The following is a 144,179-nucleotide window of genomic DNA, read 5'->3' on the forward strand; positions in this document are numbered from 1 at the left end:
TTTCTAAAGAGCCCTGGGGAAACACTGTTTTCAATTTGGAATCTTAACTCAATCACATTTAGTACTCATAGAAAATAGATTCCTGTTTCATCAAGTGTCATACTAATGATACACAACACCAGGGCCTGTTCCACGTAGACTTTAAAAGTTAAAGTGGAAATGTTCCTGGATAAAAAACAATTTCCTGACTCATATTAAATATTTTAGAATAACAAGAAATAAAAAAAGAATAGAGGAGAATAGATAGTAGATACTAATGTTCATAGGGTTTTTGAAAGAGTGCACATGCTGTTGATCCTCTCAAGGTCGATGCTTTTAGACTGCTCCTAAAAATGGGTTTGCCCTCTCGTTCTGTCTGAGTGTGGTTGATAGAGATGCTGTTGTTGTGTTGATACGCTGGATGCCTCTCCTACTCGTGGGGACAGAAGGGGGCAGTGTGAACACAACAACCTTAGAAAGACATTATTGACTGCAACGCGGTCCAGACTAGTATCTTAACATTGCCATTGCATTTAATCTTAAATTGGAGGTTATTATTATTCAGTCAACTAAAACATTAGAAACACATTTTTCAAAGTGTTCATTATTTTATACATGTAGTCTCTTTTATGTGTATTAAGTTGTATTACATGTTTATTCTGTTTGAATTTAAACATACTATATCATATTACATCAGCCTGTTCAATGGCATTAATGCAGAATCTCATATTGACTGCTCGCATGGTGCCACTATATCTCCAAAAGCACCTTGAAGAGAAAAATGTTCAGTCTGTCTAATTCTTCTTACAGACTATATGCGATATCTCAAATGAAGGTCCCCCCAACCACATTTATCTCTTCTCTTTGCATCTAATCAATCCCCTGAATGAATGAAAGTGAGCCACAACTGGATGTCATCAAATGTATCTGCAGGCGTGGCTCAAAGTGCTGCTCCTCTAAAAAGGGTGGATTGGGGAAATAATGACAGGACTACTTGTATTGACAGCCTTTTATGTTATAAGCTTTTTGCCCAGTATGATGATATACAGCACTAGCCTCGCTGTGTTGTTGTGTTCTGTGATACATCTAAGCTGGTTTAGAAGAGTTGTCGTATAAAGGCAGATTCTGCAAGAGACATGTTGGGTAAATCTGATTTACAGGCAGCATGATTCTCAATTTCAGCCTGGCGCCACCATGCAGACGATGGGCCCGTTTCGTTTGGATTCACTCCAGCGATTACTTCTGATCGCTGACGTGAAGCCAAGTGAATCAGAGCAACATCCTGTCTCCTCAAGCTAACCAAAATGTGGTTTTGAGATCTTTTTGAAATCAGGAAAAAGATGGTGGTGTCCACTCAAGCCATCCTGTCTTTGTTCATGAGGAAGTGCAAAGTTGAGCCATGGACCCGATGAAGTCAAGAAAAGAATGTGAGAGAGAGAGGTGCTACTGTGTCTAAAATATCAATGAGGGAGATGCTGCCAAGTTTTGGAGCCCACAAGAGGAAATAGGTCTTCTGTTAACAAAGAGTAGACCAGGCAGCCAGGCGCTATATAGCTCTTAATATCTTTCATCTTATGAAGAGCATTTTGTTTTGACAAAATAATTGAAAACATCATCTTCTATTTATTCCCACCGGTATTTCTACAGTCCATTATTAGTACAGTATTAGGCAGTGTGTTCCTTTTAAAGTTTTAGTAACTACAGCATCTGTCATTCAGTCATACTGTACTGCCTAACAATACACTGGAACAGTGTGTTTGCCCAGGTGAGTCTTTAATGTGGAACTCCGACGAAAACATGCCAAGCAAACTCATCAGTATAACAATACATGTTCCTTGTGTTGCCACACTCATTTGATTTCAAAGATATTTATCTTAACAGGATAATAATTTGTGAAAGTCTCTGACATTTGTGGCTAGCTAGCATGATAATAAATCCATGGCTTGGAACATTTTTTAGTTAATTAGAGTCAATCAATCCAAACTTTGCTCACTTACCGGTGTGAAACCGGAGTATAATGAGCAGAAATCAGCATGGTGATTGGAAAACACAAATTACAGCTGTTAAAGAGAAACTCATCCACTTTTCTTCTGTTGATGCCAATGCCTGCTGCGAGGATTTAAAATTAGCATGGCATTCCTTTAATGGATGTTAGGAGAATGTGCTCCTCTATAATTAAAAAAAAAACCTGTTAATATCCTCGTAGGCTAAAATAAAAGGGGTTCTTATTATTACATGACGACTCTCTAATAGGACATGTTTAGTTTAGTTTATTTGTTTATAGTGTCGTGGACAGTAATAGGACATGTGGGTCAGTTGATTAAAACAATTGTCTGTATTTATTTAATATTGTCATAAGAGTATATTTTGTTTATTTTGCCATATATACATCTAACATACCCAACACTGCTTGCAAAGACAATATGCGGTTTCTATGATATATTGGTAATGTTATACTGTTAATATGTATTATGAGCAAATGAAGTAACGCTACATAATGGTGTGTGTCCACAGCAGCGAGGTGGTCAGCAGTAATGCTTCAGTAAAATCACAAAATAATGAACTTCCCTGATATATATATATAAGGGACAGTCTTTGCTTTTAAAGGCTCTGTATATCTCTACGGTCAGGGCTACATTCACATTATTCTTGACATATTCCATGCACCTTACATTCATGGTGTAATGATGTGAGTAATAACCTGGGGATGTTAACATCACCCTACAATAGGATCTTTATCTGATCTAGGCTCACAGACAGCAGTATGATATGACCCAGCTGCCGGTCGCCACGACGTATGTGACCTCAGCGCTGGATGTAATTTCCTCTCAAGGGCTCTTGGAAAGGGAGAGCTTATGTTGTAGAGCTCATGTCGTCGGGGCTGGTAACAGCAGCTTGCCATTGTATTAATTATTGTCAGGGAATCCAAGGGGTGTAGATAATACAGAATGCACTGGTTGGTCCCATTTGTTTCACTTGTCAGTGGAGTGAATAATTGGGAGTGCTGACCATATTAGACACAGAGAATTTCTAAACATACAACTCCAACAGTCACAACTAAAAGTATGGCTTGGAAATAAAAAAGCTTAATGTCTGAGCATTTTTAAATCAGTATGGAATAATTTGCTGGCTTGCTGTTGCCAAAGGAATTCACTGAAGTTTGTCTTTGACAACAACAATCCAGCCAGACATACAGTTTAGAATAATATGCTTAATTAAAGAAACATTTTTTACGATTGTACATGTTATTTATTAAAGAGAGATTTGACTTCAGCATTATATTTAAACTTTAGAGCTTGCAGCTTCTCAGGTAAGTGCCAGATATTAGTGCACCCCAACTTCTTTCTTTAAAGGCTTGAGAACATTGATACCGTTTCAGTAGAATGGGGGTTGCTAATACAATGGGGCTCATCTTGCAATTCTCCCAAGGAATAACTATCAGTCCTGCTACAGCGGCTTCAGCGTCCCTAGGTGACCGCGCCACTGAGCCCGTGCTCGCTCCAACGCACCCCACTCCACGCCTGCTGCCACCCTGAAGGTAGATGCATCACGCTGGGGATACTGTGCAACAGCAGCCCCCTCTACCACCAGCCCCTAAAACCTCCTCCACAGCACAGTGGCCTCCCGCTGCCCCCCCCCCCACATTTCCGGGTCGCCACTACAGCCCCGGTCCCAGCTAGCAGCCCAGACTCTCCCTCAGGTGAGTCTCCTCCACCCTGAACTGCACAACTGGTATCCTTTTGTCATTTGAGAAATGCCACACAAACACATACTGTACACACGCACACACACACACACACGCTCCTGTGCTCACTCTGAAGGGGACACCGCCTGTTCCTTTCTGCTCACCTCCCGGCTGCCGGCTGACTCTGTGAGCCGTGTCTGTGGTGGCTACGCCATGTGTGGGGATCTAGGGGTTTAAAACAGCAGGCCTCCCATGCTCCCTGAATGGCAAAAATAAGTGCTTCCAATTTATTACACTGCGGACGCTTTATGAATCATCTCCTACTAACTTTGATCTGAGATGACAAGTACACGCTAATCAGTCCCAGTATTAAAAAAAAAGTAAAACATTTCAATCAACTAAACATTGATCCGTTCACTTTTCCAAATTCATCACAATGAACTAAGGCTCATGTTGGAAATGCTACACTTTAACTGACCGGTTCACTTTCACCTCACCTCTATAGATTAAACTAATGCTTCAGGTGAAACCATTTGTTCCTTTTGTGTCGAAGCTGCTCTCAGTAGATGACAAACAGGTACAACCCTGACCCAGACAGTTTAAGTTTCATGTTACTGGAACTCTGAAACAGGAACTCCTATTTAAAACCCTTCACATTGTGTTTAGTAATTGTTTCCACATCTAAAGCATTCATATCAAATGAATATAAAACAGTTTTAAGATCATATACTGTGAGTTAAAGGGAGATATATGTGGAATTAAAGGAACCCTGCTTGTGTTTAGAAATATAGGTATTCAGGCTGGGTGTCTTTTAATTTGAATGTAAATATTCAAAGCTTTATAATTCAGTATTTTTACCAGCAGTTTGCATTAATTAAGTCTCACCACAGTCTTTCTAAAAAAGGCTGGCTGCAGCATTTTCTATTTACCTCCTTTAATGTTTTTTTTTATCATGAAACATCCTTTTGCTAACACATAAATTACAACTTTCACTTTATAGGATGCCATACCACACCACACTTAGTTAACAAAAATATTTTACAAACAAGATGATATCACCCTCTCCATGATATTAATATGATATGTTCTCTGATCTGTAAACAGCTGGTTATCTTGCTTTTCCACGATAAGAGAAAGTGCTGAGGATTTACGCTTGGTGAGCACATTTGGGCTGAATCTTTCACACGTCACAAATTGCAGATGGGAAGCAGTGATCTTGAACAGCCGATCACATTTCCGTGACCATCTGACACCTTCCATTTAGGAAAATAATACTTTCTATCTTAGCATACCCCTCTGCAGCAGCCAGCAAAAGGAATTATGCCTGGTAGACTTTTCTATTCACAACTTTGAAGCTTCTTCTTTTCTTTTCATTGCACTGATTAGATGAGATGATCACTCTTTAATCATATATTCAAGGCTATAAGAACATCTACAGTTTGTATTGTTTTTACAATACATTTATGTTTTCAAACATTGAGAAATCGTACCTTAATGTGAGTATTACACAGGAATTTGTGTAGTAGTTAAGCATAAAATAAGGTGCATATGAGTGAATTACAGTATCCAAATGTCATTTAACTGTTGCTATTCACTCTAATTTATACCCCTCTTGTATTTCTATAATGTGAAGAACAAAAACATGTTCAGGTTTTTTTACCCATAGAGGTAGATATGGTATCTGAGTGACAGATAAATATGAGTCGGGTTAACTGGTACAGAGAGTTGTAAATCACTGTGGTGTGATTCTTTGTCTCAAAGGGTTTAATTAGTCTAGAAATTCTTCTCTTATCTGATGACCCCCCCCCCCCTCCTCTCTCTGCACACTGCAACAACTTACAACCATAAACGCCCTGCAATCTGAAGACCGGGAGCCTCAGGAGACTGAGTTGCTACAAAGAGCTGAAAGAGTTGGAAATGGTCATTTTATTACGTTAGAATAGCCCGCTCGAGACTTGTAGTGCTAACTGAGTGCTATAGTAAAGATAACAGTATGTGACTCCGAAGTGAAATACATTGAAGTAATACACTGTAATGCACTGCAGTAACTCTGAAAATTAGGCAAAAGCCATCATAGTCGTAAACAACAACACAAACTGCCTTCTTAGTGGCTACAAACCACTAATTAATAAAAGAGAATTATATTTTTCCTACAGTGAGGATTATTATTTAAGATGCAGTGCACAATCTAATCAGTCATCTCACAGAGTTCATGTAGAATAAATGTTCTCAGTACCACTACAAGTGAGGGATATGCAGGCTGCCTGCTTGTCAAATACTCAAACATCAAACAATATTCTATAATAAATGCTACCTATATGTGGCCTGTTATAGCTTGACGGTAGCTTGGTGTTGCTCTATTTCATAGTACATGAACAAACCCATTTATCCCTATCTGTCATTTCATAACTTGTGAGGTATCTGTCACTTCTGGTCCCACGGGAGTCCTGTATGTAAGTTTCTTTACTCTAATTGAGCTCTTTATTCCACTGACAGTTTATTCTGTCCTAATAAGTCCTTTCAAACTGTTTTTCATCGGATTATGCCCACATTTTGTTTGTTTATTCTGAACCTGCAACCCACTAATGATTAGGATTTCCTCATTATTCATGTATGGGGTCATAGGATTGATACACTCTTAATTTAGATGATAAGATTCTAGCTCCCACACACACACACACACACACACACACACACACACACACACACACACACACACACACACACACACACACACACACACACACACACACACACACACACACACATCATCTGAACACTAAAGAGAGAACTATGAAGTAAGGTTGACTAAGTATTATGACAGTAACTACATTTATAAAACGGGACTGAAAGTTCTTTTTTGTGCTATGAATTACATGAATTGTTATGACAGTCACACAAGACAACAAGTTATTTGAATTATTTCCATGTACTTGTTTTGATAGATAAAGGTCAGTCTTGTCGCTGAAAGTGTTTGTAGGCATATGGAATCTAGATATTCAACACACTACAGTGCACTGATGGATGTTGTATTAGGTTTCAACCCTTTGTGTTATCAGGCCTGCAGCTCGACCCCAGGTTGTGAAACAGAGCACTGATCAGACAAGATAATAGTATGTAAGAAAAACACTGTATGTTTTGTTAGGGTTTTATAACTTTACAGCACTTGTTGTGTTTCACAGTGTGTGTGGGGCATGGTGCTTTTGTCACATATATAAAAAAGGGGGATGCTTTAATGCCACAACAATGTGTGCACATTATAGTGCATGTTGTATTTATGATGCAGATTCAAAACTTGAGTTTGTGTAGAACACCTTCTTTATTTGAAGGACTAGCAGGAGCAGAATGAGATGAGGGGTTATTTTGGCGATGGAGATTAAGGCAGGGGCTTTTTGTCATTTGTGCGAGACAAGCCATTCATCCATCCAGTTCACAGCCAAAAAAAGGCTGGTCCCAGAAATTAGCAGTTTCAGCTCAGCAGCAAAGTCGTCGGGCTGTGAAGGCAGAGAGAAATTGACTAATTAGCAATGCGCACTAAAACTTGACGGTTCTCTCTATAACAGCGAGGGAAAGACTCGGTTTTTCTCCCCCTTTCTCTTTTCTTTCTTCCATAGATGTTTGAAATCGCAGTCATTTACGCTCGACAGTTTTTACAATAGCCTTGAGCCATAATTTTGCGAGTCTCTCCAGCATCCATACCCCTGCATGGTCTCTCTCCACCGGCCATGCACGACCGTTTCTCTCCCCAACCGTGGATTTCCTATTACTCTCGTTACGACTCACTGAGCCCCAGGCCCAAGGATAATGATGTGTTGTTTCTTGGTAGCATAATTTGTCACACGTATATTTCTTCTTCTTCTTCTCTTGCAGAAAGCACAGCTCCCTCTCACACACTCACACACTTCTTGTTAATTCAGAAGAACAAATGATCAACGTCAACAAATAACCTGAAATAGTGACTTTATGAGTTGGAATCAATGGTTATTTTGAGACACCACCGACCATAGACTTTAAAGGAAAGGACATTTCTTTAAAAGGAGAACAAAGGACATATCCAAGTGAGGAATATTGGGAACCTGAAGCTTACTTTCTTTTTTGTCAAGAGCTGAAGTCAGGTAAGTTTGGCTCCTTCTCAGGCGAGCTGCTCACATCATTTAGTTGTGACAGGCGCTTTTAGTGAATCTGGCTACAACGTTACAGCACGCTTGTGTTAAGTTTACACACATTACGCACGTAGAAATTGCTTTTTGTACTGTCTAGAAAACAACCGATATGTATATTACGTTTAACTTTGCCGAAAACTGTATTTCAGTGAATATTTTTCGCTACTCACGTCCGCTTTACTCATGTAGGCTAAACGCGAAACGCACCCGTAGTGTTGCTGACGGTTCGGAGACAAACTAATTGCTTTTGTATGACTCCTTAAAAATCTGTGCGATGTGTAATGTCCTCATTGTGGGGTTGTGCAGCAAGATAGGAGAAGGGATACGTGTTAGCTGTATGCTGCATGTTATCCGTCCACCGTGTCTCTTTTTCCTTATCCTACAACTTCAGCCGCGTTACGAGGGGGAAGCGCCGCAGCATCTCCGTATCTTCGGTTTGTTTTGACAGCGCCCTTCAGACACCAGCCCCGTTTTTAAATCATCTTGAGTTAAGAATGAAAAAGAGTGGGACGCTATGGGAACTACTGCGTTTTTGTTTGTTGCTTTACGACCAGAGCTCAAAGTTGAAAGCCGTATTGATGTAGATTCTCGCCGGCTGGCATGGCATGATATCTCTTCCCCGCTGGATGCACGGGAGATCTGTGCTATAACTTACTCGGGAAACGGCTTTCTGTTGTAATAGCTGACTGATATCATCTATAGGCTGCTGTGTGTTGTGCTAAAAAAATACATGACCTGAGGTAAATGGCTTGCATGGTTTATTTGTTGCCTAGGTGGCGTTCACAGTCAGGAAGTCATGTCCAGATCGGGTGATAGAACATCCACCTTTGACCCAACACACAGTGACACCCTGCTGCACGGGCTCAACCTCTTATGGAGAAAACAGCTTTTCTGTGATGTGACTCTCACGGCCCAGGGACAGCAGTTTCACTGCCACAAAGCTGTGCTGGCATCCTGCTCCCAGTATTTCAGATCCCTCTTCTCTTCCCACAATATCATCAACAATGAGGGGAGCAAAGGGGACCAGGGCAGCAGTGGGACCCCTTCATCCTCTCCTGACGACAAGAGGGTGACCCCCAGTGCCAGGCCCATCAATAACCTGGTACTCCAGGGCTGCTCCTCCATTGGACTACGATTAGTGCTGGAGTACCTGTACACTGCCAACGTGACTCTTTCCCTGGACACGGTGGAAGAGGTGCTGTCAGTCAGCAAGATACTCAATATCCCCCAGATTACCAAGCTCAGTGTGCAGTTCCTCAACGACCAGATCTCTGTGCAGAACTACAAGCAGATCTGCAAGATTGCCGCACTCCATGGACTGGATGAGACCAAGAAATTGGCCAACAAGTACCTGGTGGAGGATGTTCTGCTGCTGAACTTTGAGGAGATGTGCGCCATGCTAGACGCTCTGCCACCCCCTGTGGAGTCAGAGCTGGCTCTTTTCCAGATGTCAGTCCTCTGGCTGGAGCATGACCGGGAGACTCGCATGCACTATGCGCCGGACCTTATGAAGAGGCTGCGCTTCGCCCTCATACCTGCTCCAGAGCTGGTGGAGAGGGTGCAGTCTGTTGACTTCATGAGGACTGACCCTGTGTGCCAAAAACTTCTCCTGGATGCCATGAACTACCACCTGATGCCCTTCAGACAGCACTGCAGGCAGACCACGTCAAGCAGGTGAGGATGACAAAGATACAAAAGAAAACGCAGACACAAACACAAAGCAATGAGCTCTTTGAAAGTAGATGGAAGGTGATGAAATGCCTCCCACTTGTTAAATGTGAACACAGTGCCGTCTGGTCTACAGCCTGAAGTCTGGACCATGTAGGTGGTCAGTCTGAGATGTGAGGTCTGAGGCCAGAGTGATGATGAATGTGTGGCTATTCCTGTAAAAGACTGCTGGTTGATTGACTCTATACTACACTGTATCCATACCCACAAGGTTACCTTATGATTCAGTGAAGAAAAAACAGCTCTTTATTTCCTCACACATCTGTGTAATTGCTTTCTAATCAGTGTAGACAAGATGCCGCAAACTAGATAAAGGTTATGCATTTGAAGTGTAGCAACTCTCATGAATACGATTTGAAATGCTATAATTTAATTGTTACCAGGATTACATGGTAATTATGTAACAATCATAGAATCATGGAAGACTACCACAGCTATCAAGGATACATTAAACAAAAATGACAAATACAGTCAGAGGGAATTCATTATATTAGAGTATGTAGTATTTGAGGATTGATCAAATCAGGGACACTCTGCAATTCGCCTTATTCTCAGGTTAGATAAACATTTCTCGCTCACATTATTATCCATGTTTCTCCTGATCAGCACTTTTAGGAGCTGTGAGTAGGCAGGCGGTGTCAGTAAGATGATTGATTGATGGTGCTGTTGTCAGGTTTTGTTTACAGAGCTAACTGTACAGCCAAAGCTAAAAAAGTAGTGAGGCCAATTTCTTCTTTACTGCATACCTATACATATTAAGAGAGCAAATAATTAGCAAAAAAAAATGACCCCAAAAATATTATCTTGCACAAAGAATGTCAAAAAATACAATAATTTCACATGTATCTATTTATACTTTACCCCAATAACATATCTCTTCCCACATATGGACCTGAATGAGCAAAGAATCAGCAATCCTCATAATTAGTTTCACATGCCACTGTTTCTCTCCTCTCAATTAATCACCATTATCTATGTCCAGGGGCTCATTTGCATATGAATAACCCCAAAACACTTCCGAGTCGGCCAGTAGCAGAGAGAATGTACCGAGACGACGGTTATTTTCCCAAGCATAAAAAAGTAAAATATGAAAAAGGTGAACCTGACTGAATATAAAGGCCAGTTGCTCTTAATCTTTTTACTGCATATTGTGATTAATTTGTAGCTTTGTGTTCATATCCATTAGGAGCCAGATAACGGTCATTAATGTACAGTAAAGTGTGCTGCTTTTGCGTTATGTATCATATACAAACAGCAGGGAATATCTCACCACTGGTTCAAGGATGTCACATGAATCACTGCAGCCAATGAAATGGAGACATTGTATAGGCAGGTTTATGTACTCAATTGTGCTTGTAGCCTCCAGCATGGCACCCTGCAGGATCGTCCTCGCTTCACAGCTAATTGAAAAGATATCTTTAGAGTACAATAACCATTCAATAACACATCAAAATGATAAGTACGCTGTTGAGCAATTTTTTGTTAATTATAATAACATGGCCACATATGGCCTGATGTGTAGCTTCAAGTCCAGTGTTTCTACCCAGACAAGGAACAGGTATTAACAGAATGCATACATTTATATTTTAATTAATTTGTTGATGATTTCATTCTTACATGGAGCATATTCAGAGGGATAGATTAAAACACGCTGGGCAACTGCTGCTAATACTATCAATCTTATTATGTAAATTAAGAAATTAAAGGTTTCCAGGTTCAGCTTGAGCTTATTTTGGCCTTCTGGAGGTTTGATCTCAAGGCTTGATACCTGTTTTGTTCTGTTTCCTAACACCCACACTCTTGACTTTACAGAATCCGTTCCAATAAGAGGATGCTGTTACTGGTGGGTGGTTTGCCTCCTGGACCTGATCGTCTCCCCAGCAATTTGGTCCAGTTCTATGACGACGAAAAAAAGACATGGAAGATCCTCACAAGTGAGTAGCAAAAGGCTCTGCTGCCTTCTTTCTTTTTTTCTTTTCTTTTCACCCGAGGCATCTTGTGTTAGTGGCTTTTATGATGAGAAAAAGTTGTTCCTATGGATGACTTTAACACAGGTTAATTTCCATGGAAAATGAGGGGAAGGATTTCCCTAAATCCTTTAGGTAATAATGTATCCCTATCACTTTTAATATACGTTTTTAATCAGAGCGTGACTTCACTGTGGAGAGCTTCATGCCCGGTTTCCCTTGTTTTTTGTGAAATATAGTGGCAGGATGCATGATGAGATTTACTTGAATCTAATAATCTAATGTAGCAGAAAGAGAGAGAGAACAATATTGAATGATATCTTTCCTCAAAATCTTAACAATACACTCAAATCGATCAATACGTGAGATTAAATTACCCTATACTTAAACGCAGCCTGTTGACCTGAAATCACTATTTATATAGGTTTAAATAAGGTGAGTTAAAATCCAAAAGCAAATATATAACGTTTATTAATGAATTATAAAAGACATAAAGACATCTCCTATAACCTTTAGAAATGAATACCAGGGGTACAGTTCGTGATATTGATTTCATGATATCAAATGCAAGTTCTCATAATATCACCAAAGAATGTATTCTATTTAAAAAATAAATAAAAATACCATCTCTAGAGAACGTACTGTATGTGACGACTTCCTGCAACACTCACCTCTGTAGAGTGTACTATGCTCTTTATTCTCTCTGTCTTCCCTGACCTTTTATGGCTCACCACTATATTGTTGTCATATTGCAAAGGTCAAACACGAGCTAATGGGGAACCAAATTTGTCCTTTGCATCATCATTGCCAGATATATTGAGTTTTTGTCCTTTTGTTTTGGTTGTAGCCATATCTAGTCGTGTCTCTTCATTCGTACACATTAGCCATAGGTCTGTTTTCTGTCAGCTCGGTGCTGTGCAGTTTATATCCTCACATTATGGCACGCATTTTCAATGAATCTGGTTTATTGCTTCTGTCTTGTCTTGAATTCAGAGAACAATTTTGACTATGGTTTCTTCCTCTGCTCTTATTATAAAAAATTCTGGCAGTAATATGCTATTTTAATCTATATTTGGCCACATCTGTCTGGGTGCATTTTTGCTAAAAAGGAGCCGTGCATACACAAAAACAGCCTGCAGCTCTCTGGTGTTTATATTGTCATTTTCTCATTTAACTCACACTCCTGGGTATAGACTGCACCAAGCAAAAGGTCAGTAGGGATTTCCATCACTCTAAACTAAAAAGTTAACACTCAAATGGTCCGTGGCCAAGTGGAAGGACAAAACTGCAAAATCATCCCCTTAACACATCAGTGAGCATCTTATGTAGCCTCCACACAATGGATGTGGAATAGAAGATTATTAACATTCAATCATAACTTTTCAATGAGGCGAAACCTGAGAGGGACAGCCCTTGATTAAGACATTCATCAACACAATTTAGGGAAGAATCTGATCCCTCTCTAGTGTGTGTCATATATATCTCCTGCTCGCTGATTCCAGTGTAAAGTTTGCCATCTAGTGTACCCACAGCAGCGTGGACGAACACAAGACAAAGGCAGGCGCAGGCTCAGACACAATGCTGGACTATTCTCTTCTTCTTCTTTTAAAACCAACCTGATATTAAAACCCCCCCACTTGCAAATGGACCTCATCTACGCAGCATGGGCTAGAACAAAGGAATTGAGCTCAGTGGGATGCAATTGTAATGGTGTTAAAGGCACGTCAGAGCTGGAGCAGCAGTGGTGCATTAGCTGTGGAGTCACTCAACCAACCCCGACTGTGCCTCTATGCAGAGGTTTCTGACTCCCTCTAGTGAGCCCTGCAGCTCACTGTAGAATGGAGTGATGGCATCCATCTCACAGAGGACGTGCTCATCCTGTCCTCCTATGGCTGTTCACACCTGGGGGGGGGGTAATGTAAGGGCAGAGGGGACCTATAGTTCGATTATTTCATACTTTTTCTCAGGTGATCAGTACAATAATACACATTGTAGGAGAACAAATAACAGATATGTTCTATTTTTTTCACTGTACAAGACTTGAGTAGAGGTCTAAATTATGATGTCCTATCCCGCTGTGTGTGTGTGTGTGTGTGTGTGTGTGTGTGTGTGTGTGTGTGTGTGTGTGTGTGTGGTGTGTGTGTGTGTGTGTGTGTGTGTGTGTGTGTGTGTGTGTGTGTGTGTGTGTGTGTGTGTGTGTGTGTGTGTGTGTGTGTGTGTGTGTGTGTGTGTGTGTGTGTGTGTGTGTGTGTGTGTGTGTGTGTGTGTGTGTGTGTGTGTGTGTGTGTGTGTGTGTGTGTGTGTGTGTGTGTGTGTGTGTGTGTGTGTGTGTGTGTGTGTGTGTGTGTGTGTGTGTGTGTGTGTGTGTGTGGCACCTGTAGAGGCAAATATTCCCGCAGCACGCCTCATACTGCAGCCTGTGACATACTGTAAAGCAATAATCTTCTTTTCACACGGGTACAAGATGATTTTTAGTACGAGTACAAGTCGCTAGACATCAAATAAAAAGCCGCCCATCCGTGTCCTATATACTGCTGACTGAATGATAATGTAAATAGCATGTAAGGGAATTTGGCAGTCATATGGCACTCGTCTTTGAGGTGCACTGGAGGCAGGCAACCTAATCCCCTCGTTTCAAGATAAAGCTGTGTTTAGTGTATGTAGTATTAGTTCCTATCTGAGACCCCCCCCCCCCCCCCGCCCATAGAGGACCGGCACATGTCAGCCAGCCAGAGTGAGATTGCAGGGAGAGGCCAATTGGAAAGAAATGAGATTCAAGGCTGTCTAATTTTGCAGCAACTGTGATCCATCAGGCGGTGGGGAGGTGACAGTGGAAATGACTGATGGAGACAGACAGGTGGGCTTTAACATTTCACTGATTTGTGCTCAAAAAGCACCGGGCCTGAGATTTATTGAGTGAACACGATCATGTTCATTATGACTGTCACCTAAGACCATTTCTCTACATCTCAATGGGGTCACTTCAGTAAAAAGAAGATGGAGGAGAGAAGGGGAGTACAAAACATACACAAGGGAAAATCCTCAGACAGGGGTCCTGTTGCAGCTGTGAGCTTGTAGCCGTTTATGCTAACTTATATAAGTATGATACATTCAAGATCATATTTGGTAGACATACTCAATATATAACGAGACAAATAGCTGCTGTGGGATATTTAATGTAAGATGAAGAAAAAGGGAAAACTATTGCACTGTGATATTCAGTCCTAGTAGTATTTACTGGAGGGTGACAACAGACGTTTATTGGCCTTATCAGATATTAAGGTAGATAGGAAGAAGGTAGGTAGATGGTAGGTGAGTAAGTAGGTAGATATTATCGGAAAAAACAGTAGACTGTTTGCCCTGCCTCGTACTTTCATTAGTTCCAGTTTAATAGTCAACTGGCTTGATTCCCCACAAGAAATTACTTCCTGTAGATGGATGAATGGAAGCGAAAAGCAATGAGAAGGGGAAATAAATCCTATAACATCGACTCAAACTGATGATTGTGAAATAGACTGGGCTGTGTCCCTTTAACAGGGACTGTTTTCTTCACCATAATGTTGACCTGTCAAACCAGCAAAAATAAATAAATATAGTGTCTGCATAAGGAACACATTTTTTATATTTATATTTTATAGTTTTAAGATAGATAATCTAATCATAAGAACTAATTGTATTGTGTACAGACCTACTGTATATTGGGGCCTAGTGCATTTGAGACACAGGCGTTTTTGAGTTAATTTGTTTAAGAGTAGGATTGATTGTTAAAATAATCTTTATAATTTGAATTGATGACAGGTGAAGGTTAATTAAGTACTTCTTCTAAACCACGCATTAAACAGTGGCCTAATACAATTCTGGGGGAGAAGAGTACTTTTTTTGTTTTTGTTGGCTGAGATCTTTTTTTTTATAAGCATGCCATTTATTGTGGCAACCCTGTAATAGTCCAATAGTATAAAGCTGTGGAATTCAAAGGTTGAATTTGAAGTACTTATTTAATTTAAATTAATAATTGATTTATCGCGTATACGTACGTTTATCTGACTTTATTTCAGCACCAGTGCTCCGATAAGTGTGGCCTTAACAGCCTGGTTTACATGCTGCTTTTCATTTCGGGGAATTATTCTTACTTGATGATACAATGTCATCTTTATTTATGTACATTTATGAGAGATCATATAAATACTGCCTTGTATTCACATGTTCTAATGATTTATACCTTTTGATTTCTGTGTCTCCTCTAGTAATGCCTTACAACAGCGCCCATCACTGCGTGGTGGAGGTGGAGAACTTCATCCTGCTGCTGGGCGGAGAGGACCAGTGGAACCCCAACGGTACGCTCACACCACGGACTGAACGTCATGCTTTCCAGTGATTTCACTCTGGACATTTGTCAGTGTTTACTTCATTAAGAGAACGCTCTGAGCCAGAGTTCATGCAAGTTCAATCTCATCAGAGTTGATGTAACGTTTCCACACTCATCCTAGAGCCAGTTCAGCTCTGAGTGGACAAACAACACTCCACTCAACACTTGTCAATAATTGGCACAGAGAAATTACTGTTATTAACAGTTACATATATTTGCAATGTGTAAGTGTTAAAAGTACTTTTTGTGAAGGGGTGGTACAGTAACACATTACCATATTTAAAAAGAAAAGACTGTAAATGATCAACAAATCTGATACTGTCCTTTTGTTTTTGGTATCAAAACAACCACACTGCACTCAGTCAATTTATTTGTGTTTATTTATCTCTGTTCATTAAGCTCTGCGAGGGGAAACCAACACAATATCAACACACATCATCACAAATAATTAAAGATGTTTTAAAAAACATTTCACTTACAACAATTACAGGACTTCTGTCATCACTTGTTGGCGGTGAAAAGCAGCACCTGCTAACACTGAAAATGACTGTGTGTGGGTGGTGACTTTCAGATAATGTGTTTATATTAGATGGAGACTTGCTATGTCACACTTGTGCATTTCATTGGTGCTGTGTAAAACAAAGAATTTGGGAAAAAGTAAACCAATTAGAACTGAGCTCACCCCAATAAGTCATTTTATAATAATCAGTGTCACTGATCTTGATTTCTGTCTGTCTTTACAGGAAAGCACAGCACTCACTTTGTCAGCCGCTATGATCCCAGATTCAACAGTTGGATACAGTTACCTCCGATGCAGGAGAGGTAAGTTTGGTTAAATACAGAAATGCTATTTATAGTATGGTTTCTATAATCCAACATACAGTAAATGTGATGATGTATTATTTGACTTCACACGTTAAAGGTCCAATGTCATGCTTTTCTGGTTATTACCCGTCCCCTTGTGTGTTATGAAGGTTTTTCTGCATGTAAACGGTCTGCAAAGTCACAAACCCTCAAAGTACACCCTGTAGCGAGTAAAACTCTAACACAGAAAAGACCTGCCTCAGAACGCCTCGTTGGAAATTTCTCTTTTTCTTCCTTGTACTAAGTGACGTAACGACGATCCAAATGAACCCATTGGTCCAAATGAACCAATCCGTGGAGCTCCTCACACACACACACTCTTTTAGCGGCGAAAATGTGACGCGCTGGGGGGGGGGTGATTGTGGAGCCTCGCAGCGCGGCGAAACTGGGGCGCGCTTACACTGTAGGTGCGCCGCGTTTGGGGGTGCGGGGGGGATGCGGGTGCTAGTGGAGCCTCGCAGATGGGGCTGCTGCAGCCCCCTCAGCACCCCCCCCCCCCCTTCCCGCGTCCATTCGCTGTCTCGCAGCAAGCAGGAAACCACACCAGTAAGCCAGCTCACACTGTCAGCTCCTCGCAGCAGCGAGCCAGTGGGCGAGCTGACCAATCAGAGCACACTGGGCTCACAGGGAGGGGGGGGGCAGGAGCTCCAACAAGGCGTTTAGGACAGAGAGTGAAATTCAGTGAATACACATACTATACAGAGATGCTGTATGAGAAACCAATGTGAGTTTGGAAAATTGCACAATGTAAATCTATTCTAGTAGACCTCAACAATGGAATTATGATCAGTAGAAATGGCCATGACATGGGACCTTTAAGACTTTTTTAGATTAGATTTTTTAACAATTTCCACAAAAACATTATACATTTTTTCTATTTCTCATATAGAATTTATAAAGTCATACTACCTGAAATATCTTTTGAAAAAGTCAGTACAGTCATAATTCTTGGATAAAGATAAGTCCTCATAGCCAGTAAGCATGTTACTAGCACAGTCTCGATAAGTTTAATATGTAAGATGATTTCGACTCCATGATAAAACTGTGGACAGTAAAACTTGTTGTTGCTGGTGTAATGATGATGTCTGGTTGACACTTTCTTCCTCAGGAGAGCCAGTTTCTTTGCCTGCCGCATGGAGAAACACCTGTACGTGGTTGGTGGTAGGAACGAGAGCGGCTACCTCTCCAGCGTTGAGTCCTACAACCTGGAGACCAACGAGTGGACCTACCTGTCGCCTCTGCCGCAGCCGCTGGCCGCCCATGCAGGGGCCGTGCACAACGGCAAGATCTACATATCAGGTCAGGAGAGACACACTTATTATCCCGTCTTCTTTTGACAAGAAAAAACATCTACCTCTGCAAATAATCTATTATCCCTCTGCTCTTTATAATAAACAGATTGGCACAACAGGCCACATGATTCATTTTTGAGCTAATCAAAGAGGCTTTTTAAACATAATTACACTTGCATACAGTTTATCCGTGGGTCTTTCAGATGAATTCACTGAACAAGAAGGAGTCCAGATTTGCAGAACAGTGGAGTAAAAGTATCAATTTGCATTAAAGGGGAATACTCAAGTAAAGTAAAAAGACCTAATTTACAATACTTGAGTATATGTAGTTTAACTTTTTAGTAATACAAGTACTTTTACACTATTACATTTGTTTAAAATATATAGTTCTAAGATTAGGATTATTCTGTTTATAAAATATATCAAATTACCCAAGATTACATTAAGTAGCTAAATAAACCTTCACCATGACCCTGTGCAACATAAATGTGTTACTTAAACAGTAATGCATTAGCATCTTTAATTAACTTAATATATGATAATTTAACATTTAAGAGGTGTAATTCTGCTCCATAATGAGTAGTAAATTATGATTTTTGATTCATAATCAGGCAAAGAACTTGAATGCCATGAAATGCAGCAACACAAATGTTTTAAAACCAGCCCGATATACATTCAATACAACACGTTTACTTCGTCTGGGATCTATACGGATATATTATGTTTAAGTGACATTTAAATCCATCAAGTACTCATCACACCAACGCACATTGTCATAAACCAAAATCCTCCTCTTCCAAACGCTGACTATCACTGAATCATCAGAGCATTTTATGACTATTGTTCTGTATTCTGCACCAAGCCAGTTATTACAATATAAAACCAAAAGAAGGGAACAAAAGCACCAACCTTGAGCGTTTGAATAGGGCCGGTTGGTGAAGGCGCCATTAGCTGTGACACACTACCATCTATTACCAACAAAAATCAGAAAAAAACAATAACTAACTGCCTGGATACCATTTTTATGTTGAAGATAATTTTACAATATATTTCAATCCTGTAAATGTTTTAAGTGAAGCATCTGAATGAATCGTTATGATCAGATTATCTTTGATGAGCAAGCGTGTGTCGGGTTAACCTACAGAGTGTTTCACATTCGCTAAGTGTCTTCCCTCAGTATAAACTTGAACACAGTAATAAATAGATATTTTTATGTTTATCTGTTGCAGGAGGAGTGCACAATGGAGAGTATGTGTCCTGGCTCTACTGTTATGACCCTATAATGGACGTGTGGGCGAGGAAACAGGATATGAACACAAAGCGTGCCATTCATGCCCTGGCAGTAATGAATGACCGCCTATATGCTATTGGTGGAAACCATTTGAAAGGTAAGCACTCGAGCGTTTCAGGAAATTAACAAAAAAAGAGGTCAAGATTTTCCAATGTATTTTATTTTTAAAAAGAGAAAAAGTGAAAGAGATGCTGCTATTATGAGCAGGCGGCTTAATACACTTCAGCATTCAAGGTACAAAATGAATACGCCTAACAAACAACTGAATTAAAGTTACAGTTTGTGTTGTGCATTTGTAATTTATCAGCAAAATTGAATGCTGAATGTGAATTATGAAAAGCTCGGTCTTGTATCTTTCCTTTTTTTCTTTTTGAAATACAGTTTTTATATCTAATTTAAAATACTTTTAAACAGGTATTTACAGGGTGTACAGAATGCAAGATTTGATTGGCTATACACCACTACAGCTTCAAATTAAGCTCAATAAATCCTTGCATTAGGAAGCCTAAACTCTGTCACAAAAATAATTTTCTTCTGTTTTCTCACGCCTTTGATTAGTTACTAAATGTATATGGCTGTTTGTATGTTTCCGTCTTATTTTTATGGGGTGAGTGGTTTTTTTCTTCACTTTAATATTCATTAATTTACTTCATAACATACATGATGAAATGTGTTATGTCACTAAAAGGCCTTGCTATACAATGTGTCTACGTTCATGTACTTGGGGAAATAATACACTTGTAGATTCAATCAAACAGGCTTCAGAAGCCGTGAGAGAAGTAAGAAAAGAAAAGCAAAGATGAATTTGACTGAACCAGATATCAATGTTTCATCTGTTAATTTCTCCTTTATTTAACTGCATATATACTTGCTATCGGTGTATTTACAGAGCATCAATTGTAAGTTAAACAGGCTTACTGTGCAATGACGGGACCTGCTAGCAGCATACGATGATGAGCTTCATTTTTATAAAATAAATCCCCTTAACAATAAATGTTCCTGACTACAAAAGCATAATTATATTCAATTGAAAGAAGGTCAAGTCAGGAAAGAAAGCATGCTTAGTTTATGAAGAGTTTAAATCTCAGCTAATATACTCAATTGGGACTGTGTGGGTGTGATCAGATTTGATTTACAAACAAAACTGTGACATAGAAATATATGACGCCACTCTTTTCCCACCCACTCAAAACCAGAGAGTGGAGCACAGAGAAAAAACAGCACACACAGAAATAACCAAAAGAGTTTAAACATGGCCGGAAATGTTTATGAAGTAACCCAAAGTGAGAGGCTGATTGCAAATATGTGTTTTTATGGCCTTTAAAGTCAAACAAGCAGTTTAATTACAGTAACCTGGAACTACAATATTGCCTGCATGTAATACGCTTAAGTGTTCTCATAATTTTAAGATATTTTCCTTTCCCTCTCAAACAGGTTTCTCCCATCTAGATGTAATGTTGGTGGAGTGTTACGACCCGAAAGCCGACCAGTGGAACATCCTGCAGACGCCCATCCTGGAGGGTCGCAGCGGCCCGGGCTGTGCTGTTCTGGATGAGAGCATCTTCCTCATGGGGGGCTACAGCTGGAGCATGGTACTTTATTACACATCAGATTACATTATTTGAGTTTAAATGATAACGCTGGCAAAAGTCTACAATTTAGGTTCTATCAAATTGCCACAAAACGTTGAGACCATATCTGTGGCACAGGTCAGGAATAAATACTTTAGTTTTACTCAAACAGGAAAGAAAGTTGATTTGTTGGAGACTATTTTCAGCTGCGGATTAAATCAAATGTTGCATCTGGTGCCCTAATATTACCAGGATATGGATTGTTTATGTGAAACTGATACAGATTCAAATACAATGTGTTTGTTTACTGTATGTTAATAAAGCAACATCTCACAAGAGTGGACATAAGAGCCATTTCTAGCTTTGGCTACACAGGCATTGCTCTAAAAACAATAGAAAATCTCCAGACTTAATCTTTAAAGTTGTCCCCGTTTTATTGGACTACATGCATTTCTAAAAATATATACAATTATTTTATATAATATATTAATTTGTGTCTTTATTTCTCAGGGGGCGTATAAGTCTTCCACCATCTGCTACAGCCCAGAGAAAGCAACGTGGACAGAGTTGGAGGGAGAGGTGGCCGAGCCCCTAGCGGGCCCCGCCTGCTCCACCATCATTCTGCCCGCCTGCCTTCCCTTCAACAAATGACAATTAATCAAACCGAGGGGGGGGCGGGGGAGACGAGCGTGAATGGGTGAAGGACCATCAATAAGAACAACAGTCGTCAACAATTTTGTGACAAAACGTCCGGTCAGACGATGGGGGTGTGTATAAATTATTTTTTTACAGGTTTGACCAGAGCACTTTCGTTATTACCTACTGAAGGTTTGAGAAAAAAAAAGAAAAGAAGAATTGTGTAACTCATGTATTTAAACTCATCTGTGTTCTGAGAAATGGTCAGTTTCATACTTGATTTGAGTTAAACTGATAGTAAGTGTTTTTGGCTTCTCTTCTATAGCACGCATAGTGTTAAACTGAATTATAGCTTTCATTCAGTAGAGGCATATGTCCATCAAAATGCAGTGTTGTTTCATGGACTGGGGAGAAAGGGTGAACAGTCTCAAATCCCCATGGGGTTAAGTTAAACTAGGGCTGGGTGAGTTACCAAAACCATGAAGATCAAAGTGTATAAATATTCTTCTTCACTCATGTTAAACATCACTTTTCTCTGGCTGTATTGTGCACTTATCATTATGAAACTGTTTTGTTGTCTTTATCTTGAATGGGGAAATGTCCAGAAACCTTTCTGCAGTCATTATTTAATTGACATGGTATGCATAGAAAAACAATGTAACTCTACCTGATCCAAACACAACCAGGACAATGTAAAAAAACACATTTACACAACGATCTTTATGAGGATGTGTCCTTTCACCCAGCCCTAATTTATGACTAATTATGTTGATAATTTACACCAAAACTGAAGTTGTGTTTCTGTATATCTTGACAGAAAAAACATCTTGCCAAATGTTTGTGGCATATATTTCTCATGCTGCAAGCAAAACAATTCAAGGGTTACCATTGACTCCTAATATTCATACTGTATGACGCACTAATGTCCATGTTAAATATAAAATGACGGTACAATCAAATTTTAAATTGCTAACCAATGTATTAATGGTTGGTATGTTTGGGTAAACAGATGAGAAGGACATTGTTCATCTTTCCAAGTTAATGCTAACAGGCCTGTTTATGAGGCCATATAGCATTTACCTTGATGGGATTCTAATCTTTAATGTATGAAAAACAAACAAGCATACAATGGTCCTTAATGCACTAATAGTGAACTTTTGATTCAACAAGCAAAGTTCACTTAAATGTAAATCTATTAATGTGCTGTGTTTGAAAAAAAAGTGATAAAATGAATCTAAGTCCAGTCTAATCTACGTTATTAGGTTCAAAAAGTTGTCAGTACCTGTTGACTTCTGTAAAGATTTGTTGATTTCATTCTTGTACATAATCGCTTGCAGTGAAACATTTTTGTGCACTCAACATTGGATTTATTCTCAAATCCTGTTATGTCCTTTGCATTTTAGAATATGAAAAATAAATTGACTCTTGATGATTAAAATACATTTTGCAGTTCTGTGATGTTTTGACCAGGTTTTCTTGAGATCATTTGGCATCTTTCAAATCGAAGTTTTCCTGGCAGCGTGCGTTGAAGCTTGCCGGCGGGCGTGTCTGAAGCTCGACCAACAACCAATCACATGAATCTCCCGCCCTGGACACACAAGCACGCGGTTTGATTGGCTAGAGCTTGTACTGGCATATGATTTGATTGGCTGACGCTTCCGTCGAAGCTTGAAAAGTTGAACTTTTCTCAACTTTTGAAGCAAGCAACGGAGGCAAAGCGCAGCGACGGAACCACAATGCAGTTCGGCAAAGCGTGACATCACCCCATTCAAAGTGAATGGGAAGTTGTGTTGAAGCTTCAACGCGCGCCGCCGTGCTTCGACGGAAGTGTCAGCCAATCAAATCATATGCCAAGCTCTAGCCAATCAAACCGCGTGCTTGTGTGTCCGGGGCGGGAGATTCATGTGATTGATTATTGGTCGAGCTTCAGACACACCCGCCGGCAAGCTTCAACGCACGCTGCCGTGTGAACGCTGCGTTATAGTTAATACACTTTGCTATAACAGACTTTAGGATTTCTCCTAAGTTTCATTTTGAGAAAAAAACACATATTTCTACTATACATTTTTGTATTTTTCTTGGAATAGTTTTCTGACATAAAAATATGATGAAATGAAAAAACTGAAAGACAAAAAAAAAGTATTCTTTGGTTGAACTGTTCACCACTCAAGTGAGAATTGCTTCAATTTAAGGGAGTTATGAACCAAAAGCCTGAGCCACTGAACACAGAAGAAACTTCAACATCTGTGAAATAACTCAACTTCACACTTTGACAGAATGAAGCTAAAACAAAAGCAAATGCCAAGTGATCACAACTCATAAGGATGTTTAAAATAATTGAATAGGATTCTTTCATTTTTTTCTAAAGCTCACTTTTAACAGTTAGAAGAAACGTGTTTGGGCTGGCCTGCAGATTAATTCACGTCAGAGAGATTTATTTAGCCAGCAGTTCATCTTTGCATGTCCTATTACCTAATAAAGACTCATCTCCATACTCTCAATTTACAAAAGGTTAAATAATTAATAATGTGAGTTTAGCATTAAAAGAAAACACAACATCACACCCTCCAGGAATCTTTAAAATGTGAACCAGCAAACAAAATAAGGGGAACCTGATGTTTACCCTCAGGCCGGCCTCTCATGCCAGACCAGATTTGATTTGCCAACCATTTACTACCAACTGTCTCACCATCGAACAGCATGATGGCCCTCCCACACACTCGCACACGCACACACACGCACACACACCTGATGGTTTATTTCTAACATCTTTTTTTCCCCCGTTCTTTCAATGGCAGCCATTTCTCTGCTTGGCGTCTCCACGTCATGCATCCACTTGGCCGCGTGCCTCGGGGATAAGATGGCAATTATTTCCTCACAGAGATGATTCAACTAGATTACATAAATCCATGTATAATTCACACAATATTGCATCGGTACATTGGAAAATAGTCAGTGTTTTTTGAATCACAAAACCCTCAGAGACATGTCTGACAACAACTTCTGAGATACCGTTTATAGAGATATTTTAATAGATTAAATTGGGGACTCTGGATATTTAAAGAATATTATAACCTTGATTAAGACAACGATTTGGAAAGCTGTCCCAGGGCAAAAAATGAATAGAGAAACAGTTAGCACTTGAAGTCTTCATTTACCCTTCAGTGGTGGTGGTAGCAGATGGTTTCTGCAGCGCTCTCATTCCCAAAGCTAACACCTCTTCCTCAGTTTAGGGAATAACAGAATTGGTTAAAATGAACATGACTGACCTTTTAATTAAGAACCATTATTACACTGTTTTAATCAAAGAAAAAATATTCTCTGTCCTTGTTGCATAATATAGCACAGACACACCTTTTGTGTCTGAGAAGAGCATAAAACGTGTTTTCTACTGAAACCCTTACCTTTCTTGAGCCTTTTTAAATTGCATATATATATATATATGCAATTTAATATATATATATATTGTATGCATGTTTGTTGTTGTTGGATCTGTTTACATTACTTTCCCAACAGTCAGGGAAGTTAGCCATTGATAAAGTTCAAAAGCACACATAATGAAACATTGTGTTTAATCTAACTGTACTATACATGTTCACACATTTTACGCGTGTTCAATTGTACGTTTTTTACTCTTTTGGCCTATATAATACAGTGCAACATCCATCTGGGTGACAGTTCTGCAGATTTTATATATTTTATACCTCAGTTTACTTTTTCTTCTAGCTCTGAGACACACTTGATTGCTATGATTTATATTTTGTTTATTTGGGGTTTAATAACATAGACTGAATATAACTGAGGTTGGTAGCACCTATTCATATATTCAGGATCTGGGTTCGCCCCGCCCACCGCTGTTCGCGCTAGTATTGAGAGTGCGCGTCATGGCGGCGTGAGCTCCAGATTACAAAAACAATGAACATCAGTGTCTGCTTTATTTTCTATATAAGAGGAAACACCTGAAGGATTAAAGCATATTAGTTTGACTCTGAGGAAGAGACTGTTGTTTCCCACAATCAGCGACTAGAGAATACCAGAATGGTAAGTGTAGTTAGCATCTTTAATTTGTTTATGTTGTTTGCTAGCTTGTTGCTGGCACATTACGGAATTTGGTTGGTAGATAAGTAAAGAAGCTCTAGGGGGCGGTTATGTTTACATTTTAAAAACTGTATAATTTCTACTGTAAAAACTTTGACTATGCTAATGCTAACTCTAACTAACGACAGGTGCGCTCTGTTTCCTGTTGACATGTGATTGGCTGTTTCTGCTTTGTGAAGTGGGTAAACTATCAGTTTAGGGAAATGCAAAAACGTCTTCCACTTCGGGAGAGGGTTTGTGAAATCACTTCTCTAGGACTAACTTTGCAAAGATACAAGACAGTAAAGTCAGACATAAGCGGATATAAAACTTAAGACTGTTTTCTTGGGAAGAGGGGATTTGTTAAAACTGTAGTGATATATAGGCTACTTGTCGTAGCCTATACATTATAGTCAAGCATAATGATTTGATTATTTCTAACACTTTTGTTGTAAAATGGACGTCACACATTACACCTTTTACATCATTAGTGTTACCTGAATGCATGTTTGTTTTGGTCAAATATGTATTGGTTTGGTTTGGTTGAAGTATATTAACATATGTTTAACAAGAAAACCTTGAAACTTCCACTTACTTTCAACCTCATCTTCAATCCTACTTCAAATGCAGTTTTGCTTCTTTTGTTCATTTACATTACAGTTATACAATGTTTACTTTAATTATGAAGGAAACTACTAAACAAGAGTGAAATCCAGGTAACTTTATTGAATTGATAGCCTTCTTCTGGTTTAAATGTATTTTATTGTGTTGAAAATGTATATCATTTGAAGGTACTCAGTCACGGTCACCAAACAGCCTTAGCCGACCTGTATGTTACGCAAAAACGTATTTTTAGATACATAGGCCTACCTGCAAAAAGGCGTTATTTTCGGATGCAAGTGAAGTTATAACCCTGTATTTAATATCTTTAATGTACAATTCTCATTCAATGCACCTGCTGTGTGTCAGGTATGCGGCTTTAGTCCACCATCTAGTGGTAAATATATCTATGTCTCGAGGCAAATCGCGCGCACACCAGACCAGCAATTATAATGAGCAGACCTGTTGCACCTACCTCTTTTCATTTAAATAATACAAAAAAACTAATATGATCTTCATACAGGTGGATAACTTAGAGGAATAGTGTGTTCACATTTGAATGACTTCTTTAAATGAAGTTTGATGATTGAGCCATTTACAATGACCCACATTAAGTGACTCACCGGAGCTCTATAGTGAGGAGGACTGGGATTATGTCCGCGCTTCTTGCCTGTCCCCATGCCTGTTTACGTTCATGTGAGCCACGTTCCTCTGGCTGCCAGCCCCGCCGCGGTATTTATAGCCAAACAGCCGGAATCATCACTCAAGAAACCCTCTCGAAATCATCCTCAAACCTCTAAACTTGGACTGAGTGAGAGCGGTTGAATTTGTAGGGTCCACCTGAACCGGGCTCTGTGACGATGACGGAGCGAGTGTCACCTCAAGGTAAAGCTGTCAAATTAATTATTCATTTCATCACTTAATTGACATTTTCTTTTCCTGTCGCGCTCGCTGCATTAGTGCTCACCCTCCAGTGAACATTTATAGCATCTTATTCATCTATTCTTTACTTGTTATGACTGCTGCTGCGTGTTTCTTGCTGCACTATATTAAACTCCACAAGATAAAAGACACATCATCCTAATTAGCAGTATACCTGTTAATGGATATTCAATGCATTCCTAAAATACAATTTGCAGACCTGCACAATTAGACGAAGTGGAGGCAGCTTGTTATGCCATTAGGCTCTATACAACGTGTGCATTATTTAAAGGAGATCAATTGAATATGAATTTACATAAAAGAGCAAGTGTTTGAACTTTAATGCATGGTGCAGATAAGGTGGACACCTCTTGCAGCAGTATGTATTGTCTGTACGCACACTGCAGTGAGGGTCTCATTTATAAAGCAACCTCATCAATGCTGCATTTATGATTAATTGCATTTCATGTTTATATGTTAATCAGATGTCATGGATTTACGCTGCTGTTTCTTTAGTTTTTGCACCCAGTGCTTTAAAGGGTGTGTCTGTTGGTACATGTGTCTTGACATTTAATTTCCCCTCAGCTCTGGCTGCAAAACTAACCGACAGTAAAACGTCTCACATATATTTTGAACTTGAAAGGCTGTGCTAAAATTAGAAGCGGACCAATCCACCTGTGTAAATGGACACGCTGACCCTGTAGCCTCTGCCGGCTTTCAGATGAGCGCTGTGCTGATTTTGAGGGCAGAGCTCAGCTCAGATGTGTCCAGTTCATGTCTGAGGAGCCCTGCTGCTGATGTGTGAGTCATTGTGCCTTTTGCTTCAGCTCTCCCACACTCAGTCATTTTCCTTTCAGCTTCGGCTCAGTGGCAACAGCCTTGTTTCGTCTGTCTCTGACTGGCTCGTCTAAAACTTGCTGTTTTTCAGCCTTGCCACCTCATCTCTCTCATATTTCAATGTATCAGTCACACAAACACGCTTAACTGGACAATGACAGCAACAACAGAGTAATAGTTTTACAGGTCTGCAATGTTGTTTTCAATATGCTGGAAACAGAACATGAGACTAGAATAAAGCAGGAAAGTGCATTGTTTGTTCTCTCCTCTTTAGAAATAGAATTTTTTTTAATCTGAAAACATAAAACCGCATTATTCAAGCTTAACGCCATTTCTTCAGCCCTGATTCCTATTCCACTCCCCAGTATAATTACTGACCTCCTGCTGGTGCAAAGCTTTTGTTCATCCAGTCTCATGCACTGCTGGCTTCGAAGATCACTGGTTGAAGTGATCATTAAGAAAAATACAATCCAATGTTGGCATTCATTCAGAATTCATGCTGCACTGTTAAGTTATTGTTTCAGGATCTGTCAGTGTATACGATTCTCACACAAACTCCATAACCACCTTTTTTTTTAATACATTTCAACAGGTATCAATACAAAAGAAAAACCCTGTTCTAGCTATCTGACCATGTCTGGTTCTGGGATTTTTCCAATGAGCCATGAATATTTGTACAAAGTTCATGGCTATCCATCCAATCGTAGTTGAGATATTTCAGTCGGGATCACAGTGGTGGACTGACCAACTGACCAACATTGCGGTCCCTAGAGCCAAGCTTCTATGGTGGCTATAAATAGACAAACGGAGAGAAGCAGGCAGAATGGGGAATGTTTCATGAATGTGTTTTCACCAATTTTCACTCATCTTCTCTGCCTTTTTCCCTTTTGTCTCCCCTTATTTGTAGCATTATGGTGAAACCTTCAACTACCGTCCTCCGTAGATATGCTCACCAACTCAGACCAGTCCCTCTCCCGCTCCCTCACACCCAACCTCCACTCTCCATGCAGCTCTGGAGGAAATATACGCGTCCAGTCCTCCCTGTCCCTTCCCGAGCCTGAGGCCTGGAGGAAGCCCAGCTCCACCCCCCGTCACGGCCTGGCCCAGGGAGCGCGGTCCAGCTCCCTGCAGGTTCCCCACGCCGTCACAGAGTACCTGGGCCTGCCTCCTCGAGCCGCCAGCTTCGATGTGTCTTCTGATCGGGAGGACGGCTCGTCCGATCAGGGTTCAGGGTCTCTGAGCCCCAACTGCATGCAGAGGCGTCGTGGGGGACTCGTGGAGCAGAAAGACATCATCATGGCTCACCAGGCTCACAAAATCCAGAGCACGCCGCAGGCCCGCAGGAAGGAGTGGGAGTGAGTATAAAAGAAATTCAGAGGCATAGGAGTCCTCTTAAATTGCATGTGTAAAGATGATAAATCTCTCTGGAGGAGGATGAAAGTGCCCGCGTAAAGAACACACTCACCCAAAATGCAGCTTAACGTTTCAACCTGTTGAATGTCTTTAAGAGTCAGTCATTACGAATACTTAATGTGAAGCAAAACAACTTATTTTTTTGGGATGGGATCTTTTATTTCAATAGTTTAGTCACTAATCCTTTTTCATAGCAGACACTTGTCATCATAGGTGTAAATAATGACATTAATCATGGCTCCATTTATTCTAACTGTCCCAATTTGGTTATTGTTTTTGATTACACTTTTTCTTTTTTATGCTCTACCTCAAACCATCTGTCAGGATCTGTAGAAGTGTAACATACTGTAGCTTTAACAATGTAGAACAAGCATTCAGAAATGTAAATACTTAAGGAGAGACTACTGTATATGTGACTTAAATTCCTAAAGTGGTCAGAAAATGTGCCAATAAGCTACTGTTTGTTAACACGCTCTCCATATCAACGTTTTAAGGTTATAAAATGTCAAAGTTGTGTTTCAATCTACTCTTCCCAAGTGTTAGAAAATGAATACATAAATGCAGGTTTAACTTTGAAACTACATTTAATAAGACAAATAATCTAATTACACCATATGAGATAAAAGGTTTAACTCATTCATTGGTTCTCCAGCCCATCCACTCGTGAGACTCTCATCAAAGGCCATTATATATAATTATATTTAATGTAAACCGTTTTAACATGAAAGGCAAAAACCTGAGCCAGCACTTATCATGAAATGGCTAAAATCTTAATTATTCTAGCAACTAGTGGAGAAGCTTCAGGATTATATAGCCCCATGTTTCTTCTATACTAAATCATAGATGGATGGAGAAGTTTACAACCAGTTTGTTCTACTGTTAAGAAAAGACAACAGAAGTATGTCAGACTTTGAGCTTTTTATTCCCCTAGTGGTCAAAGTTGATAACCTGTACAGGTGTAAACAAACTTGAGTTTTGTTTTGTTTTCATGACGGTTTCCCACCAAAATGTATAGTATGTTCCCTTTGGGCCCAATACATAAATAGATTGGATATAGTACATGCCTCGGGACTTTGGCTTTAAATGAGCATATTTGCTAACTCCTTCATGTTTAAATCTTGTATTTGAATATGGATGTTCATTAACGTCCTCTGTCTATATCAGAAAAATATATAAATAAACAAATGTATTGGCCTTCTCGTAAAAAATGTGAAGAGCCAACCTTTTAAACAAAATTAGAAACCTGCATTTTTTTAATGTTGGGTAACTACCAGTCTTCTATTCCCTTGTCTTTGTTGGTGCATTGCTGCATTTCTTGGTGGTACTTCCACTAACTGTCCATCAGTCAAATAACGTGAAACCATTGTCATAACATGACGCACTTGCATCCTTATTTCTGTGTACGCGATACTAACAATATGGAGGCCGACTCCTAAAAACGTTGCTGATGTGATAAAGGACTGTACTAAGTATACTTATCATTGTTGTTTTGTTGCTGAGCTACAAATTGCTTGCTCCATAATAATACCAATAGAATATGCAGTTTCTTTTGTTTCCAGCATTGTTACAGTTCCACAAATGAATCACTAAATCTGTTCCCACTGCTCTCAACCATTGATTTGATGTTTCTTTTAATGCCGGTGTATCATTGTTGGCCATGGTTTACTGTAATCAGATACTGGATAGTGTTGTTAACGGCGGGCTGAGGGTGCTTGCTTGTGAACTTTTGCTCTCTGAAGCCACATCGCTCTGATTATCTGCTTCCCACCACTCGAATGCGGAGTGGTACTCCATCACTGTAACCCCCATCCCACCAACAAGCCCCCTCCTTCTCCTTCCTCAGATATTTTTGACCCTCCACCACCCACACCACATCCACTTTACTGATACACTGTCATTCTCTCTTTGTCTTTCCATCTTTTTCTCATGTGCAGACACTCAAACACAGTCATGTGTTCGTCTTGTATCCCTGTGATGTCTACAATCTCTTATTTTCAACCCCTTATTTGCCAACTGAATGAGCAACTTAAGCACATAAAAGTTCAAAATGTTAAATAAGGAACTTTAACAAATGTAAATGCTGATTTCAGAGAACTGCTGTGCATGTATTGTGGTTATTTGTCCATTAGGGGATGCTAGGGAATCAAAGTAGAAGAGCAGCAGGGAAGCAGCACATGATATTACACTCAGCAGATGAGTTTGGACAGTGCTGGTTTTTGCAACTACACAACTGAAATATTGATGATGATATTTTGTGAAGTTTCAGGACAAATTCAGAAAAGATCAAAATCAATAGGTGATGTAACATTTTTAAATAATATGACTTTTTAGAAAAGGTAATTCCTCACAACAGAAACGTATTAGAGTGCACTAATGCAACATTTGGAGCTGGTGAGAGAGTGGTCAGATTTCTCTAATATAACCGTAATGTTCATATATGTTTCAAACTGTAAAGGTGTCACGCCAATCTGCATTCATATAAGTGGCGGTTATTGGTCGAATCAAACTGACATAACTCAGTACTAGAGGATGTCTGTTGCTAGGGAACAGAGAGAAAAATAAAATGCTAAAACCACTCCAGTCAATGCTGGATGAAAGCCTGTCTGCAATTATATAAATGCTCTTCAGAGCTCTGGCACAAAGTACGCCCATTAACGTTTTAACTCACCGTGCACGTCACCTGCAGCCTCACTTCCTCTGTCTTCTGCTGCACAATATCTCCTAAGACGTTTCCACAATGGGTATAAAAAGATAACGCCGAAAACTCTGCCTTTCATTTCTCTGTAGTAAGGGCACTAATGTACCCCTTAATAAGCTAGCTGTGCCCCTTTTCTTCTACAGTTAGTGCCACCTATTCAAAGTTTGGCCAAGCCCGGGCAAATTGATATGAGATCTGCTGCTTTTTATCTGTTCACACAGTTATTTTTAGAAGCCTTTGAGTAGGCTGTGAGAAAGAGCAGAACACAAAAGCCAAACACTTTTAAAGCTGGCTACATGTGGTCACGTTTATACAGAACAATGGATCATCGGTGTGGTGACGGTGCTGCATCTTGTCTGTCCAATGACCCTGAGGGTGTATCAGTGTATCAGTGTGCGCGTTTGTGTGTGTGTGTGTTGGTGTGCATGCTGGGAAACAGATTTCTGTAGGAAGAGGTTGCTCTATTGTGCAACATGGCTTTTGTTGGCAGAAATGAAAAGAACAGAGCAGGAATTCAAGAGAGCTATGTCGCTATGGAAACAACAGCAAAGAGAGAGAAGATACACACACACACACACACACACACACACAGACAGAGAGGAACTGTTTGCAAAGATGGACAAATATCTTTGTTGGGCAACAAATTCTGTTTATTTTTATAATGAATGCTTATGTAACATGTTTTAATAGAAAGTAGGGATGAGCGTGAGATATGTTGCAGGTACTTTTAGAGCTCTGCATTAAAGCAAACAGACATATTACATGCTAATTGTCATCCTTGCTATTTTTACTTCCTGCACTGGTAGGTCAGCGTAGCCTTTTGTTGCTCTCCTGCTCTGCATGAAGTGACACGCCCGCCTGCCTCATGCAGATTAGACAGAGGAGGTAACGGAGCCATGGCTGAGTTTTGGGAGCTCAGTTATTCATAGATCCCGTTAAATCGATTTTTTCTCCCCCAGATCTCGACTTGTTTGCCAAGCATGAATTTGTCAGTCTCTCTTGGCTTTCTTCCACAGTCCCCGCCGTCTGAGCCCTCGCACGCTGCCCGTCTGCACACTGATACCTGCATTGTGCTGCTGCACATGGAGTCTGTCAATCAGAAGCACATAGCTTCTCTTTGTCATGGATTGATGGCGTAGTTGGTTTTAATTGCATGTTTTTGATGTGACAAACAGCAGCTTCAGCTTCGATTGAATAATGCTGTGTGGGGGCTGAAGTGGTCATCTTCAGGAAACAGTGGGAGAGGGAGGAGAGCAGCAGATGGAGCGAGAGAGCCCAGTTTCCTAATGAGGTCTCACTTGTGGCACTGAGTGAGAACGAGACCCTGCTTTCTTCTGTGCTCCCTCAAAAAGGGAGCAGCCCTAAGATCTATTTCATGCGCTATTTTTACTCCTGGCTTTTTCTCCAATATTAGCACAATGGCCTAGTTTTTAAATGTTTCCATGTCTCCATTAATGAAAATATGACAATGCTGTCAGACGATACCAAATGGGGGTAAATGATTCAAGCCCCTGTTCTAAATCACCTTTGACGTAATTTATTTTACTCACTTGCCCTACCCACACACTTAACATAGTCTGTGCATGGCTTTCACCTTTTAGTATTACATTTATTTTCACACCCCTTTTCTTGCCACCCACAAACATCTTTACATAATTTTGAACCACATACCCACACAGCATGAATATAGGCGTCTTTTTTTTTAGGAAACTGTTTTTGTTCATCCTCAGCTAACTGTAATTGCTATGGTAACAACATATATGTCCCTCCTCTCCAGCAGCTTTCATTCAGATGGATTTTGAAATCGCCATCATGAATTATTACTGTGGGAGGGGTCTGACAGTGCTTATGCGCTCCTGGCTGCGTGTTTTTTTTTCTTCCAGCAGGTGAAACGATTGTAAGATGATCGAGCGATGCAAAGGACTCTCCCGCTACATTATCGACTTATTATGAATAACTTTATTTAAAGTTTTTTTTAATATTAGGTTTTAGACGCGTTAAACGGGCTTCCTCTCTCCTGAAATCTTCCTTTTGTCAAGTTTACCGGGACAAGAAGATGCGTAAAGTTTTCGAAGACTTCCCTCGGATCTCTGCATCATGTAAACAGCACAGGGTAGTTTCTGATCAGGCATCAGCAGCTGTGTCAGGTCAAAACGAGATTGGATGTTGATAGGAAAAAACTGAAAGGTGTAAACTCGGTGGATTTTTTTTCTTCCATTGCTACCTGCAGAGTTCAGAGTCGCGCGTATTAAAAAGTTGTTCAGAGCAGATTGTGACGCGCTGTTTAACAGATGGGATGATGAGATGTTGCACCTGATTCGATAAGTGAATGGATGATTAGAATATAAACCAACTGAATGATATAATATAATTTTCTTGTGGATATGGAGTGATAGGAATTTGCAACTTTTGGGGATTCTTCGCGCTCGAAAATCACCGGATTGAAGGTGGATCCTTTTTTTCTCCTTTAGCTCCACTTCACATTTTTCTATCCTAGAAGTCGTCCTGTAGTGAAACACTGTTAAGCCGGCGGTCTCCTCGTCTCTTTGTAGAATGGCTCGATTTGGAGACGAGTGCGCTCCTAGCACGGTGGACTCCGGGGATGGAGACCCGGAGCTCGGCGGGGAAGGAGCGGACGCGGCTGCCGAGAGTCTCACCGCCTCCATCAGGCAAGCCAAGGCGCAGCGGGCCCGGACCATGGCTATGTACAACCCCGTGCCCCACCGGCAGAACTGCCTCACCGTCAACAGGTCGCTCTTCATATTCGCAGAGGACAACTTCATCAGGAGAACCGCCAGGCGATTCATTGAATGGCCATATCCTTTCATAAAAAACACGTTTAAAGTTGCTTTTAGAGAAAGTGCATGTTGTGTGTTCAGCACCATGGACAGTTTCAGGCAGCATGTGAAGCCTGTGCATCAAAATACAACTCCTGAATGTTTAACAAGTGACAAAAGTACATATTTACAGCCATTGTGTTTTTGCATGACTCCTTCACTTATCTGCCTTGCATCCTCTCTGTTTAGTGTTTGCTTATCTGCATAATGATCTCCAGCTGTTTGTTGAATCACCAGATGATTAATTCATTTGCACAGCCGAATTTAACCTTCCTCTTGAAATGGTGCTTAGTAACTTTGCCCTAATTGTATTCATCTGTGGGCTTCATGTGCTCCCGTGTTGGCACAAGACAGAAAGTTAGCATGTGGTGATCATTACAAGCAGCTCTCCTCGCTGTGGGGGTGGCATGTAGGCACATCTCTGCTTAGTGCTCATTGGAATATGAACCTGGCCATGAGTAGGAGTCAGTTCAACTCCACCAGGCAGCGTTTTCTCAGTTTCCTGCTGCAGCACCGGCCAACAGTTTATCTCCCATGAACTTCTGCAGATCTCACAAAGATTATCAGGGAAGTTTATTCATTCCCGAAACTGCAGCCGATTGTATGTAATGTGAAGGGACAGTGCAGGCACAATCACTAAGGCCATACACAAATAATCCATTGGTGATACTTGCCTTGTTCAATTACATATATTTTTTGTATTTTTGTATTTAACAAGGTACAATGCACATGAGCACTTGAGTCCATCATGTAAATGTGCCAGATTCAGCCATTAAGACATTTACATCTGAAGTCTCTGGTGGGTACACACAAGAGCCCATACGTTAATTTGGTTAACTTTAGTCAAGTGATATCCTAAACAGTAGTCTATATACTTAGACATCATGCGACCCACTACTGGCAAATGTAATGGTCAATTTTGAGAGTTTGGGTTATTTGACTTCCATAACAAGTCTTCTTCACCTGAAGATAATGTCTTATTTACAAATATTTAACTATTTCTCAGATTTTGTAATACAAAAGAATGCGTGTATAAATGTAAGTATTCAACGAGGAAACAGTTGGGCTGATTTCTATTGAATACATTTTACACCGTATTCACCTGTAGTGTCTCCCCTTAAAGCATTAATCAGTTCAACAACATCACTCAGTTGCCATATCTGCCCACTGCTCCTCCTGTCTCACTCCCCCTTCAGTGCAGCATGCCAGTCTCACTGTTACCTAACCACAGGCTCTGTGTGCTGTGTGGGAGTGGGGCTAGTGGTCAAGACTAGCTGGCCACTGGCAGCTTGCTAATGTGACTGTCGGTATCACAGAGGCAGAGGTATGTGGGAGAGAGCTGGCCGGTAGTACTGTGGTGGATCGTGGGCTGTAAGAGCAGCACATGTCAGAGTATTGACTGGCTGAGACCCAGGTTTTCGCTCAGAGCGTCCAACTTATGAGACAGCAAGTAAAGAAGAGACTCGGATGCATTTATTGCTGTGTTTTTTTGAATGTATGTTTCCTGCACGAACACACTGACTTGTTAGAGGATGATATTTCTCACAGGTTGAGGAGTTGATGGGACTTGTGTTGCCAAATGTAGGCCAGAGTGCACCAGAGAGTAAAGTGCCAGGGCCACAGCAGTGTTCCTTTGACCCAAAATGATTAGGCAAGTCTTTTGGTAATTGATAAATCCATTTGAGTGATTCTTTAAGAGGAAACAAGTTAATATGATCTGGTTGCGCCTTCCCAATGTGCTTATTTTTGTTGCATATCGCTGTTAAGTTGAATTTAGTTTTTTACTTTTGGTTGGACATAAGATTTTTGAAGGGGTCACCTTTTTAAATCTTTGAAACCAGGGTGGATATTTTTCTATTATTGGTGTTGTATACATTTCAAATGAATGATAAAGAGATATATTTAGAAAGTAAAAACAGATGCATGGATTCTGAGATTAGTCATTAGTTTCAGCCTTTCATATAACTGCTGAACATATGTTTAAGTATGTTTTCTACCACCCAGGCAGCCATTGTTTTCCTTTTTTTACATTCGCACAAAGTTGTGAAGCCTTAATTAATTACCCAATCCATCACACTCCATCAAATATATTACTCAGGCTAAATAACTGTGACTTGATATTGACTGTGATGGATTCCTCATCTGAGGAGAGTTTCAAAGTCAATTTCAAATTTAGCAGCTTGTATTTAATCTTTAATAATGAAACATTATATCAAACATCCCTTTTCCTAAATGTTCTACAGCATGCATAATCTCTGGCATGCAGGTAACAGGTTAAGGTCAGGTAGAGTGGGTGAGATTTATTAAGTATTTCCCACTTCAGCTATTTTCACCTGCCTTCAATGGCAACAATGTGGACCTGTCAATGTGAGTCAGTGCGAGTCCCAGAGGCCCTCATCGAGCACTCTTCTGTGAGTCAGTGACCCCCTTTCTCTGAAGGCAGGAAAATTAATAACAAGGAGCAGCTGCATCATGGGAACTCCGGGGGACCGAAAGTCACAAGCACATACAAGTGTTGGGGCACATGTACTGTAGTTCACACATGTACTGTATCCATAGGGTATGTGCATGCATACACACTCACACACACACAAGGTCTTAGCTGTGAGAAGTTAGACATTACTCCTGATAAATTATAGAAATTATGCAAGTGCTTCTAGAAATAATCTATACTTTAAAGATTTAAAAAAAAAAAAAAAAAACAGTCTTGAGTAACATATCTGGAGTCTCGTGAAGAAATTATCAATGTAGAAGAAAAATAGCTCACAAAAACACACAAAATGCCCATCACAGTTTACCACATCCTAGAGGTGTCATCTTTAATTTAGTATTTTTTGTTTTGTACCTGTACTAACAGTCTGACTCCAATTGCCGAGGTCTAATGCACAAAGAAGCAGCAAAGATCTTTTCCGTGAAAAATATGATTATTTAATGCTTATCAAATTTGTTTATGAATGACTTTCTGATGAAAGGATTCAGCATTACATCATGTATACAGTCATGCAAACATATAACTCCAACTGTAATTGAATGTTTTAATATAGAGAATTTACATTCATTCTTTGTTTAAACTGTCTGGTTTATTATATCCTGCGATGACGTATCAACTCAATGTCAAGCAGTTCAAGCTTGACTGATCTTCTTGAGAAGCAAAGAGACAATACTTTGTGATACACTGAAATTGTATAACGCACACTTCAGTGTATGTGCCGTCGGCTGTGTGCAGTGTAAGGAGTTATGAGGAGTGTTTGCTGTATTTCGTGTACTTAATCCAGTCAGGCCAAGGTGACTTCACTTCGCTCTCTCCCTCCCGAACATGCCTCTTTTTTTTTTCCTCTTTGTGAAGATCACTTTTAAAAGCAGGTTTCCATGGATACTGAAATCTCTCCAACAGATTGCCTTGAATACCAGAGAAAATGAACCATGCCATAATTCATCTGTCATTTAATCATCCATCCATCTAGGTTTGTTTCCACTGAACCACTCACTTGGAGTCTGAAGTATTTGTGGAATTGAGAAAGAATGCTGTATATGTGGATAAAGAATAACACGAATGTTAACTTTGATTTAGAGTATGGTGAATGTATTATGTTACAATGGGATCTGTTTTGTGCTGATCTACAACATCAGCATTTGTTTGTGTTTTTGTGTTTTCTTTTTGGTTTTTCTGTTGTGAAATAAGTACTTTCCTTAACTTTGCGGCCCTTACACCATTTGAGTACATGATCCTGGCCACCATCACCGCTAACTGTGTTGTGCTGGCCCTGGAGCAGCACCTCCCTGGAGACGATAAGACCCCCATGGCAAAGAGACTGGTGAGGACCAAATCATTTCTCGCGTCCTCCACACATTGATAGGATTATGAATAAGTTCACAAGACAAAACCAGAATGACAAAACGTTTATGAGAAGATAACGTTTTATACCTTAAACTGCAGTAATCAGATGAAGGCAGGTCCGTGATACGCGTCTCTAAAGTCGCCTACCTTTGCTTAAAGTACAGTTTAGAGATATTTGAGACTACTCCAATATCTCCTTTGGGGAAATATTTAACATTTTACTCCATTCAATTGTTATTAATGCTAGAGTTACTTGTGACTACTATTCAGATTTAAAATATTATCGGTTTATAGAATCATTGGTATAATTTTACATTAAAGTTGACCGCATTGATTTTCTGCTGCACACACATCCTCGACTGTTTGTAATTGACGTATAGTGTATACAGTATGCTTGTTTATGTGTGAAGCCTTCATTAACATGTCAAACTCAACAGGATAGAGGTTTTACTAACTTTCTACACTCTCTGCTGACACTGACGCTTGTGCCTTATTTTCACAGGAGAAGACAGAGCCGTACTTCATCGGGATCTTCTGTTTCGAGGCGGGGATCAAGCTGCTGGCCCTTGGTTTTGTTTTCCATAAAGGATCGTACCTGAGGAACGGCTGGAACGTCATGGACTTCATAGTCGTGCTCAGCGGGTGAGTGGCGTCCGTTGGTCTCCACGACAAACTGGAAGTAAAACATGTAAACATTGTCAACAGATTCATATCTTACTTCTTGCCAGGCATACTGTTCAAATCTGTTTTTGGAGGAGGAAGAAATATCAGTTCTCTAACCACTAAGTCACTAACCAACTTTTAGAAAATTCGCCTTAAACTCTGATGGCGAGCCAATGAAATCAAAGCAAAGCAATTGCTCTTAGACTTTGGATTGGCAGTAGTGTTTAAAATCTTTGCAAAGCTTCTCTCCTGTTTTTCTTCTGACTACATGCTTAGATGGTTTTCAAAGAAGCCATCGCTGGGAAAATCCATGGCTCACTTCCATGTCAGCCATTCACTCCAGAGCGGCAGTATGCAGGATACCAGGACATTGTTAACATTATTAATTACACCTGTATTTCTCTTACTATAGCTATACCTCCTCTGCAATAGCGCTATTACATAACTGTTTTAACAATGATCAAAGTGTTGTTTTTTAGAATGTTGCAAATTGCGGTTTGTTGGGCTAGTTAAAAGAGGCAAAATCTATCATCATTTGACAAAGTACGGGATTGATTGATTGATTGATTGAAAAGTTTATTAACAGCTTGTATATTGGGTACAGTACAGTACAGCTCAAAACATACAATTGTTAAGGGGATGCAGACCAGAGAAAGACTTTCGTCTTGTTTACATCAGGGTCCCCCATTTCCAATTCATCATATCATTTAAGACATATAAGACATATTAGACATACAGATGGCTTATTTACAATTTACATACAGGTGGTTTTTTACATACAGATGGCTTATTTACAATTTTCATTTTAGATTTCGTTCTAATACATCCTAACCGGACATTTAAGACATACCAAGTCTACAGATATACAGTTAGTAACAGAGTCTAAAATGCGAGTATATACATAGATGGGGGGGGGGGAAGCTGTCCATTGTACGACAGGTTGAGATTTGTACCATTACCGGGGCCAGTTTTGCAATGCTCTCCCTATATAGGATTGACTATATAAAGACAAGATTATATATTAAGGGCACAATTTACGAGTGCAAGTGGTTTAAATGATGGCCTAAATTGAATTTGCTTGTTCCCGTGTTTCAATTTGTAGTCACAAATTCAATGATTTCATAATTCTGGAGTGTCAGCAGCTGCCTCCTGCGTAAATCGCTTGTCCTTGTTTGCATGTAGAATGGATAGAGAATTTCTTTTATTAGCTATACTTTTCCTTGCTGTCGATCTATCAAGACAAGTCATGGTTACTGGGGGATTTTTGTACTTGAAGCTGGTGCACTGCACTTAAAGCTTTGTGGAGAAAGGCTGTCTGCTGTACTGGCACTGTACTTATCTTCTGCACACAAATGCTTGACCTCAATGTGTTTGTTTTTTCCTTCTATACGCCTATGCCTGGATTTGTATGAACTACTGTAAAGCAAAGTCATGCACTTTAACAAAAATAGTGCAAATAACGTTATGAAAAAATGGCTGCTTGAAATGGATTGGCTTGCAGTAGCTCTGCTTACCAGCTAGCTACTTGTATTGAACCATTAGCTACTTTTCTCTCTTTATACCAAAACAAATTACCTTTTATTACATTTTATTACATTTTTGGTTCATTCATGTTTTCTTAAACTTATGTAGTAATTTATTCACCTTTTCACCGTTAAAGCTATCTTCTGCTCCAGTACCTTCTGTTATGTATTCATACAGGGTTTCTTTTGATTTGTCATTCAACAAAACTGAAACATGGCATGTTTTCTTTATTCTCAGCAACATTTATTTTAAAAACAATTATTATCTTGCTAGCAATAAAAGGATCTGATCATTTGTCTTAGAGCCCAGCCAAAGCAAACCCTAGGGGAGCAATTGATAGTTGTAACGCTGCTGAGGTGGAGTTTGGCTTTCTGCACAGGAGCAGATGACTAGTGAGTAAGTGTTTCACTAATGTACTGCCGTGTCTGCGAATGACCAGTAATGCATTGCTGTATGTTCTGGCTATGTGTTTGATACGAGTAGCTAGAAAAGGTCTGGTTCACAACAGATGCTAATAGGTTATGTTGAGGCCCTTTGCTTCACTATGAACAAGGGGTATCCACTACCTGTTTGATGGTTAACAAATCACTGGATACTGAATTTAGCAATAACTTATATCATCAGAGTCAATCATCAATTGTCTTTGCTCCAGTCTCTGAACAAAGGTTTGAAGGTAAGGTTCAGTTTCCTCAGAGTATGCCTTTTATGGTTTTAGAGACTTAATAGGATAAATTGTACCCGAATGTACCAAGGAACACGGAAAATATAAACGTGGTTGTGGAAGAAGTACTCGGATGTTCAAATTAGGTAAAATAAATAATAACACAATGTAAAATTATAAAGTCCTGTAAGACTTTACTTAAGATTACTTAATTCCTTATAAATATATATATTATATTATTGGATTATAATTATTGATTCATTTATTCAACACTTTAATGTTGCAGATAGTGAAGGCAAACTTGTTTTTAACTTATACTGACGGATAGTTTAATATGTAATAATACATCATTAATAATGTATAAGTTGTTTATTTTGGATCTGAATCTGTAATGTAACTAAAGCTATTAAAAGAATGTAATGAAGTTAAAACTGCAGCATGTAGTGCAGTAGAAGTATAAAGTAGCATAAAAGTAAAGTCGCCGATAAATATAAATATTCCAAATGTTACAGAGAGGGTTTAAATCATGCCTAATATGTGTGTGTGCTCTTGTAGGTAGGCGTCCAAATGCTGGCTTTTAATTCTGGATTTGGTTCGACTCCATGATGAATTACAAACTCCACTGGTTGTATGAGAGTGTGCAGGGGAGGAAAAGTTTTAAATGAATGCTCAAATTGTGCAATTAATTTTGACAGAAGTCATTTTTACTTTACCAGGCTGTGGCTGGTGAACCAAAAGATTCATTTTGGAGACACTGATTGTCAAGTCATGTCGGGGCATTCATGCATGTGACGCTGCTTGTGTCAACGTTTATCAATGTTGTTGCCATCGTGCTTGTTCTGCATTGTAAAGGCGTTCAGTCCCAACGTCAGACACATGGTTAGCAGTGGTGACCCTAATATTCTTTACTGTTGATATGTTGTTGGTAATCTTTCTCCATAAGCATATATATTAACACCCCATACATCCGCGGAAAAGGAAGTGTGTGTTTCCATGGCACAGTCAGGCTCTGCAGTCAGCGATAGGTGGGTGGATAAGTGGCATGGCAGTTGTGTCTAAAACATGCTTTGGTTCGCCCCCAGGACCTCTGTGAATTAAATGTGAATGCAGCGCTGTTATGCAAAAACGTTTAAAAAAAAAACAGATGGATCAAAGGGAGTAAGAGAGAAGAAAGGAGAGTGGAAACAAAGGGGGGCAAATGGTGATGGAGAGTCAGGAAAAAACATATTGAGAACACTTTTGTTCCCTTTAAGACATGGGTTAAAGGAAATTAGTTGCGCAATAGTTGTGCATTGTTTAGCTTGATGCTTTTTCTGGTTAAGTGTACAGTATTCAGCATGCAGGGGAGATTGCTGCTGGCGTGTTGACATCTCATTTCAACCTGACACCCACAGCTTTCTCTTTCTCAGTATCTCTTATTTCTCAGTCTATCTTCCTCCTGTCTTTCTCTCTCTCTGCCTCTTACATAAAAGGATCATCAGCATCACGTTTGCAGACCAGTTAGTGCCGGTCTAAACAGCTGTGGTGTTGACAGATTTCTACTGAATACACAGGGTTAAAGTGTTTAGTCCGTAATAATAATGTCCTCCGAACAGTTGTTCTCTTAACAGTACTGGTTGATTTGGTATTCTCTGTTGGGCATCAGTCATTGTTTGCTGCAAAACATTTTGCTTTCGGTTTCTCAATAATCGGCTCGTTAGCCAAAAATAAATGAAGAAATGTTTGGTACAAAAAGCAACAGCTCATTGTTAGCTAGTTGTGAATTTAAAACAGTTTGGGACTTACAGTACAGTGCTGGCCTTGACTGAGGAAACTTGTCAGTATAATTTATCTTTCCTAATTCTTCATAGGCGTTCAGTAAAATGTGTGATTTAAACCTTAAAGTACTAGACTAGAAACTATGTATGAAGATGCAAAGACATCATTATTTCATGTATATTTCCAAGCAGGTTTTTTTTATATATAAGTAAACACAGAGTATGGTGTTTCACCAAAGTGCGGCTAAATAAATACACTCCTTGTACATTTTAGCACTTGATTTGTTCCGTTGTAACCGTCCAGATATTCACAGCTGCAGGAAACTGTCCTATTTAACCGCCCATCAAGCATACAGCAAGTGAGTGTTGCCTAAAATAGAGATTTGGCGTAGGATATCACTTGAAGGCCAGTGGTGCAAGTTGTGTAACAGTTTCATTGAGTTCATGGACGTCGGAGCGAGCTGTGGACCCAATTACAGTCCTCCAAACATCGCTGCTGGGAACATGTGAAAGTGTGTGTCTTACATAAGAATCATTGTCAAGGATACATTTTTAATATTTGTTTGCCCTCCACTACATGTTATATAAGAGAGACAGTAAGGGATTTATTCAAGTTGAAAATGCCACGAGGAAACCAGGAAATATTCACATTTGAGTGGGTATAATTTGACCTGCTTATATTGGTTGTTGAATCAAGGTTCTGTGGATCGACAAATCAACCAATCAACAAACGTGCGTCTGTGAAGGTCAAGCACAGCATGAATTACAGCACACTGAACACAAAGCAAAGACATTGTGATACTTTACTAATTGACTCACACAAGTAAAATAATATTTATACAAGTTTTAAGCTTTGAGTCTTAACACAAGATAGGAGAAAAGTGTAATCATTATTGTTTTTGAGGCAACCAGAGAGCAAACGTTTGGTAAAGCTATCAATGCATTCACCTTTAAGAGACCATGAACTACATTTTTAAAATATAAATGAATCAAATGAGATTGTGAAAGGGTTAAATCCCACCCAATCTGCAGCTCCCTTTTATGGAGGTTCTTACCGGGTTTTAGCTCATTGTTTAGCTGTCCGGCAACTACACTGTTTTGGATCAGTATCTCCAATAGTGTCTTTTTGGTGACAGCTGTTTTCCTGCTCCGCTGCAGGCAGAATGCAGATACAGTTAGCAGCTAGCTGGTGAACATAGTGGAGCATTTAGAGACACAGATATTACAGTCAGGAGTTGGAGACCAAAAACTGAGCCAAAATAGATTTAATGTATTCAACAGGGGGGCAGAAACACGAATAATGAATGAGGATATTGCCCCATTTTTGCACCTTTTACTATACTGACAGGGTCACCAAAAAATGTGTTTCTATTGACTCAACTGTTGAAGTTAAGCTCTTGAACTGAGAAAACAGTTGTCGGTGTACTTTCTGCAGCCGACAGATCATCTTATCAAATTCCAGACACATCTGGTAACTGATGACCTGGTTTCCTGCCACCGGCCTCTATGACACATGTCATAGAGGCCGGTGGCAGGAAACCAAGTCATCAGGGGAATCAAATCGAGGCCACTGGGCCAGCGCTGGCGGCATTCATTCCATTTTCATATTATTGAATTGATAGAAGGGAATCTGCTGGGACATTGAGCTCAATTAAAATCCTTAATCTGGGCAAAGAATGTGTAGCAAAAAGGACAACAGCTAGATCAATTTACGCACAGAGTTAAATCGGGGATTTCTAAAATGGTCGATTATATCCTGCGGCAAGCAGACGGCACATGTGGACTTGATGCTTTGATTAGAAGTAAAATGTCTCCCAAATGACGTGTGCCTGTGCATCACTCCACTTTTAGGGCTGATGATGGCACAGGTTGTTTCTTGTGAACCGGTTGCCCTCATGTTGTTAGGTTATTTCTGACATCTCCCTGATATGTATCCCCAGGTGTCACTGTCAGCTTCCCATCATGTTGTGTTACAGATGTCTGCTCTCCATTGTTGCCCCACTCTGCTGTCGCTCTTATACAGTGTGACACCTTGCTAAAGTCGCTGCTCTTTATACAGGATGAATAATTCAGCTAGGTGGGAGTTGGGAGTGATTCATTAGCCATCTGGCTCAAAGACAGACACACAGGAGTGAGTCATTGGCCACTTTCACCCCTGGACTGATTGGGCGTCACAAAACTGAAACTGAAGGCAGCGTTTGAAGATGGGTGGGGTCCGAACAAGGGAGTTTGAAGTTGCAAAGTGGACATAGGTCTCCACAACACACGGCCCTTGATTAGGCATTGCATCAAGTGTGATTGCAGTGCTGGTTTAAAATGGCCTCTCCCACCTTTTCTGTGTGTCGTGTTAGTTTGCGGTGATGTTAGCAACGTGACTTTATTACCATCCACAGCTGGTATTGTTTATGCTTCTCGAGTGTCAATGTGTCTGTGGACTGATTGTTGTGACTCATTGCAACAGTGTGTTGGTAAGACCAACATGATGGTAGGGAAAGTAGGACAATGGAAAGCAGACCTTGGCCCCCCCACTTTACACACCTGGATGGTTTCCAGTTCAATAACATACACTATACAATATGAGTTGTGTTGTAAATTCAAACTTAGAATATATTTTCGCTTTACTACAAAATTACAATCGGCTTGCACGACACCAACTAGTTATTACAAAGAGTTTAGTGGTTACAACACTCACTAAAACATGACTCAATTCTTTAATGGTGCAACTCTATTAAGCGACTAATGTATTAGAATATGTTACTGGTGCAACACAATCCTGGAGGCTTTGGCTTCAGGGAAATGAGTAAATTAGTCTGATGTCACTCTGTGCGGCACAAAAGGCAAACATATTTTCCAACAATGCCAAGAAATTAAGATTTAAACTCTTGACAACTTCATGTGTATTATGCAAAGTGTTTAAAATATCAGGTGCAGTGGTCTCCACTCTAAATATAGTCTCATAATTGAACTGAACGAACAATAGCATATAGTCCCAGGTGGCTGTTCTTTGGGAACACATACACCAGCCCATTATTCTATGACTAATCATGAATACATTTTTTTTATGTAATCCCAATTCAACAGAGCAGTATTAGTGTTGCCATTAGACACACGATGATTTTTTTTCTCCAGATTTCAATCAAAGCCATTAATTTGTTGACGCATAATGTTGACATTGACTCAGCTGCACATTACCATACAGAGCTGTGTGAGCGGTGAGCAACGTGATGCTGCTGATTGCTGTAGTTTTTGGAGGCGTTCTTGGTGTAGGTGGAGGTGTGTGGGAGAGCCTGCATTCTGTGCATGTAATGAATTCAGCCTCTCCAGAGCCAGATTGGTTTAAAACTGTGCAACAGTGCTTCACTTAAGGAGACAAAGAGGAAGAGATTAGCCTCTCAGTATGAACATGAACTCGCCGCTGAATAGTTATACAGTTGAATCTGTAGAGGTGTGTGTGTGTGACTGTCCTCTGTGTTTTCTTGTCCCTTTGCTGTACTGAAAGCCCCGACAAAGTGATACATTTTCCAGTCTGCATTTATTCTATTACAATTTCTCTATGTCGGGGTAGTTTTCACTCCCGCAAAACTGGATGTTTTTGGAACTATGTTTTGAAATGTAGGATAAACTTGGCCAATTAAGTTAACTAGAAGAAATCAAAGATGTAAACTGAAACAGACTTAAAATAAGAAAATAAAATGTTAACATCAATACTACTTTAAATACAATGTTGATTCAAATTCGGTTTTTGAATGTGTGTGAAATTAATGTTAGTTTCTAAGAGCAATTGGCGCTGCTCTGTACGAACAAGGTGTGAAAGGGTGAACGACTTGTAGTATGCAAAGTGATTTGAGGGATCGGAAAGACCTGATAAAGCGCTATATAAATACAGTCCATTTACCATTTGACCATTTATCAATCTCTTGTTCTCAGTGTTTGGAATGCAAGCAACTTTTTCAGAGGATTTAAGAGGTCCGGCTGTTTCATTTCAATCTCAATCTCAATCTTTATTTATTTATATAGCACATTTAAAACAACCTTCAGTTGACCAAAGTGCTGTACAGGCAATAACTACAATATAAAATAACACAATGGGAATACAATAATAAAACAATAATTAAAAACATGATAAAAAGCACATTAACTAGAAACATATAAAAACACATATAAAATGTAAAAATGTAATGTTCAACTAGTATTAAACGCAAAGAGGTGAGTTTTTAGCTGAGATTTAAAAAGTTCAATAGACTCAGCAGTCCGGATATGTACTGGGAGGCTGTTCTATGTACAAGAAGGTGAGCAATATATGTTGACGCTCCGTGATTAACTGCGTCAATCAGAAAACAGCGGATCATAGTATTGTAACTTACTTGTGGTGAAGCCATTATTACATTTAAACCTATCTTGTCACAAAATGTATGTAAGAAAACAATGTTTTAAACTGACAAAAGTATATGTGGGGATGCTTCACAAGATACCACAAACAGACACAAATATTTGCCTTAATTTTGAGCCTCTGCTGTGCTCTAAAGTGCAGCCTTGAAGGAGTGCTGCTGCTGCTGCCTTTGTTCTGTGTGTTTGGTTTGAAGGCTATTTCCGCAAACTCCCACTCCTCTGCTCCCGCACCGTCTCAGTGTCTCTCGCTGTGTCATCTCTTTGTCTGACACTCGCTCACTCACTCACTCACTCACTCACTCGCTCACTCACTCACTCACTCACTCACTCACTCACTCACTCACTCACTCAATTTATTGACAATAGTTTGATTTGATATGCTGCCCTTGATAGCTATCTTGTTATTTTAGTGTAGAAACAAATCTCCCAAACAAAACTATACCTTCCTTAGTAATCTGACAGAATGGCATATAACGTGCACTATCTACTGGTATGTAAATAAGGATACAGTATGCTCTGATTTATACATATAATTCGACTGATCGCCCAACTAACCAATATGTTATAACTAACATATAAATAATACTGATGATGTCATATTCCTGAAACAGAAAATGTACAACTTTGAGTCAACATTAAAACAGATAAATGTGGCGTTTGAAAGTCACTACAATGTCATTTCCCAGGTTGTAAGAAAATACGCTGTCAGGTAGGGCTGTGCGATTATGGCAAAAATCATAATCACGATTATTTTGGTCAATAATTGATATCACGATTATTAAAAACGATTATCCATTTACTTTGAAAACATCCATATATTGAAAAAAAAATTTGAACAGTATGTTTTTAACAGTTGATTACCCTGAACTTTAAGTATAATTCAACAGAAAAAAAAAAAAAATTACATTTAAAAAATTTTTTTTTAATAAAAATAATAATCGTTTTATTTCGATTACATTGTTTTCGTAATCGTTGCAAGCCAAAATCGTAATCGAGATTAAAATACGATTAATTGCACAGCCCTACTGTCAGGTAGTATTTGGCTACTGCAGCATTTTGTAAACTTGGCCTGTGCTACATTATTAATTGTCTCTATCTCTGGTACATCAACAGGCCTTCAGTATCCCTTTCATATTTGTGTTTGCCCAACTTGTAAATATCAGTTTCCCCCCAGAGTAGTCCCCAGTTTTTTCCAAAGAAATTAAAGAATTTCATGTGGTTGGTCTATGAATGAACCTTGCTACAACACTTCCTGTGAATTCTCCTAAAGAACTAGTGTAGTATACCTGGGGAGGTTTTGTATTGGGTTGTTTTAAGTTTAAAACATCACGATCAATGTACTTCTTTATTTGGATTACTACTCCACCACCAAAAGCATTCCTTTGTGATACAACACTATCCAACATTAATAGCCCAATGTATAGATGCTAGTTCACATTTTAATGTGGAAAGAAAATGTACACACACTCAGGTGAAATAATGCAATTTTTTAATAGATGTTTTAGATTATCTACAACAAACACAGCGTAGCGTTCAGGATCGTTTTTTCAGGTTTTTCGGAAGAAGTGTGAACGTGGCCTCACTCATTCACTCGCTCATTCGGCCTCGCTCCCTCCCACTGCTTTCAGGAGAGATTCTGCGTGGGCTTACACTTGAATTTCTGCCATGTGCTTTCTACCCCCTGCTTTCTATCTCTCTCTCTCTCCACACACACACACACACACACACACACACACACACATACACACACACACACACACACACACACACACACACACACACACACACACACACCCTCCCCCATAGTTTCTAACGCCGTCCTAAGATATGAGTTAGTATATTTGTATGGTGAGTTAAACAGAGAGAGAAATCTGGGGATAATTTGCATTCCTTGGATAATTTACACAAGTTAATTCAATTATTACTTACTGAATAAACAGTTGACATTGACCCTCTGACAAAGTGAAAGCTTTAATACTTGCGGTTCACCGAATTGGCTCGATTGATCTCACCTTGAATATATGGAAAATGTGTGGCAGTGACATTGTAGCACTTTCTCATCATTATGTTATAACCTCATCTTCCTCTAATTTAAATGAATATAAAACCGTATTTGTTTCCATTGCTACAAGAATCATTCACCTTCATGATTTGCGGTGTATGTCGGTAAGAGATTGCCTGCAGGTTGCTCGTGTTGCTGTTTCATATTGTTTGTGTGTAGGTGGAGGGACATCAGTGTGTGCGTGTGTGTGTGTGTGTGTGGGTAGATGTGAGTAGATATGCCTGCCAGGTGTAGCTGTGCATTCTTTGTCTCTCACCGTACGAGTGTGGTACATTTTAATGGATATACAGTACCCTCTCAATGGCTGCATGTTGTCAGCATTACATCCAATCAGTTTGTTTTTCTCCTCTTCCTGTCCTTGAGCTTCATCCTTTTTGTTACCTTTGACCTATTTCTGTGATTAAATGTATCCAACGACACAGATGTTTACATTAATCTCAAGAAAGCAAAGAGCTGGGCTAGATTTATCGACTAATGTATCTACTAATATATCTACTAATGTATCTACCTGCACCATTTTCTCAATTTTAACCCACATTTATTTTCCTTTTCAGGCCGGCACAAATAGATATTAATTGAACTCTCTTAGCAAAGTACGGTACCACTTTACAATAAGACTACCCTTATAAATGGTTTACGAATAGTTTGTAATTCATTTATTTATTAGAGAGCCCACATTTATCTGTACTGCTAAGCCTTATATTGGCTACCTAGCTTACTTCGTCTTCTTCATCAGCCAGCATCCTCCTTGGTATCTGTTGCTCACTGAGTTGATTCTCGCTAAGTAGCCAATGTAAGGCTTAGTCATCTTGCCAAATAGTGAGCCTGTGTTAATGTATGAAAACTATGTTAGAACTGGTTTATAAATGGTTCTTAATGATTAATAAAGTGTTTACAACCTAATTCATAACCTACTTAACCCTTTATGAATCCTTTATAAGGGTAGTCTTATTTTAAAGTGGTACCCAAAGTACTATAAGAAATATAACAATGTAGTGTTTGCCAAGCAGCCCTACACCATCACAAATAACTGTGGATTAAGTATACATAATGTGTGTGTGTGTGTGTGTTGTCCATCAGGATCATGGCCACTGCTGGAGCCCACATGAACATCCCCGTCGACCTTCGGACCCTGAGGGCGGTGCGAGTGCTGAGACCTCTTAAACTCGTCTCGGGGATACCCAGTGAGTCAGCCACTGATCCCTGATCCTGCACCGTGAGGTCGAACTAACTGATATAAATGCAAATAACACATCATTATTCTTTGCAAGTAAATGTTCGGACGGTTTCAGCTGGCGTTTGAGAATGTGTCAGTAATCTTACATTTCCTAATACTACTTGAAAAAAATGTGTTTACAAAACATTCAGAAAATTGCATTTGTTTTTGCAAGAAGGTGCTCAATCCCTTTATGTGTAAGGCAGACCATCGATACAATTGTGGGTGCATCATTTCAAGGTTTAAGATTAATGTTGAGGTCCTTATGAGCTTGGAGCCTGTGCATTTTGCAATGACACTAAAGTCATTTTCCCAAACACACCAATGTATTCAAAATCTATGGCGTCTGATTTAAAAACCTGTGAAACATAGCTAAGATATGTAGAAACATTTCGGAAAGCAGGTGTATTGCAGTTTATTTTCCATTCTTAACAGCTCATAACTGCATTTATAGTGACAAGACTGCATTCTGTTATTCATCTTGAGGGAGTTAGGTGGAACGAAAAACTCATGGCAGAGTCTGAGGCTACTGAATATGTTCTCTTAAGTCTCAAGCTGAGTTTTGGCAGGACTTTACTTTTAAAGATTCAACTGCTATCACTGTGGTGGTGATACAAACTTATGTTGGAGAAATACAAAATATACTGTATATGCAATTGAAATAACTTACGTTTTAGTGCAATTAGCATGAACTCTTAATGAGCAGAGAAGAGGCACTGACAAATACATTTAATTTACAATATTGCTAGGAAAACTACCGTGTTGTTATCCCTGACTTTTTCTTTGTGAATGCTTCAAGGCCTGCAGATTGTTCTGAAGTCCATCATGAAGGCCATGATCCCGCTGCTACAGATCGGCCTGCTCTTGTTCTTCGCCATCCTCATGTTCGCCATCATTGGTCTGGAGTTTTACAGCGGGAAGCTTAACCAAAACTGCCTGCCATCTGTCGAACTCCTTGGTGCGTTTATTTGTCTTGTGGAGCAAGGAGGGCAGTCATCTCTCTTGCTAAAAAGAGTGTGAAAGTAAATAGTTAGACACGAGTCAAAAGCTTTGGATTCGGTCCTGAATTGGCAGATGTCTTAAAACACTTACTCAAATATATTCTCATTGTGTTGGTATTGTCCTTGAATTGTTGGCTCCTTTCTTGTTTTGTTAATCACTGATTCAATCTGGATTCAATCAAAAGACATTTCCGATGTTTGTAGGAGGGCAAATATTGTCACTAATCAAAACAAACCTCTCGATGTCAGTTCTTCAGAATTAGAATAAAAGGTTTAATTCACATTCAAACAACAAACATGTTCACCCTTTAGTTGTAATGCTTGGAAGGCATAATGATGTCCAACAGCTTAAGGATTCATTTTGGCTTGCCTACCTCTCCATCTGTGTGCACCTTCTGTCCTGAGGGGAGACGGCTTTTAACACAAAACTGAAGCAATTGTCAAAAGTTGTTTGATGATTAATTATTCACTTTGATAGGTTAGCAGCAGGTACAGTACACCAAAAGTGGTTTGCTCAAATGTCTCAAGCAGAGGGTGTGAATATCTTTGTTTGAGACTCTGAGTCTTTCATAGATTACAGAAGCAGCGAGCTAAGAGGTATTATTAGAGTTGTTGCTGGCTAATTTAGCTACTGCTTAATTACTCAACAACTACTCTGTAATCACGCGCCACACCATAGCATTTATCTCCCAGCACCACTCAAAGATGGTTTTAAGATTATAAACCAAAATAAGTATAAACTGTATTTAGAACAGGAAAATTAATTTTCTTATATTCACAGAATATTCAAAGTTTAAAAATACCCTCCAGACATGTTTTAATACATGTACAAATATTTACATACAATCTCATTTATGAACAGAAGGGGACTTTAAGATATATTTGCCATCACTGCAGAATGCATAATCTGCTGTAAAAGTCTTATTAAATTGTCTAGTAAAAGCACAAGTAATAGAATAAATGACGTGAGATAATATCCAGTAAAAAGATCATACATTGTTCAGAAACGGTGAACTCAGTGTTTCTTTAGCGTATTGTTCTGTAGAGCTCATTCTTAAAAATATTTTTTGTAAATGGAACAAGTTGTGGTTACAAACACGCAGGATACACAAAATAAAGTTGAATAAAACATCAACAGCCATCATGAGAGTTTGTGGTAATAAAGAAAGCTGTGTCCGTAACTATATGTTTCCTTTCTTTGTAGAAAATCAGACGGTTGACTCGTCAGAGTTGGCGTTCGCCTGCGGAGTGAGGAAGTGTCCGGAGGGCTACGACTGCAACGACACCTTGATCGGACCCAACGACGGCATCACGCAGTTCGACAACATCCTGTTCGCTGTGCTCACCGTCTTCCAGTGTATCACCATGGAGGGATGGACGGCCGTTCTCTATAATGTGAGCTTCAGTTCTGCTGAAAGGAACGAACCTCAAAGCATCAGGAAGTTGTTGTTTAATGACATGAATGTAATGGGTTTCAGACCAACGATGCTTTGGGTACCACATGGAACTGGATGTACTTCATCCCTCTCATCATCATTGGCTCGTTCTTCGTGCTGAACCTGGTTTTGGGAGTCCTGTCCGGGTGAGTGTGACTCTTCCTCTGTGGATAATGACATGGATGTTTAGGTCTGTATTACTTTCGTTTTTTTTGCTTCCTTATTCAGAGAGTTTGCCAAGGAGAGGGAGAGGGTGGAGAACAGGCGGGCCTTCATGAAGCTTCGCCGCCAGCAGCAGGCGGAAAGAGAACTGAACGGCTACAGAGCCTGGATAGACAGGGCAGGTACTGGGCAGCAGAACCACTTCACTCCTGCACACACACACACACACACACACACACACACACACACACACACACACACACACACACACACACACACACACACACACACACACACACACACACACACACACACATGGATGTTTGGATGGACAATAGGTCCCCCACCCCTGGTACATACAGTAAAAACTAGAGCCACAAATTCTGGGCGACATTTTGTGACTTTGCTTTACTCTTTTCTAGTTTTGCTGTCTCTTTGTGGTGTATTTGTCTTTTTTTGGTTGTTGTGTGTCTTCTTTTATATAAGTGTTGCGTCTCTCATTGGTCTTTTTGTATGTTTTTTGTCATTGTTAGCATCTCTTTTTGGTTAATTTAGTTTATCCTTGTGTTCATTTTGTGACTAATTTTGGTATTCCTGATCTCTATGGAAGGTTTGTTTATTTTTTTGGACTACATTTTAGAAGTAACTCTGTAAGCACACTAGTAGTACAATTTCAATGAAAACGTGCTTAAACTGTGTGAAGCCAAACGCATTTAAAGGAACTGGTATTTAGTCTGTGAAATTAATTTACTGTTGCATTATGGTCAGGCTTTTTCACAGCTGATTTCGTAAAGCTATCTCGCTGCAACAGACACACAGTTTTGGAATCTACAGTACAGTATTTCCCTTGAGTTGCACACACACACACACACACACACACACACACACTGGTGTAATGGCAATCTACATTGCGAGTCTCCCACACAAGTAGAGGGTGAGAAAAGGTTATACTGACTCACTGACTACATTTTTGTGCACACCCATTGGTTTGTGTGTTTACATGCATGTGTGTGTGTGAGAGAGCTGCAGTGCATATTTATGTGTACATGGATGTGGGTGAGTGTGGGAAGAGAGAGAGAAAGAGAGATATTGCGAGAATTGAAGTGAGAATAAGAGCTGTTTCTCTAAAGAAGGTCATAGCGGCCTCTCAAAGTTACATTCACATCAGTTCCTGTAAATGCTAGCAGACATCCTAAAGAGTACAACCATTCAACGTATATTTTCATGCCTGATCATTCAAATTGTGCCTCTTTTAAAGCAAATAAATCTGTGTATAACTTCAAGTTTTCTGATATTACAGAGGAGGTTATGCTGGCGGAGGAGAATAAAAGTTCTGGGAGATCGCCGTTAGATGGTGAGTTCACACACCTTTGGATAATCACTCCTACTTACACATGGATCTGTGATGATTCAATATTATATAACGGCCCAAAAATATAATCTGTCTTGTTGGATTCAACTGTTTTACTCAATATCTACTGTATGTCTAGTAACATGTCAAACGTACTTCTTAAAGTACAGCGTTGGATAACCAATGATAATTTCATTTTGCTGTTTCTCCTTTTTATTTAAAATATAAAAATGTATTTTCAGTGCTAAAGAGAGCGAGTAAGAAGACTGGTGCACGGAGAGGAGCGCCAGGGGACGAGAAGTATACAGACATGTCTACTGCCAGTGAGTATAACTTTGTTCAGTTACTCGCACAACCTTAAGAGCAGACTTCTTCTCCTAAGTCACATACTGTATTTTTATCCTACAGAATACCACTTCCTTACCCTCCTGAACTAATTTTTTCCATCTTTCTCTCTCAGGCATGTCTCGATCCAGGATGAACTTCCGCAGCGGCCGGCGAGGCCCAGCAGCCTACCTGCGGCGCAAAGAGCGCATGTTACGCATCTCCATCCGCCGCATGGTGAAGACGGACACTTTCTACCTGATGGTGCTCAGTCTTGTGGCTCTCAACACCATCTGTGTGGCCATCGTCCACCACAACCAGCCCGACTGGCTGACCATCTTCCTCTGTGGGTTCACTTTTTACATCAAAGTATCATTTACTGCTTTACAAATAATGCAGGTCAAAAATGTGCCTCATTCTAATTGTACTTAATTGATTTCTCCTCTCCAGACTATGCAGAGTTTGTTTTTCTGGGGCTGTTTTTGGCTGAGATGTTTTTAAAAATGTATGGTCTGGGTTTCCGGCTCTACTTCCATTCATCTTTCAACTGCTTTGACTGTGGGGTGAGGTCCTTCATAAACTTTTTTCTGACTTATATTACATTCTGAACAAGAGAAAAACTAACTCAAAGAAATGTAGTTCCATATCACGAAGAAAGAGTTGGATTTCTGTTGCAAAATGAGGAATAATAAGCAAAATATTTCTTACTTTAGATTATTGTAAGACATGTTTTGTATCATTCAAATATAAGAATGTAAATCTAAAACATGACGACTATACCTACTGTAGCACATTAAAACACATGCATAACAAGTACCCTGTATTATCAAGCCACAATTAAAGACAGAAACACTTGTCACACATTAAACATTAATAAATAAATAGTCACATTTTGAAAATAGCACAGACAAAGTCGAGAATTTGTTGGGAGAGTGCTATCACATCCTCAAACAAGAAGCTTGGTCAGTTATCTTTAAGCTCTCCTCAACCCCAAATATGGCTAACAAAGGGGTTAGGATCAAAAACCTGTGCATTGATTTGAGAGCAATAAAAACACAAATATAAAAATGCACACATCTTTTCTCATTTACTCTAGATATGATGTTGTTTTTGTCAAATTGCTTCTGGTCACATGGAGCCTTATTGGACACGATTTGTGATTGCTGTCATGTGTTTCAGGTCATTGTTGGCAGCATCTTTGAGGTCATTTGGGGTTTCTTCAGGCCCGGCATGTCATTTGGGATCAGCGTACTGAGGGCGCTGAGACTCCTGAGAATATTCAAAATAACCAAGTACGGGAGACAAAGTGGATTTTGGAGTTCTGGTGTATTTGTGTAAATATTCCCACATTGTTCTGACAAAAAAACATGTGATTTATTTTTTGATCAGATACTGGGCGTCTCTCAGGAACCTGGTCGTGTCCCTTATGAGCTCCATGAAGTCCATCATCAGCCTGCTGTTTCTCCTCTTTCTGTTCATCGTGGTGTTTGCTCTGCTGGGGATGCAGCTTTTTGGAGGAAGGTGAGTAAAAGGACTTCTAAACATCCGAATTTCTTAAGTTATAGAGGACCGCTTTCTTTTCTGGTCATGATTGTTGATGCCTAATGTCATCGTATATTTTAAGCTACTTCGGGCAATGTAAGCTACACACCCTGCAAACTGAACAGCCGTTTCTTGAATGATAAAGAGGAGAGGAAATGACATGTCCAGATGAAAATAGCTCTGCATCCTCCTCCTCCTCTTCTTCCTCCTCCATCTTTTCTTCCTTGGTTGTATCTGACCCTGCTTTCTATCTTCCTTCCCTCTAGGTTCATCTTTGAAGATTACACTCCCACCAACTTTGACACGTTTCCAGCTTCCATCATGACAGTGTTTCAGGTTTGGCTCCCGCAGATCCCCTCATTCTGCTTGCTCTCCATGACACATTGCACCCTGGGATATTTCTCACCCCAGGCGCAGATTAAACAACTCTCCTCACTCGCTCTCCACCCCCTGCCTCCGCTATCATCCCACACAACCATGCACACATATGCGCACATGAATATCAGAAACGTGAACAAATCCACATCAGATCTGCTACAAAAACCAACCGCACTGTGAAAGAGTGTTTTGATCAACACAAACAGTAATTACCTTTCTCCTTGACAATTTAAATACCATATCTTGAACGGGTTTGCATACAAGGAATATATATATATATAGCCTGCTTGGGGAATTTTTAGGCAGATCAAATATGAGCAACGTAATTATTTATGTGCATTTGCCTACAGATTCTGACTGGTGAGGACTGGAACGAGGTGATGTATGACGGGATTCGCTCGCAGGGTGGAGTGCAGTACGGCATGTGGTCATCAATCTACTTCATAGTGCTCACCCTGTTTGGAAACTGTATCCTTATTGACACTGTGGATTCTTTAGTAAAAGCTGTGATACTGCAGTGAGTGGTATAACAGTCCATCACAAATAAAAGTGCTGCATTCAAAGTTTGTTGTGCTTGTTCTTAACTGCTTTCATGACAGACACACTACTGAATGTCTTCTTGGCCATCGCTGTGGATAATCTGGCCAACGCACAGGAACTGACAAAGGTCTGAACAGTTTTTACCTCTGTTTTTTTTTATTTAAAGGGGACCTATCATGCAAAATGCACTTTTGTACGTCTTTTATACATGAATATGTGTCCCCGGTGTTCCAGGGAACTCACCAAGTGTCAGAAAACACAACCCTCTCTATTTTCCTCCATACCCAAATCTCTAAAAAAGGGGCTGCAACGGATCTGATACAGACTGATCCAGATTTGAACACTGTCCTGACGTCAGGACAGTGGCGCTACGGCTATTGGGCCAACTCCACCAATCAGGAGGAGACAGCCACGGCCATTGCCGTTCGAAAGCGCTGGAGACGCTGTAGTACATATGCCAGGCCTGTAGATGGTGCTGTTCTCACAGAATCAGCCCTTGTAAAAACAGGGGTAAAAAAGTCCAAATTGAGCGAAATGAGGCATGGCTAAAATGCATGATCTGTTTGGTATTTTGAAAAAAAAAAAGTATAAATATGCCTTATATAGGTATGGTCCTACACTATATTATTATAATATAGCATGATAGGTCCACTTTAAATATATTTATCGCACACATTCAATGATGTATGTTAAATGTGCAATAATGAATAGGTTTATGCATCCTTTAAATGTGAATTTATGTTGTCTTTATCAGGATGAAGAGGAGGAGGAGGAGTTCTTCAACCAGAGATATGCCAGAGGCAGAGACGGCCTGATATCTGAGTAAGTTGTTGCTTAAGAGCTAACAAAAATGAGCTTTTTAGGAAGTTCTTAGTCGTGAGTGTGGGACTGTTTCTCAGATAAACTCTCAGATTGGGCTGTATTTGTCACGACTCCTCAAATTGTTTTGCAGCAGATGCAAGTAGTGAATTCAAACTCAATGCTTGTGGGAGAACTGGTGGTGATCCTGCATTTGATCATCATGCTGCTTCTATGAAAAAGTGTCAAAATCAATTAGGGGTAACAACTAAGATCAATATTTATGTCAGTGTTTGTGGACTCTCTGAGAACCAGTAGGTGTAACTGAGGAATGCTCAATCTGCTCTTCAGTGCCTCCAGGTGCATGGTGAATGAAAAGCTAGAAAGGCATGTTTGAGGCATTGATGACATAACTCTGAATGGTTATTGGTTGTGCCTGATTTAGAAGCATGACCTCTGAGACTGGTTTTGCAGCATATATGAAACTCCTTCTGTAACAGTCTTGGCCTGCGAGCGGTAATGGGCAGCCTCTCTTGTTGTAAATGAGATTCTTCACTGACCTCCCGCTCCTCCTGATGGCTTTCCCACAGGTCTAATAATCCAGTAAGTCATGAGGAGGGCAGGAGGAAGTTTTCAAATGTTTTTGGGAACAGTTAGAAGTCTCAGTGTGTCACTCTACTGGGAGGAGGCACACTTTGGAGTTTGTGTGTCAAATGATGACTAAGAATCCCTTCTTGGTATGACTCTGTGTCATCAGTGTCACCACAGTGACAATGGAGGAGCTGTTAATACTAGAGTACATTTACTAACGCAGAGTGACCCATTCTTAAACACTGATTACTAAAGAGTATGTGAGTGTACTGCAGGGACATTAAGCTCAGGGCCTGGCAGCTTGATTAGGACTCCGATCATTATTTTTGCATGTTTTACACCATTAACTACACATTCTGAGTATTTCCATTTGTGGACAGAACCATATGAAAATCAACTTGCAGAAACTAACTTGAAATAAGAAATTAGTGGCAGTGTTTTTAATAAGTAATACATCTCTGTGATTGTTTTAACCTTTATTAAGTGTTTAAAGTCTCTGACAGCTGGTAATAATATGAATGTTTACACGATTGGTTAGTTAGGTTAAAACATGCAAAATCCCGGCTGAAATGATGGTGCATCCTTCAAACTCTCATGAAACTCATGAAATCATGTAGTAGTGATGAAAAAGTAGCATGTTTCCTAACAAAATGACAAATTGCATTACAGACAAAGTAAAACAAGTAGGCACTATTTAACTCTATTTAACTTAAAAAGTAAAAACACATGCAAATAATCACCTATACGTGCAACGACAGTAATGGTTAACGACTCTAGCTGTGACACTGAATGTATCATTTGTCTGTTACATATTTGAATGTCAGTCTTCTACTTGTTGCAGCTATCAAGATGCTATTTCTGATGTGTATTACAGTGTTCTGCTGCTTCCATCACGTTGTCCTGTTTTATGACTGTTATGTGGCACTGACCAAAATGTTGTGTATTTTGACGCTCTGTCAGCTTCTGAACCAATTTGAACCCTTAATTGACAAAACTATTTAATGGTAACGGCCAAACAAAAATGAAAGCTTCCAGATATTATGAATCTTAAACAATTGATTGTAGTCCCTTCTGGGATAGCTGGATAACTTCACATACACCTTTTTATACACACATGTTGTTCTGTGTCACGACAAATGTTCTGTGTATGTTGTAAAACACTAATGTCTTGTTTTCAAATAATCACTCATTGATTACATGGACAACAACAGAATCTGAACACCAGTAAGTATACGTGTATGCATCTCTGTCTCACAGAACTCCTCCCTTAAAGGGGACCTATCATGCAAAATGCACTTTTGTACGTCTTTTATACATGAATATGTGTCCCCGGTGTTCCAGGGAACTCACCAAGTGTCAGAAAACACAACCCTCTCTATTTTCCTCCATACCCAAATCTCTAAAAAAGGGGCTGCAACGGATCTGATAAAAACTGATCCAGATTTGAACACTGTCCTGACGTCAGGACAGTGGCACTACGGCTATTGGGCCAACTCCACCAATCAGGAGGAGACAGCCACGGCCATTGCCGTTCGAAAGCGCTGGAGACGTTGTAGTACATATGCCAGGCCTGTAGATGGTGCTGTTCTCCCAGAATCAGGCCTTGCTAAAACAGATCAAAAAAATGTCAAATTGAGCAAAATGAGGCATGGCTAAAATGCATGATCTGTTTGGTATTTTGAAAAAGAAAAAGTATAAATATGCCTTATATAGGTATGGTCCTACACTATATTATTCAAATATAGCATGATAGGTCCACTTTAAGTTTTCCTACTCAATTTGTGAGATTATTTTCCACACTAATTCCCGCACTTTACCTTTTTGGTTCTTGTGGTTTTTGGTTCTTTTTATCTGTCCCTACCTCTCAGGTATCTTAATTTTTTTAATTTTTGGATGTATTTGTAGTTTTTAGCTTGAAGTAATTTGCATATTTTTCCATGGGATTCTTTTTTTGTTACTGATTTACTAACATTATAAATCCATAGAAAAGGTCTGTCCTTTTCTTGCAACTTTTATTTGATTTGTTTGAGTATTCTTTGATCAAACTGGTATGCTAAATGGACACAAGTCTTGATGTTGCTTGTCACCAATTCCTCAATTGTTGCCTGTTGCTGCCTCATACTAATATGAAATACATTGATGTCCTTAGTGGGAGGAGAAGACCCTACCTATACAGGAAACGAGCCATCCACCGAGGCAGACCTAACTTCCCAGAGGAGCCCGAGGACAGGCCGGCGCCCCCAGAAGAACAGCCCCTCAAGGGCCCCAATGCCTTCGTCAGCCGCCGCGAGAGGAGGAGGAAAGTCCACATGTCGGTGTGGGAGCAGAGAGCCAATCAGCTGCGGAAACGTCGCCAGGTGGCCAGCAGAGAGGAGCTTTTTGCAGGCCCTACTGAGGACACAGAGGAGACTCCCGCCGTCGCCCTCCCCGCCCCCGAGGCCACCCCGGGTCACCTGCCCGAGTCTGTGGGGATGCCCATCCCAGAGCCCTCGATGTCCGTCACCATCCCCATCCCCGAGACCCCGGCGTCAGAGCCTCTGGTTAACCTGAGCGAGGAGAAAACAGGAGGAGGTAACCACCGGGCGGCAGGCGGGGGCCGGCACAGGATGGCCCGGAAGTTCAGACCCAGTCAGGGGGGGGGAGGACGGGGCCCGGCACAGGAGGCACCGTCACCGCGACGCTCGCCCTGAAGCCAAGAGTCTGGACTGCACCGTATCGCCTCATGAGGTGCCGCTGGTCAAACGGTCCCACAGCCAGGAGGGGGTCCTGGACGAGAAGGAGGAGAGGGACGACAGAGAGGGGGCAGAGAGAGAGGAAGGGTCCGTCCAAGAGGATGGGGGAACATGCATCATCAACCCATACGCAGAAGTTGGAGAAGAGTGTCAAGGGTAAGGAGGTTTTCATGTGTTTCTTGTTAAAGAAAAGACATTTGAAGGTTCTCATGAACTTTAGCATTGTGTTTTTTATCCATTGTCTTGTTGAGAGTAATTATCTGGTACAGACTATTTTAACTAGAATGTGACTGAGTATTTGTACTTAGCACAAGGTTTAGATGAGCCTGAAAGTAAATGTGGTTTCAAAAAAAAAATGTAAGACAAATTATAACTATATTATAATAATAATTGTGAAATAGATAATATGACATTTGTCTTGGTTCTTGAATGTAATAGGGTACTACACCCCACTATATAGGTGAGATTTCAGTAAGAATTGGTTGACATATGGAAATGACTATCTATAGTGACATGCTGCTAGCTAAAAATCTTTGGGGAGGATTAACATTTTGAACAAAATGCATGTTAATCCGATAAGTGTAAAGAAGATAAAGATAGAAATACAGCACAGCGCTTTTACACGGTTCTTTCTACAGGGACGATTCCCGTGTCATCAAATATTGATGTGTTCTTCCCCATTTCAGAGAAACTGCTGACCCTCCCCAGTGTGAGCAGCTGCCGGAGCGTCCCTGGTCAGAGCAGGTTGACGGAGAGCACACAGACCAAACCCTCCCAGTGGAGCCCGCCCTAGAGGCCACAGAGTTCAGTGTGAGGACCATCGAGTCTGAGAGCCGCCAGGTCTCCATCAAGCGTGCCAAATCCGACCCGGCGGAAAGTGTGGCCATCGAAATGTCTGCACAACCGCTGCTGGAGCTCAGGCCCATGACAGGTAGCTGTGATCACTCCTCACGGCACTCACGCTGCTTTACTGGGCATCATAAAGTGGGATTTAGTGTCGGTATCACTATGGATCACCGTGTGTAGGTGTTTGACATCTGAGAAGAGTGCCATTGTTTTTTCTTGATGAATCCATTGTGCCGGTGACTCACATTGTTCTTTCTTTATCATAGCTGTCCAAGCACTTTATTCTCTGCTCTTGCACCTTTGTCTGCGTTTTAGTGAACAGCAAAGAGTTGGAGGCGTACAATTCTGAACAGACGGACAAAGAGAACGATACCGAGGATGATGAGGAAGAGGACGACGACGACGAGGATGAGGAGGAGATGGAGGAACCTCCGACTCCTCCCAAACCTGTAGCTCCAGACAGCATGTTCATCTTCAAGGCCTCCAACCCGTAAGATGCTACAGAATCCACTAAATCACTGAATATCACATAATGTGCTGTGGTGTTTGCTTCCTCTTTGTGTGCGCACAAAATTCTTACATCTCTCCCCCCCCCCCCCCCCCCTTCGTTGATACGCAGAATCCGGAGGATCTGTCACTATATGGTCTCTTTGCGCTACTTTGAGATGACCATCCTCCTGGTGATCGTGGCGAGCAGCATAGCACTGGCTGCTGAGGACCCTGTGTGCACCAACTCCGACAGAAACAAGGTGAGATCAGAATACAGCCTCCTAAAGAAGCTATTGTTTTATTCATGATCTAAATTTAGATGTGGGACGATCAATTGCATGTAGGAAGAAAACGTTTTACTAGTCTCTTTTAGGAGTGCATTTGAGTACTTTTACACTGAAGGCCGGGGTATGGGAGCATTTGGCAAATGAAAATGTAACCTCACAAAAGCATTTACATTTTTAACCTACAAATGCAGGTCAAAATGTAGCATTTAAATGTAATAGACAGGGCAATTTGAATATTCAATACTAGCCTGGCAATTATCTGACAATATTACATTGAAAATGGAGGAGAAAGCCGTTTGATTCTTTATTTTCGAGGACTAAATCTAAACTCTAAAATGATCCTTTAAATTTGAGAATAAAAAAACAAAGTTTGAATATTTTGAGATGCGTTATTTATTTAACATTTGACACAGGAAGTGGGAAATGTCTGGATGTTGGTTTGAGATTAAGAAATCAGTGGATGTCTATTCGTTAATTTCATTTGGTTTTATACTTCTTTAACTAATAAGAAGTTTGTGAGCACTTATTGACTTGTATTGACTTAACACCAGAGCAGTCTGATGTTAATACACTGACCGCTGCCGCTATTATTAAATGAATTACTGACCAAGTGTTAATCCATCGATCCTCCAGGAAGCAAATATTTCCATATAACACAGAAAGACAAAAGTTACTCACTCTGAAACACAAATGACAATTTTCAGGTTTACCGTTTGATCTCAATTCAACTTAACACTGTGTCAGCAACAATGTGTGGTGACACTTTGGTTTCACACACATTCTACTTGAGCAATAGCTGGGCACTTTGTTTTTCACAACTCCCTGTCGCTGGAAGTGTCAAGAGTAACCAAATAAACACAGTGTAGTCATTTCTATACTTTAATATCAGAGAGACAGAGTAAAGATCTACTAAGGGCACTTCAAATGACATTCAAATGTTTCACACCATCGACTGGAGTGACTAAATTCCCATATGTGCTGCAGCAAACCTTGACTTAAAGTGGACCTATCATGCTATATTTGAATAATATAGTGTAGGACCATACCTATATAAGGCATATTTATACTTTTTTTTTTCAAAATACCAAACAGATCATGCATTTTAGCCATGCCTCATTTTGCTCAATTTGACATTTTTTAAATCTGTTTTAGCCAGGGCAGATTCAGTGAGAACAGCACCATCTACAGGCCTGGCATATGTACTACAGCGTCTCCAGCGCTTTCGAACGGCAATGGCCGTGGCTGTCTCCTCCTGATTGGTGGAGTTGGCCCAATAGCCGTAGCGCCACTGTCCTGACGTCAGGACAGTGTTCAAATCTGGATCAGTTTTTATCAGATCCGTTGCAGCCCCTTTTTTAGAGATTTGGGTATGGAGGAAAATAGAGAGGGTTGTGTTTTCTGACACTTGGTGAGTTCCCTGGAACACCGGGGACACATATTCATGTATAAAAGACGTACAAAAGTGCATTTTGCATGATAGGTCCCCTTTAAATATTTACTGCTCTTGAAGAAGTACAGAGACAGACTCAACACCTCCTGAAAATCTAAATGGACGCTATTCTGATCAAATGTACGAGTAAAAAGAAGGAGCGGCTCACGACCACAAAAAAAGCTGAATTAAAATGCGGTTGTTGTAACAGCTCAAGACAGATCTTGGGAAACAGAAATAAAATAGTATATAACATCTGTTTGTATCATTTGCTGTTAACGTAAAAAGTGTGCTGATTTACATGCTGTGACAATACGTATGCGGTACATACATGTAGAGTATGTATCCTCAGAATCAATAACCTTTTTATTTGCATTTACATTTTTGGGTACATTTTCCAGGTCCTCCGTTATTTCGACTACGTGTTCACTGGAGTGTTCACCTTTGAAATGATCATCAAGGTCAGCCACTGAAGCATCTATTTTCTCCATTTATATTACACCAATCCTGAAGAATATGACGTTCTCCAAATGTTCTGTCCCTGTGTGTATTCAGTCTTTTCACTTGACATGTCCCTGTGGGTGTTTGTCCTTCAGATGATAGACCAGGGTCTCATTCTGCACGACGGCTCTTATTTCCGAGATATGTGGAACATCCTGGATTTCATCGTGGTGGTGGGAGCTCTGATTGCTTTTGCTTTAACGTGAGTCACAACAGTATATAGCCTGCCGATGACTAATGACTGACTCACTGCGGCAATTCCTTTTCTAAACATACAGTATGGTTATTTACCACATTCCCCCAAAGACGCCCTTTTGTAGCTTCAAAAATAAATGTTGCTACAGTTAAAAACTGCAAATATAGAAGCATGCATGGCCCTGTGAAGTGTGTTACTCAGATTTAAATGTCACCATGAGCCTACAACATGAGGAAAAAGTACATTTCGGTGTATCTTTGCGCTATACATGGGTGGAGTGTGAAGCTAAAAACCCTTTTCAATATTTATATTTGTCGTAGTTCCAAGCATGAGTGTGCCGAATAACCTCCTGTGCCTCCGGTTGTACTGTAGAGAATTGTACTGTATGTTAATTTCTCTGTTGTGAATATTGCTGTGATGCTCCAAGCTTTGCTCACAGTGAATCTCTCAATTTTTCTCTGTTGTTCCTGTGGATTTTATCACTGTTGGGGCTACCAGGAATGTGATGGGGTCAGTCGCACTAAATGTTCGCATCTCTCACCATCTTCTTATGTATATCTCTCTTTTTTTTATCTATGTGATTTTTCCTTTTGCATTCAGTATGTTTTTTTTTGTTTTTGTTATGTCTTTTTAATCTCACCAAACTGCAGAGCCAGACAGGTAACAGGTAACAGCTTTGATCATTTGGGCACGCTAATATATAATTACGTAATTCTGTCCCTTAATTACATGTAAACATCAAGTGTGGCTATATACACCCGGGTGCAAATAGCTTTGTTGACTATAGTCACCCGCAAATAACATCTGCCTTAACAAATGGGACCCTCAAGTCAGGACCTTTTTTCTCCTGTAATCAATTACATATAGAAATTGCAAAGTGATCAAAACGTCCCCCCCCTGCCACCTGCTGGTCTCCGTACAAACACAGTCAAGGTTGTGTGTTTCATTGTTTTTTTGATATGCACCTTTTTCTTTGACTATGTTTTTATTTTCCACAGTTTTTGATTGTGTCTGAGCCATATGTCCATGTGCATGACTTTGAGTCCACAGCTTTGTTCCTGAGTGCTGTATTTCACTGTCCACAGAAACAACAAAGGCAGAGACATCAAGACTATCAAGTCTCTCCGAGTGTTGAGAGTTCTGCGACCTCTTAAAACCATCAAGAGGCTTCCTAAACTCAAGGTACGATGTTAACATCTGCAGGAAATCTCTACTATTTTATTCTTGGTGTTATTTGACAGATCTCTGAAAGATTGATATTGCTTTGCCCTTCCTCTTTTCTTTCTTCTCCACAGGCTGTTTTCGACTGTGTGGTCACATCTCTGAAGAACGTCTTCAACATCCTCATCGTGTATCAGCTCTTCATGTTCATCTTCGCCGTGATCGCCGTGCAGCTCTTCAAGGGGAAGTTCTTCTACTGCAACGACAGCTCCATGAATTCAGAGAAGGAATGCCAGTAAGTGCAAATATCCAAACTACTGGTGGTAGAAGGAAGCAAACCTTTTAACCAAAAGAAATGATACCACAAAGTTGAAATTATATAAATAATAACGTCCTGTTCAAACTTTTGCTGTGAAAGTACATAATTATTAACATCATGCATTAACACTTTAATGTTGCAGCTGGAAATACTATATATACTGCACTATATAGCACTTTATATACAAAAAAAACACTTAAATAAAATAAACTATAAGTAAAGTTACAAAGGAAAGGTAACTCCCTAACAACCCAAAGAGCAGAAGTATCACCCTGTAAGAATTCAAGGTAACGATGATAAAGAAATATAATTTTGGTGGTAAACTATTTCTTCTATTTCTACCACTACAACATTTCCGTCATTTTAGGGCAATAAAGAAACCCTCCACAAATGTCTCACAACACAGAGGCTCATTATTTATATACTGTGCCCCCCACATTCAACAGCTAAAAGTATTTTCACAAAACAAAAGCTTAAATATCTTTCTCTTCGTCCAACATGCTGGTTCAGTAAGTGGATTAAATGAAGCAATGACCTCTGACCGCTCTTCTCCCTACAGAGGCTACTACATCGACTACAGCCGAGACAAAAAGGAGATGAAGAGAAGAGAGTGGAAGAGACACGAGTTTCACTACGACAACGTCTGCTGGGCCCTCCTCACACTCTTCACTGTCTCAACTGGAGAGGGATGGCCTCAGTAAGTGGACTTTTCATTGGTACCTCAGTCATTCTGGCTGTAAAAGCCTAAAACAGATAGATTACCTCTCTTTCCTCCCATCTTTTTCTCCCTGCTAGGATCCTGCAGCACTCCACCGATGTGACAGAGGATAGCATGGGGCCGAGTCGGGGGAACCGCATGGAGATGTCTGTTTTCTACGTGGTTTACTTTGTGGTCTTCCCGTTCTTCTTCGTCAACATCTTTGTGGCTCTGATCATCATCACCTTCCAGGAGCAAGGGGATAAGATGATTCAGGAGTGCAGTCTGGAGAAGAACGAGGTGTGCCACAGTGAAACACATACATACCCACATGGTTACATTCACACGTTTTCATTCATGTCTGTTTTGTTCATTTTCTGTCCATCAGAGGGCTTGCATAGACTTTGCCATCAGCGCCAAGCCGATGACCCGCTACATGCCGCAGAACAGACAAACCTTCCAGTACAGACTGTGGCACTTTGTCGCGTCGCCCTCCTTCGAGTACACCGTGCTCGTCATGATCGCGCTCAACACTGTGGTGCTCATGATGAAGGTAAAGCAGTACAGCAGGATTAATACTGGGAAATGATATAGTTAAAATGACTTTGTGTTCATCATATTTGCATATTAAAGTGCTCAAAACTGTGAGTTAGAGATAAGAAAACCAATCAACATTTACTCACAGTTCCATTCTTGCTGTATACAAATTGAAAAGCTAGAGGTGTGAAGACTTCAACACTTACTTCATAATAAAAGTCAACTTTACTTTTAAGTGGAACTGCAACAATAGGAACTGTTCAGTTTTCAAAAAAACAAGAATTTATTACAGCTTTGTTCATTTTGTAATGATAAATAGTGACTTTAAAGACATTTATTTTAAATATATATTTTGTTGTACTTGCTGATCCACATGAAAATACTTAAACATTGATGAAAACATGAACCCGTGCCCTTCTCTTTCAGCACCACTCGGCCCCGACAGCCTACGACATGGTCCTAAAGCACCTCAACACGGCCTTCACTGTCCTCTTCTCTTTGGAGTGTATGCTCAAGATCATGGCATTTGGTTTGGTGGTGAGAATGAACACAACAAGAGATGAATCAAAGACAGGAGCAGATCACCTCTATCTATCTAGCTCCACTGATAAAGACTCAAGAAAAAAAACACAAGATTTTAGATCAAAGTAAAGGTGGGAGTGGGACAACACATGTTGTGTGTGATTGGACAAAAGTCCCTTCTTTGTAACATATTTGTATTGAGTTTTTTTTCTGCAACTATTGTTGTCAAAAGGACAACAATAAGAAAATAAAAAAAACATTATGGAATCAATACATACAAGAAAGGTGTGAAGTATGTAATGAAAAAAAATACAATCAAACATAATAATAATAATACCCAAGTCCCTTTTGACAATCATTTGCTGGGACAAAGTTTTTTCTCTCCAAAATGTGTATCCTGAAATACTGTCTAATTTTCCGGGCTGCTATGATTTCTTTTTCTGCAGAACTACTTTCGAGATACTTGGAATATTTTTGATTTCATCACTGTTCTTGGCAGCATCAGTGAGATAATTGTGGATTTACAGGTAAGATACTGCCAAGACACTATTTAATTTTCACAATGTTCTGACCCGAATGAAAAGGCACAAATATCCAGCATTTGATTTAGCATTCTCTCTTTCCAAGTATCCCTCATGTGTTACGATCCCTGCCTCCAGACACAACTTAAGTCATGTTGTGATGAATTTTGCCATCTGTGTTTCACATCCTGTCTCTCCCTTCTTTCTGCCACTCTCTCCCTCTCTCTTGTGTCACCCTCTCTACGTCAGTCGTTGAACACCATCAACATGAGTTTCTTGAAGCTATTCCGAGCAGCCAGGTTGATCAAGCTGCTGAGACAGGGTTACACCATCCGCATTCTGCTGTGGACCTTCGTACAGTCTTTCAAGGTCGGACTCTTTACAATCTTTTTTTTTTATCACGTTGATTCCTCACCGACAGTAATGTTTTCAAGGCAACATCACTATTATTTGAGACAAGTTTGAATAAATGGTCATTTTTTTGTTATTCCCCAACAGGCTCTTCCTTATGTCTGCCTTCTCATTGCGATGCTTTTCTTCATATACGCCATCATTGGAATGCAGGTATTCTTCACTAATACTTTCAGAAACAACACACGTATAATTAAACGAAAAACATATATATAAGGCTCTCAGTTGAGCACATAGTTATGTACAGGGCTTCAAGTACAATTCTAGGAAACAAATGCAGACTATATGACTGAATTTGCATATCATTCTTTCTTTATCATGTTATATTGAATTGTAGCTGTATTGTTGGAATTTCTGTAAGCTTGTTGGATGCATTCTTTATTTGATGATCTTTATATTATATGAAATCATTTGAACCACTTATTTAAATAATTGATTACTTTGTTGATTTGGTACATTTGTTTATTTACGGACCCCAGGGAATATTACAACTGTTATGGCAGAAGCTTTTTGTGTATTCAATTGTAGTGCATTGTACCGTAGTGCTTGCTGAATCATTGTTAAAATATTCGGCCAATCATTCCCAAAAACCTGACTAAAATTCTGGCACATCACATTCTGCTTGAAACTGGAATTTGATTAATGTGCCCTGTACAAAATACAAAAACAATGTTGATCCAATCAAATAACAGAAGCTGTTTTCTGCAGGTGTTTGGAAACATCAAGCTGAACGATGAGAGTCACATCAATCAACACAACAATTTTAAGACCTTTTTCGGTGCGCTGATGCTGCTTTTCAGGTAGGATTTTCAAGAAGAACCTTTCAAGCCTCAATGCCTTTCATTTCAACCGTCCTTAATGTGTTTAATTTCTAAAAAAAATGGCTTTTAATTTGATGTCAACTCTGTGTTTGTTTGTGTTTTAACCACCAGGAGTGCCACGGGGGAGTCCTGGCAGGAGATCATGCTTTCGTGTCTGTCGGGTCGGGAGTGTGAGCCGGACTCCTCCATCCCCCCCCTCATGACGTCTCCGGACCACGTGGGGGGGTGTGGGACGGACTTCGCGTACTGCTACTTCGTCTCATTCATCTTCTTCAGCTCATTTCTGGTCAGGGCTCCACTAAAGAAACACCCGGCTAATGTATTTGTCGATTTCTCCGCTGTCTTTACACTTTCTTTATGTCCCTTTTTTAAAAGATGCTGAATCTGTTTGTGGCTGTGATCATGGATAACTTTGAGTACCTGACGCGAGACTCCTCTATCCTGGGTCCACATCACCTCGATGAGTTTGTTCGCATCTGGGGGGAGTACGATCGCCTGGCGTGGTGAGACTCGATCTTATAGCTGCTGCATTTCATTTCAATCTTTATTTCGAACAGATTAAAAAAAAAAAAAAAAATGTGAAAAACAGAATACCGTATTGTTAAAATACAGTATTTATCCACATTCACGATAATATTTATATATTCAACAAAAAAAGTCTTCATATTAATAATAATAATAATAATCATTTAAAAAAAATCATATGTGTCCGAAAGGGAGTAGGAGGAAGCAAATGCTTATTAATTCCCACCCCTTACTTGATCAATGATTGTCCTTTAAGTCATTATGCAAGTTATTCCTCCTTACATTTACATTTATACATACATATACAATAATTTCTCATCTTCAATCACCTCTCTTCATTCTCATAGTTTTCCAAAAAAGTGTTTCTGTACATCCTTTTAAACTGAATTATCCTTGTGCTTTGTTTTAACTCCTGCTCCAAACCATTCCATAAAATCACCCCACAGATTGTTATACTCATACTTCTCAGAGTTGTTCTGACCTTGAGTTGTTTCAAATGTAGATTTCCTCTCAAATGATACCCACCCCACCCGCATGTTCACTTCATCAGCATTCATGTTCTATCTTCATCCAGCAGAGGGCTGTCAAAGTGTTTGAAACACATTCTTCACTGCAATGAGTTGTCAGTACAAGTTGATCTGATTCAAGTCTGAAAGAGCAATTTCACTGTGCTGAAAAAATAACAAAATGTTCTTCAAATGTCACAAAAACTCGCTGTACCCTGTAATAAATCTGAGTGTTGTGCTACTTGTTATTAACCCCTCCACCTTGTGCTTCTGTTTCTCCGTGCCCCCCCCCCTCACTTATCACTATGAAGCGGTCGTATCCACTACACTGCCATGTATGAGACGTTAATACACATGTCACCGCCCCTGGGCCTGGGAAAGAAATGTCCTGCTAAGATCGCCTACAAGGTACTGAAAGGGCTAGATTAAATGAGAACTCAAGTAAAAACTGTTAAGTCATGGGTAATAACATTGGAGATTTAGTATCATTCAAATCTTTAAATGATTGTTTTAAAAAACAACAACAGATAATTGCCGGATTAACAGAAGTTGTTCAGCTGATACAACTATTTCAAATGTTGTAAAACTATTATAACATTAAGGGAAATGTGAAAAGATTACATTTTCATGGTATTTTAAGCTGAAACACTAAAGTACTTAAATAAATAATTGAATTAATGAATCTCCTTCTGTCCTCTTCTCTCCGTCCCTCATTGCCTGTCAGAGGTTGGTGTTGATGAACATGCCTGTGGACGAGGACATGAGCGTCCACTTCACCTCCACCCTGATGTCGCTCATCCGCACAGCTTTGGACATCAAAATAGCGAGAGGTCAGAGGCACTGACTGACATGTCCTTTCTGTGATACGGCATATAGGCGTCCAACTACGCATTGTTTGGATTTTTCTTTATTTGTGGATTATGTTTTTGATAATAGATACGTTATTGGCCTTAAAAGATAACCATAAATAGTTCAAATGTTCAAAATGATTTCAACAATCCAAAACTAAAAAGTATTACTTTTTGATTATTTAAAAGTGATGGTCGAGTTGTATGTTTATTATTACAAGCCAATCCTTACAAGTGAGAAAGGTATGAGTTAGTTAGTTAACAGCTTGTTATTTGTATCTGATATTTGATAGTAATGAGTAGTTAGTTGGTTAATAATTAGTAAAGTTACATTCAGTTAGTTAGTGGTAGTTTATAAGTTATTAATTAGTTATTTAACCGCGAGTAAGAATTGGATGATTTTCATATGTGATGTTTGGTTTCATACATAAAATTAACTATTTTATATGTGAAGAATTGCATTCCACATGTGATTATTCATGAGTGCAACTGAATATGGATCTTTGTCCCAGGCGGTGAGGACCGCATCGCTCTGGACAGTGAACTGCAGAAAGAGGTCAGCATCATTTGGCCTTATCTACCGCAGAAGAACCTGGACCTTCTGGTACCGATCAACAAAGGTCTGGCTCTCACTGTGGAGGGAACACTGAATGTGATGCTGCGAGCCCAGCAGTAACAGTTAATGTAGCGTGTCTGCCCTCACAGATACGGACATGACGGTGGGGAAGATCTATGCCTCCATGATGATAATGGACTACTTCAAACTGAACAAAGCCAAGAAGCTCAGGCAGCAACTCGAGGCTCAGGTCTGCTCTGTATGCGGTTTTCCACTTCCTGCTCTGTTTTAGTTATATATGTTCCAAGAAAATAGATAACTTAATACATGTTCAAAGAGAGAGGAGAAAATCTAAAAACGTTACCTGATATTTCACATGATCTGTTATAATGTCCTTTTTATGTACTACTTTCCAGTAAGATGGCACATATGTTATCCATAATGTAATCAATTACATAGACAAACAAAAAAACCTAGCAACAATAAGCTTTGTAGCCTTTCATTTAAGGATCAACACATAGAAATTAAAATGAAAAATGCATTGGAAACAAAGGATCCATTGTTCACTTTTCTAGCAGTGGCCATAAACATAACGTGCAATATTACTCTTTACAAGTTTTTCAATATCTTTACCAATATCCATTCAATATAATGCAAATACATTAAATAGGTGTATGGTTACCGTTTTTTATGACATGTGTCTTCTTGTAATTCTATCTTACTTTGGTGTAAGTGTTCATTTGTACACTTTTAAACCTATTTCAGTATTTTTTATTGACGTATTTTAAAATTTTTATTTCTCACCAAACAGATCTACAGTATGTGCATAGAGGTAGACATGGAAATATGCAGTATTGTCTTTGGAGGGCAGAGTACTCAATCCTCTTTGACCTTCTTAAATGTGGGCCTGAACAATGTAAACAGAAAATGCAAAGGAGCCCTCTGTGGTAACTTTATAAACTACATTTTATTTTAAATGTTGTGTTTCTGTTTCCTCATTTTAGAAGAGTAGCCTAATCTTCAAGCGCCTGGATGCCTCCACGCTTCCTGAAGACATTCTGTCCAACACCCAGACGCTGCCGACAATGGCCCACAGCGCTGGCTCCGCTCTGTGAGTCCAAGCATTTTTGCCTTTTGTGTTATATTTTTACTTTGTTAGTATTTCTGTGTTTTTGTTTACTGTTTCTCTCCGTAACAAAACAGGACCAGAGGAGGATTGCTGGCTCTGAGCCCCATCTCACCTGAGGAGCTGTTTCTGCAGCCCATCGGCTCTGACACTGATGTTAACCAGGATCTGGTGAGGAAACAGAACAACATGAGAGTACAGCACAACCACGTGGTTCCTAACCTTTTATACCTGTGATCCATTAAAACAAAGCCTTGTGTACATGTCACAGGTTGCCTAAGTGTAGGGTTGTGCGAAAAAACGTATCATCCTAAACAGCCCTATTACGATAGCTGAGCTTTGTTTAGCCTCCCAGTGCAACAGGGCTCTGTTTGCATTGATTATTTTAAAGTGAAATGCTTACGGAGAAAAGAACATTTTAGCTTTTTTAAGCAGCTGGTGGTGAGTTATTGTTCTGACTGTGGTATGCTGTGTTTTAATCATGTTGCTCAACTTGTTGTGACTCTCTCTGCGTGCCTTGCAGAGCACGGTATGCTGCTCATGTCTTTTAGTCCTGGAGAGGTTGGATTAGTAAAGGCAGATTGTCCAACCTGTTGCTGTTTGCTGTGTCTATGCTGTCTGGTTTTACTGGCCTGCTAGATGAATGATATGAAATGGTTTGGAAATACGCACATGTTAGTGTTTGTTCTTGCAGAGGAATGTGTTTTCCCTCTTGAGACAGATGTTGTCTGGCTTTGTTTGTGTAGCTATGAAGACCTGAACATGCATGACTGAATGTACTTCCCAACTGGAATATGGCCTCCATCTTTCCTTGTCAATTGTTTTGTTGATCGTCTTTTCTCGCTCGTCTTCTCCACTGTTCCTCCTTGAAGTCACTTTTCCTGTTGCTAGTTGTTAATCTGTCCGTTTTTGGCTGGAATGGCTTTTGATTGGATGGCAATAAGATAGATGACCCTCAGTGATGAAATGGCTTGTCTGCCCCCCTCTCCCCTGAACTAGACCTCCGTATTTAGAGGCGATCCTAGCAGGGACGGGCCTCATTGGTGTCTCTCCTTGCCCTCCTCTCTTGTTTCTATACTCACGTAGGTGGGCGAGTGCAGTAGGGGGATTGAAGCCCCACAGGAGCTTCCCATAGGGAGGGGTCTGTGTGTGCGGGCCTCTTCCATGCCCCGTCTGGCTGTAGAGTTGCAGGTACAAACATCTTCCATGACATGGCCTCGCTGCTGGGTCTTGAGGACGTCAGTGGCTGCATGGGCTCTGATGCCAAAGTGTTCTGTTCTTTATTATGCCAAGAGTTATTAAACCACTAGAGTCTGGGCTTGTCTTTTGCTACTTCTGGAGTCTGATAACGGTTCAAAGAATTGTTAAGAACTGGGTTTGATCTTTACCATTAGCTTGCTCATCTCCTGAATTGAGAAAAAGGAACCTTCTAGTTTATTTGTATGCACTGTTTTTATGCACTGATTCAAGCATGTTTTTTTTATGCAATGGTCCGCTTGTTTGTGTATTAAATAATCTGAATGTTATTAAAGCATGTTTCTTTTTGCTTGTTTTTACATACAAACAGACGGAGGTTGCAGGTGGCTCCATGAAGCGTTCAGTCTCCACTGTTGCCGATCAGCGGGTGAACGGTCTTTGGGAGGAAGAGCAAAGTCCTGCCAGACTTTATCGACCTCGACACAAGAGCTACAAAGCTGCTGGTCAGTCCTGAACACCTGTATGCATGAAGTGTCTTTTCTCCCACCGTTTGCAATCATGAAGTACTGGTGAAAACATGCAGGAGAGATCCAATGCAGAACCAATATCAACCACTTTAACCGGCTCTGTTTGTATTGTAGTTTCTCGGTCAGAGCACTGGCATCAGGGCGACAGGGAGCGCGGCCGGTCTAAGGAGCGCTGTCACCTCCTGTCTGATGCGTCTCGTGGAAACTCTGAGGAAAGAAGATTGCAGGCCTCACGGTCCTCTAGTGGAGAGAGAGCCCACCCCAAAGATAAACAGGTGAGTCAGAACTAACTGAGTCAGGGGCTAAAGTGAGTCAAATGAAAAAGTAATTACTAAATTGCACCAATTCATCAGTTACAGAAATTAAATGTTAAACAAATGTTGTGTTTAAAAAACAAGTGAGCAAATATAAGGCAAAACAATAATAACTATTGAAAGATGGATAGGAAAAATCACACACAAAATTGGTGTGTTTGGTGTAGCATTTGAGGAAATGTAAAGCTTGGATTAAGTAATGTCCAGAAAGGGACGCATCATTTCAAACAAATGAAGTAGAACCTGAGTTTTAATAACTTTCTTTCAAAGTAATTAATGACATCTCTTTACCATAAAGTGTCAAATGTAACTTCTTTTTCAGTTTAGGAGAATTGGCCTGTGTGCTAACAAAATTATAAATGTTGCAATCTTGTAATTACCTCCTTTTAACCTCTATCCTCCTGAGATGAAATATATAACGATCAAACAGCCCTTTACATTTTGACATGTTTAAGTCATCAAATGTCCCGCACATTTACCTTAAAGACATTGTTTTTTTTTTCCATTTTGTCTTTATTCTCCTCTCCAGGGCAACAGCTCGGACAGTCCGGTGCCCTCCACCTCAGAGTCCAGCACCCCCACCGGCCGACGCCCCGCAGCAAAGAGCTCTCGCCCGCACATCTCCTACTCCCCGCTGCACCCCTCTGTCGGGAAGGACGGGGATGAGCAGCGCAGCCCAGTGGCCAAGAGGCGGGGCAAAGCCAAACGGGGCACCCAAGAGAGGGTCCTAGACGACAGGCGAGGCGAAGAAGAACAAGACCCGTCCCCACTTCGCCGCTACCCCTCGGAGCCGTTCCTGGCCTCCCAGGAGGGCGAGCACAGCCCGGACCCCTCCGGCCCCATGGAGACGTTGACCTTCGAGGCGGCCATGGCCTGCAGCCTGGGACGCTCAAACACCGTCAGCTCGTCCCGTCCCCGCTTGCGGACCGGCTGGCAGGTCCCCAACGGACACTTTCGAAAGCGTTTGGCGCAAACAACCTCTTCTGCAGGCTGTGACCCTCTCAGCGACACGGAGGAGGACGACAGGTGCTAGGGACGGGAGGCTCAGCATGAGGGAGGAGGGGGAGACGGGAGACTGTACGACAGAGAGAAGGTTAAAGTGACTCTTTTTGCAACAGAGCCTCAAGGCCGTGAACCCAAAACGAAAAGAACAATACTTCCTGAAACTGTAGTTTCCAATTCACACAGAACACTGACAATAAATAAGGTATAATTCCTGACTTGTACTTGATGATAGAGAGTAATAATACATCTGAAAATGATGCAGAAAAAAAATGAATGGATCAAATTAAATCATTTGTGTTGATAGGTATTTTCATTTCTGAAGATGTTTCTAAATGATTCAGTGTTGCTCTTAAGAGTATTTAACTGTGGGGTGTGTGAATATGTAACTACATTTTCTTATAAATAATCCTTTTGTAAATACATTGTGATCATTAAGCCATTGCCATTTATAAGATGAGTTCAATACAACAAGCCATGACCAAGAGACGATCTGATATTTTACCAGACAATGTGGATACTAATAAGTAACACTCAATAATGCTGGATTTTTTTACAGTATGAATGAATGTGCATTGGGAAAAACTGCCTGATTCCCCTCGTCATTTTACTTTTTGGTATTGAATAAGTTGTGAGATATGAATACAGTTATACAATAAAATAGAAAAGATGCTTATTTGTAATTTTACCCTGTGTTTATGTTAAACCATGCCTCTGACAAAACTCAAACCTTTAAAATGAACCTTCAAAACTGTTTTTTGGTATTTTAACAGGTTTACTCCCTTTAAATGAGACTTCCCCTACATTTATGTATTTAATACTTTTGGGGTATCTGGGTATATTTACCATGAACTGATATGAAAACAAAATGATCATTCATCTTTTCTCACCTTTTTCTTCCTTGTGAATATTGTATGAACCATTGCAGACGATGACTGTAGAAACACCGTAGACAGACCATGCCACATTTGCTTCACAAAATAACTTTATGCTCTTACTTATTAATAATGTACAGAGAAAATATGCTGTTTGTAACATTAAGAGAAGAAACAATAAACTATCAGTTGATGAGCTTTTAAGGTAAAGGAATCTTTGGAAATGTTCACTAAGGTTTGTGTTTTTGTTTCGTTTGCCTGAAAAAGGCAAACAATCTGTGAAACTCCTGTAACCAAAAACATGGGCAATTGTATTATAAGTTCCTGGAATGCAAATACTTTGTGGGTGTTTATGTGTACAATAGTTGTATATACAAATAAAGGTGTCCACTGTTATTGGATGTAATTCATTATTCATATTCTTCTTTTAAAAACCTTGAAATGGTCTCTCGTTGGTTAAAATACACACATAGGTTTAGAAAAATGCTCAATTTTGGTTCATATTTCTTGGCTGTGATACAATAAAGTACTAGCAAAATAACTTTACACAACAATGGATTACGACTGGTTTCATAACATTAATTAAGAATAAATATGCTTTTTTGTAAGATACAAAATTATACAAATGTAAATAGAGAAAAATAAATAAATGATGGGGTGTGGGGTAGGGAGAACTCCCAGGAGCTAATTCAAAACCATAGCTCTCGCAAACATCTGATACCTCATGGAAATCACGAGGCTGCGTGGACAGTATGATGGCACTGGAGCCATACGCCGGTTTGGTAGTAGTAGCCATGTTAAAAGCAGGTCGACTTAATAATCATAAGCACTAATATTGTCCACCGCCTTGTCCCTTGCAGGCAGTGTTTTACCAGACTACACGCCCCCTAATTGGAAATCAGCCTTGTATCTAGCTTTGTGAAGCACCTTGAGATGACGTTGTCTTTAAAGTGTGCTATATAAATCAAATGTATTATTATTATTATTATATTATTATCTCTATTTTAACAGCACCTTACTGTATCACAGAAAATAGATTTTCCATAAAGAATATTTCCCAAAATCAAGCTTATTCATTAATTACCAAGCTGTAGTAATTATTTTCGAAACCAATTTTTTGCAAAAGCATTAAAAAATATATATATATTATTAATGTAGTGTAACGTCCGAGGTGTTAAGGATGTAAGCATTGGGTTGAGAGGTCATGTGTTGTGAGCATGACCTCTCAACCCAATGCTTACAGTAGTTTCATAACCAGTCGGGAAGTTAGATGTGTGAAGAAAAAGAATAGGTTCAACTGTGAATTAAGCAAAAACATTACATTGGTTTCACATTTATCCGTGTTCAGCAAAAAAAAAAAACACCTTACGGTTTTATTTGTATTTTTTATGAACGTAAAACAAATACATGAGATGGATTTTTATAATTAAAAGGGGCGGGACTTGGCTCCTTCGTATATCGACGTCAAATAAATCATCCAATCACTGCACAGAATCACACCCTTACGTCATATCCAACGGACTGATACATGTCCTCGGCTGAAGAAAGAGCTAGCAAGGAAGCAAACTGTTTAATGTTTCTCACGAAATTAAAAGTCGGAAATGTCGCTACAGTCCAACACTCATGCCGCTTAGCGTTACATCCGTATCTACTGTTGAAGTAGATATTTTATAGAAAACGTTATTCTTACAAGGCTATGAGCGATACTTGTCGAGGAAGTCGTCCAGCTGGCTAGCTAAAAAGTAGCTAGCTGTCGTTCTTTGTTTTGTTTTTTAGTTGAAGGTCCGTATAAACATGAAGATTAACTAGTTCGCTTTAACATTTAAGGTTCATATAGGAGGTTTATACTCATGTACGTAGTATATTTTCCAGTGTTTAGTTGACCTGGAATTAAATGTTTTCTGGAATATTAGACAAAACTACTATTAGCCACCGAGAGCAACTTTAGCAACACAGATCTGATTTTTAACGTCGGGACGGGACTGGAGACACGAAGATATGGGCAACTGTCTCAAGTCTCCGACATCAGACGACATTTCTCTGCTTCATGAATCCCAGTCGGACAGGGCGAGCTTCGGCGAAGGGACAGACCCGGACCTGGAGCCACCTCCGCCGTACCAGGTGAACCACTGCTAACACTTTACAGGGTATCAAGTTAACAACATGAAAGTTCGGGGGACACTTAAAACAAATAGATTCAAGAATAATGTTATTAGTTAGTAATTAGCCTACATGTTTGTATGCAGCAGTACATGTTTGTGAAAATAGTCCCTTGGCCCGTGTTTCAGGTCTCTGGCCTTTTTTCTACCTGGAATCCATTATAGTCGGTAAACACCTGAGTAAACAAACACTTATCATCATATCGACCTGTCAAGAATGTCAACATTAGACAGCTGCTTTACTTGGCAGTGTATCCCTGCACATAGCCTCACATATCAGCGCTGCATGCATACAGTGAGCTGATGCAGGAGGGTGGGTTGATTTTTTGTAATTGTTGTGGTTTCTTTTGTCTTTACCAGGAGCAGGCTCACATGCCCATGTACCACCCCACGCCCAGCCAGGCCCGTCTGGCCACCCAGCTGACGGAGGAGGAGCAGATCCGCATCGCTCAGCGCATCGGCCTCATCCAGCACCTCCCTAAGGGGGTCTATGACGGGGGGCAGGACGGCTCGGAGAAAAAGATTAGAGAGTGAGCATTTTGTATTTTTGTGACGTTTGCATAGAGGGGTGGTTGCAGGCTATTAGAGCGGAGACTAAAGCAATGAAGTTGTATAATTTATATCTAAGCAAATCTCAAGCACATTAGTGATTTGGGACTGGCTGGTTAATTTCATTTTTGTTTTTCAGTTTCATTATATTTTACAGTTCAGTAAATAACATTTTTTCCTAAGTCAATGAGCAATCGAGGTTAACAACTGAACTTAATATTGACAAAATAATCACGCTTGTGATTGCTGCCATTATAGAACAGCTCAATGAATACATTTATCTTAACATGACATTTAACACTTTCTTCTCGGTGTAAGGAATAACTGTTTTCTCTTCTGTTATATATCCTTAAATGGTATCGATAATATTTGTCCTTTTTATATAGGATATACAAATATTGCAATGCATGCTAAAAGACGGCAGTTAAGGTATATACAGATATAACTTTAATCTAATCATTTGTAATCTGTGGTCACAATATCAGCTTTACACTGGTGTGTATTAAAGCTCTTTTATTTCATGTGTTTTTTTCAGATGCGTAATCTGTATGCTGGACTTTGTATACGGGGACCCCATCCGGTTCCTGCCGTGCATGCACATCTACCACATGGACTGTATAGACGACTGGCTGATGAGGTCCTTCACCTGCCCCTCCTGCATGGAGCCTGTGGATGCTGCCCTGCTCTCCACCTATGAGACCGCCTGATTTTTTTCTTCACGCTTCCAGTCCCAAACTAAGATCAAACACGACCCCTTCAGCCCCAAATACACACACACACTCGTAAACCCAGCAACTGCCCTTTTATAGAGTGAGACGAGCTATAAAAAAATGTCTTGGCTGTTTTCTTGCACTTTGAAATATTCAAAAATTACTCACCTAATGTTGGCCTTCCATGCCCCTAGGTCTACAAAATAAGCTGGTCTTAAACATCAGTTACACAAGTGTGTGTTTGTGTGTGTCTGACAGTAAGCACCTTGGGTGTGTGTGTGTCAGCTGTTTGATGACTTTGCATTTCCACTTGAGCCGGTCTCAGTGGTATCTCCCCGTATGTTCCCAGTTCACCTTCATTCTCCGTGAGTAGACATTCAAATCGATATTTTACATTAACAGATTTTTTTAACAACATGCTAAAAAATTGTTGCTAGAAATCTGTTTGGGAAAAAGTTAGGTTTTTCATGGCAACAGTAAGACTTCCTCAACATATTGATCGTTCTCCTGAACATGCTCTCACATTAAAATGGCCCTTTGGAGGTAAGGGAATACATGGCTGAAGTTTACACTGTTGGTGTTAGATATCAAAAGAAATCACTCTCCAGTTTGTCAGGAGTACAAAAGAATTATGCACACCCTTAATAGAAATCACCCAAAGTTTATAAGTACACAATGATCACCTACAGGAGATCTGCGCTAAATGTATTTTGGCTACTCCAAGTGGCTGAACCTTAAAGATGTTTAAGGGAAAATGTTGTTGTGTAATGTGAATGTTTCCCCAGGTGGTGTGTAAAGAAGCTGGCAGCCAATGTAAAGGGCTCATTTGTGCATGGGCAGGTGGATCAGTCAGTCAAAAATTGGAAATGCTTGCACACACTTTTCATCTGATCCAGAGATTTGCACTTTACTTATAGGACAGTATCTAAACAATATATTAATATATGTACCTTATAACCTTGCACTATCGATACTTCATTCCTTTGTTTCCTGAGATGCAAAAGTTATATAACTGAAAAGGTTTTCAAAGCTGTCAGTAGTCACTTATCACATTGAAGTAAACCTGAAAATGTATTTCATGAAATCTGTGATTTGGTAGTGTGAGCCTCCGCTTTGTTCTGCTTGACTTTTGATTTGTGTGTGTTTTTGTGTCTAAGTGAAGGGACAGAGGCTTTCTCCAGTTTAAAGGACAAGTTCGACATTTGGGGAAATATGCACATCCACTTAGATATCAAGAGTTAAATGAGTAGGTCATTCTGTGTATTAAGTAATCAGCTGGTGCCAGGAGGGGATTAGTCTAGCATAAAGACTGTAAGCAGTGTGAAACTGCAGGCATGGTCAAAAACACACCTAGCAGCACCTCCGAAACTCAGTCCTTTGTGGTTTTGGGAGGAGTTAAGTGTCGATTGACAACTATTAAAAGCATTCAACTCTAACTATTTAACTACAGATTTAAGAAACATGAGCTAACATGTTGATTAACTATTTAACTGCTGGTAAGCTAACTCTTTAACTTTGGACAGAAGTGGTTTCCCACCTCTTCCAGTCTTTATGCTAAGCTAAGCTAAATGCCTCCCCAGTCTAGATTCATACTAGGTTTACAGACATGAGGTATCTGTGTGCTCATCTCCTGGCAACAGATCGGTTAAGCATATTTCCCAACATGTCGTACTGTTTCTTTAAGAAAGAAAATTGGCTTGATTGGGTTCTTTATGAGTAAACGTTAGCACAGTCATTTAACATCATTTTTTTTTTACATGGTTATCTCCATTTACTGTAACAGTAGTAACAATCATTTATTTTTGGTTTGTGGCATTGTTTGTTGAAAGTGTGGCTGTCTTTTTTTATGTTACCTGTGTTTTATCTTTTTGTTATGTTTGTGTAAAATCCACTTTGCATTTAGGTTAGTAAGTATTTCACTTTTACACTGGTGTAAGCCTGACTGCGAGCCTCTGTCCCAAATGAATTTCAGTGTGTGAGACACTTCTTTTAAGGTGTGATAGTTGCAACTGATGTATCAAGTTTTCCATTTAGCTTTTCCTTTGCTGTGTTTTTCATTTTAAGTTTATTCTGAGAATTAATATTTCCTGTAATCCTGTTTTTCTTTTCTTTTGGAAGGCCATCATGTGAAAAAAATAAAGAGAAAAAATATGTGTTGGTGTTTTTTTATTACGAACATGCAGCCAGGCAAAGTGGACTTAATGCAAATGGCCAGGTTGTACCAACATGAGAGATTGCAAAATATTACTTTGAGCCCTTCATTAATGTAATCCTAAAATCTGGCAGTGAGTTTAAAATGTGTCAGACATAATCAGGGTTAGCTGTTGCCCAAGACATATTAGTAATGTTTGATGCTTTGTTTCCAGAGCTTGCATCAGCTTCGGGGGCGACATAATTAACACTAGAGTGGAATTGTAATTAGAAAAACTGAAGAGAAACCCTACTGAAACTCCACACATGATACATTTAATCAAACCTGCTTTGTTGAATAACATGAATCTTGCATACAATAAAACGTGGGTTTGTGAAATTACAACGTATTCATTGTTGTGCACTTAAGATGAACAATGGATTGCAACATGTGCTTTCTTTCTCAAGCCTAAGCAGCACAACACTTAATCAGCTTTGCGTTGCTGCAAGACCTGCGTCAGATTCAGACAACTTTGAGCAACACTATACAGAATTAGAATTCCAGTGTTAATTGATCCATGATATATCAAGAAAATTCTTGCTTGTTCAAAACAACAAGCATCTTTAATGATAATTAAGTTGTTTTAACCTTATATTTCGATGGCGAGTACAAGTTCAGAAGCTCAAGAGTTGGCAGGAATTAAGTATTATATTTAAGTATTAAAACCCTATGATTAAAACCAGTAAATGTCATTTTTTTCAAAGGGCTGAATCTAATTTGAAGCACGGTATTTATTTCTCTATTTACACCGGGCAACCTAGTAAATAGCTGGTACATATATAAAACAACATGTTTTGATCACACCAAATGTATTTCTTCCAACCATTAAATATTCATGTGACACAGCATGTGAACAAATCCATATATGTTTTATTAACCCAATAATGACAATGCAGGTTTATTCTAGTACATCCAGCAACTAGAATTAAAATGTCACTTCACAAACTATTTTTTTAATTTCACAACCCACATCAGCTGCAAATAAACACATGGAAGCGTTAGGCCATTATTTATCCTGTAATACTGGGTGACAGTTGATAACGCTGTAATGGCTGACTGCTGTAGATCAAAGCAGCATTATGGTTTGTACATCCCGTGGAAGGTGACGGGCATGGTGCAGTCCACCTCCGCCCTGGCAATCTCAGACAGATCCTTGGCGTTGAGGATCAGGAGGTACCCTGGTCTCTGGGCACCGGGGGCAACCACGATGCTCAGCAGCACACCTGAGAACACAGCACCACGTTATCATAAAACAATCTCCCTCATAGTGAGTGTAGGATTACATATTTTTACATTGACGTACCATCATCCTCATCCACTCCATCAGGGCTCTGAATAAACAGGGGCTCTGAGGGGTAGGAGTCGGGTTCCTGCCATACCCAGGTCTCCTTGGTCCTCACATTCAACTTGACGATCTACAACAACAACAACAACAACAAAATCAGGTGATGAACTAGCTTGTTTTACAAACTCTAAATGACTTCCAATTGTTGGCATTGTTGACGTACCCTGTCTGGTATGAAGTGGTTGAGACCCAGGGCGTAGGCGTATGAGTAATTCTTCCCTGCGTACTTCCCATAGTTGATCTGAGGGAACTCAAAGGCTACACAAAAACAACATTAAATAGTTAACTAATGAATATTTTTGTGTCCAATGTGAATGATTGGGTACATTTGTTGGATGTGTGTTCACCTTGGCGAGGCCCGGAGAACAGCACCTCCGGCTCCAGCCAGATGGTGCCATCAGCGTGCATGGTGGCTGTGGCAGTGGTGTACGGCAGGCTGACAAGGTTCTTCCCCTGCTCCTCCTACATCAGGTCCGCAATGAGATTACAACAAATCACATGTGTGGACAAGAGTCACTAACTTGAGTCAGACTTAAGTCAGACTCAGGTCACACATTTGATGCCTAATGTTAGTCCAGTCCAAAGATTTAAAGGTGTGTTATTTAAAAAGTGGGCCATAGATCAATTAATTTCTCTTCATTTCCTGGTACATTAATACTATTAATTCCCATGAAGTCTCTCTTTTTATTCCCCAGATAGCTTTGTTTGAACCAATCTGACGGCATTCAATGAAATTGCAGGAGAGAACCATAAAGAACTAAAGTTATGTTACGTTATGTGCCAGTTGGAAAAACGATATCAAAGATAAAAACATAATTTTGCAGTGGTCAACAAAAAACATCATAGCAGTATGAAAAAAACGTGGCCCAAAAATGCTATTACATTTTGTAAAGAGCGCATTATTACTGGTTTAGGTCTCAACGTTTGGGACTTTTGGATTGACTTGGGACTTGAAAGATTTGAAACATACTTGTGACTTGCTAAACATTGACTTGGTCCCACATCCGACAGATAACATGAACATAGATGTTCATCAGAAGAGCTAAAAAAGTGACTCACCTTGTGGATGTCCAGGGGAATAACATATCTGCGGACCTCCGGCTGGGGCGCCATCATGGCCGCCTTCTTCACCTCTTCCCAGTTGGCTCTCAGGTTGGCCAACCAGAGGTAGTTGTAAACAAACTCAAAACTGCACGAATAAAGCAACAATGAACAACATTAGTTATGTATCAAACTAGTCAGGTACAGGAAGGATGAAATAGAAGTCCAACATTTACCCTTTCCATCCACAGACGTCAGTAACAATGAAGCCCTGATCCTCATAGGTGTTGATGTGATGAAACATGTTAATGGCAGCCCCTTTGAACTTGTGGTCAATGTACTCTCCTGGGTTTTTCTTGGCAATGTGAAACAGGGTCTATAAAGCACACATCAACATAGATATCATTAGATTATCGAGGCAGGGGCAGTGATGATATTAACGGTTAAAAAAATAAAATATCGATCTACTGCAAGTTCTTACTCCTTGGCTCTCGTTGGACTCGAAACAGTCCATGTAGTTGGAGCCTCGGATGCTCCAAGCGCTCAGGAATTTCAGCAGGTTGATTTTCACCGGGGTCTCCACAAAGACAATGTAGTTCTCTGACATGCCAAAGCTGAAATTGTTAAGGAGATTAAATCAAAATTTGAACTTGACAAAGAAATGCATAATTGACAGAAATCCTGAGTTTGACGCACCTGTGCACATAGGAGGGCTTGAACCTCTCGGCACTTGGGAACTGCACCACCACCTTGGACTTCGTAATGGGATCAGACTTATCTGAGGACAAAAAAATGCTACTTTGAATCTTTTAAGTTGAGCAAGCTTGCAGGGACTCACCTTGAGGGGTCATACTAATTTTGTTGAACATGAATTGCCAATCAGCAGCCTAAGACAAACTAAGTTTACGTAGAGGTCACTGAAGTTAAATACTGCTGTTATGTTTGAAGATGCCAGCACTGATCCAAACCTTTCTGTGTGGGCGGAGTCATGACAATGTTGTAGGCCAACGTTGCCCCTTTTCCCATGCAGTTTCCAATGTTGTACACTGTGCCATCCTGCTCAATGTGAGGGTGGGCTGTCACTCCGTTAATGTTGACATAGTTGCACATATCAACCTACAGAAAAGATAAATTTCAAAATGCTTAAACATGAAGAGGGGTTTGGAAGTATTTTTACATCTCATATTACAGGATATGTTTCTATTTATATACCTTCTTCAGCGTCTCCAAGGAATCAGTGTCTACTTTAGTGAGGTAGTTGGTTTCTGTTACAGCATAGTAATCCTCACCGATAGGGTAAACATTCACCAGGCAGTTGTCTGTCACCTCAACACCCTTGAAGTAAGAGAAAAACCTGAAGAGAAAACACATTATAAAAGGAATTGGTAAAGGAAATCCTACACAACAAACACTATGGCAAATAAAAGACAAACAAATGTAGCATCAATATGACAGATATGAACACCCAGCTGGTATCCAGGTGATGACTTCCTGTGTGTTATGTGCAACCCACCTGGAGAAAATGTTTTTGCAGGGATCAGGGTAGGCAAAGGTGCCGAACTCAGTGATCACCACACGTTTCTCTGTGATGGCTCTCACATAGGCATCGGTTCTGACAAACCTAAATGGAGAAAAATCAAAACAGCATTTAAAATAAAAAAATATGCTCAAGTTTACGCAGGTTTATTTAGCGACGTGGCATTAATATAAATTAGTTAATTGTCTGAAGTATTTTCCTGAAGCTCTTACTTTCGGAAGTAGGTGACCTGACCGTTCTTGAAGTCAAATTTGTGCATGAGGGCCTGGCCATCAAAGAGGTGGTAGAAAGGTTCATCTCCAACCTCAAACAGCCCAGGTCCCAAACGGAGCAGACTTCCCTTCAGAAATGGAGGAATCCTACCTGTAATACCGGCAAAATGAACACAAATCAGAGATTGGTTTTAAATGTATAGAGATGTAAAAAATGCTTTCTCTACTATTAGAAGAAATAACAACAAGTGCATCAGTATATGAATGACAAATAATAACTTGCCCGCAGTCTATTCCTGTCTTAAAGATTGAAGATACAAACAAACCTGTGACTGTTGCTGGAAGAGGCTCAGCTAGCTCCTCGCATGTCTCAAAAATCTTCTTGTAGCCACCAGCTGGGTGTTCAAATCTGTAATCAAACAGTGAAGGCATCAACCAACATTGCAGAAAGAAACTAAAAGTAATAACATTTCCAACAAATTCAATGTGTGAGAAAGTCATATTTCTAACAGGTCATGCAGTTCAACATGTTAGATCATTACGATTTAATTGGCTGCAGACATTAAAGTCACAAAAAAAAACACTTTTCAACTTAAAGCTGAACTGATAAACACATTATAATAGGATTTAAGATAACATTGCAAGTTGCAATAATTCTTCAGAAACTCACCTGCTGACCATGACTCTCTCTTGTTGTGGCACCACACAAAGCAGAATGTCACTTCTCTACAACTCTGGCCTCCCTGCAGATTTGTGGTATTTATTCGTCTTGTCCCCCTCAGAGTCACTGAAAATCTGTGCTGTAAACCTTCCTACTGGCCAATCATGTTGCACTGTGAACAAGAATCCCTTTGTGCCAATATCCTCTGGGTGGCTCAATGGTCACCCCTCTGAAACCGGATTTATAACAGAGATATTGAGTGCAAAGAAATGTCAAATGTGTTGCAATTGTGCATGTGATTTTTTTCTTCAATTGGTGTGCTTTTAACATATAGCTATGCTGAGTCATACTATTTGCAGTATATTTTAAATAAGGCTTTTGATGCCACCATGGAGGAAGTAAACAGAAGTGAATATGGATGTTAAAGTCAGTTGTTAAGAATGTGTGTAGTACATTTATAGAAAACTTTCATCACATTACATTTATTTAGCTGATTTGATCCAAAGCGACTTACAAGTGTATTGAACCGTGTAACATTCGGATCATGAGTGAATTGGCCAAAAACCAAGTACTACCTCTTTATGTTGAATTCATTTAATGTTTCTAGAAGAGGATTTATTGTAAAACAACAATAACAGTAAACCTCAACAGCTATTATTAGGCCACCTCGTACAATATAAATGGGAAACACGATGCTAATAGGATGCGATATGGCCTTTGTGTTCTTTGGTCAGATCTCAAAATGCCATGACTTGCTTCTCTCAGTCTCAGTTAAATTTTAATCCAGATGTAGGGGTTAAGCCCAGTGTGGCATGAGGACAAACTCTGCATTGTTCCTCCTGGGAAAAAACACCATTAGCAGAAAGAGTTTCACCAGAAGCACATTGCCAGAAGCCGGGGTTGTGATGTTGACCCCATGGCTAATTTCTGAATCTTTCAATGACATCACATGTTCTTTATCAATTAATAAAGGTTGCTCACTATTCAATAAGGTTATTTTTGTGATCTGACAGTTTCAGATCTGCAGATCCATCACAAAGACAAAGATAACAAACATCAACCTCTGTTGAAAACTGTGTGATGGGGTTGAAAGCTCCACAAAGAGTTAGTGAGCAAATAAAAGGTTAATCTAAAATATTCTGTGCTCACAACTTTAGGCATGTGATTTAAAATTGAAAGGCAGATTTTCTTTTCGCAATTCCAGCGCTTGAGTGCAAAGTTCATAATTTGATCTGCAATTTCCAAGGTCAAGATTTAACTGAAAGAAGTGTGAGGCTAAAGTACAGGATTTAAACTAGCTTAAATGTGAGGAATGTGTACATACTGTCCTATGTGTGGCCCTATTTCTACTTTTTGACTATACATTTTCACCTTAAATCATTTATTAGTTAATTTTTGACTTTTTTTATTATGTCGGTTTTGTTTTTATTGTTACTATTACTTTTGTTAAATATTGTATATAGGGCAATATATTCTAATCATGAAGGGTTATTATTTGTATTATGTTTTAAATGCAACAAATATTTACCCAAAAAATAACTAATTTTAGTTAATGTTTAAACAGAAAGATGTATCCTACACAGATATAATAATGAGAATCGATGACATTGTGTCTGGTAAAATATTCACAATATGTACCTACAGAGGTTCTAAGAAAATAAATGATAAATAAAAAATGTAACTAGCAAAAACATAGATCTTTATTTTCCCAACAATACTTAGTGTTCCTATGTGTATGTCATCAGTTAAAGGAAAGGGAGACCTCTGTTGGTTGAGTGAAGATCAAAACATTTCCAAGATAGTACACATACTGTATACTGTTTACTACATAGTTTATTTGTGGCGTGCCTTGGTGTGCAAGACTGATATAAGATTGTTCAGTAAGAGGTAGTTAATTGACAAACCTTATAACCAGTCATCAGAGGTTTAAGGAGTACTCAGATATTTTACTTAAGTAGCAATACTACAGTGTACAAATACTATGTTACAAGTAAAAGTCCTGCAAGTATTGCCATCAAAATATCCTTCAAGTACAAAAAGTAAAAGTAGCCTACTTATTTTCCAGTAGCTATGGCCTATATCATATATTAAAAGGTATCACACTTAGGGTTATTAATGCATCAATGTAAATGTTGCACTTGGTAAAGGTGGGGATTATTTAGATTACTCTACAGTATACTGCTGGGAAGCTTAACCGTCCTATAATAAAACGTAATGATTAATTAATTGATAATTGTATTATAAATCCATACCTTCAAAGTCGCTTGTTACTACATTTTTTAAATAAATATAGTGGAGTAAAAAAATAAAAAAATAAAAGTAAAAGTATAAAGTAGCATAACATGAAAATACTCAAGTGAAGTACAAATACCTCAAAATTGTTCTTAAGTAAAGCACTTGAGTAAATGTACTTCGTTACTTTACACCACGGCCAGTCGTGTTTTTATGAAAGATCAACATTGTTTTTACAGCAAAGGAGTTCAACTATACGCATGCGCAGTGCGTTCTGGAAATACAATATGGCGCCGATATGTTAGTGTGTAGACGTAACTGCTAGCTAACACCTAGCCCGCAAATTCGTATAAACACGCTGTTTTAACAACAGCGATTAACCGTGGCTTTTATTTAAGTTCATTAGACAACTGCAGTGCTGTTGTTCGAACGGTTTTAATCGAAAAACAATGAATTACACTACGAAGGTGGTCCAGGTGACCAATGTGTCGCCAAGCACCACATCGGAGCAGATGAGAACACTGTTCGGTTTCCTGGGAACCATCGAAGAACTGAAGCTGTTTCCTCCAGAGTGAGTTCACTGTCTGCTGCTTTCCTTTATTTATGATGGAGTCACAGATAGGATGCATGGTTTTTAAACTGGTTGGCTTTGTGTGAGCCTGAAACGTAACTAGGCCTAACATGCTAACCGCACACCTAATAACGCTATAGCTACCTAACAACTGATGCTACAGTTATATCCATCATTAATTGACTTGTTGGTTATAGCACTCATGTTCTCCAACGTTTTTCTTTACCATCATGAAGACATTTGATGACATTTTGAAAATGAGATTTGGTTGGTCATACTCAAAGGGGGAAAAAGTACATACCAAAGTGTAGGAATACACTGTTACAAGTAAAGGTCCTGCATTCTAAAATGTTACATGAGTAAAAGTAGCTGCAAAATATACTTAAGTACCAAATCTAAGTACCTATTATTCAAAGTGGCCATTTTTAGCAATAATATATATTGTATCACTGGAGTATAATGTGTGATGCATTCATGTATGATTTGAATTTTGCAGCTGTTAAAGGAGGAGAAAACATATATAACTTTTTATATTGCCAGATATCTCAGTCCATAATAGTAGATTAAAGTGTGTTAGTGGATTTAATCAGAGGTGGAAGAAGTACTCAGATCTTGTACTTCAGTAAAAGTAGAAGTTTTTAATGTGTAGGAATACTCTGTTACAAGTAAAAGTCCTGCAATCAAAATGTTACTCAAGTAGAAGAAGACAAGTATTGGCTTCATACTATATCCAAAGTAACAAAAGTACTCATTCTGCAGAATGGCCCATTCCAGAATCATTTATTATATGTTTTGATTATAATTATTGATGCATTAAAGTGTTCTCAAAGCTGGTAAAGTTGCAGCTAGATTTCATTATCACAATGTTGTTCTTATTGTTTCAGAAATCCGGCCTATAAAGTGTAATCTTAACATAATTTCATAAAATCTTGCGTATAATGCGTGTCCCAGATTCTAATAGAGACCAGTCAGAGAACCAAAAGTTGTAGAAACCCTGATGTGAAAGGACATTTTGTTGTCAAAGGAGAGGACAAAAAAGATGTTGTTTGCAACTTTACTCGTCTAATGTAGTATTTGTGACTTCCTCAACAGTGACTCTCAGATGCCTGTGACATCGCGGGTGTGCTTTGTGAAGTTCGTGGAGCCAGAGTCTGTTGGAGTGTCCCAACACCTGACTAACACCGTGTTTGTGGACAGAGCGTTGATTGTGGTCCCGTTTGCCGAAGGTTTGTCATTTAATTATTTCCACGTACGAGAGGTCCTTGTTGATTGAATGGCATGGAAAGTCAACATTTAAAAGAGTAAAACATTTGTAATCTTTCTAATATGTGAACAATGGTATGTTTTAAATGAGCTTTTTAAAGATAATGATACTGGTAATGCCATTCCCTCCCATTGTCTATAAGAAGTCCTTAAAGCAGACTTCTATTGTCAGATCTTTGGTATACTGTTGTCGCACATCCCATTGCTGTTTTACCACCACAATGCAATTATTTTGATAAACTGGACTTTATTTGGGTAAATGCATATCAAGCGGTATGTCTCTGCCTAAAATAATAATTTGCTCTATATTTCGAAAGCACAGTATACCAAATTCTGCTTCACAGACATTTACAGATGTTGAACATTCCCAAGCTGTGGCGGCCGCAGTGAAGTTGTCTTAACCATATGCATTTTATTTTCTCCCCCATATTGGACTATCCTCTGTTAAACTTCTCTCTGTTATTTGTGTGTGTGTATGTGTGTGTGTGTGATTTTTGTAGTGAAGAAGGCAAAGGCAGCCCCCTCGTGGATGGCTGAAAGTGGTCCTCTGCCTGCCAACAGGGGATTGTAAACATTTGCAAAGGCCAGCAAGCATTCAAGTCCCACCCCGGCCTTTTCGTGTCCTCTTTTCTTTCTCTGCCTTCTCCTTCTCTTTCCTTCTGTCTAATTAACCTTTTCTAGGTGGTTTTGTTTAGAGTGTAAAGGTCAGATATCGGGGACATAGCCTGAAACGGTGCTCATTTTGCATTGTTTTGCAACACTTCTTATGAATGCTGCTAAGCCATTTGAGAGCTAAAGCAATGCTCCTTAACAGATAAGGGTGGCAATATTCCTCAACCTCAATGCCACCAGTTTGCACAGCAGCTGTTAATACTCGATAGCACAACAGATGTTCATTAATCCAACACTGAAAAGAGTCCCCAAGAAAAGCACATTTTAATCCTGTATGTAAACGATTTACAAGAAAATGTGTCGGCTTCTTGAGATTTCAGAGGTAACACATGGGATTATGACTGAGAGCAGAAAGTATTGTTGCAATAACCAACATTTTTATATTGTCTGTCTTATCCTTTTAAAAATGTTAATTCATTCCTGAAAGAAAAATCTTTTAATGGCAGTTATTTGGTTTTAGTGATAAAGGCCTATGCATAAACAATGGCTGATAATAATGACCTTTGCAGAAACCACATTACCCAGGCAGCTGGCTCTGCACACACCTACCAATATGTGAGCAGTAACACAAGTCAATGATTGGTTATCTTATATAATAGTCATACTTTTATCTCATCATAATTTGTCTAAGTTGCCGAGCCGACATGACATTATGTTGGTAAATATTCTCTTTAACAGTGGTCTTCTTTTGTTGTTGTGTTTTACAGTTCTTTTTCCTGGCTCAGCCAGTCCTGTATACCAGGCCCTGCTGAAAATACCATCCAAGTTTTGTCTCCTGCAGCAATTTCTCTCTTCAGTGTGCTCTTTTTTTTTTACATGTTGTCATTGTTGTGTGTCTGTATTTAGGTCATGTGTTTTTGTCAAAATACTATTTTTGGGTGTGGATTTACTGTGAGATGACAATGAGGTATTGATTTTGGCCATTTTTTAAATACAATCAGTGGCATTTTACAAATAAAGATGATCAAATTACTTTAAATTGGACTGTGTTAGCACACATAAATCAAACCAGTCATGCTGTGATCTTATTGGTTGATTGATGCAGTGGCAGGTAAGGATACTAGATGAATGATTTGCAGCAGACACGCTAGCCACACTATATCTGCTATTGTCATTTAGGTCATACTAATATATGCTGTGACATTTGTGTTTTTGGTAAGTAAACACTGATAGTTTGTATAGTGTTCTTGCCAAATCCCTAAAATTCTCTCTGTTGTGTGTATCTCGATTTTTCTCTGTGTGCTTTTAGTAGCGAAGCCGCCAGCGTGAGTCGCTTGTTTCAGTAAACGTCTCAATGAAAATTGAGGGCTCACCCAACTGGAGAAGCAGCTGTGCTTGCTAACCTTTGGTTCATGACTTAAAAAACACGTTCAGGTGATATATTCTTGGCAGTGTTCATTGGAGTAGTGTGATATATTCCAGCAATAGTTATGTCACTTCAATGATTATGTTGAATATAGGGAACTCTTCTCTGATCTGTAAGGTAACCATGTTGTTGAACCTTATTTGAGCAATTGCAGTGTGAAGACTTTTTCTGTTTGTCTTTTCCAAAGTGTCTTCTCTGTAGTTGATGTGTGTGAATATGTCGTTCTCTACTAATGCCTGTTTTTATCTTCCTGTAGGATCTATTCCAGATGAGGCTAAAGCTTTGTCTCTGTTGGCGCCAGCAAACGCTGTTGCAGGAATCCTGCCAGGAGGAGGACTTCTCCCGCTGCCCAATCCCATGTCCAATCCAGCTGTAAGACTCTAGATAATCTACTGTGTGTCCTCACTTCAAGGTCACCTGTTATGCAAAAGCCACTCTTTCATGTCTTTTATACATAAATATATATATATATGTCCTCCTGTGTGTTAAGAGATTGGGAAAGTTTCAGGTAAAAAGATAGTCTCTCGTTTTGTCCTGATCAATTCATATAAAAACCTGACATTTTTGGCCACTTTGTGATTCACCATTTTTCTTTGGGTTGTGCTACCACCAGCCAATAACCAACCAAAGTAACACCCACCCTCGTTATCACCTGAATCTCCTCCTAGAGCACCATTGTGTTTTTTTAAACTAAACATCTCTCAGAGGTGCGTGGCGAGTGGCAGCTTATTTTGCATTTAAAGCTACAGACACAGTTAGTACTTTTGAAACAGAAGGGTTTATGGCATTGTTTGGTATTGAAAAAGAGCATAATAGGGGACCTATTCAAGTTATTGTATTTTATATTTCTGTATTTTTTCTATATATAAACAATCTCACCTCAAAGTCTGTTTGGTAACAGGCTACAGAGGATATTACACGTTCTTCATCAGCAGACAGATTATTAAGTTCTTCAGTATTTAGTTAAAAAACAAAGGTTCAACATTTGAAAGGAGTTGCAGTTTTTCTGTTTTGATAATTGTTATTTGTGTGAGATCTCTTTTGTGTGATGGACACTTGTAAGATGTCAATATCTAAACAACAGGCTGCCATAGCAGAAGTTACTGAACATGCTTGTATTTGTTTAAATTCCAGATGGGAGGAAACCCTTTCGGTGTTCCGAACATGGATGCGATGGCTGCATTTGGATTCCCAGGACACAATATGAACCCACAGGTGAGCGGCTTTGTTGAATGACATTGACTTGAAGTTAAATATGAAGTGTCTGTCATAGTCCAACCCTTCTTCCTGTTGTCTTCTTTAGGCCGCTGATCAGCTGCTAAAGTTCATGACCGATCCAAAGTAAGTCATAAAAAAATGTGTCTTCTGGAAATTGTGGCTAAAGGCAGTTTTCAATCACGAATGAAAGAATTAGACATGTTGGTAGTAATGACAAGTCGACTAATTCATATTTTTCCTTCAGACTGAATCCTTTGGCTGCAGGCTTAAACCTGAGTGCGAGCCTGAAGGCGGACGCGTCTAATAAAGAGATGGAGGAAGCCATGAAGAGAGTGAGAGAGGCCCAGTCGCTCATTTCTGCTGCTATTGAACCAGGAAGTGAGTGCACAGACGTTTAGCTTTACAGTCAATAATAATAGTTGTGTGTGCAATGCAGTGTTCGTGTCATAATATTCCTTGTTTTTTTTACCATTTTCAAAAAAGTCCTTGTAAATTTAATTTTTACATTACTAATGAATTTAGTTTTCCTTCTCTTCTGCAGATAAAGAGAGCAAAAAGAAGCGCTCTCGCTCTAGATCCAGGTCCAGGAGGAGGAGATCCAGATCACGTTCAAAACACAGGTGTGTGATACTACTATGACTTATCTTTTGTAGTTTCACAATACAGTGAATTGATCTAACTGTACGGTTGCAGGAGAACCAGGAGCAAATCACAGCGGCGGCGGTCAAACTCCAGAAGCAGGAAGCGCTCCAAAAGCCCCCGCAGGAGACACACCGACTCCAGAGACCAAAGCAAGCGATCTCCGAGCAGATCACGGTGGGTTTGCCGTTATACATATTACGGTTTGAAGATGAACTCAAGCCTGATGGGGAAATTGTATTTCTAACGTAAATGGTATCTACAGGGATAGAAAGAAAGACGATTCAGGGAAAAGACGATCCAAAACACCGCCTAAAAGCTACAGCACAACCAGGAGGTCACGCAGCGAGGAGCGGTGAGTACACAAAAGGGTCTTGGGTGCCGAAACAAAGAAATGTAAAAAATAAACGTTCATTCTGTGGCCAGGGGTCTCAGTTTTCAGTAATACATGTTTTTCCTGTTCTGCTACACAGGAAACGCAGGAAAAGTCGCAGCAAGAGCCGATCTCCTCCTAAAAAAAAGACTCCATCTCCTCGACGGTTGGTATTTGGATGTGAAATATTTGTGCTTCATACCAGGAAGTACTTTATTTGAACCAAACGAGAACTAAAAGTCAACAATGTGTAATTATGTATTGGATTTAAACCAACTGTACTTAGATCCAACCCAACCTGACGTTTCCTCTCCTCCCTCCACAGACACAAGAAGGAAAAGAAAAAGGATAAGGAAAGGGACAGGGAGCGCAAGATTGATAAAGAGCGCAATCGGGAGGAACGTGAACGCTCCACCAGCAAGAAGAAGAAGAGTAAAGACAAAGAGCGAGATCGGGAGAGGAAATCTGACGGAGAGAAAGGAGATGTCAAGGTCAGCACGGTGCCTTTACCTCGCCACGAGCTTTGTTGTTCTGGTGTAAACCCGGGGCTGTCTATGCTTTAAAATGTTCCATCCATTGGCTTCCTTTCACAGATCACCAGGGATTATGATGAGGAAGAACAAGGCTATGACAGCGGGAAGGAGCGAGCGGACAGGAAAGATTCTGACGACTCTGCTTTGTCTCCTCAGTCTGTCGAAGGTAACGGCACCGCGCGGCAGGCCAAAGTAAACGGAGCTGACGATCACCACGAAGAGGACATGGATGTCAGTGATTAGGTCGTCCATCTTTGTCCCTCCTTTTCTGTTTTGGTTGTAAACATGTTACGACTTTATTCCCCACTGGGGTCGATCTAAAATGTGAAGTAAGCGTCAAATGTAATGATTTTTCGCACAGAAGAGTCGCTGTATTGACATTTTGCAGAGTTGGCCATATGTCCCATAGCTTTAAAGTACCCTCATGCTTTTGCCTCGGAAATAATCATAGTCTGTTAAAACTGGAAGTAGGTTTGCTTTGCTTTTCTCGAGCTTGTGTCACCTTTTTACACATATTGTATCTTTTACATTATTTTTGTGTTGTGGTGTGTTGTTCAGGCCTCTTCCCTCAACCTCTCGAAACAGTTAATACGTTTGTTTCTTATTTGAAAGTGTCGATTGTTTTATCAAGGATTTCTTTTATAATAAAGCCTATTTGGAAAAAAACAAGACTTTGTTTATAAGTACGAAGTTAAAATACTATTTTACTATATTTATGACCCATTATTATTAAAACATTTACAATTTCCAGCTTCCTATTATCCTATATTTGTGATTTACTGACTGTAAGCATTATTCACTTGGTTTTGATTGAAAGCCAGACAAATGAAAAAATAAATTAGCTGCTGTTTTTAGCTCAAAATAATTGAGTAAAAGTACCTCAATTCTACTATCACCAGCTCTCCCAATATATGCTTAAAAAGTCTTATAAAGTGTAGTCAAATATGTGACGGTGGACCAATATTTCATGAAATACTGTGTTTTTATTGTACTTGCACAAAGTCGGTTGAAACGTGATGCTGGTGCTTTATTTAAAGGGGCGTGAAGTAGGTATGGTTGCAGTACATATAAGCTGAAGCCAGAAACAACTGAATGGATCCTATTATTTCCCATCTGGACATTTTCAGGTTTCACCATCAACTTCACAGTTTAGTTTAATCTCATTGGATTAAAAAGGAGAAAGAAATGAACGCTACCATCAATGAGAGGTTTTGTAAGAACTTAAAAGTTGTTACAAAGTGTTACAAGTTTTCCTTAATCTTGGTACCAATAAATCGCTCTGAGAATATAGCTTAAAGATGCATGTGATCCAGTAGGCCAACACAGCCATAGCATGCCTTAAATATACTTAACATCAGTGCAGTATTAAACTAAGAACAGTTTACCTGATATCCCATCTCCCACACACAAATAGACACACAACAACCGTTGCTACAGAACAATTATTCACTCACACCGAGCACAGATTTCTTTCACGACAAACATGGAGACAGCCGAGAGGTAACATGAGCTAACCTGAACGCACAGGACTTTGCTTCCTGCACAGGGGAAAAGGCTTGGATATCGAAACTGTTAAATGTGTTATGCTAAACCTTCCCCCAGATGGTTAAAAACATTCGTACGTACTGGAAATATATTGCTACACAGTGTTACTTTTGAGTTTATGCATTTATATATAGTACATCATTTATAAATGAATATTAAGCTCAGTTGGAGGATATAGCTATATCTGTGATCTTATGAATTACAGATGAGAAGTGAATTATTTACAGTGTCAGTGCAGTTTTGAAAGAATGAGATTTCAGTAATAAGTCTTATAAGAGATGAGGATATAAGAGTAGATATTAAAACAGTGGGTGGTGAGGAGTCCAGACTGTGTCTTCTGACAGTTTCACAGGAAGTTACAGCAGCGTGGAACAGCGCATTGAGGTGCTCAGGTGGTGAACAGCTAATAAAACGAAAGCTATCACTCATTTCACAAAAAAAAAAACTGCCAATAAGCATCTATTTGTAAGATGGCGCTCGGTTACATCCGTTTGCATCAATTCACTTTGGATCCATCAGCAAAAATGAACAATAACTGATGAATAACACCGGTTCCCTTTTTTTTTTTTTTTTTTTAAACGGATACAATATATAAGAGTAAAACATGACAGGATTCCCTCTTTTTTTGTCTCGCACATATTAGCCCGCTGGTCATTTCCTGTTTGTGTCAGACGTGTTGACAGGTCAGAGGTCGGGGAAGCGACTGGGATCTTCTTTGTATTCAGACGGGATGACGAAAGTAGAGGCTTCAAATTTGTCATAGCGGAATTCCTGAAAGGTGACGGTTGCTGTGATGGTGGGGAAGACGGGGATGTCTGCGAGGGGGAAAACACAAGAAGGAAACCTTATTCTGTGGTTTTTGGACAAGCTCGCCCTCTCACAGGAGAGCAGCGGTATGTCTGCACGCTTACCGAGTTTAACTGGAAACCCAGGAGGAAGTTTCATCTGAACGAACTCCCGGAGTTTGTTGAAGTGCTTGAACGGGGCGATGACCTCCAACACGTTTAATAACCTAGAGGAAGAGGAAAGTGAGTTTGATATAACAGTATCTTGACTTGTGACCATTTACATTACATGTTAGACGCTTTTTATCCAAAGCGACTTACATACTCAATACTGTGGACAATCCCCACAGGAGCAATTTGGGGTGAAGTGTCTTGCTCAGGGACACAACGACATGCTGACTGCAGTGGGGTTTGAACCTGTGCTCCCCTGATCTGAACACCAACGCACTATTCCACTGCGCCACACGCCTCCCCATTTAGGGAGAAACAATGGCGCAAACAGTTATGTTTTATTTGATTTTTGTGTTTTACAATAACAAAAGCAATAACTTAAGAGACACAGTTAAACCAGATGAAAAGTCTCCTGCCATGCTGGTGGCTCTGTGTGTCTGCTCTTTGGCACAGCGAGGCTTTGAGCTAAATGCTAACCTCTACATGCTAACAATGAAAAAGCTAACATGCTCTTGAAACAGCAGTTAAACTGTTTCCCTCTTAGTAAGGTGTATTGCCAAGTCAATAATTCAGCTATCCCTCAGATGTATCTTGTGTTCCCCAGGTTGGAAACTACTGGTATAATAATTTGTATCCTGATATGTCAGCTTTGACAGAGGCTTTCAATCACAACATGTATTAAATTACACTGACTCTACATCTCAGTTGTAAACTATTCTCTAAAGAAATGGTCAGAAAGAAAACTAGCGGGGCTCAGACTGAAAAGCTAGAGGCTACAGTCTGTAAAATGCATCATTTTAAGACTATAAATAAAAAGTAATCCGCTACAAAACAAAAATTGCTATTTCTCTGCCATCATAGCAATGGTCTGTTTTGGTGATTAATGACATTAAACGGAACATTTTAAGAGAAGTGAGTACAACATATTTTTAACATCACAAAGCACAGAATGCTTATGAGAAGAAAACAAATCACATTAAAAAAACATTAGCTATTGTAAAGGGTTGGGTTTTATTGCAAGCTCCATTAGGGTTTATTCAGCAGAGATAAAGCAATTTACTACATGATGTCCCAGTAATATTTGACAGCACTGCCTGTAACCCATTACAGGAAAACACAAAACCACATCCTGTGAATCCTGCGTCCTGATCCACTCAGTGGAACATCCTGTATCCTCTAGAAAATCCTCTTTCACAGATCTTATTAGTTCTCCATCAACTTGGAACTCTTGCTTACATGATCAGGAGTTCTCAATATGAACTATTTCCGCCCGTGAAAACTCAAAGGTTGGATTTAAAAACGCTTAGTTCATTTAGGTTTCCTCATAAAACAATCACTAAAAGGAGCAAGCAAGAAACGCTTTATTTTCAAGGCAAAGCATTGTAACTAAAGCTCAAAGAAGAGCTGCAATTTACACTAAAACCAATATTTTTTTCTTATAAAAGGGACATTTCCATCACCAGAAAACGGGTGTGTAACTGGACGACAGCAGCAGATACCGTTTTAAGGAAAGAAAAAGTTAAAGTGAAGCCATTTTAAATCAGTGTCACTGTCAGTTTAAGTGGCCGTTTTAAATACTTAAATATATTCTGAGTATATATTACTTCAAACAGACCGAGCACAGCCAAAACAATGGCCTAGTTGATATAAATACATAAATAATCCAAAGCACTGACGGTCTGTTGTCACATGGTGGAGCAGTTGACTCATCAGAGGCTCACAAACAAAGAGCTTTACCTGGCCCAATTATCTGATCTTAACTATTGCTTCTCTACATTACGCTTTTCTCAAATCCCCAGAGCATCCCAAGAGTATTCACCCAGGATCAATCTGCGCAGAGAGCTTTGTAAATAGATCTGAGGAGGAAGGGATGTACTTACGACGCGATGCCTAGAGGGAAATCCTGGCTCATGGCTACAGTAGCTTTGAAGTTCTTCTTGCTCTCCTTACACACCAGCTCTCTCCCAAGATGAGGTGGCCTGAAGGTGCGAAGAAACACAGAAAATGCATTGCTTTCATTTCATATTAATACTCAGCATGTGAAAAGACTGTCTTCTAACTGCCCTGGTTACATTGCAGCAGAAAGTAGAGAGTCAAAATTCACCCGTCATGTGACCAGAGTGACGTGAGTTGACCAACATGACGAAGGGGGAGGATTTGGTGACAGAGCAAATAGCTAAATGCGTATTTGGTTAATATATTTTGGATTTAAAGGTCCCCTATTATGCTGTTTTTCATCAATATATTATAGGTCTCAGATAAATACAAACATGTCTCTGAAGTGTTTGGCTCCAAACACCAAACAGATCGTGCATTGTAGCATCCCATAAACCCCTCTGTTTCAGCCCTGTTTCAAAAGTGCTGATTCTCTGTTTGTTACTTTAGATGAAAATCAGGAGCCACTCCCAACGCCCCTCTGAGAGATATTTGGTTACAAAGAACACAATGGTGCTCTAGGAGGAGATTCAGGTGATAAGGTGGGGGGGGTTACCTTGGTTGGTGATTGGCTAATGGTTAGACAAGCCAAAAAATCGTTATGACATCATAAACTGGCCAAAATCTGATCAGCTCATTTTCAGACAGGTTTTTATATAAATGGATCAGGACAAAAAGAGAGAGAATCTTTTTTCCTGAAACTTTCAGAATCTCTTTACACAGAGGGGACACATGTTTATGTATAAAAGACATGAAAAAGTGGATTTTGCATAATAGGTGACCTTTAAAGAGCAGATATTGGCTTTCATCTACACATTTTTTTTCTTGTAAATTGGTGTAGTCCGTATCACTTCACAAGTTTATTACCGGGGAGAAAATGCCCCCTTCCCTGTGGAATTACAATGAATTCATAGAAAATATGAGCTACAGTACTTACTTCCCCTGCTCTGAAGTGATGTACTCTTCCCAGGACAGTGTGTTGGGAGTGGGAGCTGTGAGGGACAGCCGTCTCACCGGCTGGGGACAGGACAAGAATCAGTCATCAGGGCACCATTACCTTCAACCATTGGTAGATCAAGTTAGGACATTCTTTTTCCTCTCACCTCAAAGTTTTGTTCGCTGAGGCTGCCTCCTTTACTCAAGCTCTCCATGATCGCTTTGTTCCTCAAGATGTCCTCCTCACTAAGGTGTTCCCGCCGTTTCCGTGACTCGAGCACCAGCCCGTTCACCGTGTAGAAGTCAGCCAGGAAGTTCCCCACCCTCTCCTGCACAGAAAAGGTGTCGCTGTATTATCCTGTAAATTACCCAACACTACGGCTGGATTCTTAAAATGTGCCAAAGTGCAGCCTGAGGGTGTGACTGTACTAACTATCAGGAGACAACATATTTAAATTCCCCTTTCCTCTCATCCCTGAAGCAAGACACGTTTCTAAAGGCGGAAGATAGCAATTAGGTAACCACAGCTCTTCTAGATTCATAGTGCAACAAAACATTTCAAACACCAAAAATGACTTTGACGGTGCTGCAAACTCTGTACGGAGAGAAATGATGGATATTTGAATAAACTGACATAAACCTGAGGGCTGTGAGATTATCAACAGGAAAGAAAACAATTTTTTGCATCCCATCTCTGATACTTTTACCCATTCAGTACTTTAGGGAAAGGCCAAACTACTCATCTTATTATTATTATTCACAAAATATGGTGACAGTTTTAAAGTACACAATGATACTTTTTGAGTTTCCGTACAGTATAACCGTTGATCTAAACAACCAGGCCGCATTCACATTATATGTTTGGGAGGATTAGCAGACCATGACAATTTGAATAGAATTCAAGCTCAAAACAACCCTCAACGACCTGCCTACATGCAATGTTTTCATATTTAATCACAATCTAATGTGCCTTTAGTTTATATAGTTCAACCATGCCATGGCTTTGTGAACTGTGTTTAAAAAAAGCTACTGTAAACATCTTAAAAAAAATGTACATGGTTCTTTTATGTTGTTGGATGTGTAATGAGCTTTAGTAATGGTTTGTCCCATAAAGCTTACTGTTTTATCTTCTCTGAACAGCCAGCCGATCTGACTGCGAGAGAAACTGATGGACTTAGTGGACAGAGTGGCAGAGTAGACGTCACTGCCCATCAGAATATCCACCTCCTCCTCGGTCTCCATCTCTGACTCCTTGTTGGAACAAACAATGACAGTTAGGCGTTGCTGTTCATATCAAACAGCTGATGACACAGGTCTGGTTGTACCACTCCCTCACCTCGTGGTGTATTCTTTGGTACACTTTTGCTTCATTGTCCAGAACCACAAAAGACTGGGAGGGTTCGGCCTCGCCGTTGAAAATGAAGCTGAGATCTCCGCGCTGACACTTCATATCAGTGAAGTCTATGAGAGTGGTGTCAAGTCTAAATCAAGAGAGGAGAGAGTGTGTGAAGAATGTTCCGTCCTACTTTTTAAATCTAAAACAAGTCCTCGACCTGGATATCAACTATTCGCAGCTTTAAACACACAGCGAATGAGATTCTTTCAAACTGTTTTACCTGATGTTAAGGCCCTGCTTGTAGATTTTACAAGCATCAGATGGCAGCATCCGGGACAACAACGGCACTGAAATATAAACGATAGTGTGAATAACAACAAGTATTTTATTGAAAGCCTAAGAAACAACAGTTATCTTTAAAAAAAAAAAGCATTCAGTAAGGCAACAGCTGACCAATTCAGCCCAATTATAAGAATGCAGCAAAGTGATTTCAAGTCAAAGCCGGTCTTGTCAATGTTTGAGAAAACCCAATCTGAACTTTTATTTGTGTGAAATATGAAACTCACCCCAGCTCTGAAAGTCCCAATGCAGCTCCAGATAAAAGTCACCAAGCTGCAGAAAAAACACAAATGTCACCGGTCATAAAAAGTAGTACAGCACAGCACAGTGAATATTCCACATTGTGCATTTCAGCAGTTAACAAGCATACTCAAGGACAGGCAAAAGTCATTATTGCAAAGCCTGCAGTGATTTTGAAAAGCCAATGAATAAAAGAAGTTGCAAACCTCCTTTAGTGCTTTCAGTAGTTTTGGCCTCTTATCCTCCACGCTCTCCCTGGATTGCTGCTTTAATTTCCGCAGTATTGCTGTGACTGAAGAAACAAGGATAAGACAGGAAAACTGTAACAAATGTACACCTGAAAGATGATGCCTCATAAATACACATTTACATGACCTCTAGATATAACTAAACAAAGTCAACTGTGTATTAACAACAACAGTATGACTGAAATATTAATATTATTGCCCCAGAAGAAACCGAAGACACATTTTTACAGCAGCACTGATTAGATGAGCTGATACAACTGATGCAGCTCTTTCTCTCAGGCACAACAAGCAACACCACGTGGACCCCAACAAATCAACATTTCTCAGAGGTATCCTGGGTATCTCCACCAGCAGGGAAACATTGGACGTGCCTGAGGAGAGAAGTGCTGATGAGGCGCTGGCTGCAGCTCGTCATTGCATAGCTGCTGACGCAATGTGCACATGTGTAAAAGCGAAAGGTGATGACGAGACTGCAGTGTTTTGTGAAAAGCTGTACCCAACACATTTGATTTCAAGCACACATTATTCTTCATTTGTCCTTTTCACTCAGAGAAAGACAGTTTTGGGCTGCATATTATTTAACCAGAGGTCTGAATAAAACACCTCACGCTATGCCTGTATTTGCATATTCGTGCTAATGTGTGTGACTTTCCCCAGCCCCTTCTCTGCCTCCCCTTCACCCCTGCGAGTGGTGTGACCTTCTCAAAGCGCCATTCCTGGTCCCAGTCCCAGACCAGCCTGCCACGCATACTAACAACGTTGAGGGTCATTCCTCAAACTGCTCGGCCTCACAACCTTCATCACAGACTAGGAAAGGTATGCGGATATTCCAGTTAGATTATCTAGGCAACTAGCAGTGATATAAATGTGGCTTTGTCATAAAATCTGTGATTTGGTACACAGTCCTTTTATGAGAAACTTAGCCTGCCTTTTATCTTTAGTCTAATCTTTATGTACACAAAGATAATACCACAACCTAAAAAAAAAAGAAAAAACTGTGAATTTGTCCCAGAGGCATTAGTTGGTGCCTTTCATGTGTCATTTGACTCTTTTTCTCTGGATGTCAGGTCTAAAAGCAGCATCATCATTAGGCAGGGGGGGGGGGGGCCGCCTCACACTAAGCCAGAGTTCAGGCTGCGTTCCAGCACATCTGGATGATGAGTGCTCAGAGAAAATCCCCACTTTTATCTTTTAAACTGGAACAACCTGATAGCTATCTTTAAACAATTAAATCACTCACTTCACGTTCACACATAAGCTGTAAACTTTAAGCCCTGTTTGCCCTTTTCAACAATTTGCAAAACACAAGATGAAAAAAGTTGGAATTTGACAAAGATGCTCACATTAGTAACATCATATGGAAGTAGTAAAACTATGGCTTTCTCTTGAAAACAAACATGTTTGTCTTTTTCTTCTAAGCTATCCTGAGATGTACGACTGATTGTATCCCTCAAGTTACAGCAGAAACACTGTACAGAGTTATCTGAGATACTTCCTGAACACAGCACGGCCACAGTGCTGACATTTATCAAAGCTGATACAATGTAAGCATTCAAACAGAAAGCAGTTCCAGATGTCAGAATGACTGACTATTCTTCAAATTGAGACTGAAGCTGACACCATGAAGCCTTCGTAACTCTATCGGCCCGTCAGACATGCATCACCGAACCCACTGTTATAAGTATATTATTGCAGGTATGAAATTGAAACCATAAACACATCCAAATATGTAAACCCCAGGAAAGCAGACAGCGGTTCAGAGCCGTGTTGACATAAACTCACTCATCTGCCTGTCGCCGTAGCTGATGGCTTCTGCTAGAGGGCTCCATCCCAGTGCATTCTTTATCTTTACAGGAGCGTTATGGGCCAGGAGCAGGAGGGCACATTCTGAAAGAACACACAAAACAATAGTTAGACAAAGTTCTCTTTTCCCCTTTCTGCCTGTTTCTGTCTTTGATTATCAAGATGTTTCTACGGTCAGAGGGTGTTGTTTATTGTACAGATTGGAAGGGACTTATTTATTATTTAGGGCTGTATAAATACACTTTACATGATTGTGTATACTTTGTGCTGCAATGCATAACAAAGTATACATTTTCCTTCCTAAATCAGCTGTATTGGATGTAATCAGTGATGTGTTTTCCTTAAGATAACAACTATGTTAAACTTACAGCATGCTATCCTTATACTGCAAAAGTCCGTAAGACATGATGAATACAGGAGCATGGAGGCTACTCTGAAAAATAAAGAAAAACTGGCGTGCTTTTAAAAAGGGACTTTAATGAGGATGTCAAAAGCCCCTTAATAAAGATAATAATAACAATGCCACATTATTAGGCCATGGAGCACAGTGGATTATCATCTAAGAAGCTTCATTTGGCTCATTTTTGTTAATCCTGTGTGTGACAATAGCCTGGTAGGATTACACATCTAGTTCAACACATTACATTTTTCTATCACTTTTACCTTTGTGGCCCATCATCACAGCCACGTGAAGAGGTGTGTTCCCTGAAAGAGAAGCACGTAAGATGATCTCCTGAGTACATAATACAAATAAACATCATTGTGTGATGCATTTGAACAAAATACTCAAAAAGGCAGAACATAGCTCACCATGTACATCTTTCTGAGAGATGCTGTGGGTCCTGATGAGAGAGGAGAGCCTCCTCACATCACCTTTGAACACACACTCATGAACGGGGAAGTCCAAGTCCTCAGTGCTCAGGATTATTGGGTTCTTGTTGTTATCATTGACAATGGTGCCAATTGGTGATGGATTTCCATTAATGTTGTTTTCATTGAGCTGCTGTTGCAGTGCCGAGGTTTTCTCTGATTTCTGAAAAGCCTTGTTGGATTTTAAATGGTTACCGGTACCGTTAGGGATAGTCCCGGTTGAGGTCTCATCGTACGTGTCCAATATCTCCTCATTTTTGTTGGGTTTGTTGTGGTCCTTTCGCATGGTGCGTATCTTCTCCCCTGTCATGATGACTACCGCGCGTTAACCGGCTAACAAATTAACGTTAATGGGCTTAATCTGGTCAAAATGTGGCATCAATCTGAATCAAATATGATGTAAAATGATCTTGTAAACAAATGTAGCAAACAGCGATACTTTTCTAGTAGATGGTTGGTCGCTCTCTGTTATTCAAATAATGTTACACCTGCTGCTCCAGAGCCAGCGTTAGCTTCCAGCAAATGTTCGCTAGCTAGCCCACAATAAAAAATAAATATGGTGGGTGCGGCGATGAAAACACAAAATAATGTCTAACATAACACAACACACACGCACTAAATCAACATACAGCTAAGGATTAAAACGAATACCAAACGACTACATCATTGTCTATACCCCTGCGTGGATATAGGTTATCAAATGGTATCGATTCAGGTCGCTTTGCGGCGAAATTCAGGCGGACTGGATGGTACAATAAACCAGCTGAGCTAACATCCCTGCTAGCTTACTGCGAGTGGAAAATATCGCGAGATTTTTCTAAAACACACAGTTTGACGAGAGTTCATGCCAGTGATGTCATCTTAACGAGACGCATTTTTACTTCACTGCAAAAGCAAGAAGCTAGCTAGCTAGCTAACAAGCTGTGTTGTTTTGAAGAATGGCGTCCTCAAAGAAGGGGAAGAAAGTGGTAAATCAGGAGGAACTGCGACGCTTAATGAGGGTAAAACAGAGGCAAACAACGGACAAGAAGCGCGTGGAGTCTCCTTTTGCTAAGTACAACAGTCTCGGGCACCTCAGTTGTTTACTGTGCAATGTGCAGGTGAAGTCCGAGCTACTGTGGCCTGCGCATGTTCTTGGAAAACCGCACAAAGAGAAAGTTGCCGAGCTTAAGTCAGGGAAAAGTCAACCAGCGACACCACAGATACAACCGGTGAAGAGAAAAGCACCGGACACCGAGGACGACAGCGGGAAAAAAGCAAAACCTTCATCTTCAGTGCTATCAGACGATGTTTTTAAGAAACCCCACGCACCGGTTCCTATTAAAAAATCTGCAGGACTGAGTCTGTTGGCTGGAGTTTATGATGAAGATGATGAGATGGAAGAAGATGCTGGAGAGGCAGGATCTTCATCAACTCCCGCTCCCCAAAAGGAAGAATCTGCGGGACTACCTGACGATTTCTTTGACAGCTCCATCCCATCCACACCTGCCGTCTCCCACTCAGGATCCATCCTCAAAGCAGACGGGCAGGAGAAGAGCACAGAGAAGAAGGACAACTCAGCCGAAGCACTGCCAGAGGGCTTCTTCGACGACCCTGTGAGAGATGCTAAAGTGCGCAATGTTGACGCACCCAAAGATCAAATGGACAAGGAGTGGGATGAGTTTCAAAAGGAGATCCGACAGGTGAACACAAAATCTGAAGCCATCGTGGCGGAGGACGACGAGGAGGGTCGCCTGGAAAGGCAGATTGACGAAATTGATGAACAGATTGAGTGTTACAGGAGGGTGGAATTACTAAGAGATAAGCGAGATGTGGTGAAAAGGAATCAGCCACAAAAGGATGAAAGTATGGAGGTCGATGCCAGCGACGAGGAAGAAGAGGATGAAGAGGTGCTGATGGGGCTTCTGTCCGGGGACTGGAGGGCTAAAGGGGCACTGGCTTAAGTATCATAGTGATAACATTGAGAAAAAAGCCATGTGTCTGTCAGTAATCCAACAATTGTAAATATGTTTGATAAAACAGTGTCACCTCCTTTTTGTATATTTCAAACTGAAATAAATGTGATGCAGTGACATTGTTTTGTAGAAAAGTTCTGTCATTTCATCACTAAAAGGAACCATATGGAAATCAAACTTTTTAACTTTGTGTTTATTCATTGGTGCTCACACAAAAACACATTCATAAAATCTCCCCATTTACAGCAGCAGCATGGACCCAACATGTACAGTATGTCATTATGGTCAAAGCTGTTACATTGTCCTGCAAAAACAAGAAGTCGACTATGTTAAGTTTATAAATAATGTGTTCATGTCACAATATAAGCAACATGCAAAGCACAAGATAATTATTTTTAAAAAGAATGTACAATGTTGAGATTAAGACTGTAAAGAAAATGTGTCCCAACATGATTTGTGAGAATACATTTAAACCATTTTTACAGAGTACAACAATGTTTAAGTAGGACACATTTGTAATGTAAATACACCATTATTAGGCCCATAAAAATTGAATAAAATGAATCATATAAAGAGTGATGGTCAGTGCTTCTTATACTACCTGTAAAATATTGTGAGCTAGCTGTGCTTTCTGTCTACTGCAAATTTGAACAAGCAATATCTATATCAGTTTGTTATTGCTACATATGCCTCATAAGTAACTACTTCAAAACCCTTTATGAAAGTGTTCATAGCCCTTCAAAACTTGTTAAACTGAAAGCTGCAAAAAAAAAAAAAAATTGTACAGATGGAGTAAATACAATTAAATTGTAGTAACTAACTGAAAATAGATGAGGAAAAAACACTACGCAGAAAAGGTTGTTAGCTTAGGAAAGAGCGTAGATAATCCATTCTCTTATGCTCAACTGTGTTTCAGTTAAGTTAGGACCATCTGTCTAAAAACAAAAGACTCACAAAAACAGTTTCTAGTATTAATTTGTAAACAGTCCTAACATTCTACAATTAAGGTTCAGGTGAGTTCTACCAGGTGTTAGTTTTGATGGGTTGGGTAATAGGCTGACCATTACAGCCTCCAGGAAAGCTAAATACACACAAAAGTCGAGATGGAACAGACTGACAATAAAATTAAAACTGAAAACCGTAAGTCTGAGAATTAAGGGTGGAAAACAGGATTCAAAATAATTCTAAACACTTCCCCCGTTTTTATTTCATGTAATCCAAGAAATCTTCTAAAATCGAAGCTGAATATACTGTATACAGGTTGTTCATTTAAAAATGTAAGAGTATGGTTCATGAATTAGATTGTGATGAGACACACCAGGATGTGTGAGAATGGGGCATGCCTGCACCACTGTTCCACAATCAGAATGATAAATATACAGTTCACAAAAGTGCAGCAATTACAGAAAAGGGTCAGGAACTTCAAACTACCAGACCCCGCTGGGTATTCAATACTGTTCACTACTGTCAGTGATGATGTGCTCACCAACCTACAGCAGCTCTAAGCTCCATCAGGGAGTACCTCTTGTCTCCGTCATTGTCAAAACACTCCATGGTACGAGCAGTAGTTGATGTTCCAATTATTTCCCTCAGGCTGCGGTAGGTCAATCCGGGCGAATCAAGCCCGACGCCTTCCTGCTGGTAGAAGTCCTCCAACTCTGGGAAAAGAATAATATAATATAATAATCAAAAAGAGGGCTCTGCACTCTTGAAATGGCACTTTGCAAAACTGAAAATATTCATAGTACAATTTTGTAGCCTTTCTTGCGGAGAGATTCATTTTACTCATATCATGTCTGTCTGTTAAATACGCATCAAGACAGAAAATGAGGGGAAAATGTAGGGATGCATGATGTATTGTTGGGAAATGTATACTACTATGTATTGATCCGATAATGCAATTATAGGCAATAAATTATTAGCCAATAATGAAAGGCCAAATTGCCTATATTAACCCAACTAGAGCAGTACACACAGTTCAGCAAGATGCGGTAAGCACCTTTAAAGTTGCATTGCAAATAAACACAGAGTAGAAAAAAAGAAAAACAATTGCACACTGCACACTGAATAGAAACCCAACAAAATATACATTTATAATTAAGTTTTGTGATGTTTGCTACTAGAATAAATAAATGAACATTTGAAGAGCCAGTTCTTTGATTTTGTTATAGCTCCTTTGCTTGTATGTACGGACTCCAAGTTAACTTTTAATGGGGTTTGCAGAGCATTTCTTAAATTGGAGCAGTAACTACACAAAGTCTTGTGATCACAGTGTGGTTGCCAGGCAACTAGAGGAGACTTCATATATCATAGCCTTATGTTTACTGGATGACATGGGACTCATTTCGATCCCAGCAAGAAAGCAAATATGTGTATTTACCAAACTTTTTATTTAATAAAAGCTTAGCTATCAAATTGGAGTAGTAGTTTGCACCTTTCAGAGAGCGGATACCATACAGGATCACCCTCCTTGGGCATGGTTTCAAAGCCTCTCTCTTAGCACGGTTTGGAGTTAGAAAGCGTGGGCGTCTGCTTGTATGAGGCTCTGTCAGTGGGGTGGACACCTCTGTAAAGAAAAGGGGAGGAAAATATATTAAAAAGGTAACAAGGGGCAAAATAAAGACCCTGTAATAAAGTGAGCTATCCTACAGTGTACCTTGCACGTCCTCAGGTGTTGCTTTGGTTGTAGTAGCTTCTTTAATAACTTCTGTTGTTGGACTTTCACTGGTGATGGCTGCTGCGTCATTCACCTTTGACTGTGAAGCAGATGTAAAGTGCATTGAGTTCTCTTTTACCTTTGAAGTCAGTGATCAACATCCATACTTTTAAATGCAGAAATAAACGTAAAAGCTTCATATTACTCACGCTTTGTTTTGACCCGTTCTCTAACGACAACACTCTCTGCTGAAGCTCTGCGACCGTAGAGAGGAGGATGTGGATCTGCCCGTCAGTCTGTGTGTGACGCAGCTCCTCGGTCTTGTTCGCCTCACCTACTGCTTTTCTCAGGTCTGTTATTTCCTATGACAAGAAATATACATGTAAAGCAACATGCAGTTTTTTGTAAGCGGACATTTCTATGTGTTTATGTGAATTGTAGACATCCAGGCCATTCAAAATGGACTATGGACATCACAGTCAGCTAGCAATTCATCACTGACTAAATCGCTGAAAATGATGTAGTTTAGGATTATTATTATTTGCTGATCCTCTTTACCCATCCTATTTTCCTTATGAAAAATAAAGTGGAGAAAACATTCTGCAGTTGTCTCAGATATTTGACCTAGTTTCCCTCAACAAACTAAAGCATCTAAGATCCCAAAATAGATTGGCACTTGTTTCATGAATTATGAATGGAAACCCAATGCGAGAATCCAAGAAATGACAGGACCTTCTAAGCCAGACTGCTCTGTCAATGTAAGCCCGACAGAATTTGCAAAAACATTTGTGCATGCGCGAGTAAACAAATAAACATTACACGTTAATCTGACAGTGGCAAAGTTCACTGCGGATTCAATTTCTGGAAAAGCGCCACAGTTGGGCAGATCAACTGAAATTAATCAACAGAAACATTTTGGCCATATGGAGAAAGATTTGCCTCAAAATGGAGAGAGCTGAATATGCACAAAGCAACATTTCTCAGCTGGGAACTGAGAAGTAGTACATTAGGCACGCCAAGTTACTGAACTAATCCACTTATCAAATCAAATCAAATCAAATCAGGTTTTATTTATATAGCACATTTAAAAGCGATTTTTGGTCGAGCCAAAGTGCTGTACAGGTAATAAAAACACATTACTACAAATCACAATAAACGACAATAAATTACAACAGATATATCTTAAAAAAAACAAAATAAAAATAAAACACACGGAAAAGTCAGGAGTCGTGCTTCGCTCTAACTAGAAAGCCAGAGAGAAGAAGTGTGTTTTTAGTTTTGATTTAAAAACCCCCAGGGTCTGGGCCGACCTCACATGGAGGGGCAGAGTGTTCCAGAGCCTAGGGCCAGCTGCTGCGAAGGCTCGGTGCCCTCTGGTTTTTAGCTTGGTCTTGGGCACTACCAGCAGCAGCTGGTCAGCAGACCTTAAAGCTCTGGCTGGGGTGTAGCGCTGGAGCAGTTCAGCTATATAGGCCGGAGCCAGCCCATTTAGTGCTTTAAAAACAAATAAAAGGATTTTAAAATCAATTCTGAACCGAACTGGAAGCCAGTGTAGTGAGGCCAGAATAGGGGTGATGTGGTCGCGCTTTTTGTGGCCAGTCAGCAAACGTGCAGCAGCGTTTTGGACTAGCTGTAAGCGTTTGATTGAGGCCTGGTCCATACCCACATACAGAGCGTTACAATAGTCCAGTCTCGAGGTTACAAAGGCGTTAATAACCCTTTCGAAGTCTTTAAAAGATAAATACGACTTGGTTTTGGCCAATAGTCTTATTTTAAAAAAGCAGGATTTTACTACGGTGCTGACCTGCTTGTCGAATTTAAAAGTGCTGGTGAAGGTCACTCCAAGGTTCATGACCGAGGGGAGGATGTTTTTTTTGATAGAGCCCAGAATATCAACCGGAGAGGCTGGAGGTTGCGGTCCAAAAAAGATGACCTCGGTCTTGCTCTCGTTGAGGTTGAGGAAGTTTTTGCTCAGCCAGGATTTTATCTCTGCTAAGCAGTCCATCAGCTGCTGTAGTGAGTGTGTGACATTTGCTTTGAGAGGCAGATAGAACTGTACATCGTCGGCGTAGCAGTGTAAGGGAATGTTATGTTTTGTGAGTATTGAACCTAGGGGCAGTATGTACAGTAGAAAAAGGATGGGGCCCAGAATCGAGCCTTGGGGAACCCCACAGGTAAGAGGGGCTTTGGCAGAGGAGAAGGCACCTAGCTGTACCGAGAAGCTACGGTCTGTCAGGTAGGACCTGAACCATGCAAGGGCAGAGCCTGTGATGCCAGCGGACTGTTCAAGCCGTGACAGCAGGATGCTATGGTCCACAGTGTCAAAGGCAGCTGTCAGGTCTAACAGCACCAAGACAGCTGGGCTACCTGAGTCGGCGGCTAGGAGCAGATCATTAAAAACTCTTAAAAGGGCTGTTTCAGTGCTGTGCATGGGTTTGAAGCCAGACTGAAACTTTTCATGGATTCCATGCGTGGTTAAAAAAGACTGCAGCTGGGCGTAGACTACTCGCTCCAGGGCTTTTGATAAAAAAGGTAGCTGGGAGATGGGCCTAAAATTTGCGAGAATGGAGGGGTCGAGATTTTTCTTTTTAAGGAGTGGCTTAACCACGGCATGTTTGAAGGCAGCTGGGACACATCCTGAGCTAAGAGAGGTGTTTACAAGTAATAAAATACTTGCTCCAACTGAATCAAAAACATCTCTGAGAAGGCGAGAGGGAATGCTGTCTGAGGTGCAGTTTGTCGGCCGCAGGTGCTTGACTACATTCGAGAGAGCACAACGCACTGTTAACTTGTTTTCTAAACACTGCTCTCCATACGTTTGTGCATTAATAATAAATGAGAACAGCAGCCGTGAGCTATATTTGAAGTGAGGGTAGAAATGTAATGAAAAAAGACAGGCTGTCAAACAAAATAAGTGAAATCTTTGAATTCGGCTCATGAAAAATACATGTGCTTTGCTCATGTGCAAAACACTTGAGCTTGCAGCCCTATTTACTATTTACAAAAGGAGCACAGCTTCAGAATCCTCTGTGATATCTGTCATCTGCCCAACACACTGCATAGAGATTTTAGCAATTTGTTACACAATTGGAAGAATGAACAGAAAGTCTAGTGGCTATGATTTTTCTATATCTCTTCACAAACAGTCATCATCGACTGAATGGTACATATACTGTATATGTTGATTCATTCTGAGATAAAAAACTGATGATTAAATTACCACAAACTTAATGTGTGAGACTTTTAAAGTATGTAACATTAACTTTGCAAGGCAAGAAAAAACAAGAGATTACATAATAATCTCCAAGTTTAAATAAGGACCTATTCGAAATTAGCTTGAATTTACCATTGCTTTCTTCAACTCTTCATCTTTCTTCTGCTGCTCAAAAGCAGCCTGCATAGTCTTCACATCGTGCTGTACACTTGTTAGTGTGCTGCCAATTGTAGCAACACTCTGGAACACAAAAAACACACTTCCAGGTCAATTGTGAAAATCAGTACAACACATAGAATATCCGTTGATAAAGATTCTCAAGCAGATTTCATCCATCAAATTATTTTAGCTTTTACCTTTTGAAGCTCTTCAACTGTAGTGGGAAGGCTGACTAAGTCAGCAGCTGATTTCAAGTTGACCTTTAAATGGTTTACAGCCGAGTCCAGCAAACTGATCTGCAGGAGTACAATTACAAAAAAGATTAAGTTACATCTCTAAGATAGAGTTACCAATCTAGTCAATACTTTCAAAGAAAACTAAGACTAGCACAAAGTTAAAAAGTTAATGTCAAGAAAAGATCAGCAACTGACGTATGACAAACACGGTAAGTCTTGATGCTATCCCTTTGTCATGAGCTCTGGTGGCTTTAAAACCTCTAAGCGAATAAATAAAACTGACCTTTCTGTTAATTTCTGTTAGGTTGGACCAGAGCTTGCCCAACCCCTTGTCTCCATTTTCTATGTCGTCAAGCTTTCTCTCCTTGTTTTTCAGGTCCTCATTTAGTTTTGGTATTTCACTTGATGACACTTTCTGGCTGGATTCCACTGTTACAAAAACAATAAAATAAGTTTACAGGAGTGTTACGGACAAAAGAACATGTAACCGGCATATAACAGGTTTTTATTGTTCAAAGGGCAGTGAGCTTTTTATGACTCATCACGAGGTAACTGTCTTACTGCTATGCAGCTTTTCTTTCAGCGAGTCTAGATCTTCCTTCAGAGCAATCTGCATCCATATGAGTCCAGCACAGGCCATAACGCAGGCAGCAAGTATGATGAACAGAAACAAGGGGTAGCACACATTGCAGCACTGCGTGTAGCTTCTTCTGTAAGAGAAGACACATGGTAATGTTAGACATTACAACTGCACAGCTTCTTTCATTATTCATGTAGGAGATATTCTAAGAAGGCTACATTCTGTGTCATGGGAATTATGAGGATTATTGGTAAAAACCGTCGCTTTAAAACACGAGTTGCTACATTCTATATTATTTTCATGCTGAATGTAGCATTGATTGTTTCTAATTTTGAGTTGAAACTTGATATATTCTCAGTGTGCAAGATGGGTCATACTTTGCTTTAACCTGAGCACAGACGAAGAGCAAGTGGATTGATTGGGCCATATTCAAATATTTCTCTCTGCACAGAGTGTAGTATAGGTCATGTGCACCAGGGCAGAGGAAACGTTCTTCTTGTCTGGTTAAGGATTTAAGATTTAATGCAATCCTCCTGTATGTCCTAGTAAAGAAGAATGGAATACTATGTGCCATAGTGATTTATATGGTATGTGATCTGTTTGCAATATGTTGGCAACTTTAACACCATTACAAAAATGAATTCCACATAGTTAATGGAAAGTCATGTTCATGATGCTAATGTTGTTCAATGTTTCCAATATTATATTTAAATGCTTTACTTAAACTTTGCATTTTACTTGCACATTCCTCTTGCCTCATTTTATTTCTACTCTGTTTTTTCTTAAATTAATTGAATTGTTTGTCTTTGTTTTTTCTCTGTTCGAAATAAAGATATACATGTTTTATGTCTCATATATATTTATGTTGCATTGCTGGAGGAGCCTGGGACTTTAGATTTGCATTGCCATAACTACACTGTGGTTACTTTGCATATGACAACAAAGCCTTTGAATCTTGAATTTTCTTTTGAAAAGTGATGACAGTTTAAAAATAACACTCGTACTTTACCACAACAAAACCTTATTAAAGTGATCACTCACTTCCCAAAGTTAGCCCCGCTGCTCAAGTTGTTGAACTCATCGTCATCTGAGCTGGAGTCGGACTCAGAGTCCGGAGGCTCGGTTCGGAGAAGTCGGTGACCAGACCCCTTTTTGCTCTTCTTTCTCTTGCTGTCCCCTAGCCCGATCAAGGCATTCAGTTCCTTCCTCTTCTTCATCTTCTTCTGAGGCGTCAGCGAACCCACCGAGCCCGATTTAAACCCAACTAAGTCCAACGTTTTGTCCAGCTTGGTGGATGTTGTCGTTTTTGTATCAGCTGAGATAACTTAAAGTCCTCTTGCTAGCTTAAATTTAAACCACGATAGGTTGCTAACGGATAAACACATCGGACGTTTCCGGTTGTCTTGACCAACAACTAATATACAAAATTAATCAACAGCTGATTGGTATCAGGCACCCATAAACCTTCTTCAAAACAACTTTGTCCCCTAGCTACCGGGTTGTCACATACGTTAGCTAGGCTAGCATCTGACACCTTGCTAACGGTAGCTAACAGAAGCTATCGGTACAGTGCTTTCACATCGTCTAAGCGACGTTTGAAAATACGTACCTCGGCGTCTGTTATCTTGGAAGCGCAATAACAAGTCTTTGAGTTGATTGATAAAACCTGTCTATCGTAAAATCTAAATATCCTACACTGAATTTCCAGCGATCCGTCCTGCTGCCTGTATTATTGTGGCAGTGCGTCCAAGTAACCTCTCAGCTGATTGGTGCAGTGAAAACTACAACTTCCGGGTATCAGTTCTGACAGGGAGCACACAGAGCACAACACCGCCAGCACTGATGCTGCACACTGTCAAGAACCATGCAAGTAAGTCGACCTAGCAAGAATCAGAAAATTGCTTCGATATATTAAGGAGTTACATGTTATGAACCAGCTAAATGTATACAAAGTGACTTCTGGCGTGGACAGTTAGAATGACTACCATTTAAAACAATGCGTTAATATTCTAGATATACTGATAATTGGTATCAAGCTAAATTCCACTGAGCATGCAGCCAAGAGCTAGTTCCAAGCAGTGGCGGGCTCAGGCAGTGTGAGGGGCAGGGGCCAAAACTGTAAACAAAATAAATGGCATGAGGGGGGCACCAGCATGGATCCAAAAAAACACCAGTGCACAAAAAGTGTTCTTGCATGTGAGCATGCCTGTATAGTATTAGCACTCCAGGGCCAGGGCAGCCTATTGACCACAAAGTCAACAACTTTAGGTAGGCATCACAAACATGTAACGCTAAACATAACGTGTATGCTGACTCTTTTAACTGGTGACCTGAATGTGTCATGGTAGTTTGTAGTGATGGCAGCTGTTAAACATAACTTGAAGGTGTCCTCTTCAAAGGCTATGGTTACCAGTCACTCACAACCTGCCAGGTGCAGATGGCTCCAGATGGGGGAACACACAACATTGTCACCAGATTTCTTTTTGTGGCACTGCATCATGGTTAATCCATTTGAACGCCACTGTAGATGGCACTGCATCTTGTTTTTCCGCTGGAAGTGCACTTTAGAGGTTTCATTATTGTGTATTATGTACCAAAGGGACATCCAAGAGAGCAATTCTTTTTGCATTTCTCTCAGACATGTCTCCCTTTCAGAGTGAATTTCATTAACTTTTGTTTAACATTTTGCACTAAGCTGATATTCTGTCCATAATGGCCAAGGGAAGGTTATTTTGGTGTTGGGGTTAATCATGGGGCTAATTTCAAGGTCCAGTGAAGTCATCTTTATTGTTTTATTCATTTTCAGTTTTTATGTATTTAAGGTATTTGTTTTCTGAGGTGCGTGTATTAGTTGACCTACTGTTTGCTGAACAATATTGTGATGATAGGATCTTCAGGATTTCTTCTTGCTTACATGGATGATTCTGAGCAAAGAAAAATAATGATATAATATAGTGATTTGATGATTTAATTATAATGATAACAATGCCAGCCGTAATCAGAGCCATTCATAAGAGTGCAAAAAACCCTGATTATTTTGTATGTATTGATCTGGATATTTATATTCTTCATATTGCTTGTTTGTCCAAAACTAAAAATGTTAATCTTACAATTGAAATCCTTGAAAAAACCTTAAATCCTAACAGCAAACGTTTGGTGTTTTTCATTGACCAAACAATGAATCAGTCATTGAAAATTATGTAAATTCCTGTAAATTCAATGCTATTTGACTAATTGTTGCGTTATTAACTTGCATGTTTGTAGCGTGCATATTTATATATCTACAGGTTATCCTCAAGGTCTTTATCATGTTTGTGTGTTATGTTGACATAATCATGTTTATAAATGCAACCCATTCTATGAAACAGTATTTAATTTTTCCTTTCAATTTCCCTTTTCCAGCAGGGGTCCGGCAGAGATCCAGCTAACCTGGAGCGCTTTTGGGCCGACCCAGCAAGACACATGGGCTGAGTCGAGGCAGGGTCTCTGCAGTCTGGCCTTTAGCTCTTTCTCATTGAAAACGGACTCCCACTGACCTGCTTTTGGCTTTGAAAAGATGTTCCTTTATGTGGCTGGCCCCCCACAATACCTCACCACAATACTATTAATAATGACACTGGATGAAAATCTCCACACTGGACCAATTTACAAAGGAACTGAGATGCTCCTCAGCTTCTCAGTACGACTTTAGTTATTGAGTTGCGCGAGATTGACATCCTACTGCTGATGCTTTATTATCCTCAGAAAAGAATTGCTCAGAGCAATGCATGATGCCGACCACACAAACACAACGCTAATATTATAGTAGTAAGAAAGGATGTGCTTGCCCTTTTATTGAAGAGCGTTTAACGGCTAAGCAGCTACTGTATTGTTTTGAATTCATTTGCTGTGAATCCAGCTGCGACATGGGTGGGTAGCAGAGCAAAATTCAATCACTGGCTTGTATGCACTAAGAACACCTGGTGAGGGGACAAGCATCATGCTGAGGGCTTGCATAGATCCCCGCCTGCACTTGGCTGCAACTCAAAGCATCAGAGGTGTTTCATCTCTGCGCTGGAGTCTCCGGGGTTAAGACGGAAAGGATGACGCTTCAACTTATGGATCCTTGCCTCTACAGCCACAAGGTATGGATCTGCAGGCAGTAGAAACCCTCTACTGTGATTACTACAAAACACTTGTTTTTACACTTTGTTCACGGCAGGGTTCTAATATTCTCACTCGAAGTGATTCCCACAACTGTCTGACAGGGAGCTGCGTTGGGTGCTGACAGAGAATGTAAATAGCGTTGGCATGATAGGAAATACTGAATAGAATTGACTGCTAATTGAAGGCTTTCATCTGACAAGGCAGACGGTGTGAATACAGATTATCATCAGTTGGAAGCAGGGCGGCTGTTAGAATACCAATTTCTCTCACCAGGTGTTTTTTTAATCGTTTGTTTAGAATCCTTCAACAATTATTATGTGGGATAACTCAACTAGTAGACATTACAATTTCATCTTGAAATAAGTGTTTGCTGACAGATGAAATGGGACCCACATGGTGTTTAGAACAGTCACACATGCTTGAACTTATGAACTTCCTCTAAGTCAGCTGCCAACTGATGCTTTATTAGGAGACAAACAGTTATGTAACACTGAGGCACAGGCTTTGTTTTGGTTTGCTCGGCTTTCATTATTCGTTGTTGACCCTTGTTTGTGTTATTGAAGGATCGCAAAACATTTTTTGATTACAAATTCTATTTCACTAGATTTACTAAAGCAATGCTTGATCTACATTCAACATTCTACAATTAATTGACATCCAGTATAGCAGTTACTATAAGAAATGAAAAAAAATGTCATTTTAAGTTTATAAACATTTGATTTGTGATAAAAAAAAAAACAACTCTCATAAAGCAAAGGTTAGTATATATATAACCCATTCATTCAATTATGTAAATAATATGACGTGACAAAAAGTAATCTAATTTTACACTATCTAGGGAACTAAGCTTTGTTTCACACACATTTTTTTAGATTTAGCTCATGTTTTTTATCCAAATACATTTGATCAGAAAGAATTAGAACCGTTGCACGTATGAGTACTAATACGCAGGCATCACAGCATGGATAGCTTCAGTGAGAGAGAAAGGTTTGCCTAATGCAGCTGCATATGTGTAATTCATGGCAAAAAAAAAAAGGGATCCAAAAATGTTTGTTTCTTGACGCTTACTGCCCTAAACTGTTTTTCAGAAATGATGTCCTATAGTAGTCTACTAGGGCAGGGACTTTGCCTCTCTATTAACTCAGTTTCCAAATGTTTTCTTTACTAACTCGGATCATGATTGTTGCTTATTTGGTCATGAATATTTAATGTCAAAAAGATATATTCCAGATTTGAAGTTTTCAGCGGCTTTAATGCTGCAGTGAGAATACCGCTGCACTGCATTTATTACCATGTTGTTTTTTATTATGCAATGAATATTTATTCAGGATGTAAGTGAATAATTCATTTTACTCAAACTCTTTTTCTATATGATTTACCAAACACTTTGGCGCAGGGAGTCTAATCGCATGTCAACAGCTTATCCAGAACATGAGACATATTTTTTTTTCTACAGACGAAACTCACATGACAAATGATCGAGAGTTGTGACATGAGAGAAGAGCGGACCAAAAAAAAAGTTGTCAAAGCTAAGAGTGATGGCTTTGTAGCATTTGAGTAAACCCCATTCCACCTGTATCTGTCAGTCAGTCAGCCTGGCTGGTGGAGGCCTCTGATAGTGTACAGAAGGGAATCAGCAGGGGGCAATGTTCTCACATCAAACAATCACACACATGCAGCAAAGCCTCAACACTCAGTCAAGGACAGAGGAGCTCTGAATCACTGGCTCGGCTCGGTCTAATGGCTTCAATGCAAGTATCTTTCATATCCAGCACAGCGGACCTCATTGATAGTTTTCGTGCTGTTGTATTGACTGCAGCATCCTGTGCAGAGCTCTTATGATTGTAAAGGACTCGTAGACCTAAATATTTTACACAGTGCCAGACTCAACATTAGCAACATACATACACAGCCAGCTATGTTTAGGGAGCAAAAATGCATTTGAGATCATGTAGCCATTAATAATTTACTCAATTGTAACATCCATTGAGGGTTGCCTGGAAATATTTTCAGTGTAAAAGCAAAGATGGAGAGGCAGCTGACAGTTTGACGACTATTTGCAGGTTTCTTCGTATCTCTCTCGCTGTTGAAGTGTCAGTTAAATGCCTTTAAAAGTAGAAGGGCATCAGACAGGAACATCATGATTTAGCGATTAATTCTCTGTCTACTGCCTGATATCACACTGTGGCGACACTTAACTGTATTGGCCACCACTGCAGTGATACCGAGAAGGTCTAATATAATCTAAAATAGATAAAAGGGAATAGATTAATATATTAAGCAAATGAAAGGGGTGAGAGAGGGAAAAATGAGACAGGGCTCTTTGATGGAATTTTGTTGAAAGTTCAAACAATATGCGCAATAAATTCCAGAGCCATCAGAGGTTGTTGTTTAGCATAAATGTATTTTACTCAAATCACTCTTGTACTTATATGACCTGTCTTGTTGCTATAAATAAAACAGTTGTACTGATGGATCTCCCAAATTGTGTAATACAGCTCAGTATAGGGCAAAGATATCATGCATTTTGAACTCAATGAGATTTAAGGATTGGTTTCACAGACAGCAAGACAAAGTTCTCTTTTTCAGTGTATTAGACCAGGATTAGTTTAATCCATGTCTATGAAATACGCCCTTCATTTTTCTGGTGATGTCTTCAGTGCACCAAGTTTCTTCTTCTTTGTTGGGTTTTGTGTTATTTGCTGAGTAGAAAAAGAAAGACAATTCAAATCCACATAATCGTCTTTTTTGGGAATGGTTTCAAGCAAGTTTAGTGATTTGCAGCAGTCAAAAGAGGGCAGTAAAAGAATAAAGACAACCGAATAACAATCAAAGAGACTAACAGAGGAAAAAGATGACATGTTGACGTGAAAAGAAAAACAGGAAACGGAAAACGTTGGCAGGAGGAAGCATAAAGCGTCTGAAGGGGAAAAACCTTGAAGTTTTTCAGATTTGATTAAAAGCTATGTGAGTGATTTAAGCAAGAGAGAGGGCGATTTGATTTTATTGATGGCAGCATGTCTTCAGAGTGACACTTAAAAAAAGACAAGAACAATGCTTATTTACCAAAGCTGTTTCAATAAGGTGGAGCAGGACTTTGCTAAGTTTTGTACCTGTTCTTCCAAGAAACCCCTCAGAGTGCATGGTGGGGTAAATTGGCCTAGATTTCCCTCACACAGCGACTATTTCATTAAGAACCTCCAGCTTGCAGCAGACCAGGCTCATTTTACTGCATTGTACTGTATATGTGACAAGGGCTGATGGGTGTTGTGCTGTGAAATGCAGCTATTGTTTGCTGTTGTTATCAGAGATAGGAAATCTGTAGTTTGTACTACCTGTTGTATTATATTGCCAGATGTCTTATGGTAGATTCATATTTCCGCCCATATCTCCTCCCTTATTTAAGTCCTCTTTCTAGAGTTTTTCCTTAAAATCTACTATTAGCGGCTTACACACTGTTACACACCGAAAAACATCTCCAAGGCAAATATGGAGAGGGTTATTTTTTCCTCAAAGACAGGGAGTGATATGTGACATCCTATCCCACACACTGTAATTTGAAAGATTTATTGGCAGTTGCATAAATATCTGTGTGTGTGTGTGTGTGTGTGTGTGTGTGTGTGTGTGTGTGTGTGTGTGTGTGTGTGTGTGTGTGTGTGTGTGTGTGTGTGTGGTGTGTGTGTGTGTGTGTGTGTGTGTGTGTGTGTGTGTGTGTGTGTGTGTGTGTGTGTGTGTGTGTGTGGTGTGTGTGTGTGTGTGTGTGTGTGTGTGTGTGTGTGTGTGTGTGTGTGTGTGTGTGTGTGTGTGTGTGTGTGTGTGTGTGTGTGTGTGTGTGTGTGTGTGTGTGTGTGTGTGTGTGTGTGTGTGTGTGTGTGTGTGTGTGTGTGTGTGTGTGTGTGTGTGTGTGTGTGTGTGTGTGTGTGTGTGTGTGTGTGTGTGTGTGTGTGTGTGTGTGTGTGTGTGTGTGTGTGTGTGTGTGTGTGTGTGTGTGTGTGTGTGTGTGTGTGTGTGTGTGTGTGTGTGTGTGTGTGTGTGTGTGGTCTTTTTCAGTGAAGTTGTTTAGTGGGGGCAGAGGTACTCAGATGTTTTATTTAGAATTGAAGTAATGGAATGAAGTAATACTCCGTTAACTAATAGTCCTGCATTTAAAATGATACTTAAGTAAAAGTACAAAAGCATCTATATTATATTAAAAGAATGACAAATATTGATGCATGACTGTTATCATTCATAAAATGTTGCAGCAAGTAAAGGCTGGGCTAATTTTAATTACAATATAAATGGCTGGATATCTTATCAAATATATAATACAATTACAATACTGATGTTAACAGCTTGAAAAAAGTGGGTGATATTTAAATGGTTTGAAATATATCTAATTATCCAGATAACATTCACATTTTTAACGTGTGACTTAACGTGTGACTTAACGTGTGACTTAACGTGTTACGCATTTTAGTCTAATTATCAATCTTCAATAATTCTACCATCTCCTACACAAACTGTTTAAGTGTGAGACATTTAAATATTACACTTGTGATTCATAATTTCTGAATTCTGTCTGTTTCCCGTTTCATTCATAAAGACTTTACACATGTGGGGTTTGAACTAACCGGAACATCTGCTCAGTGTTAATGCAGCCGCACCTGATCGGAGAAATTGAAAGTGTTACAACTTAACCGAGCTAATCACAATGAATCATACATCTGGTTATTGAACAATGTCAGTCTTATTACAGTATTTACTTTTCTATTACTGTAGCTTAGCCAGAAATGATTAAAGAAAACATCAACATATCCTGCGTAAACCCACATTTTTATATATATTTTAAAAATAATGGCAGGATATTTAGAAAAATAAAGAGTATTTATTAGTTATTCAATTGTAGATTTCTTTTCAGAACGTTTTGATGAGACATAAAGCAGACATACGTGGTTTCTTTTGTATGTGTAGGAAAAATAATGATAGATTTATTTTTCGTCTTGGTAATGTTAGAAAACTCACAAATATGTGTTTGTGAAGAAAACCACACTGACATGTTAAGCTTGTTTCCAGCATCATGCGGTTCCTCTCAATGTTGTACTGCACTGTTATTTGCTAGTTTGTGGTGGACTCTTTCACTTGATCAATTCCCGCTATAGCCTCCCTCAATCCTCGACATTAATGAGCCGTTTTTTTGCCCTTCGAGCTATTGCTGACTTTAGTGTTTGCTCCCTTTTTTCCAGTTGTCCATTGCATGAAAGACGCAGGGGGGGTGTCTGTTTATAATACACTGGAACCACCATGCTTGGCAGAGACAATCACAGCAGCACCCTCACTGTCGCCTAATTCGGCAAAGCCTGCTTTGTACTGCAAACCGCAGCTATGTGCCTCTGATTTACTGTCTGCAGAAGACATTTTCATGACTGTATACAACCAAACTGTTCTTGATCATTACAAGAAAAAAGAATGTGTCCCAGTTATTAAACAGCTAACTATAATTGTTTTAGAGATAATGTGGAGAAAACACAAGCAGAATTTCTCCTCAGCACTTTGCACGATAAATGAAATGCTCTTCTAACTTAATGTTGAGGTGAAGGCAATGCTGTTGAGGCTCTTTGTGCTTGGCTGCATTCATCTACCGTCAAGCCGAAGTTGATCTGCAATTCTCTTTGTAGCAGATCCTCTCCCAGCATCTCCGATCCAGACGCACGAGGGAGAAACCTCGACGAGGAGCATGAGAGGAAAACCAGCACATTTGGGTATGACTAAAACCTTCAAAGCATTCTTTGCAGCCAGATCTTTTTTGTGATTCAGCCTAGTACAGACATGCAGCACATGGAAAAAGATATTCTATATTATTCGGCAGCATGTGTTATTTGTGTTTCTTCGGACCTTGAGGTTCATGGAGCCCCCGCAAAATGAAGTGGGAGCTTGCAGTAGCTGCCAGGCGGCATGTATAGAAACACTACCTCCTCTGATGAGGTCGAGAGGAAAGACACATTTTTAAAAGGAGAAAGGAAATAAGAGGATTAGAGCTGATAATGTTTGTGCAACCTCCCACTAAGACAAGTGTGCCCTGTTGAAGAATACCTGTGGCTCGTGTAAGGACTGTGTACAATGGTTTCATAGACAGTCACAAGACAAAAGAGGTGCATTTTGATTGGTTGCTGGAGGTTTTGTCGGGGGTAGAGTGCTGAAGGTCAACAAACAGCAGCTATTGAATGGTTTCTTGAAGCACATCATATTGGTTTTAAAATGCACATTTGTTAAACTCCTTTCAATATAACCACCTTAATGTGGCCAAACACCTTGGTAGCTTCTAAAGCGCCCTGACAATATTTAAAACCAATTTAATGACATTGATGCATAGCCAGCGAATGTGAAAAATGATCTTACAGATGTCGTTATCAAGGTAGAATTTGTGTGAATTGAAGTTGTAAATCCCTGGCCTGTGTTGTTCCCCATATGCAAAGGATTTACTTGCAATCTAGTGTTTAGAATTCTTTAAAGCTGAAAAACAAACAAACGTGTTGTGCTCAGGGTTAACTGCGTCCAAATGTTGTAATTGAGGTATTTCATAAACTAAGTGGAGCACGTTTATTTTCCTGAATTGTCCAGACAGAGTGGCCAAATGAAGTGGAAAAATGCCCAAAACTAAACTATTCCCACATTTTTCCCTATCAAGGTAATAAAATGTTTGATTGATGAAGGCGTTGGCAGAGCAGCGAAAATCGCTCTCTTGCCGCATTTACACACAGTAAATCACTGCCTGCAGAGTGAGTGATTTGGCATTTGTGCCATCTGCAAACATTAATAAGACATAAATAAACAAAACGAGGCAAAAGGTGATTATAAGTCTGTTGGGATTTTCGAGCAGGATGTTTCTGATGAAAGGGTTCCAACATTTTGTAGGAGCTCCCTCTCCAAGCCTCTATCAGCCTCCTAAGTCATATCAGATGTTTGGGCTTTATTGGGACTTGAAATAGTTATTAGCCTGAGCTCCCTCCCTGCTGAGTGTATCTCCTGCGAAATAAAGACCCACACAATGATGGGTTCTGCTTGGCGTGATATCTGTTCCTTCTATTGAATACTTTTATTTCTTTAATTCTAAAACTACGCCTTGTAGATTTATGAGAGGCAGGTGAAGGGTAGTATATCTTTTGAAAAGGTTACTATTCTTGAACCTCACTTGAGATGAAAGTATTCAAAGCCAGCCTTATACAACTGGCTGCTAAAATGTATTCTTGTGTGGATTAAAGAAGAACCTCCATTAGACAATGAACATCACAGCCGCAGTGGCTCTGAATAGAAACCACATCGCCGTAAGAGTGCAGTCTTTTTGCTCAGCCTGTACTGAAAACCTTCAGCAGGGGGGATTACGGGAGAAGGAGGAGCGTTTATGCCGTCCACTGCATGTTTCCTAAATTACACTGTGTGGGTCATTTCCATAGGGGGCAAAAAGTAGGCCTGCGGCGTGTCTAATTTGTCTATAAATCCAGCAGAAATGGAGAATCTCCTGCCAAGCAGCATCTCAACTTCCCTCTTTGTCTGACATCCTGTTGCCGGAATTGCAAATCTCTGCCAATATTTGCCGATACTCCATGAAATCAGATGTAAAACCAAAACATGTCATGCTCTAGAAAGATTGTTTTATGGATAGCCAATGTGTGTCTGTTCACACATCTTGAATTATTCAATTAATAGTTTATTTTTAATGGGAGATGGATATTGAAAACCCATTAAACATTAATCTATTTATTTTGCTAGTTCTAGTATTGAGCATTGTACTGACATTTCTATACACAACATGGGTAAACATGTATATTTGTTTGCCTTTTTAATTAATCTGGAGTAGTTCTGTAATTTATAAAGGTATACTAAACCTGATAAGAAACCTGATGATCAGTAAGAGCGTAGAACAATGTGGTCGTACAGGTTTGATTTTGTATGAAACTTGAGTGGGGACTCAATATATCATATGGTAAATGGCCATAGATCTATAACCAACACAAGGAAAGCTTATATTTTACAATATAACCATAACCACAAATATGTGTGCCAAAGGATGCTAAATATATCTTGAATTATTTAGTTTTTGAATTCTATATAATTACAATGTGCGGTAATAATTTATGAATATTCAATTCCTTCTTCATTAGAGTGGATAATACTGCATCTAAATGATGTGAGTTCAGTATTTAATGATGTCTCTTTGCAGCAGTATGTGTTTCTATAATAAGGCTGTTTGTGTGAAAACACCTCCACTCTTTTGTTGCGTGAACTATAGGCTCTGACATGTATGCATTTATTTCATATTTCTACTCCTATATACCATGAATACCCCTATTCATTGGCAGCATTGATAGAGTATAAAGGATGAAGCGCTGTTTCTTCACAGGAGGGAAAATTAACAAGATTCTCTGCATGGTCAGAAATGTACAGTCATGCTGATTCAATTAAAACTACTACAGGAGTGTAAAGATATTACTCGATAAGTACGGTTGCACCGTCGAGCATTCATTTGTGAAAATGAATTCACTGTTGCTATTGATGCTGTCATTTTCTTTTGCCATGCTGGTGCAAAGTGAGACAAAAAGTTGGCAAAGGAAGTGAAATGTTTGCAGTCAAGGCAAACGGTGCCAAGAATCGTTTACCATTCAGGTGTTGGTCAGAGGGTTGGATGTGCCATTTCAAATTGATTACAGGTTGGCCGCTAGAACCTAAATTTAGGAACGCTTTCACAAGTGAGATCTGAGGCTACAGTCAGAGTGCTCCCTGTCACTCAGGGTTTCAAGCTGCTTTTATTCTGGTGTTCAAAGTTAGGCAGAGAGCACAGATCACATCTAACACAAATTGACAGGGAAGCCAAAATTATGTCAGACCTTTTTGTTACATTTTCTACCAATGTTTTAAATCTAATTGTGTCTTAGTTAATAATCAGTGATGGTGCATTCTTCTGCTCTAACAACCTAATGGCCTGAAAGTTAACCTCCACTTGATGAAAAGAATAATGAGAACATAACATTAATGTTCCCTGCTTCATTTGTGTCCTAGTTAACATTTATATTATAAATAAAACTTTCCAAAAATACACAAAATAACCTTTTGTTCTCTCACTGGTAGAGCAGCTAAACACTTCAAGCCCTTATGACAGGGTTTTAACATCGACTGTAGCTGCATTATACGTAGATAATAATATCATTTTGGTATTAATTGCAGTGGTTCTTGAATTGATTAAAATGAAGAAGGTCCTTCGCTAATCTGCTAAATAGAACAGTGAAATACTGTGTATCTACACTCAAATAGATAAAAAGACGACATTACTGGGAATATAAAAATAATAATTTTGATTAAAAAATTACTTTGTGCACTTCATCTTGTGCACGTTACACTCAATTCATTTTCAGATCTTGCTAATGCAATCTCCCACCTTTTAATGAATCCTAACATCATAAAGGGTAAAATGTCACAGAGATGTTTTTTTTTTAAATGTGTATCTTGAAGGCTAGTTTGGTGTTCTTGAGATGGATTGCATTTGAATGAGAGGACATCTATTGTAGATATTATGACATGAGAGTCTGGATAAAAGCATCTTATTAAGGCTGCATTGTAGGTAATACATTTTCTTAATGTTTTTTTACCAACAATTAATTACCCACATTTAAATTGTACTTATAAATTAAATACAATATTCACACACACACACACACACACACACACACACACACACACACACACACACACACACACACACACACATCGATTTATGAATTTTACCTTGTTTTTTCATTTAAAATATCATTTTAAGTTGGCTCTTTTGAATGTATTTCAATTTTCTTAAATGCTATCACAGAGCGCCCAAAAGTGAAGAAGCATCATATGTTTTAAAGATTGACAAAAATATTAATACAGAGAATAAATACCAACTTGGAGTATTTAAGAGTGGTAACAAGAAACCCAAATTGTGATTTAAATATCTTTTGACATGCATGTTTCAGGGACTCAGCGCCATAATATCTGCCCTGCTTACGCTCTTTAATGTTTTGCTGTGGCACCATGCCGCTGCTGTGTTACATGTCATGTTGATAATGACACAACACATTAATCAGTTCACACTCTGTAGTTAGTCACTCTCTGCTTCCTGTGTTTAAATAAGCATTAGCATCTAGAAATACAACAGTCAGCGCTGTGAACTGTGTTGGTATACCCAACAGCAATATGAACGCCACTTAGCATCATTTAGCAAGTCAAGGAGTACACTTCGGCCACTAGGCGCTGTAACATGATCACTTTAACACAACAACACCATCCAATTGACCTATATTAGTGTCAGGTATCTTATTAACATAACTTTGGCAGTTTATTTAGCTGTTGTGGTTGCACACCCTATGTAAAAACCAATACACTGCATGTTGTCAACACATTTCTTTGCAGTAACATAATTCCTACAGTATAATAGGTGTCTGGTAACGCTCTGAGTCGACGGTATAATCAGTGCAGAAACAGCCGGAGGTGCTCAGTTTATTATTGTATACAATGGAATTCATCTTGATAGGTCAATCTCAAAAAAGTAAAACTAGGCAGAGCTGTTGTGAAACTCTGGAGCCGTGCTGCTGCTGCTGTTCCTACTTATTTTCTGTGGATCACTTGCTGTGGATTTCCTGAGCTAGAGAGTGCATTTTGTCACACTGGATGGTGCTTAAAAACAAGAGGTTATAAAAACATAACCTGCCTGTCTTTGGCAATATGTTTTGAAGGGACCTGCTGCTTCTGTTAATTCCCAGTGCAACAAAATCCACATGAGCAGAATATCAGCAGAAGAGATCTGTACCAGTAAGAGAAAATAACCTAGGTTGGTGGGTTTGATGCAGACAAGAAAACATAATGGCTAATCGGGTAATTGGGTCCAGAGAATGACAAAATGACCATCCCACTGTTTGTGTCACAGCCGGGGATAACCATGCTATTTTGATTTTAAAAACATTAATATTTTGATGAGGCTTTGTAAGGCTCTAACAGATGCGGGCAGGCAAGCTTGGCCTCTCAACATAATAATACATACTTACCATAATATATAACCCAGGGAGAAGTCATTGTGTGCAAGTGGCCACTCTCTGCTGCCATTATGTAATACATTTGTGTTTGTGAATTTGTATTTCATTCAACAAAATGTAAGAGCTTGCTGTGAAGCCCCAAAGCTGACAATATGTAGTAAAAAATGAATCAGACAAATCAAAACATATAATTGAATACAGCAATAGATCATATTGTAAGTTCATTAATATTGTTAATTATATTATTTAAATAAATGGAATTAATTACAAATATATAAAAAGCTGTAGAAATGCCTTTTCAGAACATACGGTGTTGTGAGGTCTTAGCACATATTTAATCACTTATCTATTCCTTATTCTCTACACTCAACATTTTCCATGTCCTCATCACATTCACAGCTTTCCTAAGGCAGATATGTTAAAAAAAGATGGGCGTATCCATGTAAGCACAAATCACTGATTGGTCTATGATTTATGTGTGTGTGTGTGTGTGTGTTTGAGCTCCAGCTTTTCTAGCTCTCCAGCAGCTAGCTGAAGCCAATTTGCATGTAGTGTTCATTCCGTACTGCTGTAGCATCAGCTATCAATGGTAGCTAGCTAATGCTGGGTTTTTGGATAATATGAGAAAAGAGAATTTAAATCATCCATATCTAAAAAAAAATAGGGATACCAAGACATAACCTTGAAAATGAAGATGCGTTATAAATAAGCATTTGTTGCTTTTTACTGCAGTTGTATTACAGGGCTCCATTATATTAAACAAGAAGCACCTTTCAATCAAACCTTTACTCCTCCACTTATCTACTTGCACACATACATATTTTTTAATCTTTGTATACATTTACATTTCACGTTAATTTAAAAATTGCTCGCATCAAATCCAAATTGGTAACTTAATCTTCAAAGCCGCATTGAAACTAAATAAAATATTGCATCCTCTTGCTGTTTTCTTTTATGCTGTGTGGAAATCTAATTTTGAAAGGAAACTCTTCACTTGATACAGATTCATCCAATTATCTTTTGCTGTGTTGTAATAATTTAATATTGATATGTAGGAGAGGGCTTCATCCGCTCATGTCATTAGATCTTTGCAGCACGCAAACTAAAAAGTTGCCTCTCAGTAGAAACCTCTGGGCATTACCATAGGGAGAGATTAACCCTGTCCTCTGGTGTTTGATGTGGTCGGCTGATGTAAAGCGCCACAGTCGACTGTGTAAAGAACCACAGCGGTCTCTATGCTAATGCTCGTGAGTTGTGTGAGAGCATGTGAAGATGGTATATAAAGCATGCTCTGCTAGCCCTCTTCCTAACAGCTTCCAGCCAGGGATGATGTCACTTCTTGCCCTGCAGAGCAGTAATCAGTCTCCTGCATGCCTGAAGGCCCCCTTAGGAGTTATCAGTCTTTGATAGTTGTCTCTGTTGCAGCTGATTCAATCTGTAACACTTTAGGCCCTGCGTGCGCTTATAACCAACATACTTAATCTTTTGTGTCGTTAGAAGTGCAGAAAGTCCTCTGCGAGCCTTCCTCGATATGTTCTAGTTGCAGAGTATTAATATCAGAGCAGACAAAGTGCTACCCCTTGCAAGTGATATGATTACATACATACACACGACAGAGGGACACGCAGAGCGACAGATTCACACGCACATGTCCGCAGGCTGAAACAAGCACACGGTCACACACGCACAGCTCAGTGTGCCACTTCCTCATCTCCTGCTGCTCTGTCCTTAAACCTCTTCACCCTCCATGCAGGGAGTAGACACTGCACTCTTTTCTCTTTGTCATGGTAATAACACTAAGCCTAACTGTCCCCCATTTTGCCTGTCAACTTGCATTTATTTTGTTTTCCTTTTTTCTTTTCTTTCTCCGGCATGTACTGTCAGGTTTCTCGGGGTACGTTTAAGTCCCTCCCTGCATCATTCACCCCTCCTGGAACCAATTATATTATCCGGCCGCCCCTTTCAATTTCTACAGAGGGAAGGACAGAAAGAAAACTAGATCTATTCTGTGTCCCGGCAGCATTTCACCTTTACTAACCTATTCTTAAGATCCCACCCAAGAGGGTTTATTCCTCGCCCTGCCTTCTCTGTCCCTCTCAGACTCTTCCCTCTGTTGTTTATCATTCTCTCCGTAAAGCTTCCTCTGACAGTGTGAATAAGGGTCTTGTTGTTTGTAACACCAACATACTGCTGTGTGACACATTGTCGGGTGTAGTCTGCCATTGCAGCAGGACGCTTGCCTCAGAGCATAACTGTGCAGTCTGAGTTTCCACTTCACCCCTGGCTATCTGCTGTGTTTTGGCTCAAGGCTTATCCTCAGGCTTTTGCAGAGCTGCTGCGCCGGTGAACACTAACAACTTTCCCTTTGTATGCTTTCAGAACCTCTTCACATCATTACTGGCACATTTACTACTACTATCTACCTCTACTACTGATAATATTCTGTCTGTCTATGAACTATTCACAAATGTTTTCTATCATTGCCGCAAAAAAAAGTTGTTTCATGTTGGAATGTCCATTTTCAATACATGTGTTATTCTGAACAATTTACAATGCATTTTGTTCAAAATCTCAATTCAGAGCGGATGTTGAGATCATCTTTGGTTTTTGACCGCACATCTGGTGCTTTTTTTCTACACTGGGAAACATTACTTATTGTTTAATATAATACTGAAAGCCTGTCCAGAAACTAATTATATTTTTGGGGGGATAATCTGCAGATGACTTTCTTGATGCATTGATTTTTATTTTATTGATTGAATTTAGTCTATAAAATGTCAGAATAAAATGAAAAAGTCCCATCTCAAATACCAAGATAGTATCTTTTTAAATGTCTTGTATGCATGGAAATTACTTGTTCAATAATAGCTGGCAATTGATTTTTCTGTCAACCTTTCATTTTTTGCAGCTCTAATCTTTAATTTTTTCTATCCATTTATCCATCCACCAAACATAGTCGTTGTTCTGTTGCCATATCATCCTCCACTCTTCCGTGAACGCTTTCCACAAGATTTTTGGATGCTGGGGATTCACTTGTATTCAGCCAAAAGAGCACAGCAGGTGTTACAATTCATCCCAAAAGGTGTTGAATAGGGTAGAGGTCGGGGCTCTGTGCAAGCCAAGTCAAGTTACTCCACACAAAACTCAGAAAGAAGTTTTTTACGGACTTGGCATTGTTCACTGAGGAATTTGACGAATATCCATCTATCTACACATCTATCTATCTGTCTATCTACACATCTATCTATCTGTCTGTCATCCATCTATCCATCTTTCCATCTATCTACACATCTACACATCTATCTACCTACACATCTACACATCTATCTTGCAGACCATTCTCTATAAATAAAGTCCACAGACCCAGTTAAGAAAATATGACTAAAATGTAATAGTCCTACAGCAACAGAAAACGGAGGATGATTTATTCCTTTTAGGTTGTCTAGTTATCTATCTACAGTACGTTCCTACCTCACTCTCCTTGTAAAAATGGATGTCATGAAGTCATGGCTAACGTTTTGCAGCCAAAAAGAAGCGAACCCAAGGTGCGTCGCCACCTGAATGATGGCACAATGTCCATTTGACTCCAAATAGCCTTTTATATATTTCTTTTTACAAGGCACAGAGGTACAGTAGACATCACATGGGAAACTATTCTTTCATCTTCTCACTAGCTGCTATTGCAATCAGACAAGGCTTTGCCCGTATAATCATTGGCTTTGATATGGATGCAGTTCCATTGAGATTTTCGTATCGTCGATTCTTTTTATGTTGCATTTCTCGGCTGCTTGACATTGGTTTTGTCTGACTGCAAAGTGATGCTTAACTTCAGATACATTTCATATGAAAGTTATTCTTTTCCCCAAAGTTTCTCATCCTCCTATACAGAGAGTTGAGTTCCTGTATATGAGCCTGATTGAAATTCCAGTGCTACAGTCAAAGTTGTCCTCTTTTTCAGTTGAAAAGCGGTCCTATGTAATTATCCTAATCGCAGTTTTAAAAGCAGTGGAGCTGTCAAATACTCCCATTCAGGATAATACACATATTGGCTAGAAATGAGCTGGTCGGACAAGCGCAATAATTTGTCAAGAATGTCACTCGCTGAAGAAAATGCCCTCCATTGTTGTTCCGTGACACCTGTGGCTACCTTTTTTTACAGACAAGCTATAATTAAGTGCTCAAAGAAAGATCTCGTTGTGGAATAATAATGTTAATTTATCTTTTTAAGCATTTTTCATTTATTTATTTGAGTTTATTATCTATTATTATTGTTGTTGTTTTGTTGGTGGTTGTCTGTATTGTATGCTTAGCCCTGAAATTGTTTTTTTTAATTGTTAGAATACAAATAATTAGTATACAAAAAAGTAAAAAGTTAGAAAGGCCAAAAGGTGCCAGCTAGGTGTTGCGTGAGTCTCGGTAATTAGTATTCTATATTTTTGCCTTCTGCTGGAGATATATAGTCCAGATCACCTGAAAGGGACCTTGCTTGGTTTAATATATGGTAGAACGTTATCTCACTTGCCCCTATAAACACCCTGTCTATAAAAATACCATCTGTATTACATCTCACACGGTCAGATCTAACCTCTACAATGTATGGAAGAAGATGAAGCTTATCATCTGAATGTTTATCTTAAGACTGAATCCTGTATTTGGAATAACCCAAAGTTATGAATTGATGAATAGTCTTCTGTATATAAAGACTGGGTAGTAAAAGGACATTTTTAGTGTAGCAGGTCTAAAGGGAGATTGTCTGAAATCAATTAAGAGTTTAGATTTTGAATACAATGGGCTCAAAAGTAGTTTGCCACGTTGACATCTGCTAGTCTCTGCAATGGGAATTGGGATACCACGTTGAGTTTAGAACAATCATTTTGAAATTGGGTGTGGTCTAATCCCAGGCTGCCAAAGGGACCATTGGTTCCCCCATTTTGTGCCCCTGGCCCGATTAGGCTTTGCAAAACTTTACACATGTTAATCGAGATCAAAATTTGGACTGAGTGGGAAGATGGGTGTGGTTCGAGCAAGGGGGCCGGAAGTAGTTGGGTACCCATCACAGCTGGTGTGATCAAATCACAGCATGGTCTCTCTAGTTTTGGATTAAGATTGTCTATGAGAGATGGAGATGGTTGGAAGTAATGCTGTAGTTGTTGACTGAAGCCTTTTGCTCATGCAGGGTGGTGCTCATATCAGCACAGCATCCGATGGTGTATTGATCAGGAGGTGAAAAGCTTGTGTTGGTAGGTGTTCTCTTGTCAAGTTCATAGCCAGCTGTCCTGACAGCATGTGGCAAAACAGGCTCCTGGTGAGGTTTACAAGCCCCCCTGTACACAAGCAGATTCAGCAGGAGCTGCTCCATGCTCAGGTCACTGACAGTTCAGACTTCCAGATTTCTGTTCCTGCAGTGTGAAGCTGCTGAGAGGGGAGATGCAGACAGAGACTAGAGATCTCTGCAGGCACAATCTTATTTATATTCAGTGTATAGATTTACCCTGACTCATCATAGTGCAGGAAGAAGTATTAAGATTGCTGCTGCATATCACTGCGAGGAAATAAATCTGCTTATACATTTTGTCAGTAATATCAAACAAACAAAAGCAAATCAATCATTTACATATGACAGTTGGTCGGGAAACTGAAACCCTTGTGTGTTGCATACTGGCTTCCCGCATTTCTTACATTTTTATTAATCACATTATTTTTTCAAGCGCCCATGCAAAATGCCAATCAGATGTCAGCATGGCTTCATATTAATATCATATATTACTTTAATAACTATGCAAAACACAGGCAAGCTCACCAGCTTTCATCAAAGCCAGAACAATCTGATTGTTGGATTGAGTTTGCATATTGTGCTGTCTGTCTGCAGCCTTGTTCTCAAGTGAGATGAAACCATACTTGGGTGTTTCATCTTATCAGGAAAACCTCTGTTATTCCTGATGCCACAAGCCACAGTATAGAAAATTCACAGCTGTCTGTGTTTAAGGGTCTATTAATTCCAGCCATGACTGCTGAAAGATGAAACAGCTGGATATAAACTATCTTGACAAACGTGTGCTTTTTGTGGAGAGAAAAAAGGGAAAAGCCATACAGCCTTTTTTTTATTTATCTATCAACACTTGCGCTACATTTCCCGCAACTCTGCCAGAACCATCACTTCTTAAGAGGAAGGACAGAAAGCATATTTCATTTCCCAACAGTTCACTTAGGACTGTTTCTTAGGATTCCTCAAGGGCTTTATAGGTAGCCTTTTTTTAGTGGTTTAGTGCTTGTTCGGTACTTGCACTGACATGACAAATTAAATGTATCCTGCATCAAACACTTGGGACTTAAAGTACCTTGAACCTCCTTTGTTTCTCCAAAAGCAGTAAATCATATTGTAAAACTGTTTAGTGAGTCAAAATCTAAACTCAGGCTTCATGAGCCAAAAGTAGAGTTTTTGCGACACACAAGCCATTAGTGGTGTGTTTCAAGATTAGCCTTCAAGATGAGTCCCCATCCTGCCTGTGAAGCCAGCAACTCTGGGGGGCAGTAGAGGCATCAACACTTCCTTTCATCTCATCCTGGCTGCTGGAAAAGGGGCAAGGTCAGAGGGGATTTGAGCTTGGCTCACCACCACATGTTTCAATGCTTGCCCAGTCTTGCTTCGGGCTCAGATTATCACCATATATAATGGCTACTGTTACAGCCTACCTTTGTGGCTTGTGAGCCACGGCAGATCCTGATTGGCAGGTCAGAATACCTTTTTCTACCTTTCTTTCCATATTTATACAACCCTACAAACCTCAAATACTGAAGAGCCTCTTAAAGGATTTCCTTCCAAAATAAACATCAACAAAGCAACAGCTAGAAGTCATTTACACAGCTTGAAATGAAAATCATTCATTTGTGTGAACTACTTTAATAATTTAAAACCATTATATTTCTTCCCTGATACCATACACTATGATGATACCATTTTCTAACCATTTATTATTATGATTTCCAGCCAGGCATTCAACCGGACACCCCTTTAAGGACACCACATGTGATAAAAGAGGAATAAAGCTTTGGGTGTGCTTGCAGTCTCCTTAGATGACACATCCAGTACATGGCCTACATTGTTTCAATGTAATAGTTGTATCGTAGACACAATACGCTGTCTGGTTTCTGTAAACTGGTTGTGTGTGGCTTGATTGTACTGATGATCTGGCAGAGAAAAAGAGCATCAGACAGAGCGTGACTAAAAGAGAAATCTTCCAATGAGTGAGAGGAATTAGAAATTCATTATTTTTCTTCTATTCACAGACTGTCCTCAGACTGTGAATAGAAGAAATGTGGAATATAATTTAATAACTGTAGGACTCTCACAATTTAAAATGTCACCAATCCTGCCATTTGAGAAACTCTGTAAAATTGACAAATGTAAAGGTCTTTGAATTAAAAGAAAATGAGAAATACCCTAGCTGTCAAACATCTACAAAATTACTTTTTCACAGATGATATTGTTTCCTTTACTTCACCTCAACTTGATTGGTAGACAGACAGACAAATATTCCCCACAAGTATCTCCCTTAGAAGACACAAAACAAAATGCGTCAAACTGTTGTTGTTTTATAGACTTCTCTAGAGTCTCTAGAGGCCTCAGGAGGACTTTGCTCAGAGTGCCAGTATGGCGAGGTCGAAGTCATCCAGCAGTGGCCTCCGTCTGGCATTTTACCCAGAGCACATCCTGTGGGAGCGGGAGCTTTGGAGCCGTCTGCGCGACCACATCAAACAATGGCTTTTTGTTGTAAACAAAGCCAGGGCAGCTTGCCGGGGGCCCTCTCTCTCTCTCTCCTCTCGCTCAGGACGGATCCAGGCTGACTACCATAATTCTGGACTGTCAGACAAATGTGCGTCAATGCACCACGACTCACTCTATTCTATTTGCATTTGTACACAAAGACCGTCAACCTTGCAGTGTAACAGACACATTCAAATTTGTTAGAGAAAAGCAAAACTAAAGGTTTGCCTCCAGAGCGTAGTTAAAACACAATCACCTGAACAGTTGTTTGAGCGCACGGCATGACGCATAATGTCCTTATGTTTTTTTATTGTTCGGGGTAACCACTGCTGCAGCAGCTTTGTCCAGGGGATAGAGTAAAAGTAGTGCATAATAAAACATTTTATTTCTTGTTGTTTTCCTGCAATATACTCTCACATATGCTTATATGCAACTTGCATCTGTATGATGCAGTTTATTTATATTTTTGAAAGCACAAACTTTTTGTTTGGACTTCTCACAAGTGTCAAGCCAGGCTTATGCCATTAATCGCTGATGGCTTGAGGTTTTTAGGCTGGCTGGCAAAATGCGTAACATAAAGAAATATTTAGTTCATTTCATTATTATTTAATTCTGGACCTTATTGTTTAAATTATTTAAATTATCGCCATTAAAAGAAATAATGCCTGAAAATGCGGATAATGCATTTGGTGTTTAGAAAAAAATCATGAGGTTCAAGGAAAAAGCAAATAAATAGTTTTTTCGAAAATAGTTTTTCATTACTGATAGTCTCTAACTTATATGAATTAAATATATCTTTGTCTTGCTAGGTAAAAAAAAAAGACTAACTATTGTATATATTCATACGTTTATAATTGTATTTATCTAAGTATGGTGTAGCTTAACTACTCTGTGTTTCCACTAGAGTCATTAGGACTCACTGCTGCTCTGCTTAATAATAATACTCAAGAGTTTAGAAACATTATTTGTACCCCATTATTATTGGATTTAGCTACTGCTCCATTTGATTATATGACATATATATATAAGGGTCTCTGGCTTAGCTGTAGTTACTGTGGTTAAAATGAATAAACAGCTGTTTTCACAGATTATACCTTGCTATGTTTAATATATTGTTGTTTTCTTTTGAAAATTGTAAAACAAATTCAACACTAACCCATATCTAACCCTAACCCTAACGCCAGACTCAGATCTTCACTTAATTTTGACCCAATATGTGGATACTGCATTTAGCCTGTAGGGCAGAACAGATTTGCAGCGTGTTAGCTCAGTTGGCCCACTGACCAGTATTTCCAACACGTCGGACCCACCATGAAATTACTCTTAATAGGCACCCAAAGGTGCTACGCCACAATGTCATATTGCATCGAAAAATCCCATTTCAGGATCAGGACTGATTCAAAACACGAGCAAATGATGCAACGTGCTGCAACCCCTGCTGTTTCATGTTAGTGCCATTACCTCTCACACATCTGGCTTGTACTTGATCAAAGGTGACAATGCAGAATGTTTTCATAGTAGGGCTCGTGCTGTTCGCAGTGATTAGCACCGTGTTATTGTCAGGAGTGTTGAATACTCGCACTTGGTATACCCCAGTGATCTCACTTTAGCTATGATAATGAAATATTTTAAACACCCTGCTAATTGAAATGCTGGTACAAGGCAGCAGCTGGGATGTGTGCATTGCTATTATCACTACTAATCGTTTTGATTGGAAAGGGAAACAGGAAGGGGAAAGGGGAGGCCCCTCTGAGTCCCAGGAGCCCCGGAGACCCTTCCGAGGCCCTTTTTGAGTTTCTGTTTTTTATTATGGCACCTATGGATATTTTATTCAAACTGATATTCGGTCAGCAACTCATGCAGAGTATTGTTTGGAGAGCTGGTTAATTGCAAGGTTTGCGATAATTGTTTCATTAATTCTAGCTGGCTCCTATTGTTCCTGGCCAGGCACATGGGTCCAAGTCCACGCAGAGCTGGGCAGTAGTTTTTAAACGAAGGGGAAATGGAACAACCTGCTTCACTGCCCCCACTGATCCCTCAGGTTTCAGCTCGTTTTTCCTTTTTTTCTCTCATACCTACAGTGTCAAGGGCATTGCCTGTTTCCTGGCTGTTGGAAACCTGCAGAGGAAAATCATTGTAAGAGCCTGATGGAGGCGCACAGCAGGGGACCAGATTTAGATACTCTCTCCATATTCCTCAAGACATTTGTTTTGCATAAAAACCAAAGCATTTAGAATCTTGTACATTCTATTCCCTTCAAAAGAAAAATATACACTTGAAGGTTTACACATAATTTGTTTTGTTTTTGACAAAAGGAGTATTAGCATGCTTTTAACATTTATGTTCTGCTTCTTATGAAGTGGAAATTACAATGGATTGAATTCCCACCAAGTATGTGCATGCTAATCAGACACCAAGATCCACATGCTGACTGCTGAAGGGGAAAGAGGCGCCTATTGACTCTATTTGAATCCATTGGTGAGCACATGTTCCAATCTCAACACTGAGCTGGGGTTATAAAGTGTAGCGATGGGAAGTACACCAGAGGGCAGAGGCCAGTGGCTTTATCGCTATTTGGAGCACTGCTGTGTGTCTTTGAGGTTTGAAAAGTTTGAATTAGATTTGCTTCAGCACATCTCCAGCTGGGAGCTATGTAAATTGACAGTAAGGAACCTTATCAAGAAAAGTTAAAGCCTCTCCCTTTCAGCGCTACAGCCACGGGCACCAGCATTTTATACCCTCTACACTGAGTGACTAGTACATCAATTGATATGTATCAATGATTGAATAGAGAGCTCCTCTTGTTATCTGGTGGCCATCAACAGCGAGAATGTAACCATATGAGCGTATCCTGCTGATAAAATCTATTTCTTGTTTGTTCTTTGGGACTGAGCTTTTTCATTTGAGGGAATTAAGCCAGCATGGAAATATTTTTCAGTATCTTTGTGTTCTTAAAGAAAAACAGGATGCCTAGGTTTTTCAATTCATGTGCAGTTATTCAAAATAAAGGAAGAGTCCAAAGCCTTCAGTGTGAGGCTGGGAAGAATACATTTCAGCTTTTCATCAGTGTAACGGCTGCTGGCTGGTGTGGCCTGTAGACCCAGGGCAGGGCTCCACAGTGAGAGAAAAACAGTCCTTCGTCATGGCTGGTGGCCGCTTTCTCCTTGAACTGCAAAAACATGAGGGGCCAAAGCAAAGCGCCTCTGTGTAGCAGAGAAAAAAAAGGCTATCATTTATTATTCAAATTAAATGAGGTCCGGCAGATGGTGGAAGAGGGGCTGTGGGCATGCGGCAGAAAACCTCCTGCTCTCTACCTCTGTGATTTCAGTCAGCCCGTGACAAAATAAAAAGTTCAAAGGGAATCAGCGATCGTGACGGGTCTCATTAGCATATTTCCAATGAGCAACATAAGAAGCAGAAATGGGGGAGTTGCAGAGTCTATCCCATGTAGGAACTAATCAATGTATGCTGTTTATATATGATACTGCAAGCTTCACTTATTTATACTTCATTTACTGTTGAATTGGTATACTTTAATAAATGCAACACTGTATGAGTTTCTGCTCAAACAAGTAAAAGCGATGTTGCATTAATGTGAATATGCTGATCAGTTCACCGGCTAGGCGTCATTATATTTTGAATGTACATATTTATTTTAATCTATCCACATTAAGTGTAAAGTAAGTTATAAAAGGCTTGTTTTCTGTTTTGGGGAGGGTGAAAAATATTTGGAATATTGTATAACTTTAGATAATTATTTTGATCAATTTATGTAAAGGAATATATTCATATTTTGGGAAATATTTTCATTGCTTTCTTCCTAAATTGAAAAAGATTGTCTTCATGCTAAACTCAACTAAGCTGCTGCAGGCTGTTGCCTTTTAGTTTTTAAGTGCATGTACCAGTATGTTTAACTTATCCTTTAACATGCCATTTTTATTCAAAGTGTTGCTTTTTTCCCAATCGCCTTTAGGCTCTATTCAGTTAACATTTCCTTCCTTTCACAACATAAATATACCCTGTTATAACATAACACTTCAAACATTTTAAACGATGTATTACTACACAATAAATTACATTAATTGTGCATTACTGTAAAAAGTTATGCTTTTCCAGAAATCCACAATGGCTCTATTCAGTGTGTGGACACTGCATTGCATTATGGACTGCAGCGCGTCATGCCATTTGCCCGAGCTCTGTAAAACATGTGTGGGTTGGACGAGCCAAGGCTGGGCTTGTAAAAAAAAGCAGAAAACTCTTAAGCTGCCCTTCAAACACGTAAGACTTGAGCACCTGTCAGGGGTTACTTAAGTGTCAGCCTGTTACCACGTGCACCCAGCAACACATAGCCAGCTATCATACATGGAGCTTCATGTTATAAACTTTATTCTGGGGAGGCCATATTCCCTTCTTTGCAGAACAGAGTACAATTCCATCTCTTAGTTGAAATATAGGACTGGGAGATGCTCTTGCCCCCTAGGCTCGACTGTATTTCACAAAACTGAAATTTGAGTTAGCTTTTCTGAAGTTCCCTGTGGTGCTGTTCCTTTGCACCACAACAGGCCACAAATCTGGCAGCAGCAGCTTTTTCTCTGTGAAAATACAGAGGAACATCCACCCATTAAAGCACAAGAGGAATTTGGTCAGAGAAGGAATGCAATAAAATGTATAAAAAGAGCCAAATTTGACTTTACACAAAGGATCTAAGAATGTCGCACGACCAAAAAAGGGATATAAAGGAACAAATAGATCACAATCTTTTCATTTATGGGTCATAAAGAAAGGGGCGGTCACATCCTGCGAGTGGGTTTTGGTTATCACATAACTTAGGAATGTTCTGTCTGCTGAG

General features: G+C 39.7%; 8 protein-coding genes across 10 annotated transcripts; 5 read left to right on the top strand and 3 right to left on the bottom strand.

Moving 5' to 3' along the window:
- The first annotated feature begins 7,719 nt into the window (after positions 1-7,719).
- On the top strand, positions 7,720-22,929 carry klhl14 (kelch-like family member 14). The gene is made up of 9 exons (XM_034138051.1): positions 7,720-7,779; positions 8,601-9,501; positions 11,368-11,489; positions 15,767-15,856; positions 16,632-16,710; positions 17,861-18,051; positions 19,274-19,432; positions 20,770-20,927; positions 21,417-22,929. The coding sequence occupies exons 2-9, from the start codon at positions 8,624-8,626 to the stop codon at positions 21,555-21,557; spliced, it is 1,818 nt and encodes a 605-aa protein (XP_033993942.1). The 5' UTR covers positions 7,720-7,779; positions 8,601-8,623; the 3' UTR covers positions 21,558-22,929.
- Positions 22,930-25,450: 2,521 nt separating this feature from the next.
- cacna1eb (calcium channel, voltage-dependent, R type, alpha 1E subunit b) lies at positions 25,451-78,499 on the top strand. Its single transcript, XM_034138043.1, is given in 49 exon segments — positions 25,451-25,583; positions 28,885-29,332; positions 34,641-34,904; positions 38,635-38,740; positions 39,266-39,405; positions 50,900-51,003; positions 51,835-51,993; positions 53,241-53,431; positions 53,515-53,618; positions 53,701-53,816; positions 54,935-54,988; positions 55,228-55,308; positions 55,446-55,655; positions 55,760-55,872; positions 56,489-56,601; positions 56,699-56,830; positions 57,118-57,187; positions 57,580-57,697; positions 57,829-57,896; positions 58,524-58,591; positions 61,308-61,791; positions 61,793-62,046; positions 62,577-62,821; positions 63,052-63,226; positions 63,356-63,485; positions 65,343-65,402; positions 65,538-65,644; positions 66,137-66,148; positions 66,724-66,820; positions 66,934-67,094; positions 67,678-67,815; positions 67,914-68,115; positions 68,204-68,368; positions 68,779-68,889; positions 69,321-69,401; positions 69,645-69,764; positions 69,894-69,959; positions 70,515-70,606; positions 70,739-70,913; positions 71,003-71,130; positions 71,970-72,066; positions 72,383-72,488; positions 73,019-73,126; positions 73,212-73,312; positions 74,067-74,173; positions 74,266-74,359; positions 75,756-75,888; positions 76,027-76,187; positions 76,756-78,499. Coding segments are annotated over 48 exon segments (7,035 nt in total). The 5' UTR covers positions 25,451-25,583; positions 28,885-28,922; the 3' UTR covers positions 77,260-78,499.
- A 1,106-nt stretch (positions 78,500-79,605) lies between these two features.
- On the top strand, positions 79,606-83,674 carry LOC117488846 (RING finger protein 11). The gene is made up of 3 exons (XM_034137988.1): positions 79,606-80,224; positions 80,623-80,792; positions 81,347-83,674. The coding sequence occupies exons 1-3, from the start codon at positions 80,102-80,104 to the stop codon at positions 81,516-81,518; spliced, it is 465 nt and encodes a 154-aa protein (XP_033993879.1). The 5' UTR covers positions 79,606-80,101; the 3' UTR covers positions 81,519-83,674.
- A 936-nt stretch (positions 83,675-84,610) lies between these two features.
- Positions 84,611-88,562, bottom strand: rpe65a (retinoid isomerohydrolase RPE65 a). The gene is made up of 14 exons (XM_034138070.1): positions 88,518-88,562; positions 88,174-88,256; positions 87,848-87,998; positions 87,612-87,719; positions 87,311-87,452; positions 87,067-87,214; positions 86,795-86,876; positions 86,580-86,712; positions 86,335-86,474; positions 86,117-86,246; positions 85,405-85,519; positions 85,221-85,315; positions 85,016-85,127; positions 84,611-84,935 (listed from the first exon to the last, which is right to left on the bottom strand). Exons 1-14 carry the CDS (start codon positions 88,526-88,528, stop codon positions 84,790-84,792), a joined length of 1,596 nt encoding a protein of 531 aa, XP_033993961.1. The 5' UTR covers positions 88,529-88,562; the 3' UTR covers positions 84,611-84,789.
- A 2,459-nt stretch (positions 88,563-91,021) lies between these two features.
- On the top strand, positions 91,022-98,046 carry LOC117488729 (serine/arginine-rich splicing factor 11-like). 3 transcript variants are annotated; one of them, XM_034137788.1, is made up of 12 exons: positions 91,022-91,311; positions 92,404-92,537; positions 94,869-94,984; positions 95,747-95,827; positions 95,916-95,953; positions 96,075-96,208; positions 96,372-96,450; positions 96,524-96,646; positions 96,735-96,824; positions 96,943-97,008; positions 97,168-97,333; positions 97,436-98,046. In XM_034137788.1, exons 1-12 carry the CDS (start codon positions 91,190-91,192, stop codon positions 97,616-97,618), a joined length of 1,332 nt encoding a protein of 443 aa, XP_033993679.1. In that variant the 5' UTR covers positions 91,022-91,189; the 3' UTR covers positions 97,619-98,046. The 3 variants fall into 3 exon arrangements, with proteins under 3 accessions (XP_033993679.1, XP_033993680.1, XP_033993681.1); XM_034137789.1 differs by having other exon boundaries at positions 97,532-98,046; XM_034137790.1 differs by lacking the exon at positions 91,022-91,311 and having other exon boundaries at positions 92,404-94,620.
- Positions 98,047-98,366: 320 nt separating this feature from the next.
- On the bottom strand, positions 98,367-108,355 carry LOC117488728 (ankyrin repeat domain-containing protein 13C-like). The gene is made up of 13 exons (XM_034137787.1): positions 107,524-108,355; positions 107,377-107,418; positions 106,693-106,797; positions 104,869-104,954; positions 104,650-104,695; positions 104,364-104,430; positions 104,084-104,228; positions 103,867-103,998; positions 102,915-103,076; positions 102,749-102,828; positions 101,757-101,855; positions 99,832-99,932; positions 98,367-99,735 (listed from the first exon to the last, which is right to left on the bottom strand). The coding sequence occupies exons 1-13, from the start codon at positions 107,891-107,893 to the stop codon at positions 99,605-99,607; spliced, it is 1,566 nt and encodes a 521-aa protein (XP_033993678.1). The 5' UTR covers positions 107,894-108,355; the 3' UTR covers positions 98,367-99,604.
- A 69-nt stretch (positions 108,356-108,424) lies between these two features.
- On the top strand, positions 108,425-110,317 carry znf830 (zinc finger protein 830). The gene has a single exon (XM_034137792.1). It carries the CDS (start codon positions 108,522-108,524, stop codon positions 109,524-109,526), a length of 1,005 nt encoding a protein of 334 aa, XP_033993683.1. The 5' UTR covers positions 108,425-108,521; the 3' UTR covers positions 109,527-110,317.
- efcab14 (EF-hand calcium binding domain 14) lies at positions 109,711-118,108 on the bottom strand. The gene is made up of 9 exons (XM_034137791.1): positions 117,425-118,108; positions 116,365-116,513; positions 116,087-116,232; positions 115,765-115,863; positions 115,541-115,648; positions 112,404-112,556; positions 112,195-112,294; positions 111,973-112,104; positions 109,711-111,196 (listed from the first exon to the last, which is right to left on the bottom strand). Exons 1-9 carry the CDS (start codon positions 117,598-117,600, stop codon positions 111,021-111,023), a joined length of 1,239 nt encoding a protein of 412 aa, XP_033993682.1. The 5' UTR covers positions 117,601-118,108; the 3' UTR covers positions 109,711-111,020.
- Between the last annotated feature and the right edge of the window lie 26,071 nt (positions 118,109-144,179).

This window comes from Trematomus bernacchii, unplaced genomic scaffold, assembly GCF_902827165.1.
Source record: "Trematomus bernacchii unplaced genomic scaffold, fTreBer1.1, whole genome shotgun sequence".
In the NCBI taxonomy this organism is placed as follows: Eukaryota; Metazoa; Chordata; class Actinopteri; order Perciformes; family Nototheniidae; genus Trematomus; species Trematomus bernacchii.

Excerpts from the sequence above, each read along its gene's own strand:
- klhl14 (XM_034138051.1), top strand. The coding sequence starts at position 8,624 with ATGTCCAGATCGGGTGATAGAACATCCACCTTTGACCCAACACACAGT. Across the intron at positions 9,502-11,367 it reads AGGCAGACCACGTCAAGCAG|AATCCGTTCCAATAAGAGGA; the intron begins GTGAGGATGACA and ends TTGACTTTACAG. Across the intron at positions 11,490-15,766 it reads GACATGGAAGATCCTCACAA|TAATGCCTTACAACAGCGCC; the intron begins GTGAGTAGCAAA and ends TGTCTCCTCTAG.
- LOC117488846 (XM_034137988.1), top strand. The coding sequence starts at position 80,102 with ATGGGCAACTGTCTCAAGTCTCCGACATCAGACGACATTTCTCTGCTT. Across the intron at positions 80,225-80,622 it reads AGCCACCTCCGCCGTACCAG|GAGCAGGCTCACATGCCCAT; the intron begins GTGAACCACTGC and ends TGTCTTTACCAG. Across the intron at positions 80,793-81,346 it reads TCGGAGAAAAAGATTAGAGA|ATGCGTAATCTGTATGCTGG; the intron begins GTGAGCATTTTG and ends TGTTTTTTTCAG.
- rpe65a (XM_034138070.1), bottom strand. Across the intron at positions 85,128-85,220 it reads ACCACTTCATACCAGACAGG|ATCGTCAAGTTGAATGTGAG; the intron begins GTACGTCAACAA and ends TTGTTGTTGTAG. Across the intron at positions 84,936-85,015 it reads TGGAGTGGATGAGGATGATG|GTGTGCTGCTGAGCATCGTG; the intron begins GTACGTCAATGT and ends CTGTGTTCTCAG.
- LOC117488729 (XM_034137788.1), top strand. The coding sequence starts at position 91,190 with ATGAATTACACTACGAAGGTGGTCCAGGTGACCAATGTGTCGCCAAGC. Across the intron at positions 94,985-95,746 it reads ATCCCATGTCCAATCCAGCT|ATGGGAGGAAACCCTTTCGG; the intron begins GTAAGACTCTAG and ends TTTAAATTCCAG. Across the intron at positions 96,209-96,371 it reads TGCTGCTATTGAACCAGGAA|ATAAAGAGAGCAAAAAGAAG; the intron begins GTGAGTGCACAG and ends TCTCTTCTGCAG.
- LOC117488728 (XM_034137787.1), bottom strand. The coding sequence starts at position 107,893 with ATGACAGGGGAGAAGATACGCACCATGCGAAAGGACCACAACAAACCC. Across the intron at positions 104,955-106,692 it reads CTACGGCGACAGGCAGATGA|TCACAGCAATACTGCGGAAA; the intron begins GTGAGTTTATGT and ends TTGTTTCTTCAG. Across the intron at positions 103,077-103,866 it reads TGTTCAGAGAAGATAAAACA|GAGAGGGTGGGGAACTTCCT; the intron begins GTAAGCTTTATG and ends TTTTCTGTGCAG.
- znf830 (XM_034137792.1), top strand. The coding sequence starts at position 108,522 with ATGGCGTCCTCAAAGAAGGGGAAGAAAGTGGTAAATCAGGAGGAACTG.
- efcab14 (XM_034137791.1), bottom strand. The coding sequence starts at position 117,600 with ATGAAGAAGAGGAAGGAACTGAATGCCTTGATCGGGCTAGGGGACAGC. Across the intron at positions 115,649-115,764 it reads CAGTTGAAGAGCTTCAAAAG|AGTGTTGCTACAATTGGCAG; the intron begins GTAAAAGCTAAA and ends TTTGTGTTCCAG. Across the intron at positions 112,295-112,403 it reads AGAACGGGTCAAAACAAAGC|TCAAAGGTGAATGACGCAGC; the intron begins GTGAGTAATATG and ends TCTGCTTCACAG.